The sequence below is a fragment of the Protomyctophum parallelum genome, assembly GCF_964188405.1.
Source record: "Protomyctophum parallelum genome assembly, chromosome: 16".
NCBI lineage: Eukaryota > Metazoa > Chordata > Actinopteri > Myctophiformes > Myctophidae > Protomyctophum > Protomyctophum parallelum.
This window is the reverse complement of record NC_139711.1, coordinates 15,624,710-15,768,888: the sequence shown is the minus strand read 5'-3', so window position 1 is coordinate 15,768,888 and position 144,179 is coordinate 15,624,710. Positions and strand designations below refer to the sequence as shown.

The following is a 144,179-nucleotide window of genomic DNA, read 5'->3' as shown; positions in this document are numbered from 1 at the left end:
CAGCAATAGCGCCAATGCTGGCGAGCTAAGGCGACGTCCATCCTTTCTCCAGAAATGCCAATACTTCAATCGCGATGCGCCGCGAAATCTGAAATGAGCTCCTGAGCATACTCTGAGTATACTCGTCCTGAGCATCAAGCGTATTTATTTGATATAGAACGAGTATACTCGCTTACTATCAGAAGCAAAGCGAAAGCTTGCGAAGCCTCTGCGTGCGTAACGGAAGGGGGCGTTCCGTAGGCAAATCAGAGGCAATTAAATGTACAGTAAACGTTTGTTTTCTCATGCCAATAAAGATAGATACCTTGGATTTAATTGATAAGTCCCGGAAAAGACGTGCTGTGATTGGCCAGTAGTCACTTGAGTGGCAGCGAGAGACATGAGTCGCATGAGTGACATCACTTGGGCAGCGACGCAGCGTGCCTTCGCTTCAATGAAGACACATCGCTCCAATGAACTGCAGCGGCCAACTGCAGCTTTTTGAGGGACGCTCCTATATACAGCTTTTGTCCTCACATGTCTCATATTTGCCATTGACAATGAAGGGAAAATTTGTAGATATTTGTCATATGTAGACGAGCAAATCGGCTAACCAATCACATAAATTCAGTTGTTCATCATGAGATGATGTATGATGATGTATAATGATGAGAGCGCCCCTCACTTTGTGAGTGATTTTCTTTTGTAGCTATCACATGCCCCAGAGCCGAAGGAGGCGTCTCTACCTTTTTATGTCTATATGGTGCAAGGCAAGTGGGGTTACAGCCAGGTGCATGATAGGAAGCACTTTTTTTTTTAGGGGCACTAGCCCCTCCTATGTCCAGCTTTGAGGGTTTTTGAAAACACAAACATTTTAACACAAAACATTGAATGCCATTGACAATGAATAGCCAGCTTCGAGTGTTTGTGTGAACGCAAACATTGTGTAAACACAAACATTGAAGACGAAGGTGAGGACGCAAATTGTGATTGGCCGGAATGAGATGATGTATGATTGCGAACGCAGTGAGCCACTTACTATGACAGCAAGGGCTGAATGTCTGTGTCCCGCTGTTACACCACCCGCCCGCCACCAGAGGGCGCAGCTGTAGCACACACACACACACACAGGGCGCAGCTGTAGCACACACACACACACACACACACACACACACACACACACACACACACACACAACCACACACACACGAGCTGCGTTCGCTTCCCGCGTTTGCGCGTCTTACTTGTGATAAGAACGCCCCTCACTTCACACGGGTGTGATTCTAGTTTAAAAAAACCCACAAGGGGTTCCCGTCCTAAATGGGTTAAGTGTTACAGGTCCATATAGAAGAAATGAGAAATGTCATCAGAGAGGCTAGACTTGCACCACTCACACCATTCAGACGTGAACTAATGCTTCTGCTTGTGTGTGTGTGTGTGTGTGTGTGTGTGTGTGTGTGTGTGTGTGTGTGTGTGTGTGTGTGTGCGTTACCGCGTGTGTGCGTGCGTGCGTCACAGGAGATGACATGGAGCATGACACAGTGCTGCAGCTTCAGGAGGTGATCGAGCAACTGAGAAACGTGTTCCCTTCAGAGCCAGGTAAGCCTCCATGGATCCCTGCAGTGTTTTTTCCAAAGCCTTCTCTATACAAGCCTGCAGGCAGAAGTCTCCAGACGGGTGCTACACCAGAATCTTGCACACAGTACGTACTTAACATCAGCAAGAGTGCACATGTTACCAACATGAATCTGTACGACTCGTACAGACGAGGGGAACAACACCAAGAGTGAGCGAGAAAATAGCAGCCAGGAGAATAGAGCACCGAAGTCCTGATGTAACTCGCTCATCCCTTCGATTCCCCTGGTTCGCAGAAGTAATTTCTCTATGGAGAATAACGAAAATGTATAATTCAGTAGCAGTAACATTAGCGTTTTCTCTCAGTCAGTTGATTCTTCATATCCATATGAGTGAAGCGGCCGGGATGACATGTTTATTTTTCAAACACAGTTCTTATATGAAGCAATCTAAAAATCCTCCTATGGCGATTTCAATGCAACTAAAAAAAGACATGAACCTGGGGACTGACGCCCTCTACTGAAAGTGACGTCAGACTTCGGTGCTCTATGAGACTAGACATCAAGCAAATAGAGCACCGAAGTCTGACGTCAATATCGGGTAGAGCAAATACACGGGTTCATGTACCTTTTATTTGCATTGCAATCCCCATAGGGGGTGTTACATTCCCTTATATGTCTAGGGGTTATTAAAGGATGCAACAATGCTGGCAAGTGAACTGTTGTTTATTCACGGTGCTTCAATAAGGTTCATATACAAGACAGAAGGCATGCAATAAATACAATAGTATAAATATATAATATGGTAATATATATATATATATATATTCTTATCTAGACAACCTGTATGGACTAATAACGATCGTTTCTGGGTTTCCAACCAAATCAAATATAGGGGCTGAGCTCTCTACTCAAGCTACGAGTTACAAGTTTCAAGTTCATTGTTATTTAAATTATATAATAGCAAAAAAACGGCTGTATGGGGCAACCCAGAGAAACAAACAAAAGATGACTTTACCTGATCTAAACACAACAGAACCCTCTACCTAAACCTAGGAAAAAAATAAACTCTCTACTCTAACTTATGCCTAACAAAAGAATGACTGTTACAAAAAGCAAGCTCCCATACTCCTGTACGTTATACCTTACCACTTACCACAATGTAAGCATAATTACTTGTAACATCAAACAGCGAGACAGGCATGACATATCCCAGACACTCAGGGCGCTCCACACCTGTAGTGGCCCTGGTTTATGCTTTTACAAATGTTTAGCTTCACAGCTCCTCTGGACAATGTGTTCTCAGTATGACTGACTGAGTCACAAATCACAATGCCAATGAGCTCACATCACAGCTGCGCTTAAGCCTTAAGCAGTCTTCCACAGGCTGGCTCTCAGGTCGATGATAGGCTCACGGTGACGAGGTGGGCAGGTAGAAGGTGGATGGTTCTCCGCCTCTGAGCACTGCAGCATCAGCCAGACCTGTGACTGAGAACTTCAATCAGCACTCTATACAATGCAACAGCATGTGACTGACAAATAACCGTATTACCATAATCACTGTATACTATATACAATTTACAATTTAGGCATTTAGCAGACGCTCTTAATCCAGAGCGATTTACAATAAGCAAGAACAATAGCATGGGAATACATCACAAAAAAGCATTTATCATAAAACATGCGTAAGCTAAGAAAGTAACAGTGGAATATCTATATTATGAGACTATACATATAAACTATATACTACTATGCTATAATGTACTATGGCGTGCTATGACTATATACAATGCAATTATAGTGCCGTCTACATAACATGCTATAAGTCTGTATCAGATGCTATCTAAGTCTACAGAAATGCTATCTAAGGGGGTAGGGTAAGTGCTATGGGCCATGATGGAGTCTAAATACATATCATATAAATCACTATACAATAACTGATTGTGTAACAGGGGGATTTTAGATCGCCTCATATAAGAACTGTGTTTGAAAAATAAACATGTTTTTGCCTTGACAAAAGCTAGTCTTCCTGGGGTCCGACACAGACAAACATTTAACATAGGCAATACTTACAATTGTTTACAAACACTAACTCAACATAAAACATAGTAAAATAAAATATAAAATAAGAAAAAAAAAAAAAAAAAAAACAAACATAGGAGAAATAAAAAACAAAGAAACATAGCAATAAAAAAAAAAATCAACACATTATACATTTGAATTGTTCTTTTCCCAGGGTTACTGCAGTATGATTTACATAAGGTGTTCTTTTAACTTGATTTTAAAGATGAATTTTGTATTTGTATTGGTTATACACTTTGGTAGTGCATTCCAACCTATTACTGCTCTATAGATAATAGAAGATTTAAGAATATTTGTTCTTGGTTTAGGTGCCACCAAAACACCCGAACTGGCTTGTCTAGTCATATGATTATGTTCGTCTCTTACATGTGCTACCTGTTCAAAGAAATACTGTGGTTTTTTGTCCATTAATACATTTCTGAAAAACGTAAGAATACGTGAATGTAATCTATTCTCAACAGTAAGCCATGATAGATTTCTGTGCATTTCTGCAATGTGTGTCATATGTCATCCCGGCCACTTCACTCATATGGATATGAAGTATCAACGGACTGAGAGAAAACGCTATTGTTACTGCTGCCCTATTAGTTATATTTTCGCTAGAAACAGACTATCATACTGTATATGAGTGACTGACTGTCTCAAACGATACAGTCAATAATGCCACGACAGTTTGTTTATTTTTGGACCATATGCTTATATGAAACGTTATTCTAATCTCCATAGAGAACCAGGGGAATCGAGGGGACGAGCGAGTGACGTCAGGACTTCTGCGCTCTATGGGTGCTGTGGGAACAACACACGGTCCCACATTAAGCCATTTAGACCTGACTCTATTTCACATACACCTCTGTGTCTCATATAGCAACAGCATTTATTTATTTATTTGAATAAGAATTTGAAGGTTTTCAGAATCCCTTGGGTTAGCTTTTAGGAGGGGTTTTTAGTATCAGCCTCCCCATGCAGGAGTGCAAAGCACAAAGATGTATGGAGAACCAGGATGACGGAGCATTGATTGCATACAGCTGGCCTTTTTTTCTCTTTCCTTTATTTACCCAGGGTAGTAGCTGTGCTCATTTTCAGCAACGCCCGGCCTGCACATAGAAACACACAGACAGACACACACACAAAAAAGAAAGGGGCAAGCAGCATATTATCATGGAACTGGGATACACAACACAGTTAGATATTAATAAATATATATATGTGTAGTATACACAACACATGCTCACTATTCTACTGAAAGTTTTGCAACCATGTCTGTGTAATGGAGGAAAAAAAAAATATATATTTTGTATTATTATTAAATGTTTTCTGCTCCCTTTCCTTTTAGGCACCACGTCGCTCATCTAAAACAGGTGTTCCCTGACGAGCAGAGTGATGCCTGCTGGGGGACCTGATGGCAGGGGCTCCGTATGGCTGAGGTCAATGCCACAGCACACCAGGCTCTATAACCACTACAGTAGCTGACTTACCCAGACCCAGCTCTGAACTGGAACTCTGTGCACTAATGGCCTTTTTAATGCAAACAGCTGAAGGATAACACTAACGGCCGTTTGGCTAGGCGGTGCTAGCTATAGCTAACTTGGTTAACCTTATAGCGGCACAGCCTGACAATGTCTTAACCAGCCAAATATGACTAACATTAGCAGCCCGTCAGGGAGAGGCTAAAGTTAAATGACAAATGTAGTGCCCAGCCAAGACACTGTGCTAACCAGCGTCTGTAGTTGTCTCGAGGTGAGAAGCTTTATATCCGTACACAGCACAAAATTGGACCTTCCATGAAAAGGACTTTTAACAATGCAAAACGGAATGAGAAGCATACCCCCTTGTTCTGTCAGAATGCCAGTAACTGGAGTGTGTCTGTGAATTGTTTTAATTTTGAACGTTTTATCATTCTTTCATTCTTGTTTTGTTTTTTACATGAGTAAGAGCAGTGTTCTAGCTGAGCTCACCGGCATTAACTGCATTTACTGTATTCCGCTTGTTGCTTGGGTATGCAGAGCAATGCAGATTGTCAGGGATTCGACGGGACCCACAGCCAAGCTTATTTCCTCTGTGGGACTGACACATCATCAGTTAAAACTGTTATTTATTTAAGACAGCCAAAGTGCCCCGCTAGCACAGCGCCTCCACACACACGCACGCACGCACGCACGCATGCACATCCTCTCTAATCTTTGGAAACTGCCTGTCATTCACCTCATTGTCTCAATTGAGCACGAGCACGCGTAGAAACACACGCATACAGTACAGATTCGGACACACACTCTGTAAGCAGCACCCCCTCACACACACACCACACACACACAGCCTAATACACTATTATGTTCTCTGCACGATCAATACCTCACATAACCCAGTGTACTGCACACAGTGTCAATATGTACTCTCATGCACATCTGTGGAGATGAAGAGAAGCACCAGTGGTGACTTTGCGGCTCCTTGGCTCACAGGCCTCAGAGGCACGGCTCTCAGTGTAGGGCCAATTTGTACTGTAGCTCAGTGGGTTCTCGTATGCCGATAAATGTCAGTGTACAAGACGGCCGGCCACTGCGGGCTCTTAGTGTTCTGTGATGGGGACCCTCTGTGATGGGGACCCTCTGTGATGGGGACGCTGCCCTGGAGCATCCCAGCTATGCCAGGCTGGGACTCTCCGTCTTTCTTTCTCTCTCTCTCCAAATTCCAAGCACTACAGGCAGGGGTACAAATTAACCCATTTTGGGCGGGAACCCCTTTTGGTGTTTTAAACATTATGTTATAATTTAGCTATTGAAAAATCGTAAAAATGTGGCACAAATCTTTGAATATATATTCTTTCAAAGTGAATGTTTTTAACTCGGGTCTAAATGGACTAAAGAGAGGATATATAGCGGCATAGTGTTGGTGTGGTGCTATATATTCATCCTATAATCTCATCCTCCTACATGCCGGGCCTACGTTTAATATGAACGGGAGTTATTTCGCATATTCCGAATAACACACCACTTGAATGCCTCGTCAACAGTTTTTTTTCCCCCTCACTTAATTGCTTTTCACTTTTCGCAAGGAGACCTGTGGTCAAAACAAGCTTCATGCCCGGGTCACATTCTTTATAAAAAAAAAACATTAATCTATTCTTCTATTAAAAGCCAAGGACACTTCAGAATCGCAAATTTGTTGTGGCAGCCAGGATAACGCTGAGCATGTACAAATGGACAAAAATTGACTTGTGTTAAATTAACACTGATTATTATACTGTGAGGTATTGAGTTGTAGATAACTGCTGATGTCAAAGTTTTTTTTTTACGACTGGCGCCGAAGGGCTCAGCTGTCTATAACAGCCTTTGTATGTATTGATGTCCAGTATGGGTGTATACGGGCCGGGGACATACAATGTATGCCCAAATATGGAGCCCCCATGTTTTTACAGATTACTTCTGAAGATGTCAGCCTTTCCTAATATGGCATTCCACACAGCTTCAGATGACAAGAGTTACGCAAACTCCGTTCACTTCATGGGGTCAGTCGAATGGCGGCTCTCCTACATACTTCTATTGAGCATACGGAATGCATTGGAGTCTATGGGCTTGCGCAAGTACATGAACCACGTGACCGGGCTGTTTTCTGCCCCCTCAATATCGCAACTCTTCTATTAGATGTCTCTGCTTCAGATGAGCATCCAAGTACTGACTGCACAGTAGTTTCAAAGCATGCATGTAATTGTGAACACACACTGAAGTGTTTTGTTTTTTTCCCCACTCACTGCAGTCTGAGTCAGAAAGATGACGGGGTGAAAAAACAACCACAGGGTTTTCCAGCTGATGGCCAGACCTCGACACCTGTCGGAAATGGTTAGAAAGGGTCAGGGCAAAGAAGGCTTTGGTGAGTGAAACCACAGTGCTGGAGCTCTTCAGAGGGACTAAAAGATCTGAAAGGCAAGAGAAGAAAAGACTCCATTTACCCCTCCTGGCAGGTCTTTTTTGTATATGAGCAGGGGGGGTCCACGTTGATGTGCTTGCCACAGCAGATTTTCTAAAACAAAAGGTCTCTAAAAAGAACAGTGAGCTAATCCGTGCTTTAATCGTATGGCGTTCATGTCCCACGGATGCACTATGCAGTCATTAACTCTTACACACTTAATTTATATCTACCTTATAATATATGTTGACCGGGGCAGGGTCTATATTGTTCCCCCTCATTTTTTGTCCCTAGACTAAACCTCTTCACCGAAAATAGGCAATCTACAAGCTCACAACGTGCCACATTATTTCTGCCGAATATCAGCTTATGACATGCCCAAAATAGGAATGCTAGAGTTCATGTATAGTTAAGACATGCTAACCTTGCAGCCAGCCTTCATTATTATAATCACCTCAACTCCACTGCACACACTCACACATAGTTGGTATCATCCTCCACACTGCTCACTGACTGTTAGTTGTGATACAGTTGCTAGGGAACCATCCCCAAGGACGTGGCAGCACAGGTTCTTCCAGACGTGAAGGTGGCACTCTGTTCGTAATGGGAATGCTAATAACCATATGGGAAGCAAGAGAGCACAGACACTCCCCAGAGACCCCACTGTCCTTATGCCCACTAACGCCCCCCTGAACCCCCGCACACTGATGCTGCTTACTCTACGCTCTAGCTTGTAGATTGGCTATTTACGGCACACAACCCTCTCGTACGGCTAGGTATAAATAAATATAAGCTTGCAGCTGCATAGCAGACAAACATGGTCATTATCTGCGATTGCGAACATCTGTTGACTGACGCCCACTTGAGATCTCAGAACTTAGAACAAAGAGAAGCAGTTTACAAACAGTTTACAAACAAAGAAGCATGATTTACCCATAGACACGTCTCTTTATTGTCTTTCATACATGCCACACAATTAGTTATCAGCCCCTCCTTGATTGGCACCTGTGGTTCCTCCACACGCTCGTTGCTTTCTCAGTGCGCCGTGGGTGTGCGGCGTGATGCAAGACCGACAGATGGCATGGAAAAGATGAGAAAACGCTCCCTATAGGGTGGTTCGCACGTTGACACTCGTCTTTACTTATTTTTAGGCCATTTTGAGATTGGTCCAGAGGAGAGGCGGATAGGAAGAAATAGCAGAGAGGTGCAGAGAACGTGATCGTACCAGGTGGCCCCTCGAGCGGACATCCAAACCAAAGGTCTTCTCTGTCCACACCTCTCATCACTGCTTATGGGATCATCATAGAGACATCCACATGATGTACTGTACCTACAATTTACAATTTACAATTTAGGCATTTAGCAGACGCTCTTAATCCAGAGCGACTTACATTTAAGCAAGAACAAAAGCATGGGAATACATCACATAAAAGCATTTATCATGAAACATGCGTAAGCTAAGAAAGTAACAGTGGAATATCTATATAATGAAACTATACATATAAACTATACATATTTACTACTATGCTATACATAGTAGTAAATATGTATAGTTTATATGTATAAAGTATAAAGTGTGGGGGTTAGGGTAGGTCGCTATCAGCTCTGTGGCTGGCTCTCTGTATTTCCCACTGCCTCCCAGTTCCCCTCCACCACACACACACACACACACACACACACACACACACACACACACACACAGAGAGAGAGATAAATACACACGTACGCTGCTCTCTGTAGTGTGACTGGAGCTGTGATTGTAGAGAATCTGTCTGGAGAGCCCCAGCAGTCAGTGCAGAGGAAACATCTCTATGGGGGGTCTCTATTTTCTATGCCCCTTGAAACACAGTGTGTGTGTGTGTGTGTGTGTGTGTGTGTGTGTGTGTGTGTGTGTGTGTGTGTGTGTGTGTGTGTGTGTGTGTGTGTGTGTGTGTGTGTGTGTGTGTGTGTGTGTGTGTGTGTGTGTGTGTGTGTGTGTGTGTGTGTGTGTGTGTGTGTGTGTGTGTGTGTGTGTGTGTGTGTGTGTGTGTGTGTGTGTGTGTGTGTGTGTGTGTGTGTCAGTGTCACAGGCCTCTCTGTACTGTATCATGTGCCAGGACACACAAACAAGAACGAGTGCGCTTGTTTGTTGTCATCATGGCAGGGCAATGAGTCACTTACCCTCTGACTTGGTTTAGATGAGTCTGTTCTAACGCTAACCTACATTCACACATGCATGAACACACATGCATTACATTCATAGCACACACGCATGCACGCGCGCGCACACACACACACACACACACACACACACACACACACACACACACACACACACACACACACACACACACACACACATATATGTATACTTCACTGCAGAATGCTCATTTGCTGTGGCAATGAGGTGTCACTTTTTAATCACTATTTAATATACCTCATTAATCAACTATGCGTTTGTTGCTCATCTCTAATGATTTAGTTTTTTGCTACAACATTTTCACACACAGAACACCTTTCTGTCTTTATCTATGGAGTTTTTAATCTGTATGAAAATGATTATTTTCTGATGAAAGGCTTTTTTCCAGAAATAAGTGGGTTACTGGCTGCTTTCTATTCTACTTTGTGTACAGAAATAAAAACTTTGTATTTGGCATATCCAATGTCTGCCTGTGCTTTTTATGTTCCTCCAGAGAGATCCCTCTGTGGATTTATTAATAAAAACATAAAAAAACAAACAAGGTGTCATATTATTTTTTCTTCTTGGATTTACGTTTGGTCTTGCTCGCGGCAGAATCGATATTTCCCGTTGTGAACAGAGGCTTGGCCACCCGGGCTGCGTCTTTATCGCTGCCCTTCACTTCTGCGTCACTACCTCCGTGCACGCCGTGGCCAGGCTCTCCCTGCTCAGTGCTAGGTCTGTCTCCCTGCTTCGCTAATCTCTCTCCATCCTCTGCCTCCCCTGCGGCCTTTGGGTCAGCAGCAAATAATTGCCACCTATTGGCCGATTCTGAACCGGTGCCACCGTTTCCTGACTGACCATCATTGGTGGATTTGTTTCTCCCTGTTCTTTCCTGGCTCTGGCCCTGTGTAGGAGTTGATTGGCATTTGATCTTCTTTGTGCCCTTACAGGACCCTGACCTAGTGTTCTCTGCTTTATCTTTGCCTGCGCTGGCCGGTGCTGGACCGCTATCTTCATCTGGCATGGCCTGCCTGTCCCCCAAGAACACGACACTCTCTACGTTCTGTCCACTCGCTACGTTCTGTCCACTCTCTACTTTCTGTCCACTCTCTACGTTCTGTCCACTCTCTGCTTTCTGTCCACTCTCTGCTTTCTGTCCACTCTCTGCTTTCTGTCCACTCTCTGCTTTCTGTCCACTCTCTGCTTTCTGTCCACTCTCTGCTTTCTGTCCACTCTCTGCTTTCTGTCCACTCTCTGCTTTCTGTCCACTCTCTGCTTTCTGTCCACTCTCTACGTTCTGTCCACTCTCTGCTTTCTGTCCACTCTCTACTTTCTGTCCACTCTCTACGTTCTGTCCACTCTCTACTTTCTGTCCACTCTCTACGTTCTGTCCACTCTCTGCTTTCTGTCCACTCTCTACTTTCTGTCCACTCTCTACTTTCTGTCCACTCTCTACTTTCTGTCCACTCTCTGCTTTCTGTCCACTCTCTGCTTTCTGTCCACTCTCTGCTTTCTGTCCACTCTCTACGTTCTGTCCACTCTCTGCTTTCTGTCCACTCTCTACTTTCTGTCCACTCTCTACTTTCTGTCCACTCTCTACTTTCTGTCCACTCTCTACGTTCTGTCCACTCTCTACGTTCTGTCCACTCTCTACTTTCTCTCCTCTCTCTACCCTACACTCCTCCTCGGTCTTACTCTCCTCCCCTCTGCCTGCATCAAAGGTTCCTTCTCTCTCAGCAGTGGCTGGTAGCTTTGTGGCAGCGTCCCCGGCTCTCTGTGCAAACTGAACAGTTTTCTTTGCCTTTACAGCAGGTGCCTTGGTCTTGAGACCGCCGGGTCCCCACCTCTCCTGGATTACATCAGAGTAAGTCTTCTTCTCTCGGCTGTGCCTGGAGCGGATGTGCTCCCCCAGCTTCTTCAGCTCCTGGCGGCAGACGGCTTTGAACTTGGGGTCCAAATGCTCTGCCTTCAGGAAGTCCCGTCGAGCTTCGTCTTCATTGCACAAGGCTGAATGCGCTCGTGCCCGCTGATACACGGCCTTAAAGTTACCTGTGGAGTTGGAATAGAAGATGCAGATATTAAAGACATGCTGGGGAGCCAAATGAAAATAATCTTTGAAGAGTAAATTAAAGTATTGGTGGGAATGGAAAACAAAAGAGTCTATAAAGGCCACACGAGTGGAGGCTAACTAGTCATCCAACCAGATCAAAGTGGTTTGAAACGATCCATGGCCATCTTCAGAGCCCAGTACTCTCAGTAAGCAAGTGGAAACTTTCGTTTAAGAATGGTGCTACAGGATAGCCGATCCTTAGTACATGCGGTCACCAAAATCAATAAAATTCATCCTGCAATCTGCATATTCGATTCTGTAACCAAAAAACATTGCATGGATACACCTGTTACGTATCCTCCGTGATGTAATCCCACGGTCATCAGGGTTTCGGGTCTGACAACATCATACCCCTCACTCATCATGGGGTCACTCGAATAGTTACTGTAGGGTATATCCTCAGAAGAAATGTGGAGCAGCTTCATTGCAAACTGCCCATTAGATTTTTAGATATCTTACAAATGTTTTGTAATTGTCTAAACGGAATAGATTGAAATAAACCATTCATTCATTCAATATATGCAAGTGGACATTTTGGCCTATGGGTGGATCTAAAGTCTAGAAGAAAGGCCATTCGCTATATTCACACAGATGCCATTTGCTATTAATTAAAGAGGGAGTGCTTCTTCGGTGGGAGTGCGGCTTCCTAGCCAGGCATACCTAGCCAGGCATACTTAATTAACTGGTGGGGGTGCCAACATAAAAACGACATTTTAACAAATACTGTACACTTTTTTGAAAGAAATATTCCTCCTATATAATATAATAATACCTGATGATCATGTTTTAGGGTGGGAAAAAAGTTGCGACACCATCTTTAAAGGGAAACTTTCCTGGGGGTCTTTATGTGTGTAATATGTGGTTTTAGATATTTTTGATTTCAGAAGTGAGCCCAGTGTCTCTGATGTCATGGACACTGGGCTCACTTACTTGTGCCCAAATTTGTGCCCACATTTGTGCATGTACAACTTCCTGGTCTCAACTGCGCATGTTTCTTTCCTTCCATGGAGCACCATGGAGCAACATGGCGTCGCCCGTACGGTCTGAGCGTCTCGTCCTCTTTAGACAGTCCTTGGACTACATGTCTCAGTAAGACAGCCCTCCCCCTATCCACAAGGAGGAGCAGTGCACCAAAGCATTATGGGAATTGTAGTCCAGAAAGGAAGTGAGCCCAGTGTCCATGACATCAGAGACACTGGGCTCACTGCTAAAAATCAAAAATATCTAAAACCACATATTTTACACACAAAGACCCCAGGAAAGTGTTCTAAATCCTACTATAAATGCGCCACGTCTCTGCATGCGTGTGTGCGGTTGTAATGCACGTAACTCGAGAACCGTTTGACCCACCGACTTCACATTCAACACACGTTCCACACCCCCAGAGGGAGTGCAGTGCCAGGTATTGAGTCGGTCGGACCCACGGTTCTCTAGAACCACCACAAAAGGCTCTGGTCAGGCTCTGCCAGTGGGCCTAATGAGGCCAACTCCTTTCACCTGGGCCAGGCTCTGCCAGTGGGCCTAATGAGGCCAACTCCTTTAACATATATCTTTTGACAAAAAGGGTGAAGTGTCCATTTAATGAAATGCCACCCCGGCCCCGTTGAGGTGGCAAACATCCCAACCCGCAAATGTGACGTGAGAGCAAAGTGGCCGCTGTGTGAATATAGTCTATGCTATGGGCTTCACCGTTCAAACTTGGATGAACTGACAGTGTCATCCTTAGTCGCAACGCCGCTAGCAGGTCTAAATAATAGACTAACAAAGTCAACTGGAAACAAATACAAGGCATATGAGCGAGAGGAAAGGTCAATTGGGGGTGAAGGACTGCCAAAGTATGTCCAATTCACTTCCGCCTTGACAATAAATAATTCAGCTGTGAAAATAAAAACACCCAAATAACACGTCCAGGGGCCTATTTCACGAAACTTGGATTAGAGATTAAGCCGGGCTTTAACACATATCCTGGCTTAATATATCCTGGATCAGTGCTTAACCGGTTTCATGAAAGCTGGTTGATCTTGCCAGATTAACTTAACCAGTTAACCTGGATATGTTGAGGCTTGATTCGGTTTCATGAAAGTGATGCTACATAAGTTACCATGGAAACTAATGCTTTGGACTTAGCCTGCTCCGGACCAGGCTAACAGCCAGGTTTAACCTAATCCTGATGTCTTTACTGTTCATTAAGCAGTCAAACTGATCACAAACCAATGATGTTTTCCAGATTTATTCAATTATTATGAGTTTATGTTGCCTTATTTGTATCGGTCTGCATTAAAGGACTAATTTAAGCACTATATAAAATCAAATAACCAAAATATATAGGCTGCACAACATCATGACAGCTTGTGAGCTTGTAGATCAGCTGCTTTGGTGAATGTTCCCCATGAATAGGTTTGCTGTCGTGCAAGTGCATGGTTAAGAAGAATTATATTATTTTTAATTTTTTTTGTAAAAGTGAAAACCACTAAATATTACCATTACTCATTGTTTTACAACATATTACCATTGTAACGTTTCACCCACTACTAGTCCTACATACTTACACCTAGAAACCCCATTCAAACCTATTTAGGTTCATCCTACGGTGGACATGTGTGCCTGAAAAGGAATCTTTGAAATGTTTCATAGTTTTAGAAATATAGTGCTTTCAAATTTGAGACATTTATAGGCAGATAGTGGCACTTCAAAAAATCACTTTCACCTAGAAACTCCATTCACACTTTGTAAAATTCAGCTTACTGTGGAGACACATGCTGGAACTTTTTACTTTGAAATGTTTTGTAGTTTCTGAGTTATTTAACTTAAACGCCCAATGCATTCTCAATGGCAATAGCACAAACTTTGGCATGCTACATGAACCCATGACCCGGCCCTGTCTGGGCAACAACCCCCTTCCCCAAAGGTAGCTCCCTCAGAGGAGGGAGTTATGGCCAAATATCACAATGCGACAATATCATTATGCTTACAATATTAAGAATTCTGTTTTAAGTTAATAGTAGTGGTAAAATGTAAACTATATTTTTGGGGTAGTTAATCATTCAGTCTATCCACTATTGAGAGTATGTTCTCTCTTTAATTACAGCAGCAATATTTATTTTAGAAGCTTAAGTCCTTGTATCAGTAAGTCTTGAATAGATTAGTAAAGATAATGAGATATACAGAAGGGGGCTGTAATGCAACTATTAAGGATGCAAACTGCCTTAATACCCCATGAAGAAGAAGGATCAGTAAATCTGTGATCCACATAAGGGGTCTAGAGACAAAAAGCCAGACTGTCTATTAAGCCAGGCTTGCTGATCCCGGCTTGCCAAATCCACCAATTCTGAGCCTCGCTTGGCTTTAGTGGAACGGAATAAACCAGGCTGTAAAGATCAGGATTTAAAAAGCCTGGCTTTGGCCTAAATCCTGGATTAGTTAATCCAAGTTTCGTGAAACAGGCCCCAGGCAGTCTGACAATGCGGCTGTCAATATTTCTTTGTTGCAGCATGAATTTTTGTGTTGAACAAGTGACAGTATATCAGGCAAAACGCAAAAGAAAACAGTTCACAACGCATACCATTTCCTAGATCAATAACTCCACACAATGGCCGCCATGGATCTATTGATCGCGCATTGCCATGGTTTTCCGCTTGCACCCAAATAGCCGAGCCAAATATCCGTAACCGGGTGTTACGATGACATACGTAATGACGTAATGCTGTGTGTGGTCACTGTGGTGTCTTGACCGGTTGTTGTTCTCTCGCTCTGTGCAGAAAAAACCTGACCGCAGGTAGCCTATCACAGCGCCTGCTGTCGGCCGTTGAAAATCCTTGTTTTCACCAGCAATGACATTCATTGCGCCAATTTGGAGATACAGGCCATTGAAAGCAGCAAGTGGATGCGCTCGCATCTTCAAAATGGCCGGGGCCACTGTCCCACTTACACTTTCATGCTAACGAGCGGCAGCTAACGATTCGATCGGATCAAAACATGGATTAAAGAATATAAATCCTAGAAAACGTAGGCTACGGTTCTGGCGGGCTGCCAGACTAAATTATTTCTATGCTGCCTTACTATGTTTCTGGCGGGCTCCGTGTTAACGTACCTTTATGGGCCTTGAGCAGCTTGTTGTTGAGCTCCACCACTGTCTGGTACTCATGCAGCTCCAACATGCACTGGCTGAGGTTCAGAGTTACGGGAAGACGCACCTTCTCCAGGGACACCCAGTCCTCACCCTGGTGTTCCACCTCCTGAATGCACACACGGCCCGCGAAGGGGATGACCGACGAAAGGGATTGATTGACTGATTGGTTTATTGTAGAATGCAAATGAACTGAGTCTGAGCCTAAAACTGAGTCTGCCACGTGTTTGTGCAGAGAGGGAACAATAAAAAACAATATGAAATTTTTATATATATTAATATTTATATAATATATAATATTTGTACAATTTCCAATGTACAAGACAACTAAAATAGCAAAAACAAAACATGCACTCTAAATGGAATCAGCTACAACTCAACGAATTGATGGTTATAATTAGTTCCAGCTGCTATAGAGCATCGCAGTCACGATCCGTGGCTTACAGATCTTCAAACTTTTTGAAATGTCTATGGGAAAAATGCATGGGGAATTATTTCCTGGGCCTGTCGTCGTCATGAAAGGGTGCGGGACCGCAACACTCTATTCAGCCAGCTCTGTGTATGGATGACTTGGGGAGTCAGATCTTTATGGGGAGTCATGAGCGTGAAAAGTGAGATATTGGAGGAGGGCGGAGCCCATAGAGAGCGTAGAAGGCGACCATGCATTACACAGAAGTTATGATGGACAGAGCCGGGGAGTGAGAATGGGTTTGTGCATGTTAAGTAAAGGTGCGACGCAGCCGAGGGGGGAGGCGAGGAGCGGAGTGTAAAAAGACACAGCTAGAGATAGAGAGAGATGCTTGGGCGAGCACTGTCACAGTGAAATCTCCCAGGGTGGCTTATTTTTAGCTCTCTCTCTCTCTCTCTCCTCACCAGTTTTGACGGCATACCTACAATGCCAAAGCTGCACTCTTCACTTAAAAAAAAATAAAGCAATAATGGGGGATGGATGATTGTAGCTTTCCCATGCAGGGTAAAGCTGCATCATGACGGTTATGTAAGACGATGCTACTATAAATGGGTAATCAATCCATTTATCAATGTGGAATGGATTAATGAACATGCATTTGTTTCTGGATTAGTTTCTGGATCAATCATATCAAGGCCCATATGCCACCAAAAGAGGCAATGGTGGAAAAAGTACTCAATTGTTTTACTTAAGTAAAAGTACCAATACTGCAATTTAGAACTACTTCGTTACAAGTAAAAGTACGGAATTGAAAATGTACTTGAGTAAAAGTACAAAAGTATCGGCATCAAAATGTACTTAAGGTACTAAAAGTAAAAGTATTCATATTGCAGAATGTCCCATTTCCAAAATGTAGTGCAAATCTTAAAATCTTTGCTTCTGAGGGTTTCCGGGAACAATGTATTTTCAGATGGGGCTCGGTAGCCAATTACATATCATTTTTGGGTTCCTTGACATGAAATATTGAGCACCACTGATACAGAACAGAAACACAGGTATTTCAGAAAACTGTCACGATTTAGAAGACTTTTTTTTTTAATTTGGACGTCAGGTCTAAATGGGTTAATGCTGGAACAGAACGATAGTGTAGAGTACAGTAGATGGTGAGTGACACTGACCTTGTACTGAAGGAAGTCCACATACTCCATGGCCTCCTTGAACTTGACGGACGCCTCCTCGTAGCGCTGCTCCTTCATGAGGAACGTGCCCTCGTCCTGCAGGAACATGACCAGCCGTAACATCTGCTGCCAGTCCTTCCCCTCCGTCTCAACCGGAGCGCTCTTCTTCTCCGTCTGCAGCTGGGTGTCGGCGCGGTCGGCCTCCGCCTTGTTAGCCACTGTCTTGCTCGTTTTGACCTCCGCTGCCTCTTCCTGATCATTTCTTCCTTTGTCGGCTGAGAGCTCAGATTCGCCTTCGCCGTTGATGTCGCTTTGCTTCTTCTCTTTGTTCTCGTCTTTCGCCTCCTCCTCCTGCTCAGTCTTTTTTCCTTCCAGTTTGTTCCAGTAGGCTTCTTTCTCCTCCCAGTACTTCTCTTTCATGCGGTCGCTCAGAACCTGGAGCTCCCTGCGGACGAGGCCTGACAGAGTGGCGTCCAGGCTGGCCACCATGTGGAAGTCCCTCCTGGCCTCCCGTTCGCTCCACACCGCTGCGTGGGCCTTTGCCCTCTTGTAGTACGCCTTCACGCAGTCTGAGATGAGAGAGAGATCATTAATGTCTAAGATGGACGCGTTGAATAATGAAGCCCGTTATCTGAACGAGCTTCAGATAACGTCCCTTCTGGCAAATCAATCTAGAATCTAGATGGAAACAGTACATCTAGATTTTAGACGTACCGTCACCCAGAAGGCCATTTGTACACATGCAGTACGTACATCATTCTGGGCCATTGTGTGCACCATACATCACCAATTACTGTGTTTTCTTATCGTCGCAGAACATGTCAGAGAAAACCTCTGAGGGCTTTTGACACTAATATGACATTGTATGTCTGAGAGAGAAAGGGAGCGAGTGAGTGTGAGTGACTTCTCTCACTAAGGCCTCACATGGATATTGTAAACACACGCACACACACACACACACACACACACACACACACACACACACACACTCACTCACACACACACACACACACACACACACACACACACACACACACACACACACACACACACACACACACACACACACACACACACACACACACACACACGTGCACACACAGGTATAATGTAATACCTAAAATCCCAGGGGGAGTGGGCTCAAGTGGGTGGTTAGATTATCTCAATTGATGTATCTCTCTGTTCTCTCTTGCTGTCTCTATCTATCTCCCCCTTTCCGTCTCTCTCTCCCTCTCTATCTCTCTCTCTCTCTCTCTCTCTCTTCCTCTGTTTAATTTCACTACATTCTTAAGTCTTCAGTCTGCCAACGTTCAAAGAGATTTCTTCATAGCCCCTGGTGTCAACGGGGACGATGCAGCAAGACGCCATCAGGCAATTTTCCTAAGGGAAGGATTGGCTCGGAGTCGGAGGGAAGGGTAAAGTAACAGAGTGGCTGATTCATACTGATAAGAGACAAGGAGGTTAGGTCGGGATGACAGCAGCTGCAGGGATGAACAGAACAAAGGGGAGAGGGGAGGGTGGGAGAGGACGGGAGTAAACGAGGAGGAGGACTGAACACAAATTGGGGCCGAGTGGAAGGATAAAGTCTGTACCAGTATATGTAAAGCAGGCGAGTGGAAGGATAAAGTCTGTACAGTATACTGTACGTAAAGCAGGCGCGTAGCGTGGATCAAATGATTGACTGGGCAAATTAGCATCAGCCGATAGGTGTGAACTGTTTTGCCGACATGCTGGGGGACCATTTAAAGCAAAGGCGGACAAAATAGGCTCTTTTGTTTTTCTTGTTTTTTCGCCCCCTCTCTTCGAAGTTAGACTGGGCCAGCTCTAAACTGACCCTACACCGGTGACGTAAAGGATCCCACATGAATAGAGGGAGTGAGATCGAATTGAAGAAGGAAGGGTGGTGGTAATGAGTGATCTGTCAGACAGGAAGTATAATTTCCATAAGCATCATTAAGAGGGCTGGGCGGTATGGCGGGGACCACTGTACACCCTGGACCACTGATGCTTGGAGTGTGCCTCACACAAGCTTACATATATTATTTTCTCACACACAGAAAGACAGAACACCAACCAACCACCCACGCCCACCAGCATGTATAAAACTGGAGAGCAAGATGAATGCACAGAGAATCAAATACAGACAGCCCTCAGTGGAGGGCATAATTCACCGGGCAGGCACTGAGAAAGATATTGTGTCAGTCAGTGTGGGAGGTCTTCTCTAAGGATTAGATACTGTGTCAGTGTGGGAGGTCTTCTCTAAGGATTAGATACTGTGTCAGTGTGGGAGGTCTTCTCTAAGGATTAGATACTGTGTCAGTGTGGGAGGTCTTCTCTAAGGATTAGATACTGTGTCAGTGTGGGAGGTCTTCTCTAAGGATTAGATACTGTGTCAGTGTGGGAGGTCTTCTCTAAGGATTAGATACTGTGTCAGTCAGTGTGGGAGGTCTTCTCTAAGGATTAGATACTGTGCCAGTGTGGGAGGTCTTCTCTAAGGATTAGATACTGTGTCAGTGTGGGAGGTCTTCTCTAAGGATTAGATACTGTGTCAGTGTGGGAGGTCTTCTCTAAGGATTAGATACTGTGCCAGTGTGGGAGGTCTTCTCTAAGGATTAGGGCAACCATACGGACACGGCAGCACAATTCTCAGGCCTGTCCTAGACTAGTCATAAACATCATTGCAATGTGAGCCATATCGTCAGATTCGTCACAAAAGACAAGGCTAGAACATGCAACCTACAAACCTTAACTTAATACCACGTTTGAAATTACTGGGAGCATGTGCGCGCATTGCAAACGTGTGTGTGTGTGTGTGTGTGTGTGTGTGTGTGTGTGTGTGTGTGTGTGTGTGTGTGTGTGTGTGTGTGTGTGTGTGTGTGTGTGTGTGTGTGTGTGTGTGTGTGTGTGTGTGTCAGTGTGTGTGTGCGTGCATGCATGCGTGCGTGCGTGTAAGTGAATGCATGCTAAAAGCCACTTATATACCTTTGTTTTTCTCCAGTAGTTCGGTGGTGTGCTCTATGACGTCGTAATACTCCTCCAGCTCCATCATGCACTGGCAGTAATTTAACTCCAGGGGGACGATCATACGGCCTAAGTTGATGTAGTCTATATCACCTAGCATCTCCTACACATACACGCGCACACACACACACACACACACACAAAGGAGTGATTGAGATCAGAGGCTGCACATCGCTTGGCATCTGCCTCACACAAATGTTTAAAAAGTTTTAATTTGAGTCTCCTCATTACATAAGATTGGAAGGACATGATGACCGAAGCAGCCTGAGGACAGTGAAGGATAGAAAGTAGAGTTGTTCCGATGGCAGTATCGGAAAAGCACCTGCCGATACTGCCTAAAGAATGCTGGTATCAGTATCGGCGACTTAACGATACCACGGAATTTATCACATGATAGCCTATTTCATTTTGTCAGTAATATTTTGAATACTTCAGTTGATGTATTCTCTTAAGGTGGTTGCACAGTTTGCACACTGGCGTTTTTCGGAAAACCGACCGAAAAACGCTGCTAAAAATCAGTGTGCCGGGACCTTTACTGTACTATTTACATTATTATTATTGTACCCACTTAGTTATAATTTCGTAGCTGCACTTTAACAATTATTAATTGACTTTTTATTTATTCCGAGATCAGTGCTTCTCAAACTATTTAATATCAAGCACCACCATAACTCTTGATCCATTTGGTTCCATCTGTACACTCTCAGAGTGACAGACCCGTAACGTAAGGGTCCATTTGGTTCCATCTGTACACTCTCAGAGTGACAGACCCGTAAGGTTCCATTTGGACCCCAGTGTGAGAACCACTATCCTAAACAAATAATAAAAACAATTACACAACTGTTATCAGATTGGTACTCTGTATCGACCGATAAGCAAGTTATGGGTGTCGGAATCGGGAAGGCAAAACTGGCATTGATATTTGGTACTTGGTACGCCTCTATCTGGAAGCCACTAAAAACTACTGTATATTTATGAAGGTTGCCAAATATCCGCACACCTTGCCATCCCCATCCATCCTTGGTGGCTAGCACTCGGTAGCAGAGGAGTTCTTTACTGCTCTCCTTCCTCGCCATGATATAACCATAACATTTATACTACCCTGTGAACAGTACACATAACTGAAATATTTATTGTTTAATTTTGTCCTTGGGGCATGTTTAGCATGTTATCACAATGGTCTTGCACCCTCAGCAGCTGTGTGTGTGTGTGTGTGTGTGTGTGCGTGTGTGCGTGCGTGCGTGCGTGCGTGCGTGCGTGCGTGCGTGCGTGCGTGCGTGCGTGTGTCTTTCCTTGGGCGAAACACCAAGGAAAGAGGTTCCTCCCTTTCCCTTCATCCACCTCTCATGTCGTCATCTACTCACCTTGGACTGAACGGTCTTCAGCAGCAGGACTGCCTCCTTGTACCTGCTGGCAGCCTCTTCAAATTGACCCAGCTTGACCAGAGAGTTGCCCTGCATGTGCAGTTTAGGAACCTCCACAAGCTTCTCGTCCTTTTCCATCATCCACGACTCGCGCTTATAGGACATGGGGTCTCCCACCTGAGAGCAACAGGGGCATGAGTTAGTTGGAGCAAGAATGCGAATCCTAAACTCCACTGACGTAAGGATGGGCTATGGGTCATGAACCATGGGTACAAAGGACTTTGTTATTTCAATTTATGCAACAGAACTAGAGGATTAGAGAAAGCCTTGCTTATAAATGTGTACGTGCTGCTGTTTGCTCGACCCCCTGGCGGGTTACCACCTGCAGTAAATAATAATATGTATCCGTTCAGAATTGAAAGTGCACAGGGTTTTTGTCTGTGATGTTGTTTTCAGTTGCCCTTAGGAAAAGGATTGCCTGGCTTTTCAGTGGATAATTGGTTGTGCGTGCAGACTTTATCTATAGATTTTTGTGTGTGTATCTGTCTCTTTCACTCAGATATGTATTTGCCTTATAAGACCGGATGAGGATCAACATGGGGTGAAATGTTGTCCTTTGTCCTCAAAGCATTCTCCTTGGACTAGTGTGCACTGTGCAAGACATTTCGTCTCTTGCATTGTACATATTTTTGTCCAGCAACTGTCAACTCGAATATGCTGGAAGTGCTTTGCTCCACCTTGGACTTAATTTCCATCCGTCTCTTTCACTTAAGATATGTATTTCCTATTCAGTCATAGAAGACATCCTACTATAAATGCACCACTTCTCCGCGTGCGTGCGTGCGTGCGTGTGTGCGTGTGTGTGTGCGTGTGTGTGTGTGTGTGTGTAATGCACGTAACTCGAGAACCGTTTGCCCCACCGACTTCACATTCGACACATGCGTTCCACACCCCCACAGGGAGTGCAGTGCCTAGTATCGAGTCGGTCGGACCCACGGTTCTCCAGAACCACCACAAAAGGCTCTGGTCAGGCTCTGCCAATGGGCCTAATGAGGCCAACTCCTTTCACCTGGGCCAGGCTCTGCCAGTGGGCCTAATGAGGCCAACTCCTTTCACCTGTGCAATTTCCAGTCTCTGCCTCAGCCAATTGAGGCTCAACCAATCAGGCTCTGCCAGTGGGCACAGGCACATACACACATCTCCATGTGGGACACCGGCTGACAGTTAAAACGGGTGCTATGACAACGTATATCATTAGGTTCCCAAGTTGCATCGTTCCCAAGTAGGCCGGTGGCCGACTGCGACGGGCACGTACAGGTCTAGTAGTGGTTAAAGGTAGGGTAAGTGATATTTTTTGGTTTAAACTAAATGTTGTTTTTTTTGTTGAAAATTTAAAGCTCTATTTTGTGATAGTAATCATTGCTATATACTATAGATCTATAGTGTTTGTTCAGTAACAAAATGAACTACGTGCTCAGTGCTGTCTCCTCTGTTATGCCAGCCAATGGTATTGTATTTATGTTTTAGATGTATTTTGTTTTTGTTTAAAAGGTAGGGAAGTGATATATTTTGGTTAAAACTAAACATATTTCTTTAGGTTAAAGCACCATATTCTGATTCTGATAGTTGCAATAGAGTGTTTGTTCAGCAACAGCAACGGTAAAAATACATTTTCAGGTGGGTTGCCAATTTCTTTGTGTCATCACTTCCAATTTCACTTGTTTATCCTGAATCCCGTGAGAGTTCCCTCTCCTGATTGGATAAAATTAGTCTAAAATTGCATTTGGGGAGATCGACTCCCGTTACTGTACAAACACTACTGTATATGGCAATGATTACTATATTCAACACTATAGCCTATACCTGAATAAATTACTTACACTGCCTTTAAATGAAAAATAACACCCAAGAATAATGGCAGAAGTTGGAGGCCTCTGCTCTCTCACCTTCCTTTAGTAAGCAGCATCTGCTTCAGGGAACTTACCTGCACCAATTCCATGATGAAGATGAGCGGCTGGGGAGTTCTCATGATCTCGTCCAGCTCGGGGTAGCCAGTGGAGTGGTAGTTGAACATGTTGCCCATGCCACACATGTGCCTCTGGCCCTCCAGAGGGTCCTTCCCTTGGGCAATAAGACGCATTCCCTTTGACACGATTGGGTACAACCCGGTGTGCTGGAAAATAAAACACATCTCTTCAGGATAGCCTTTATTCCCAGTTGAGGCCTAATTAGGTTAATTGTCCCCCTAACCCATGTTTAACGTTTTTTAATCTAGCACTTGTTTTTAAAGTTGGTTCCTTCCTTTTCTTGTAGCCATTTTAAAAAGCGCTGTATAAATCTGAGCTATTAATATTATTATTATCATTATTATAACACTGATGACTCATCTATGCACTTAAGCAGCTGGCTTGCTATGGCCAACACCAGCCTACAAACGTTGCTGTGATTTTACTTGCAGATATTAGTCATCTTTTTCCAGAAGGACAAATAACTGCACTTCTTCTCAATAACATTATCCCATTTGTGTTTATTAATAGCTGAAGTGTGGAAGGCCACCAGAGGCTGTTTGATATGTCGTCGCTGTTGGGTGGAAACCTTGTATGTCCAAAACCGTTGCTTTTCAGGAAATGGAAAAAAATTAACCTGTGTTTCAATGTATCCAGTGGTTATTTAGTCATAAGCTTTTGTTAATACTTTTAATTGGTTAAAAATGTATAAAACCCACAAACAGACTTGACCACTTTCCCATAAAAAATAGCAGATCTACAAGCTCACGTGTCGTGATGCAATGTGTTTTTTATGGGCTTACAGATCGACAACTATGACGAACTACAGCATTAATTTATGTAATTAAAACCAGGAAAACATCCACGTCATTTTAGATTTTAGCGTTGGCTATTAAAAAATAGCATATGTACAAGCTTACAGCGTGTCACTTGGTGCCACACTTCAAACTTGTATATCAGATATTTTGGAAATGTCTTTGAAAAATTGGACCTGTCTGAAGTGAGTGTTGCAACAGCGCCCCTGTTGGTACCCTAAACATACATACGGACATACAGACAGACAGACAGACATAGGGAGGGACATAGGTTTGCTATTCCTCCTAGGAGTGGCTGCACCACTCCAAAATCTTGAAAGTGTGAGAACTACTGATTTAAAAGGCATTTGTAGAATCGGTCTCAGGTCTTAATGGTCTTGAAAAACATTCAAGAGTAGAAATATGAAGATACAAGGTTTCTGCTCGACGGCAAAATATGGAGATAGGCCTATAGGCCTATACTAGGTTTCTGCCCGACAGCGACAATATGAAGAGCAACCCCCAGCCTGCCCACCCAAAGCACTCACACTGTCTCACAGGGACTCATTTAAGGCCCCGGAGAGTGTGAATGACAATATAATATCCATATGTATCTGTGTGAACTGCAGCTGAACTCACAATGGCATCACACCAGAATTCCGCTACCTCGTCGACTCTCATGGAGGTGAGCAGGGTCTCCCAGACCTCCATCTTAAACATCTTTCCCATGAAGATCTCAGCCGGCCTCTTGGCCAAACGACTGTCGTCAATTACCGTCCGCTCAAAGTTGTCCAACAGAGTCTGGAAATGGAACACAATCTTGGGATGGAACATGCATGGTAGGGAGGGAAGGAGGAGAGAGAGCAAAGATTAATTAAATGGGGCGAAAACAATCGGTGGTGTAAGATTTCTTACTTAAATACTACTAAATAGATTTTATTGACTGGAAAAAGATTCACAACAACCACTTCATGAATTTTCTAATTATGTAAAATATGTTTCCGATTGAATTGTAAATGGGTCACTTTTCCCGGCAAAATGATGTCATCTGCCCGGGGGCGGGTGAGCTCGCTGCAAGCTCTTAATTGATCCCTTTGAATTTAAAAGGATACTGGGTAGAATCTGCAGATCCCCCCCCCCCCTCCGACAGCTACCACAGTGATTGCTGTCTTAAGCCGGGGCTCCACTGAGTGTGTTGTGTTGCGTTGCGCTTCGTTTTGGACGGCGTCAAAAAATGTACCAGCTGCGAATGTTTGACACCGTCCAGACGCCTTCCAAACGCAACCGTCGGCAGTAGAGCACCCTTCACTGATTATAATAATAATAATACACTTTATTTATATAGCACCTTTCATACATAAATGCAGCTCAAAGTGCTTTACAGCGCAGAAAAAATAACAAAACATAAGTAAAACAAAACAGCATTAAAACAGACATGCAGTTAAAATCACTAAATCAGGCAAAGGCAGTGGTACAAAAATAAGAACAGATATTTTAAAACTCAACTATAAAGGAAACATTCCCTGCACTGACGATGACGCTGACGGACGCCCGGTGGTTGTAATGGAGCCCTCGGGGTAAGATGCACTAACGAGCACAGAATGTGTTTGACAAACCCTTTGAAGTTCAAAGGGATCAAGTGGCTCCTGGGAAGTGTGGAAATTAACCCAGTAAGGCTATATACAAGTAGAGATTCCACAGTGCATTACTGCGTTCAGAATTGTGAACATAACAAAAGTATATAAACAAACTGAAAAGCACCAAAATCGCTCGTTATCCAGACTCATTTCAAAATATATTACTTTATTGCATTATATTCATAAAGACGTGACTCGGCCAGTTGTAGCGCCGGCATGAGGCTGATTTGAACATTTTCAAGTGGCATTTCTTCCTCTGCCTAGTTTTTGCGTGCAAAATGTCACGGAAATTGCATGCTGTGTTCATGATTTGATATTGAGGCATGTTGTTCAAAATGGAGCACTCCTGCAAATCGATTTGGAAGCCAATCAGGGTGGAGTAGGAAAAATATAAACAGGATGGAGTATGAAAGATTTTCCCGTTTCATTTAATGACTATATAGAGATACAGTGTAGGCTACAGATTTGCGTGATGTTTGGACAAAATCTGTAGGTGTACTGTCAAAAAAATTGTTTTCCAAAAATTGGCCTCCTGGTAGTGCTATAACAGGCGCATGTGAAAAATCTGGGGCATAGTTTCGCTGCGATCAAGTCAATGATGCAGGACTCAGGAGATTAGCTGATCACAGATCAGATGAACATGGACAGACGCAGTGCCGAATCAAGCCCTGGCGCTACACCAAATCAAAAGGCTACATGTGATTCGCAGTTTCGCACAATCAAGAATGACACTTTTTGTGAATGAATGCGCATGCATTCAGTGCACCGCCAGCACTATCGCCACTGCTCCCATAGAGCTGACATAGAGGATGACCCAAAACACTAGCTGGGGTTCCTGTGTTGTGTTACATTGAAATCGGTGACCTATGAATACGGTTTTGACGGAAGGAAGCAATACAGCTGTAATTATGTGAAGTACTCTCGCACAGGGCCCTGCAAGATGCGGGCCCTGGAGCTTAAACTCCAGTAAATTCCATTGTTAATCCGGGCCTGGACAGACGAACAGACAGGTAGAAAAACATACTCTCTCCCCATGACTTTGAGACAATTATAAATAAGTAAATCAACTGAAACGGTCTTACCGTCTTACTCATTATTTCCCTGTATTAAAAACATATTCATAATAATTAAATGTTTGCGCCGTCTGTGAAGCCTAATTTATTTAATGAATGCAGCCAGACAATTATTGTTTTCTTATGAAGAAAATAATACATTTTTCTATACCACTTTCAGCAACTTACCACTGTCGTATTTCCATACTTATATCCACACCTGGAAATAACTACACTAAAACCTTTTTCGGACTAATTGGATGTGTACAAGGGTACAAAGTTTCTGCCTACACGTCTACAATCCTGACCAAAAGCAAAAGTCGCTGAGGGACAAGTATGAAGCATTATGACACTTGACCTTATGAGTTGTTAAGAGACTTATGTGTTATGATTTCTTTATGAGTACTTATGATTGCTTATAACTGTAATGATACTGTTTTATAAGCAGATTACATTGCTAGCCTACTTGACCGTATAAGTCATTATAGAGTGCTTTATAATGTGTCATGGTTATTGTTATAGTTTGAGTTCTTATAACTATAATTACACAGCGATATAAGCAAATTATAAAGACATGGGTGTTCGCGAAATTTTAAATACTCAAGTAAGCCTAAGTAGTAAAGTAATTGTAGCCTAGGCTACTTGAGGAAATGTTTATTTTACCACTGAAAACATACAGCCCACACATCTATGCATATGGGCCAATGTTTTCTATTAAATTCAGTTTTATTCAAAGGCACTTTATTGGCATAAGAAAACAAAGCCTATGTATATCTACATTGCCAAAATAAGTGTCAAATAAAGCAAATAAAACTAAGAAATGTACACAGGGTACGTCATTAAGTTGAATAAAGAAATTAGTAAACAGAGCTGTCACATTGCATGATTGCAACTTGGAAAAACTAGCTTACAAATCACACAAATGTTCATTTTGTTAGATATATAGTTGTAACTACGTATATATACATGTAGGCAAGGATAGCTATAAAGCCACCCTTTTCTCTTTAGACAAGCATAATACAAACTACTACACAAATGTTATGTACAATTACATACATAGGCATTGATGTATAAAGTATTTGAGCCATCTGGCAGTATATGAAACCCGAGGAAATGGAAACATGTCACAGGCACGGTTATGCACCACAGATCAGCGCATTAGGAGAAACGCGCACTGCCAAAATGTTGCGGTTTGGTTGATCACATTCTAATTCAGTTTGTTTACCGCTTATAGAGCAATTTTGAGGTGGTAGCATTCTCTCCTCCAGAAATGTAGTTCTCTCATACCTTGGCCCCAGGTGGAAAATGCGGTATTGGCCCCGTGCCTCCAGAAAGAATCTTCTTTTTGACTCCTGGGTAATTGACGAGATAGGTCTCCTCCATTTCTTCCCTGGCGTGGAGGTGGATGAATTCACCTGGATCCTTTGGGGTTACTCTGCAGGCTGGCTCTTGATGTGCACTGCTAGACAATACAGTGTTTTGGATATTTTGTGGTGTGTCTCTGCTTTACTAATTAACCTAGTGTAGTCCTGGCTGGCTGCTCTCTGACAGATGGCAGGATTAGCCAGGGTTTGGAGATGGCCACTTTAATCTGTGGCGCTAATCCCTCGCCTCCCTTTTCGAGATTGAAAGGGCTAATCTCCGCAGAAAGGCTGCAGGATGACCAGTTGCACACTGCAGGATATGAGAAAGGCCCAGATCTCTCCAGAACAAGATGCTTCTGGAAGGAATGAGAGTATAGGCCTAATCTGTTGGCATGACATCCATGACAATATTGTCCTGCTGTGCTGAGGTCCATATGTTAAAGGACCACTTCACCACTTTTCAACCTATCTTCATATAATAGGTCCTCACTAATAATCATGATAAAATGGCACAATTGTTTTCTACTCAGCCTGTGTCTCATAGGAGGGCTGTGGGCAGTTTAGAAACCGTCTTCCAGTGACATCATCATTAGGCAGATTTTCTTTTAAACAAGATTTTTTTGCAATTGTTTTTAGATTTTCATTATCGTGAGAACGATGGCTTCCATCTTCGCATTGCAACTTATCAGAACTAGAAAGCCTGCAGTTTCTATTAGCTTGTAGTGACATCGATGATGTCACTGGAAGATGGTTTCTGAACTGCCCACAGCCCTCCCATGAGACACAGACCGAGTAGAAAGAAATGTGCGCCATTTTTTCATGATTTAATAGTGAGGACCTATTATAGGTTGAAAAGTGGTGAAGTGGTCTGTCACGGGGCAACCCGTGCCCTATAGACACTAGAAGACTCCACAATGTAAAACTGAACATTACAAACACACACTGCACAGCTGCTTCCATTAATTGACTGTCTTCAAGCTCCTTGGAGGTGTGGCTATGTGTAGCATCATATACTACTTATCTGTGTTGCCTAATGCGATCATAATTGTTTTGTGTTTGATGTGATGCCTTGGAAAACATTCAGACTCTATGAAGGAAATGTGTAATTGTATAGTTGGTCTAACTCATGGGTCATGGTTTACTTTGTTTGAGTAGATTGGTCCAATTACTTATCATTGTGGGTGGGGTCTCACCTGGTATATAAGGGAGGCTTGTGGAAATGTTTGGGAGGGAATCCTGAGTGGAAAATGTTCAGTTTTGCTTTAGACTAACAAAGGAGACAACTCCAGGGAGAGCTGCCAGGGCCAGGAAGGCATAGCCTGGTTTCAGTTTCTTAAGTTCTTGGTTTGTTGTTTTTCCTTAGTTGTCACACTTGTCAAGTGTTCATTTCTTACTTTCTGTTATGTGAAAGTGTATTGTTAAGTCTTTATTCTGGAAGTATTATTTTTGCCTGCACAGTTGAATCCGGCATGGGTCGTTCACTCCGTGTTTTGAGGTGGACTGTGGATTCTTGGAGCCTTGGCCGTTCGGGCAACTTTACATGTGGTGGCAGCGGAAAAAGAAGAAAGGACAGTCCAGAATGCCTACAAATTTGTCAAATCGACCAGCAGCAGCAAGAGGAAGAGGGTGCCACAGGGGGAGCTGTCGAGGAAGGTTTCCAGCCCATGGTGGACACAGCCACTTCTCAAGAGGCAAGCAACTTTACATGGTCCTTTAAGTGATTATTATTATCGTACAGTCTAAATAAGCATCAAAAATACACTAGAGTTATACAACCATATAGGCTATATCAGAGCTGTAGTGTAGTAGCACTGCGTCTACACTGTAGGATGCTGTGCCAACAGTGCCAAAGCACTTATCTTTATTAATGGGAAAGCAATCAAAGCATCTACCATTCCATTCACGTGCAGGAGGGCAATACACCAGCCTGATTGACCTACCACTTTCTGTATTGTACTCTAAACAATGAGACACAGTATTCCACACACTTCTAGAATATGCCACGACACACTTCACACTCAAGCTATTCTGGCACAATAATGTTTTTAATTCTGGAGTTATCCATGCCTTTATTCATTTTTCAGATCAGGCAAATTAATACAGGGAGGTAGTATAAGCTCTTGTGACAGGTTTTCCACTAAAGCAAAGTAAGCAAAGCAAAAGAGTCTTAACAGTTTAATCATACAATAATTGACAACCTAAAACCGAACAGAAATATGAACACAAAGCAGCGTGCTACACGCCTGTGGTGTCAGAATGAACAAAAAAAACATTAAAAGGAATGACACAGCATCACAGCATGTAAATGGATGGGGACTCCTGCCTCCGCCTATGTGGAAGTGTTGTCCTTGTGTGGCGCTTCTCAGGGTGGTCATGACATGTGACTGCCCCCTAGTGCTCACTTCTCAATGAGCGAGTCCAGCTGCTCCTGTAGGGAGGCCAGCTGTTGGAGCAGAAGTGAGAACAGGTTTGATTGATGCCAGACAGCCCTGGGGTGTAACTGGAGGCTAAGTAGTAGTACTAGTCGTCTTATCTATACATCTATATCTCCTGTGCGCGCGCACACACACACACACACACACACACACACACACACACACACACGATTTGAGAAACAAGTTTCATCGATGCCATGAGAGAAAACCACTTAGGCGAGGTTAATACCTGGCACTAAAAGAGAGGACATCACATTTTAACAAGGCACAGCCTCACATTCATGCAAAGCACAAAGAGCAGACTTCCATTCAAAATACCTGTTCCATCTCTCGCTCCTCCTGTTGTATAATCTCGTTCAATAAAGCCTGGAAGCGATTCTGCAAAACGGGAATCAAGAGAGGTTTGTTCAGGTCAGCATAAACGACACTCATTAAACCGAGATGGATTTAAATGTGTCCGTCCGTGTTCCAATCTGGCACCTGACAGGAAAGGCCACTTGGAATGCCAGTCAGGGCATGACTGACCTTTCCCCTGGTTTTGTGATAATAATGAGTGGAGATAGGGCTGTGACAGCTCCAAATGACACTGTCAAAAAAGACTGCCGTGTCTGCTTATGTTTCACACGTTGTAAAATATCCCCCCAAAAGAGTACTTGGTAGAATGATGAATTTTCACAAGGTTTTATTTTTTGTTTGTTTCTTCTTTCATTGTGCCAAGGAATCGCTCATAGGGGCTGACAAGTGATGTAATAATTATGGTTTTAAAAGAAAAGGCTAAAGAAAATAACGTCTCCAAAATGCTGACAGTCAAGGTTAACTGGGATTTGTGTATTTATGTAGAATGTTTACAGTTTTATTTATCTGAATGTACAATACTTGCATGGTTGTATTCAAGTGTGTGTGTGTGTGTGTGTGGTTCACCTTCAGGGCTTGGTTCTCTACTTTCATGATGAGTTCCTCCTGCTGTTTCTTGCGAGCGCGCGTTTCTTGGAGCTTAGCCTTGACGTTGTTCATCTGCACCTGATACTCCATCACTGTGGGCCACAGAAGTACAATAGATTCATATATTACAACTTACATACTCAGTGGCATCAGCTGGCACGTCCCGAGTCTCTCTTATTCCAAAAGAAGGAATTAAACTCACTATGAACATGTCCAGGGGACACACTGACTATGGTTTTACCCCAAAACCAACAAACTAGAGAATCACAGGTAGATTTGTCCCCGATTACCACAAAAACTGCTCATGATGGAGCGTTCCATCAAATAAAATCCAACTGTCAACTGCTCCTGGTGGAACGCTCCGTCAAATCAGCTTTATTGTAAAACAGGATCGCTGTATTCTTTTTATTTTTTTTGCTTGGCCTTTCCTTCTTCAGCGATCCTAGATAGGTTTCGCACGTGCGCACTGCCGTTCACTTCTTGTATACAGGCTGACTAAAAAGCTGAATAACGCTCAACAAAATGCACGATGTTCGGAGGTCTTTTCTGATTATGGAGCATTGGCGTTTTCTAGAGTAAGGATGGCCTCATTTTAGCTCGCTAGCATTGACGCTAAATATTTAGCATCTAAAATGGACGCCACAAAACGGACCTAGTACATCCGGGTCGGCAGTCAAGCGTTGACTCTTGCGTCCACAAGTCGTAATTCAGTATGCGTGTACACAACCCACTAACATCCACTTGAAAACAATGGCTCAGTCCTCCACCAACATGCTTTTTTTTTTTAATATATTTTGTCCCACGATTTTGTAACCCATTTTTCACCCCTGTGTCAATCATCCTGTGATGTGATCCTGGGCTCTACACACCCTCCGCCAACCTAGGGAGAGCAACGGACTTAACTCATGCTTCCTTCATGCTTGAGTGTCCAAGTTGCTCCTTTACACCTGACAGGGGGAGTTTCCCTGGTTGGACGTAGCGCGTGGAAGGAACACGTTATTCCAACCAGTTCCTTTCCCCTCCATCAGGCGTCCCGGCTGGCCAGGGGGATGCAGTTTAGAGACCAGGATTACTGCATGTTTTTGTGAGGGTACCTACCCTAGGGGACACGGGGAGAACATGCAAACTCCACACAGAAAGGCCCTTTCGCCAACCCCGCCTTCGGGTATGGGCACTGATGACGCAGAGGAGGAAACACGCCGCCAGCACCCACAGCGCCCCGAGCGGGAATCGAACCCAGGACCTTCTAGCTGTGAGGCGACAGCACTACCAACTGTGCCACCGTGCCCCTACTCCACCAACATGCTAATGTCTGTGTGTGCATGCTGAGCCGAGAGGTTGAATCGAGACAGCCGAGTTGATTTATGCAGTCGTACCACAAGTACAAAGTAACTCATTTAGGCCCGACGTCTAAATAAAAAAAGTCCAGACCTACAAGCTCGTAGCGCGCCACTCGGTAGCAACTTGACATTCTGTGCAATCGATAAGAACTCTAGGAGAAGTGACAGAGAGAGTGTTCTCACTTGTTTTGTTTCACAAAGTAGCAGAGAGAGGGGATGAGGAACACACAGGCAGATAGTAAGGCAAGGCTTAAATTGAGTACTAGGAAAGTCCCTTGCTGAGCCACCAGGAAGCTCCCTCTAACTCCAATTCTACAAACTGTCTGTAATGGCAGGACCAGGCCAATTTGAGGGAGGAAAGTAGATCAGTCTCCGCTGTGGTGTCCATGGGGAGCCACATCCCCACACAACACGCTGTGGTTATTTCAGCAACAACTCTACTCAAAGTCCATGTTATCTGCAGCCTATCTACAAGTCTAATTGGATTCCCCTGAAATAAAGGTTTCAATCAAAGAACGTGGCGTGTTGTGAGCTTGTAGATCAGCTATTTTCGTCAGAGAGATTTGGTGTAGAGGCCTTCAGTAATTACAACTCCTAGCAGATGGAACTCCTACGGCTAATTAGAGGCTGGGAGGGCTGGTAGAAACAGACACACGGTGAGACTCTAGCCCATTAAAGCTGCTTGGGGGGGAGGGGGTATTCAGACAGCCAGCAATGGGTAAAACGCTCCCAAAAAGATGTAGTCTCTGTGACACATCTAGGGGCGGCAATCTGCTTTTAAAGATTTTCTTAGAAGTTGGTCGATTTGCCTGTCTACTTCCTGATTGGTTAGTCATTTCTGCAGGGTTTTTTCCGACCAAGTAGAGTTGCTGCTTCTTCGCCTGGAAAGGAGCCAGCTTAGGTGGATCTGGTTAGGATGCCTCTCGGGCATCTCCCTAGGGAGGTCCTCGAGGCACGTCCCACAGGGAAGAGACCCTGTGGCAGACCAAGGCGCAGTTGGAGGAAACACATCTGTTCTGCCCCATGGCCACCTAGCCCACTAGGGGGACCCTTTACTTGTAACACTTCCTAGGGGGACCCTTTGCTTGTAACACTTCCTTGTTTGTCATTCTGGTTTGAGCTTCAGAGCTAGCAGCAGCAGAAATATTCTCTCCTCACACAGGACCTAGAGAGTCATGAGACTGTAAGTTTCTGTTGTTTAGGTTTCTTAAAATGATTGTACTGTGCAGCAAGATGTATATGTATGACATGTGACAAGAAGCAATGTATGACATAAGTTTGTTTCAAGACATTACAGATTACAATCAAAACATGGGTAACAGTAGGGTTTGTGAAACCGCTTGTGTTTTGTGTTTGTTGATTCTTTCCTAAATGTAACTTGCCTGTTTATTGCCAAGAAAGTACAATTTAAGTTTATGTCAATTGTTTGGCCATGCTGGCTTCAGTGCAATTGTTGTCCAGTGCCACCAGGTGGATACCAGTTTTGGCCCTCGTTGGATTATAAATCAAATAAATTATGTTATTCTATTGTGCATGTAATGTGCATATCATCACCTGAACAACAGATTAGAGGAATTTTAGAAATCTGGATGAAGTAAAAAAAAAAAAAAACGCGCGATGTTCGGAGGTCTTTGCTGATTATCCGGTGATCTAGATGGGAACATTGGCGCTTTCTAGAGCAAGGATGGCTTCATTTTAGCTTACTAGCATTGACGCTACTTACTTAGCATAAGATGGCCGCCCAAACAGGACGTGAATCCAACTAGGCCCATTAAGCAACTAGTCGACTAGTAAATCCACTAGTCGACCTTGTTGGTACTAGTTGTCTAGTTGATAACCGATCGCCTAGCAACCCAGAACTATTCATGCGGTGGTGAAGAGTGCGACCCAACTTAATAAATGTGCATGAATGAACATGGTCTCCCCTCACCTATCTGGTGGTTCCCGTCAGTCTCGTGTTCCGCCGGGTCAGACTCGTCCAGCTTGTCCTGCAGCTGTCTGACCAGGTCGTCCTCCGTGTCCATAATGTTCAGGTCCTCGTCGTCCTGCCGCTCGTCCTCCTCCTCCTCACTGCTGCTACTGATGTCGTTGAAGATCTCCCTCAGCTCGTCGCGTTGGGCTGAAAACCAGACGCAATCATGGATTTAAAAGCTAAATAAAATCTCTACTGTTCTACATACTGCCAACCGGGTGAAGAAATCACAAATTGAGGCTTTAAAACTTTGATTTTATATGAAATATCATTAGACTATTAGGATTTTATGGATGATGCTTCTGAACATATTGCTAGTTTGAACACAATACAATGCTGTAATGTAGATTGGCTATTTTTGCTGTGCATCATGCTTCCATAGAAGACATGCAATCCAAATCAGTCGTGGTGACTGAGAACTTTAATCCATGAGGAATGTTACGTAATTGGGTTACGACAGAGTGAACATCAGACAGTGTGTTTTAAATCTACGTAAAGAGCGTTCACCTGAGGACCCGTGGCCCATCTTGTGCCCCGAGGTGCCCGGTGAGGAGTCCAGGTTGGCTAGAGACCCATGCTGGTCCGCCTCCTTGGACTCATCTTCATTTATCACCTCCCACCCTGAACATCGTCGGGTTAAGGCGTACCAAATCAACAGAAAGAGCCTGGACCTTACCACTAGTCATTAGATTGCTCGACGAAAATAGTTGCTCTACAATACTGCGACCAACTGATGCATGCTAACCCTAACCCAATGTGACAATCAACATATCCAAAAACAACCCACCCGGGTGTGCTCTGATTATGTCAGGCAAGTTTGTATTTTCATCACAGCGCTAATGGGCTCTTTGCCCATTAGCGGGATGTACTGTATCTCTTAACTTAACATAAAAAGCATTAGACAGAGAGAAATCACGTGAGCCTTTTAGAGGAGAGGACGTCCCCTTCTGGGGCTTTCATCATCAACATATTTTCTCTGAGATACATTTGCAGTGTGTGTGTGGGTGAAAGCATATTTAGACCTGCTGCCAGGTAAGACAGAGTTTAGGTGTGTGTGTACTGTAGCTAAAAGGATACGCGTACTGACAGCATCAGCGTCAGTGCTCAGCAGTCTCTTCACCTCTTTTTCCACATCAGGAGACTCAATGTACTGCGAGATAGAGAGAAGGGGTTAGATATGCTGCTATCACACACACACACACACACACACACACACACACACACACACACACACACACACACACACACACACACACACACACACACACACACACACACACACACACACACACACACACACACACACACACACACACACACAAAAATCTGGCTACATGCCAGCCAGCACATTAGCGATTAAAAACAGGGGGGCCAAATCAATATAGCTTCAGCTTGGCTCTGTACCCTCCAGAAGATTTATTCAAAAGACAAAGTAGAAGCCCAGTGTTCACTCACTCACTTTGATCATAGCAGTGGTGAAATTGCTTTTCTTGCATACCTTTGGGGCAAACTAAGATGGAGAGCCTTTATTTATATGTAAATCTTACGTTTTCACTTTGAACGCAGTCCCTGTTTTTTATTAAATGTAAATATGTAGAAAACGGATGGATGATCAGAGGAGATGCTAAAAGAGATGGATCACAAAGGGATGAGGGGCGAAATGAAAATGTCAGAACCTTCTTCTTTGCGGTCTTCCGGAATCTTCTCTTGCGCGTGTTCTTCAAGGGGCAGGTGACTGGAGACAAAAGGAAAATAAGTGCATAAAATGAGACCACTCGAGTGGATACAGCTCCATCAACTGTAGAGGGCAAGCTGAACTTCCTGAATTACTGATGCACAGTACCCGATTCATATTGGGATTCAAGTACCATACTCTGCACATTGCGCGTGTGTCCATCCATGTTTCATCTCTGTGACCCAGACATATTTACATATTTGACAGCTAATACACCAGATGTTGTTGTGGTTGATGAAGAGTCCAGGGAGGTGTCTGTATTAGAGATAGCCTGCACCTTTGACCACAGCCTAGAGGAAGCCTTTATGACCACGGTCATTAAATACCAACCACTCCTAAATACCATCTCAGAGCTGGGCTATAGGTGCAGACTATTTGTGTTTATATTCGGCAGCCTAGGGCATACCCACAGACTGGTTGTTAGAGGGTTCCAACAACTTGGGATGCCCAAAAAGGAGGCAAAAAGGCAGGCAAAGTATAGTGGTGTCTCTGCTATAATTGGCAGCCGCCACATATGGCGGAGACGCTGCTACTTATACCCATAGATATATGCTGAGTGACATGCCTATTGTATCATGAAAACATGCCATGCTTTTGTAAGTGTAACTCTACTGCACCTTTACTATTTGTGTCCTTGTATGCTTCTCCTTTGTGTGGACATAAATAAGTGTGTGTGTGTGTGTGTGTGTGTGTGTGTGTGTGTGTGTGTGTGTGTGTGTGTGTGTGTGTGTGTGTGTGTGTGTGTGTGTGTGTGTGTGACTGTGCACACTTACTGCCGTGATTCCAGACAAACTTCTTGTCCTTGTCTTTGTCCTTCTTTTTGCTCTTGGGGTCTGTGCTTCCAGTAGGCTCCTCTAGAGGTGGGTAAAGGTCTCCATCTAGTGTACACACCAGCATCTAAGCCATAGATTGTACACAAGGATTAAAGCAAAAGAAAACCAAAAGGTAAAAGGCAAAGTCCCAAACTCCCAATTTGTGAGACAGCGTCTCCCAAGCATGTGTGTGTCTGTCTGTCTGTCATGTGAAAACTGCCAGTTTTATTGTAATAATTTTTTGGGGGTGAAAACTGGGGAGAAATATATTAATTTGAATAAATGTGAATAGAATGGGATAGGTTAGGTGTACGCTACTGTATTTTAACTTAAGTCATAATAATGGTGGTACCCGGAGAGCCAAATATTTTCTGAGGTGGTACTTGGTGTAAAAAGGTTGAGAACCACTGCTCTATGGAATTCAAACGACTGAAACCTGTCGCAACTTGATTATGGCGATACTGTCTACCGTTTTGCTAGTTCCTCAACTCTGAGCAAACTTGACCCCCTGTTTCATGCTGCATTGAGGTTCATAAACAATTCCCCCTATAGGACTCATCACTGTACTCTGTACGCCCTAGTGGGTTGGTATTCCTTAACGTCTCACAGGTTGCTACATTGGTATATTCTCATTTATAAAGCCATTCTTGGTAACCTCAAACGTTACATTGGTTCTAAATTTGAACTTGTCCAAAACTCTCTCAACCTCAGATCAAATGCTATGTCGTGCCCCCAACAAAATCTGAGGCTGGAAAAATAAGCATTGCTTATTTCGGACCCTGGTCTTGGAATGACCTACAGTCCAGACTCAAACTGGCTGCTGTGATTCCCCTAGTGAGCTTTAAAAGGATTGCCATGGGCACACTTCCCATACACTGCTGCTGCTTTGACGTATAGCAAATGTCAGCTTGTTTTTTAGTCTACTAGCAATTTCCGTTGCTTAGTTTTTATTTATTAGTCCTTATTGGTCGCGTTCCTGTTCCCCCTTTGAGCTTCTTCGGTAGTGGGTACTGTATTTATGAGCATTTTATGTCTGTCCTGTTTTTTGTTGTGTATTTTTTGTTACTGGCAGAGCTGTGTCACTTATTTTGCCTCTTGTCTTGGCCAGTTCACACTTGTAAAAGAGACTTCAGTCTCAATGTGGTTTTTTACTGGTTAAATAAAGGTTAAATAAAAAATAAACTAGTGCTTCATCATATGGATTAAAAGTTCTCAGTTCCCACCAATTGTTTAGTGATTATTGACCGATTTTCTACATCTTCATCTTTTAGGATTAATTGCACAAAATATTCAAATGATGAAATTATCAGTCTGGATTCCAGACTATCAGTGTCCTGGAGTTGGGGGAAAATAGCATCTCATTACTTGCACCATTTAATAAACTGTCCTATGCATGCATTCCATGAGGTATGATGATTTTATGGATATTATGATTATTGCTGTTATTACCTGACAAACATCAGCAGTCTTATAAAAGGTCTTATCTACTGTTTTCAGTGACTCCAGGATGCAGGGCAGATCTACTAGCTTATTACCTGACAAACATCAGCAGTCTTATAAAAGGTCTTATCTACTGTTTTCAGTGACTCCAGGATGCAGGGCAGATCTACTAGCTTATTACCTGACAAACATCAGCAGTCTTATAAAAGGTCTTCTTATCTACTGTCTTCAGTGACTCCAGGATGCAGGGCAGATCTACTAGCTTATTACCTGACAAACATCAGCAGTCTTATAAAAGGTCTTCTTATCTACTGTCTTCAGTGACTCCAGGATGCAGGGCAGATCTACTAGCTTGCAGGCCAAGGGGACGCGGTCCACTCTCACTATGCCATGACGACCATCCGCTAGAGCACAAACACAGACAGTGTTATGTCAGGATCATCATTATCATCAATTATTTTGAGGTACCGTATAATATGGAACAATAAATACTATGGGCATTTATTTCTGTGTGTGACCCTCCACCAGGCACGTGCAGAGAGTGAACTCCCGAAAACAAACAAATGAGTTCAGGAGACTTCAGGAGAAAAAACAATTCTCCTGAATGCTGCCTTCCGGTATGGCATGGAAAGGAGAGGAGGGCATTTGCATTTCTTTCACCACAGTAAATGCTGCATTTGTGGTCTGGAGAGGGCAGTTGTTTTACAAACGGGTAAAAGGGCAGGGGCTGAAGCCCCCTTTGATATCTATGTGTGCACGTCCCTGCCCTCCATGGTTTGATTTGTTTCAATCTGAAACTGTGTAATAGTGACTGGTAAATTGACTTACGGTGCAACTCAATGGTGAGTCTGTCTTTAATGTTCACACTGCCAGACTGAGCAATCCTTCTTACTGTTGATGCATATTCCTTAAAAACAAATAGAACATGATAGAATTTAAACACCATCCGCGTATTTAATTTAATTTTTAAATAAATTAATATTTACTTCTCTTACCTGGGGCAGCCGGAGGACAAACTGACTCTCCAACTCATAGGGAGCATCGTCCTTGTTCTTTGATCCGACCTTTCCGACTGAAATGAGAACATTTTGAATAAGGAATAAGGATCACTATGGAATACCCATTTAACCCATTTAGACCTGAGGCCGATTCTAAAAACGACTTCTAAATCCTAACTTCGTTTTCTGAAAAACTTCAACAAACTGTTATACTTAAAAACTGCTATATATTGTCTCTGTCGGCCGTGTCGGGTAGAAACCTCATACAGTATGTCCAAATCAGTTACCTTTCAGGATTCTAATTCAAATGTAGCAGTTTGACAAACTCAAATCGCGGGTGGCACTTTTGACGCGTTGGTTTTGTGTGACATTATAGTATGTTCAAGTAGGGCATTTATTTACACACAAAAAAACACAAAAGGTTAAAATATGGAGATAAAATATTTCTGCCCAACAACAGCGATATAGCAACGACTAAAATGACACAGAGGCGTTCCCAGCTTAAAAGGTATAACAACCACAGAGAACGTATCTGTCGTATTTGACCAGTCCAAACCAACAACTCCTTACTACAAAACTATTGCATGTAAATACTAGTGTCAACGGTATAATGGTTGACAAAACTTGACAGTATAATTTATTTAATATTTATACCCAATGGCAGTTGCATTGATGTCGTCTTAATATGATTCTTTTGCAAGAAGTTGCAACTAGTTGCATTGGTGCGGACTGGCTCTTAATCCAGAGCAATTTTTACAGTATGAATAAGAACACAGGCTAGATTTTTATGTCAAGGTCCTTGACATACTTGCGGTATATCAACATTGTATAAGGTATCGAGTATCTACCCTAACCCTAAATGGGGAACATAGAACCTGGGGGATTAGGGATGACCCGGACAAGTGTATCCATGGTCCAGAATATCTCGCTAATGCACAGGGCTACATTTCATTTGTGAAGGAGAATGAAAAGGCAAGTACATACTAGGCAAAGTATTGAAGCAGCCTACATCATCATAACTGGACAGTTGCAATTGCCCGACCAGTTTACGTTTTTTTTTATAGTGCAACTCTGTGCAGTGTGCACACAAATATAACAAAAACATAGCAAGAAAACATATGTAAAATGTACATAGCTGTAAATCATCAATATAACAAGACCACGTACAATGCAATGCAACCACTAAATGTACTAAATGTTATGACCCTATTGTAAACAAGTGTAATGCTTTATGATGGGTCGTCCACAGTTAACAGTTTTTGTATTGAGTTGTGCTTGAAATGTACTGTAATTCTCCAAACTGTTAATAAATACTAGTTCAATCAATGTGACGGGGGGCAAATAATCTAATGGATTTGGGGTTTTTAGTCAAACCAAAATAAACAGTGACAATGACTCATGATTTCAAATAACGAGACCATACAGGACCTCAATGGAAACAACTTAGTCATCGGGAATTTTGGGGGTAATCCTTAGTTTATGCTGTTTGCATATCTGTCAATTAAGTATTCAATCAATCAACAAAGATACTGTAAAAGCTAACATTACAGTGTGGTGCAGCGTTAGCTGAATGTGATCAATGCTATTGCTATAGCAGCAGCTTATTAAACCAACGTGAGTCTTTCTCAAATAATAAATACAGCTATTACAAATGTACTAATACTTTATCTATAGGTATCTATCGTTAGTCGTCTAGTTACGTTTGTTTTCTGCAGTGCATCAGGCTCGGGCTAGCTTAGCTAACGTTAGCTAATCAAGCTAAATGCAAAGCAAAACGTTTACCTTTCAGTTTGGAAGTAATCTTTGTTTTCTTGCCTTCCATGTTACAGCTAACGGCTACACAAATGTGTGTTTACAAAAGTAGAATAATGTGGGTAACAACGTAAACTGTAGACTCTTCTAATGAATTCGTATTCTCCTCATTAAAGGTCTATCTAATTCTAAAGGATGGACCAGAGCTACTATAACTAACTATATCTATCTATCTGCTTTGTTAGTATTCGTGCTGCATTCAGGAGTCAGCACCCACCCTCGGAAAATTGACCTCCATATTCTGACCCTAAATCACGAATCTCTACCGAATCCACGTGGTGTCCCAAAACCTAACCCTGTTTGACTGTGACCTCCCTTCGAGGTCAGAAATGGAATGGAGCTGGCCAAATTATTATTACATCTGTAGAATTAGTAGTTATTTATCTCTTTATACCGTCATCTCACTTCCGGTTCAACATAATGATAAGAAAACAAGGCTTCACAATAAGAGTCAAATGCGATGACGAGTACCATAGCTTTAGCTTACAGTCTATGCTTTAGCTACTACAACGATTTATATATTAAAAAAACAAAACAATACAATTATAATTCGCTCTTCCAAAATCAGCCTCAGCAAAAACATCTCGTGGCATTTCATGGTACAGATCGTCCTGCGGATTCACATTTTACCCAGCAACATTTCGCTAAATACTTTTATATCGAAAGGAGGGAAAAGAAAAACATTGAAGCTTCTGGAAAAAACGAGTTTCACATCCGGGCCAGGATTTATGTTGCTGTCGTCTCACTGCTGCTGCTGCTGCTGCTGCTGCTGTGTTATATCCCAGCCCAGCTCAGCTCAGCTTACATAAAGAACAACACCGCAGGAAAACTTTGATTGATTGTAATATCGACGACAACAACAAAACATCCCTACTTTTTTTTTTTGACAGAATGGGTTTTAGAGTGACTGTGAACACTGCCAGGAGGGCAACGAGGACGCTGTGGCTGCTGATGTTGGTGAGCCTGTCTGTGTGCGTGTGTGTTTGCAGAGCATCGTCTCCAGAGGAGGACAGTGCCATGGAGAACATCGTTACCGAGCAGAAGGCAGAGAAGAGCCACCGGCAGGACAGCGCCGACCTGCTCATCTTCATTATGCTGCTCACCCTCACCATCTTGACCATTTGGCTGTTTAAGCACCGGCGATTCAGGTTTCTGCACGAAACTGGCCTGGCGATGATTTATGGTGAGATCAACCCCCCCCCCCCCTCCACCACCTGACTGACTGTGTGTGATCTCATCTGTGCAATCAATGACTGATCGATTGCCTAATGTTATACTGGTAGATTTGCCTAGAAATATAATATGGTGCCTTGTTGTTACAAATTCTATCTTTAATTAGATTGGTATTTGGTAATGCTTGGATACAAACTGTGCTAAAGGATGAATGGTTCACAGTACACGAGTACTGTGACTTAATAGATAGCTTGCGCATGTTATTTGCCCCTTTCGAAAGCCTGTATACATTTTTAAGTGGTACAACCCGTGCACTTCAAGGATCAGCTATGTATGTAAATGTATGTATGTATGTAGCTACCAACAGGCGCTGTTGCACCACTTACTTCAGGTCTGATTTTTGTATTTGGGATGATATACAAAAATCACACCCATGTGAAGTGAGCAGTGCCCTTTGACGATGATGTCACATGACAGTAACCACAGTAACTGTGGTAGCACAGCTTAAAAAAGGTATAGGGCTTCCAGTAGAATACCAAACAACTCGCCCCTTTACCAACCTGCCCTGCGAAAAGTGTTCATTTAGTTAACATTAATTTAGTATCTCCCTCCCTCTCCCTGCTGAAAACTGAAATGATCTTGTATACACTATAAAGATTTATTTGATTGTATAGTAGTCGATCTCTGTACTCTGTAAAATCAAGAAAGAATAACATGAGACGGTGATTGCTTTCTTTCAGTGCTGTGTAAACAATCCATGTAGCCCATGTTTTGTAATTGCATCATCATGCTATTATTATGTCCATGCCATGGATATACAGAGTGAACAAAACAATTATAAATGAATATGATAATACCTTTTATATAATCACCAACATGAATTATGTTTGTTATTTCAACAATATATCTGATTTCTTAATGTCATGCATACCATGTTGCATGTGGTGGTCTAGCTATTAATCAATACAGCTAGGTAGAGTAGTGGGGTGAGATGGACATGGGGCGACCGTACCTGTTACCTTCCAATATAGGGGATAGCTTGAGCATCAGCCTGTCCCATTTAAAATACTGGCCAGTAAACTATATTGTATCAACTTTATCTTAGAGCCACCTCAGCATTTAGTTAATATGGTTCCAAGGATGCCATAAAAACATGTAATCTTTGTACTCTCTGGTAAGAGAAACATGCATAGAAAATCACAGCTCTTCTTTCTCTCCCATGCCGACATTTTCTCTCTGTCTAGGGGTCCTAGTTGGAGTTGTCCTGCGCTACGGCATCCATGTTCCGCGAGACATCAGCAACGTCACCCTGAGCTGCCCTGTAAACTCCAGCCCTGCCACCCTGCTGGTGAACGTCAGTGGCAAGTACTATGAATACACCCTGAAAGGAGAGATCAATGCCAACGAGGTGGATGAGGTGCAGGACAACGAGATGCTGCGCAAGGTAGAGCCAACGTATAAAGTCTTAACACCAGGATATGATTGGGTGTTGTCATGGCAGAGGATTTTGATTGATTGATTTATTAACAGTTTGCAGAATTACAGTACATTTCAAGTACAACTCAATACAAAAAACTGTTAACTGTGAGTGGACGACGCCATAAAGCATTACACTTGTTATAATAGGGCCCACCATTTTCAATTCATCAAAACATTTAGAGATATACACAACTAGTCAAAACAGGAAATCATCATAGGAGGTAAAAAGGGAAAATAAACATAGGAGCCATTTTCAGAGCCATTTTCTCACATGGAATTCTTAATATTGCTTGATGAAAATTGCCAGTGACTGTCACTGTCCACTGTAATGACATCTGATCTCACATTAGATTCATGTAATAATGACTGCAGCACGGCCACAGTAATGCTTGCATAAGAGGTGTCTACAGCCCACAGGACTGGGCATTTGGGGAAGATAATAATGTGTATTTGGGGCAAACAGCAATCCTCCCTCAACTGAGCTAGATGTCATTGTGTCACTGTCAAATGACAAAGGTGCACGTCTGTGTGTAAAACCAGGGAATATCTACTATTGAAAGTAATAGCATTGTCGTTGATCATCTATGCATCTGTGAATCCCTTAGTTTGCCCCACATTGTTGTTCTTGTGACGTACTTTTGTTCTTATTGACGTTTATAAAGATTTCTGTCTATTTACCCTCTAAATGGACAGTATTTCTTATGAACTTCATTTTGCAGGTATCAAACAAGTAGGTTTGAATTAATAGAAGAAATAGCAAGCTCTCCAAGTACAGTTGAACACCCGATTTTCCTCAACAAGCTTTCTTTTCTTGGACAGCATTTGGAATCACAGCAGCAGTGTCTCTCCTCAGTACTCAGTTTTCAAGTGAATAGTGAAACTTTGGTACCTGAGCCCTGTATTCATGTTATCATTGTGAATGATGATGTAAAATGACTGAGGCCACCCATCTCTCCGCTATGATGATACTAAAGTATGCTAATTCATAGTGTCTGGGCCATGGCCATGATGAATACAGTTTTTTCTTCTGAGAATCGTGTTGGGAGCCACAGGGATGTCAAAAGCGTACATGGTGGTACAAAGTTGGAAGCTTTGAGAACAAGCCAAGGGCACCCACTCGAGATATTGGTGTATGAACTACATTAGATTAGACTTTATTGTCCCGGCCAGAGGAGATTGTGTTCACAGCCCGTTCAACACAGAAACACAGTAGCATAAAAACACAGCAATGTAAAGATACATACATACATAGAATTTCCGTAAATAAATCCATACCACGAGTAGCTTGTTTAATGCTGTAATAGCAGAGTGGACACAACACAAATCTCCTGCAAAATAAATGCAACCTTTTTACATTTTAATAATAATTTTATAACTCTTAACGCTATTGTGATTGCTAGGCATGTGTTGGCTCTGTCATTCATGTCTGACATTTTTGGAAGACGGGCTGAATTATGCTTTGTACCGTCAAATCAAGATTCTGGGGAGCGACAGACAGAGCTCTGAGCTTATGGATAACAACAGTCTTTGCCGGGGTCAAAATGGCTAGAAGTGATGTGTTTATCAAAACAGAGTTTGTCCATACTAAATTGTGACTAGATGCCTAAATAGTTACAAGCTGGTCATTATAATTAGACCTAGTTGATCCAGTGGGGGGAATTCATCTCAGGGACAACTCGACACATAATTTCCCGGTGCTGGGAATCCCCTTTTGCTAAACATTAAACAACCTTTATAAGGTCTGTATAAATGTTCGCCTCTATGAACAAAACTGCTTCGTAAGAACTATGTTGGTGTAACTGAGAGATTTGCTGTATATAGTCTTACGTAAGTTTCACTTGCCTTGTAGAGCCAGTATGTAGTATATTCAGTGCAGTGTATAGTTGGTGAGATAATAGTCATTTCAAATTTGAAGCAGTTTATTGGTGAATTGTGTGAGCAACACAACACAAGTTTACAGGCTTGTCACTAAATTGACATACAGCTTTGTGTTTTGTTAACATGAGTGGCTCTCAAGGCACAGCTTACAGTACTATTGACCCAGTCTACGGATATAACGATCTCACTGCAAAGAGCCTTGATTTGATTATTGGTGAAATTAATTTACGATTAATCGAATATTCGTTTGCAAAATGTGCAGCTTGGGAGTGTGCAGCATGGGAAAAAAAACGTATTAATCAGGGCAGCCCTAGATTTAATTTTGACATTCCAATTTCCACACTGATCATTTGTCTTTTAGTTGTTGGTGATGCGATTCAAAAGTGATTGAATGCGATAAAAAAAAAGGGGTAAATAAGTTGAATAAGTGAAACTGTCCCCATCTTGTGATCAGGAACTATGTTCCCTTGCGCTTGGTTGTAGCAGCTGCCTCATTCTATCCTTGAAGTGTCAGACTTTGATTATGCAAAGATCAAAGCCAAAAATGGAGGGTAGGGGGAGTCTAAATGTTTTGTCTGCTCCAGAATTGGCATTCATTAGCACATTGCCAATGCCTTTTTTTCCTTTTTATTACTATAAATGATTGTAAAATGGAATGATTTTGCATGTTAATGTGCTACTGTTTACCTTCTGTTGTTGTTTGACTCAGGTGACCTTTGACCCCGAAGTATTTTTCAACATCCTCCTTCCCCCTATCATCTTCTATGCTGGCTACAGTCTGAAAAGGGTATGGTATACACTACAGGCACCATATCTACTGCTGCACATAACCATATTAACATTGGGTACAGGCTTTAGTTTAGACCAGAGTAATCTAGTAAGAGAGTAGCGACACTAGCGTTGACTCCCATTGTAACAATGGAATGCGGAAGTGCTCATTCTTTTAAATGATTTTTTTCTTTTTGGCTTTTGCCTTTATTTTATATTTTTTATGGAGGGACAGACAGTAGGCTGATAGGAAATGGGGGGAAGACATGCAGTAAAGGCCGTCGGGATCGGGAGTCGAACCCGCGGCACACTGCCACAGTGGATTACCAGCCAAGGAGCCTGGACCACTGAGCCATGGCCCAGGCCGCAAGTGCTCATTCTATCTCAATGGGATAGTTCCAATGTTTGGAACTATAGCCCATAGGCAACCACTTTGCGGCGAGATCAAAGCGTGTCACCACTGACCACTCTCTTACTATTCCACTCGGGTTTAGACATACTGTTGGTCTGACTGTCATTAGACAACCTACCTCAAACCCTATCCTATCCTAACCCTAACCACAAGCACGGGAGCAGCGCATGCTCGACCGCATGTCCAAACGTTGTTTCCGCATGTCGGTCCGTTGGTGTGTCTAATCTGCGCAATCCCATTAAAGGAGAATTCCTCACTATACCATTTTCTTACCTAAATCTGTTATTTTATCCAAGAATGAGTGGTAGAGCGCATTGCAGCTCTGAGCGTGCACAGAGAGTCTTACGCTAAATTGCATATTGTGATCGCTCGAAACATTTATTCTTTCTGTAGACATCTGTCTTTCATTATGACTAGATACACTCCACAGTGTTTTGTCCCAAATGGGCTGCCATAAAAAGGCGAACTACTGTAAGACCCACCGTGCTCGGTCAGAGCTGTGGTTTGAAACCTTCCAAAAATGTTTAAATACATTTCAACATTTTTCAAAAATAATAGCAAAAATAGCAGATCTACAACCTAACAGTGCATCGCAATGTGACATTTTGGAGCTTGTTGATCGGTTATTTACGCTATTAGTTGTATGACGGCTCAAGGGGGTGCATACTTATTTTAAACTAGTCATTGGTTAGACATAAGGTTGGTGAGGGGTGCGTTAAGACGACCGGATCATCATCGATCATTCATAACCGTCAGTATGATAACAGACAACCTCTATCTTTCTTATTGTCAGCCTAAGTAATTGAAGCATTTCATAAACATACTTAGGTACAGGATGAAGATATGTAATATAGCCGTATTGTGTGATATTGTAGTACAGTATGTACTAGTATGTAATGAATAATATCTTTGAACTATTCTGTCTTTCAGAGACATTTCTTCAGAAACATGGGTTCCATACTTGCTTATGCCTTCCTGGGGACAGTCGTTTCCTGTTTCATTATTGGGTAAGAGTAAGGGTCTTCACAGCCACACAAAAACAGGGCTTCAATCCTCGCATTTAGCCTCTACTGTATATTCTGTGACCGATATGCAAAATCTAGACTTTAGACTGGTTCTGTGCTGGAGTGGATGTATACGCAGTAGATATTTAGTATTTTACTGTATTGCCTGACTTCAGAGGATCATGTGTCATATTATGCTAAGGCAGTGGCTCTCAACTTTTCAGCCTGTGAAATAATCATATTTGAACTGGGGAACCTTCTCCCTGATAATCACTTTGGAATTGTAGGAGTTGAAGCATTAGATTTAGGATTGCCTAGGTTCCAGAGATAAATATTGTGAATAGCAGATTTTCCTCGGGTTGCAAGGTGTTATAACTAAGCTTAATATAGGCCATTTTCAAAATGTTTGCCTCTTTCTTACATTATTTGACAATTTGGCCAATTGGTGACCAGTTTTTATACAGTTTTTTTTTATTTCTTTTGATGCAGCAATTTTTTTTTCTTTAAGTAAGAATAATCATGTGGGGACCCCCCTGGAGGTCTGACAAACAGTTTGAGAACCACTGTGTTAAGGTACCTGCTGTTAAACAGGTTGAGAACCACTGTGTTAAGGTACCTGCTCTTAAACAGGTTGAGAACCACTGTGTTAAGGTACCTGCTGTTAAACAGGTTGAGAACCACTGTATTAAGGTACCTGCTGTTAAACAGGTTGAGAACCACTGTGTTAAGGTACCTGCTGTTAAACAGGTTGAGAACCACTGTGTTAAGGTACCTGCTGTTAAACAGGTTGAGAACCACTGTATTAAGGTACCTGCTGTTAAACAGGTTGAGAACCACTGTATTAAGGTACCTGCTGTTAAACAGGTTGAGAACCACTGTGTTAAGGTACCTGCTGTTAAACAGGTTGAGAACCACTGTGTTAAGGTACCTGCTGTTAAACAGGTTGAGAACCACTGTGTTAAGGTACCTGCTGTTAAACAGGTTGAGAACCACTGTGTTGACTCTGTTGAGGTACCTGCTGTTAAACAGGTTGAGAACCACTGTGTTAAGGTACCTGCTGTTAAACAGGTTGAGAACCACTGTGTTGACTCTGTTGAGGTACCCGCTGTTAAACAGGTTGAGAACCACTGTGTTAAGGTACCTGCTCTTAAACAGGTTGAGAACCACTGTGTTAAGGTACCTGCTCTTAAACAGGTTGAGAACCACTGTGTTAAGGTACCTGCTCTTAAACAGGTTGAGAACCACTGTGTTAAGGTACCTGCTCTTAAACAGGTTGAGAACCACTGTGTTAAGGTACCTGCTCTTAAACAGGTTGAGAACCACTGTGTTAAGGTACCTGCTGTTAAACAGGTTGAGAACCACTGTGTTAAGGTACCTGCTGTTAAACAGGTTGAGAACCACTGTGTTAAGGTACCTGCTGTTAAACAGGTTGAGAACCACTGTGTTAAGGTACCTGCTCTTAAACAGGTTGAGAACCACTGTGTTAAGGTACCTGCTGTTAAACAGGTTGAGAACCACTGTGTTAAGGTACCTGCTGTTAAACAGGTTGAGAACCACTGTATTAAGGTACCTGCTGTTAAACAGGTTGAGAACCACTGTATTAAGGTACCTGCTGTTAAACAGGTTGAGAACCACTGTGTTAAGGTACCTGCTGTTAAACAGGTTGAGAACCACTGTGTTAAGGTACCTGCTGTTAAACAGGTTGAGAACCACTGTGTTAAGGTACCTGCTGTTAAACAGGTTGAGAACCACTGTGTTGACTCTGTTGAGGTACCTGCTGTTAAACAGGTTGAGAACCACTGTGTTAAGGTACCTGCTGTTAAACAGGTTGAGAACCACTGTGTTGACTCTGTTGAGGTACCCGCTGTTAAACAGGTTGAGAACCACTGTGTTAAGGTACCTGCTCTTAAACAGGTTGAGAACCACTGTGTTAAGGTACCTGCTCTTAAACAGGTTGAGAACCACTGTGTTAAGGTACCTGCTCTTAAACAGGTTGAGAACCACTGTGTTAAGGTACCTGCTCTTAAACAGGTTGAGAACCACTGTGTTAAGGTACCTGCTCTTAAACAGGTTGAGAACCACTGTGTTAAGGTACCTGCTGTTAAACAGGTTGAGAACCACTGTGTTAAGGTACCTGCTGTTAAACAGGTTGAGAACCACTGTGTTAAGGTACCTGCTGTTAAACAGGTTGAGAACCACTGTGTTAAGGTACCTGCTCTTAAACAGGTTGAGAACCACTGTGTTAAGGTACCTGCTGTTAAACAGGTTGAGAACCACTGTGTTAAGGTACCTGCTGTTAAACAGGTTGAGAACCACTGTGTTAAGGTACCTGCTGTTAAACAGGTTGAGAACCACTGTGTTGACTCTGTTGAGGTACCTGCTGTTAAACAGGTTGAGAACCACTGTGTTAAGGTACCTGCTGTTAAACAGGTTGAGAACCACTGTGTTGACTCTGTTGAGGTACCCGCTGTTAAACAGGTTGAGAACCACTGTGTTAAGGTACCTGCTCTTAAACAGGTTGAGAACCACTGTGTTAAGGTACCTGCTCTTAAACAGGTTGAGAACCACTGTGTTAAGGTACCTGCTCTTAAACAGGTTGAGAACCACTGTGTTAAGGTACCTGCTCTTAAACAGGTTGAGAACCACTGTGTTAAGGTACCTGCTCTTAAACAGGTTGAGAACCACTGTGTTAAGGTACCTGCTGTTAAACAGGTTGAGAACCACTGTGTTAAGGTACCTGCTGTTAAACAGGTTGAGAACCACTGTGTTAAGGTACCTGCTGTTAAACAGGTTGAGAACCACTGTGTTAAGGTACCTGCTGTTTCTCTATATTTCAGGTTGATGATGTATGGCTGTGTGACGCTAATGAAGAAGGTGGGCCAGCTGCACGGGGACTTCTTCTTCACGGACTGTCTGTTCTTCGGGGCCATTTTGTCTGCCACAGACCCTGGTGTGTATGCTAGGCCTCAGACACTTTACCACATTGACCCTGGCATCCCTTTTGTCCCCATGTTGTTCCAGGCGGAAATTATCTAAAATAGCAATTTTTAATTCTTACTGGCCATATGCCAGTATTGCACAGCAAAAAGATCTCCAACTTCACATGCGTTGTGGACTTAACTTCTGGATTATTTTCATCAGCCTTAAGTGGTTAACAAGGTGGCTTAGTTGAGAGCTACAGGAACATCATGTGTAGGTATTTTTGTGTAGTTACTGTCACACCCGAAATCATCGTGTGTGTGTGTGTGTGTGTGTGTGTGTGTGTGTGTGTGTGTGTGACACTTGGTTGTGAAATCCAACCAAACACTATTTTCGTGCTCGGACAGACCCAGCCAGCCCAGTGACACACAAAGGTCCGTAATTCTTTGTGTGGCTGCACCACTAAAAAAAGAAAATGAATCATTCTCAGAAACCAAAAGATATAAACGAGAACATGTCTGACAAAAAAAATCAGTGAAAGCAAAAACATGGCCTCCTGTCAGCACCACATAACTGACGTCGACATGTATATGGGGAGATTTATACTTACTTGCGCTTGCGTGTTGTGCACAGTTGTCGTTGTTGCATGAAACGAGTATAAATCAGGCATTACAGTTTGGATCCAATCCAATAACAAAGGGAGAATGCAGAACTACCGGTATGTTACAAAGCGTGTTGTTCCCGTTTGTGTTGCAGTGACGGTCCTGGCCATCTTTAATGAACTGCAGGTGGATGTTGACCTGTACGCCTTGCTGTTTGGAGAGAGCGTCCTCAATGACGCTGTGGCCGTAGTGCTGTCCTCGTAAGTCCCCTCTGTGCACCTTGTGTTACGCCACTGATTCTGCTTATCCCACCTCTCGACCCTATGTCAGTATTGGAATCTTAATATCGGTAAACTACGTCATCTGTTGGTTTAGATAAGGTTCTGAGCCGTCACCGTACTGGTTTTGTGAGGGAGATGGTGCGATGTGGTGTGAGTCATGCATTTTGTATCGATTTGACCAGTGACCTTTTTGGTAACGTGATATCAGCTGCTCATTAACGGTGTGGGACGGAGTGTCTTGTCTGCCCTCCAGGCTAACGTTAGCTCATCGCTCTGTCTCCCCCCTCTGTGTGCAACTCTGCTGTTATTTCCCGCAGAATTGTTATTTATTATGGCAGGCACAGCGGGGCGCGACCCGCCCCCGGAGCGATCAGTCACTGGGGAGAGGGTGCGGAGGAGACTCTGACCACGCCCCGGAACGGCTGTACCAAGTAGAGCATGGCAGTGTGTGTCTCTGCAGTGCCTTCAGATAAAACAGAACAAATCTCCAGCTATGTAATCCCAAGGAGAGGACTTTTTTGTTTTAATGCTATATTTCTGCCTCGTAATTAAACTGACTGGTTAAAAGAAACGTAATTTCCAAGAGCACAGACAAAGGACGGGACTGGATAGTGATAAACGTTTGGCGACAGTCCCCTAAAAGCTGTCTGGTGATTTGTTACTGTGTGTGTCTGGGGGGACTGAGACTGCAGAATGTAAATAACTCCTGTATAGAGCAAACCTGATTCAAATATTTTTGCTTTAGTTGACTTAGGAGCCAGATGGATGGGGTTTGTCAAATAGTAAAATGACTTGCAGAATCAGAACGTATTAGTATTTGTCAATTTGGCACGTGTTCACGATGAGTGACAGACAGCCTGAGGTTATAGCCAATATTAACCTTGTCCTCTTGTCCTGATGACAAGAACCGCCTCCATCTGGCTTTAAAACAAAGTTTAATCACATTCACAAATATAGATTTTCCTGATTCAAAGCATGGTGCAGCCCTCTATTCCTAATGCTGCACACCTCTACCTGCTACTCTGTTTACTCCTCCTTTCAGTCCCCAGCCTCCCTGCTCTGAAGCTTGTGCTGAGTTTTCGAGTGATACCCAAGGTCTCCTGAGACTCCCATTGGGAGTCTCCAGAGGCCATAGGTTCTTTTGCTATGTGAATCTCAAGAGAATGTAATAGTTCTACCTAGGGTCATGCTCTCAGGGGTGTATCGGGTGGTGCAGGGGACAAGTTCCAGCCCACCGCCATGGAGACTAGGGTCGCTCCCAATTAACACAATTGGCCGTGTCTGCAGGTGGGAAGCCGGGCAGGGAAGGCGATCTGTGTAGTCCTACAGGTTGGTCAGAGAGCACCTGTTCGGGAGGGGGAAGTTATAGGTAGGATAGCGTGTTCCTCTGCATGCGTTACGCTCCCCCGGTGAACCTCCTCACTGTCCGGTGAAAAGAAGTCACTGGATGACCACCTGTATTGGAGGTGACCCTCCCACTTGACCCAACTGTGTGTGGTTAAAAATTGGGAATTGGCACAACTTCTATATTGAGGGGGGGGGGGCAGAACTGCGTAATTGTTGATGTCTGTGATGGTACTCTCCTTGGGGAACAGAGAGACAGTTTTGAAATTCTGATTATGAGCCCTAAAATGCAAAGAAGCCGACATTGATGAATTATGCAGTCACATGCAAAGTTGTTTACCTAGTAAGGATGCTGCCGGCACACATCATGCAAATACTTAGTTTCTACAGTACATGATGCGGTAATTGCTGACCTCCATTTATATGTTTTACATGCTATCACATGTAAAAATATTGTAGGCGGGCATCTCTACCCCCATTCATCATGTATTATTTGGTTATGCTTCCAAATACTTTGCTTTTGCAAATAGGATGGCTTTTTACCTTAGCTTGTCTGCTGCTAAACTGTTGTTGTGTCCTTCCAGGTCTATAGTGGCATACCAACCAGCGGGGGACAACACTCACACCTTTGAGGTCATGGCTATGCTTAAGTCCATTGCCGTCTTCGTGGGGGTCTTCAGTGGTTCGTTTGCTCTGGGAGTAGCCACCGGGGTCTCTACAGCACTCATATCCTTTTCCTCCACCAGTCACCAGATCTTATTTCCAATTCATGATTATGATAAAAATGTTTTTGACATGATTCATTAGTCATCTATTGCCTTGAAAGTGGTCTTCCTGTGTTAACCCATTCACCCTTTTAGACCTAAATTCGATTACTACAAATGTCTTTTTCTGAAAAACCCATGTTTCTATATCAGTGGTTCTCAAACTATTTCATGTCAAGGACCCCCAGAATTATCTGTATTTAGCCGCCAACCCCCATTTAAAAATATGTTGTTCCAGGGACCCCCCCCCAGAAGCAAAGATTTGAGTTAAAAAGACCGGCAGTCGGTGCCATGCTATGAGCTTGTAGATCTGCTATTTTTCAACAGCTAAAGTAAAACACAATGCTTAAAACACCAAAAGGGGTTCCCGCCAAAAATGGGTTAAGACGTCACCTGAGGCCGATTCTAAATTATGTCTTCTAAATCCTAACCGTTTTCTGAAAAACGTATGTTGCTAAATCAGGGGTGCTCCAAACGATTTCAATTTCATGAAAAATATGGTTAAAGTGTTGTAAAATCTAAAGTGACACAGATGCTTTCCCGGTTTGTTTGTGTGTAATGTTGATGTCCTTGACCAGTGTGTTTACGTGACCAAGTTCACCAAACTGAGGGATTTCCCGCTGTTGGAGACGGCCTTGTTTTTCCTCTTGTCCTGGAGCACATTCCTGCTGGCTGAGGCCTGCGGCTTCACAGGTAACGTATACACATGCACAGACACACGTATGCATGAAAACACATGTACATACAGTATATGCACAAGTATACGTACAAACAACACATGAAGGTTATCTGCGAAGTTCACGTCTATTGTACTGTATTCTGGTGCGGCAGTAAAGAGCCATGGACAGTGAATGACACTAGTTTCAGACTATGACTGAAACTAAAATCTAAATTTGCTTTTAGATTTAGATTTTAGTTTCAGTCATAGTCTCTTGAATAGTTTCCATTTAGTTTGAGTCACATTTTAGTCACCTGGAATGTTTTAGTGTCAGTCTAGTTTTAGTCGACTAAATATCATAGGATTTAGTCGACTAAAATGTATTTTGGCGGGCCTTGATGCCGTCGTAATGACTTTGATTTGATTTGACTTGATTTTACACTTGCTGAAAATAGCCGGTCGAGCTGCGACGCGTTGTGAGCTTGTATTTTCAGCATGCCACCAAGTGTACAATGACTTCTAGTGGATCTCTTGTCCACTAGTCCCTTCCTAACATTTTAGTCTAGTTTTTATTTGTTGACAAAATTGTTAATATATTTAGTCTTAGTCATCATAGCTTAGTTTTCATTTAGTTTCCGTTTAGTTTTTCTTATTAGTCGACGAAATCAACACTGCTAAACGGCCTAGGTTGAATGTTCAAATCCCACGCATTTTTAAAATGTACACATTTGTGATAGATTTTAACTGTGCATCTCTCTGCTCTCCATTTCCGTCTGTGTCTCTTAATCGGTGTGCTTTTAGGCGTGGTGGCAGTTCTGTTCTGTGGTATCACCCAGGCCCACTACACCTTCAACAACCTGTCACCAGAGTCCCAGGACCGAACCAAGCAGGTCTGGGCCTGTCACAATTATTACATAATCGCAATTATTTGAGATAATCACAATAATTTTGTCGTAATCGTCATAATTGTTCGAAAATGTTCCCTTTTTTGTATAAAACTAGTAACTTTATTAGTCAATGCTTTGTATATTATTTTGACACATCTTCGTAATCGTGACAGTCCTATCAATAGCTGCCAAATCACCAATGATACAGTTTTCGTGTTTTGTGTTGGGGTTATCGTCAATCAATGGAAATGTCTTGACTCTTTTTGTGTGTATTGTGTTGCAGTTGTTTGAACTCCTGAACTTCTTGGCTGAGAACTTTATCTTCTCCTACATGGGCCTGGCCCTGTTCACCTTCCAGAACCATATCTTCAATCCCATGTTCATCATTGGGGCCTTTGTATCCTAAACTGAATACGTAAATATATGCGAATCCTACAATAACCACATTCTCAAAACACTTAACAACACTCCTTTGAAACAGGTTGATGACTACAAGTATTTGGGTTCATATATATCTTCTTCCCAAAAGGAATTTCAAACTAGGAAGGATATGGCCTGCAATGACATGCATAGGATCTGGTCATCCCAGTTTAGTGAGAGGTTCAAAGTAGGGTTGTCCCGATCGGATCGAGTGATCAGAAATTGGGGCAGATCACATTGTTTTCAAATGATCGGAATCTGATCGGGAGCCAAAAAAAATCAATATTATATCCATATCATGATATTAACCTGGAAATTGTCTGTGATTTGGGATATTGTACTATTGTGATATGGCATAAACGTTTCGTATAAATTAGAAATATCGGATCGGGAAAGTCTGTATCAGCAGATGCTCAGAATCAAATGATCGGAATCAGATCGGCAGCAAAAAAATACATGATCGGGACATCCCTAGTTCAAAGTAAAACTATTTAGGACGACCATCGAGCCGATTCTACTCTATGGCTCCGAAACATGGACACCCACTTTCTAATGAGAGCACAAAATCTCTCTTGGAAGAGTCACCCATCGACTTCTCTAATATACGGCAACCTTCCTCGTGTTTCTTCTCTTCCGATCTAGAAGAACACAGTATGCCGGCCACTGCTACAGAGCTGATCATAAGGTTATATCTTCCCTTCTCTGAAATCCTGCCTCAAAGCAGACCAGAGGTAGAAAACTGTCGTTCCCTGATGTCATCACTAGGGACACATGCATCAGTAAGCAGGAACTGGGGATGGCAATGGGAAGGATTGTGAAATCCATGATCCTTAAATAAAAGACTACGCAGCCAGCTTGTAAGCGGTGCACTCACTGGTCTGCAAAAAGTATGGCTTTGTTTCATGTAATGGGTGGTCAATTAAACAGATTTTATGATACTGATTTCAAGCTACAATCCAGGATCTACTGGTTGGCACTTGGGTGGAGTAAGAGTAAAGTAGTTGTAGTCTAGAGTCTGTTTATTTCCTCCATTTCCTTAAAAAAAAGTAACATTTTTAGACATTGATGGTTTTCTCCTGACAGTAACGATATGTCAAAGGCTATGCTCCATTTCTGTTTTGTTTTTGAAAAAGTGCTCCTTAACCACACCCCCTCCTCAGCTGTCTGTATTTGTGGGTAGAGCAGCCAACATCTACCCCCTCTCCTTCCTTCTCAACCTGGGACGACGCAACAAGATCAAATCCAACTTTCAGCACATGATGATGTTTGCTGGTTAGTAATACTATAATTTTGCGGCCGCTCATCCCAGAGTTACGTTGCCGCGCACTATGGGAAGAAGGAAATTGCGGGAGTTGACTCCACATGTAGTAACGGTCCCGGATGGGTTATTAGTTATTATTATGTGTCCTTATTAGTGTAGTGTATAGTCAACACGTTATGGCTCATACACACTGCCCGGTATTTGCTCCGATTATGCTGTCGGGGAGCATTTTTGGCGCTGGCCGACAAAACCCCTGATCTGACGTTAAGCGGTGCCCAAAAGTTATAGATCACAAAGGCTTTGCAGGTAGAGCACATGACATGGCCCTAAAAATATATATAATTTTAATATAAAAAACTATTTTTGCATCTGCCGCTTGAGATGACCTGAGATGACTTGATTGATTGACATAAAAAAGGGCCTGTCAGCTCAAACACACAATGCAATATATTTTAAATACAGAGATTTAGAAAGAATAAGCAAAATCGTGAGGCTACAATTCCTCTCCCTTTCCTTGTTTCTCTTCTCCTGCGGGAGATCAGAATGAGATTCTGAGAGCTAGTGTGGGCCTATTAGAAGACAGGGCAGTGTTGCCAGGTTTGTGAATTGTAAGCGAGTCGTAGTGTGTTGAATGGTATTTGTGGGCTTGTGAATGAATTTTCTCACATGTAATTTGTGCTCACTTGCATAGACCTGGCGAATTTAGCGTGGTGAAAGGGCAACAGTGTGCTTCGGGCGATAATGTTTGTAGTAAACAAATGCATTGCCGCCGTGAGTGTGGACGGGAGGCATCTTTGGTGGCACTGCAATGATCATTTTTTGGCGGGTGGTGTCGAGTGTTGGCGTTGGGCGCGATAGGAGGAGATAGGTCCCGAACACTGCGAAGGTAAGTGTGTGACGTCACTGCCGTGTGAGTGTGTGTGGGTGTAGTGTGTAAGATGGTGTTGTGGGTGTTGCAATAGCGACGTAGCTGTTGTGGCTTTGGGTTTCTTGCCATGTGTTGGGTACAAGTTCTCTAATATATAATAGATGAGGATGATTTACCATGTGGTGAAAATAAGTTGGGGACAATTTTGGTTTATAAATGTATTTATTTTTCTTTCTTCCGGGATGATTTTTGGCCATATTTTCAAACCAATCGTGTATTCAAATGTACTAAAAAAAAAACAAAGGTGTTCAAACTGTTCATTGGATGCAATTCTAGATATATTTACAGATATATTGCCAGAGTATGACACTCACTGAGGGAGTGCGTTGTTTGATAAGCTAGTAGGTAGGGGATAAGATGACCTAAGTCAGTGGTTCCCAAACTTTTTCATGTCAAGGACCCCCAAATTGACACTAATTGGCCCGCGGACCCCCATTTGAAACGATATTTGAAGAGAAGATTTGTACGCCTCTCTAGCAGTGATTCTCAGCCCGTTTAATTTCAAGGACCCCCAGTTTGACATGCATTAGTATACGGACCCCCATTTAATGGCATTTCTATCACTGGGACCACCAATTTATATTGTAAAATCAATGTTAATTTAACTCTGAGACAAATGGAACCTAATGTGTCCATTTGGTTCCATTTTTACACTCAGAGTTACAGACCCATAAGGATCCATTTGGTTCCAGACTTCCAGTTGGTATCATTTAGCTGGGGACCCCATGGTACTCCTTCAAGGACCCCTGGGGGTCCCCGGACCCCACTTTGGGAACCACTGGCCTAAGTAAGTCCAATTATAATTTGATGACGGCCATGTTTTTAGGTCCATTTTAAAATGGACGTGTAATCAAGACATTTAATGGCTGTTGGAAGTGCATTCCACATTTTGGTGGCAGAGTGGTGCATATTTCCCCATGTTTCAGCCAAGAGTAGGGGGGAACTAGGTCAGAGGAGCTTCCTCTAGTGTTGTGCTGTGAATATCCACATGAATCATAGACAGTGTTCCTATTCCGGGCTCAACATTAATAGGCAAACATATATTCTGTAAAAAGGAGTAGATCAATTATAAAGCCCTGGGGAACAACCACCAATGGAGTTCTTAAAGTACAAGATTATTATCAAGAAAATGAAACTGAAATTAAATTATTTCACACAAACTTTCTATACTGACTTGAATGTGAATGCCATGTATAATGCACAATAGGCACAATGTTATCTAATGGAAAAACAACAGACACACGTATACACAAAACACACACACACACACACTGACGCCACAACCTCACTGTTTTTTTATTTTTTATTCAGGACTGCGTGGGGCAATGACCTTTGCCCTGTCCATAAGAGACACTGCTACCTATGCCCGCCAGATGATGTTCACCACCACCTTGCTGGTGGTCTTCTTCACTGTGTGGGTTTGTGGAGGAGGCACCACCCAGATGCTGTCCTGCCAACACATACGGTATGACCATGTGTCCTTCAGCCGGGGTCAAAGCACAGGCCATATTTGAACTAATTGCTGAGATCCTAGATCCTAGTTTGTCAATCATAGAAAAGTAATTATTTGCAAATTACCATATGACCCCAATGTGATCGCTGACGGCCTTGTTGTGTGATAGAGTGATGTGTAAGATTATTTGTTTCTACTAGAATATCATTGAGCATATCTGGCCTTAATGTTTAAAATTTGAGACTGGAAAACAAAAGTCCCCTATAATCCATTTTCCATGTTTTTTTTACAGAGTGGGAGTAGATACAGACCTAGATAACCCTGTGAGTAAAGCACTTACAAAATATTTAGTTCACTCGTATATTAACCACTGTCGGTACAAAAGCCCATTCAAACTACAACTGTGTTTTTGTATTTTGTTAAAGGTGAGCATCACCGAGGGTTCAGAGAGACGGAGCACCAAACAGGAGAGTGCTTGGCTGTTCAGGATCTGGTACACCTTTGACCACAAGTATCCTTTGGTGTATACTCTACAGCCTGGTTTATAAGTTTGTATAAAATGCTATCTAAGTCTACATGAAGTGCTTTTATCTAAGGGGCTAGGGCAAGTACTTACATTTTTATTGACATTTTCACCAAAGGACAATTACACGATAAGCACATACACAGAAAACAAAAAAGTTAAAATAAATACAAATAAATGTAAAGACAAACAAAGAACAACAAAAACAAACTAAGACAAAAAAAGGAACATTTGTGTTGAGTAGGCCGTTGTATCACCTGGATACTACTGAATTACCAGTAAAAATTTTACATCATTCATGCTAAGGGCTGCAAATCCCAAACATTGCTCTATCCTATATTGAGGCTTAGTATTTTGAGTCTAATATATTTATCTGTTCTATTTTACCATCTGTGAGTTAATTAGAATTGATAACATTGTGACTGAAGGCAATTAAAGGACTCTCTGCTGATGTAGTTCTCCGTTGCAGACAACAGAGGGCACAAACTACAACCCCGAAAATCCACAGATCGCTTTATGGGCCATTCAGTTAACTTTTTTATGGATTTGATCTGGAAACTATAAGAATCACAAGAGATAAGAATATTGATGAGACATTTCTACTACCAGTTTAGTCACTTTTTTAATGCACGTTTCTGATCCAGTGTCCACTCCCTCACAAAGCTCTTGTCACTGTAGACATTCCTTGACTCTAGCCCCCTCTCCAGTTACCTGAAGCCCATCCTGACTCACAGTGGCCCCCCTCTCACGGCCCACATGCCCTCCTGCTGTGGACCCCTAGCCCGCTGCCTCACCAGCCCGCAGGCCTACGAGGTTAGACACTGAATCAAAACCACCACAGTTAATCAAACTGATCTTTGTAATTGATTATAAGCGATTGACCATCCAGTCCCGGCAGGGTCATATATACCAAAGAGTCAGGAAAATGGGACCCGGTGCCTCCCTGCTTCGCACTCGTCAAGGGTCGGATTGGGGGTAAGTCCCTGCAACATGCTAGCGTCATGTCCAGGGGGTGTACTTGTACATCAAGCTGCCTCACGCTACAGACACAGGAGATAGGCTCCTGCCCTATGGGCCACATGGCTCGGCAAGGCTCACTAAACGATAATTAATTTGAATAAAATAGCGGATCCACACTCTCACAACGTGGCATGACGTGTTGCAGGCTTGTAGGTCGATGAGCGATGTTTTTGCACAATACAGTTGTATAACAAAGTGTAAAACTGCTGAAGTGTTGAATCAAACTATGTAGTTCATCTATTAGCATTTTCCACGTCGATTTGTATGTAAGAAAGAAACAAATGATCAAGAAATTATGATATTTGTCAGGTGAAAGAAGCGCTGTCTCCATTGTGTTCTCCTACCCCCCCCCCCCCCCTCCCATATTAGTATGATTATTATCTTAATAATGTCTATGTTTGTGTATCACAACCTCGGGCCTCACGGCCGTTGTTTGCGTGTGTTCTCCCCGCTGCGCTGTGTGCTTTGCCCTTCCCTAGAGTTATAGAATGAATGTACAATTAGAGTAGATAAACCTACTTGCCGTCACTTGCCGGCTGGGAAGATTTTGTTTGTGGGCTTTGTTTTTAGTGTTGAAAATATTGTTAAGCTAGTGTTATATGCAGACATTATTTATGTCCAAATATGAGGTCTGTACAATGGACAGACAAGACACACTAAGACCAACACACGCACATTTACAGGCCACACCAGCAGCACAAAAGAACAGCAGAACATACACATAAGACAGTTTCTCTCCTCTCCATTTCCAACCCTGTCTGCCCGCCCGCCAGAATGAATGCCAGCTGAAAGATGACGACTCGGACCTCATCCTGTCGGAAGGCGACATGAACCTGACCTACGGTGACATCACGGTCAGCACGGACGCCACGGGCGCCCACACCACCGCCAACGCCGCTGGCGGTAGGCTAGCGAACTCCACCACAGCGGAGGACCTGGACCGGGAGCTGACGTATGGTGACAGCGAGCTGGTGATGCGAGGCACACGCCTGGTGCTGCCCATGGACGACTCTGAGCCACCCTTCGCAGACCCCCACCACCGCTTGCGGAAGTAGAGGGAGAATTTAAAGGCTACGTCCTTGGTGGCCCAGACCAGCTCCTCCTCCCTCCAACAGGACCACTTGCCCAGCCAGCACGCGGAGAAGAAAACTGATCTAAAAGACTAGTCTGACACTCTGTTTCTCTTTGACTTGCCTCATCCCTACTTCTGTTTGTTGGTACCTTGCATCATCCCTACTTTCTTTCCATTTCTGTCTTCATTTTCTCAGTTTTCATTCCCTCTAGTGGATAATAATCATTGCTCTCTACCTCATACGTTTCTAGTACATACACTTTGCCATATGGCATCACTGTAATGCAGTCTATTGTTAGGTTGGGTTTTTTTCATAAGTTTTAACACCGGACAGTGTGGTCACTTTAACAGTAGCATTGCATAAAAGTTTAGAAGCATGCATTATTAGTCTATATAAATGCTGTCAAAGTACCTGCTGCCAAACTCTAGTTAAATTAGTCTTTATTAGTGTTTATTATCACATGAGTACTATACTTTGATGTGCATGCAAAAGGACACTTCCGTTATTTTGTATGCGTGGGAGGTCGAGGGGTTTTCGGGACCGGGTCTGACCCTGAATGTGGCTGCCTATATGTCTGTCAGACAGCGTGACCAGAGTCTTGCAGACCCGGTGGCTGAGCATAACTGTACATTAGGTTACAATCAAGTGCCTGCCGGCTTTAGTTTTTAAGCCTGGCAACTCATCCTGGACCAGCTCTGTTGAGCAGAGGTGCAGAGTTCAGGATGGGTCGTCATGCGGTGGTAGATTCTCTCCTCAAACAGACTCCTCCGTCCATATAGGTAGCATCCTACTCCTTCAGCATAGGGCCAGTGCTGTTCGTCTGTAGATAGCTTGTGACCCCGGCAGTGTGAGCTTTGGATCTCCTCCCAATGACCTTTGACTGTGACCTAGAGAGGGAATTTACACCTTATTTTAGAACCTGATGTCGCTCACAGCAGAATGAAGGGCTGTCATTTTTGATTACGAGATCCAGTCTGTTAACGATGAAAACTGGTGCCACTTTTGTCCTACATTTGACATTTTGTGAAGAAGAAAAAAAGAAAATGCAGATAATTACACATTTTCTATACTTTTTTGCAACATTTGCTTTAGTACAATAGGCTCAATCCCCATTATCACAGACATTTAGCATTGTGTGTACATTTTGATACATGTTATTATAGCACTATATTTGTGAATGTCCAGAGATGCGATATCAGATGTTTCTCATGAATTGATATCTGAAAGTCACATTTTGGATATATGGGTTTGATATTGCTGAATACTGTACTTGCAGTAGTACCATGTTTGCAGACAGTTTATTTGTGAGTATGATTTCAAAAAGTTTGAACAATGTCCATCTACGTATTTGATTGATACACATTGTTAGGAAACGTTAAACGTAACGGAAACTGTTAGGTTTTTTTGTTTGTTTTTTGGCTAATGGCTTTGAATTTACGTGCAATTTACCTTTAGTGCAACTACTGCCACAGGTACTATAGGGTACATAAGCATCTGTGGTTGCCATATTAGCCCTCCATGCACAGCCAAGGCCTGCTTTTGATTCCTACGAGGTTCAGATGGTCAATAACTAGACAGTAGGTCAACACGATTTGGTCTAAGAACAGGGTCCTAATTTAAATGCGAGCAGAGATAAATTGTTGCACACCATGTGCTCGCGGATATATTATGCTATATTGATGTTACATTTATAGAGATATTAGTCTTTCCTCCGCCATCTTTGACACTCCATGGCCATGGGGCCACTACGTGGTGGTCGGCGGGGTCCCAAGGAGAACAGAAGGTTGGGTGTTTCTCCGCCTGCGTAAGGGTGCAGAAGCAAGAGTCAGCTGTTAATGTAGCTTAACAGGAAGCGCTGACAGGTCTGTCACCCCAGCAACGCAGTGTTGATGCAGACGGATGCAGAGAGATTGCCATTATACAACAGCAGCACATGATAAGGAAGTATAATGGTGTTGAATTATAGCATATGGAGGGGAAGTAAACAAGCTTCCTTGAATGTGGATAGTGTTGATGGGGGGGGGGGGGTTGGGTGGGTGGCTTTTTTACGGAAGAGTGAATGAAATTAGGAAATGTTGGGGAGGAAGAGATGGTTTAGAAAGCTTTTGTGTACGGGGTGGGGGTGGAAGGAGGAGTGGAATAGTTCATAGCTTTGCCTTCCACAGTGACATCTTCTGCTGTGCAGGAACTTCTTATAGAGTACTCACTATTTGTTTTGTTTCTCATGAGGCATGCCTCTTGACATCACCTTGTACGGGAATATTTTTTCCCTTTTATACTTTTTTTGCTTTGTTACATTTTATTATGTAGAAAAGGGAACTGATGAAGAAGCATTTGCACTTGTCTTTTGACAATTGATTGGATTATTTTATGTTTGATTGTATCATGATAATTTAACAGCTGCTTTGGGATTTTCCCTTTGTGTTGGAAGGTGGGAGGACGTTTTTAACAGTTGATCAATTATTGTTCTCTTATACTTTATCTGCAAACGAGTGTTTCCATTTCGCAATGGAAGTTGGGATAATAGAAAAAATCCCCCGTCTTATCACTGTCATTCAGGTCATCGCTGTGTATGTTAACAACAGACTACTTAGAATGCTATCGCCGTGACCTACAGTATACAGAGCATGAACCAGTCTACATTCATCTTCATTGGTCTTGGGGAGATAAAAAAAGAAAGAGAACCTCAAACCAGAATTGTGTGCCGCTATTCCTTGACCGACACATTAACCAATGTGAACTCTGCAAAAGGCCCATATAGGTCTACGTATTTTGCCTGTACTGCTCTGCCAGTATGTGTTCTTTCTCTGTACGTTGAATGGTACCTTGTGACTGGCTTTTGATCATTGGATATCCTGTCTGAATTAGCTGACCAAAGGGGCTTGCTGTGCTCTGTGTTTCAAGACAGTCCACTGTCTTTATACTGCAAATTATGTGCGTCTGCGTTTGTGCACGAATGTGCGGGTGTACGTTTCCGTATGTGTACCCATGGGTCTGTGCCCATGCAGGTGTGTGTGTGTGTGTGTGTTTCAGAGAGGGGAGATGCAGTATTGTCTCTTATCCCCAGTGTTGCCGGTACTGACTGTTTACATCTGTGTAAATATACCTTTACCTGTTCATGTCCGTGCAACAGTCAATAAACGAAAGCCTGTGCTTTTGATTAAAATTCCTTCCTGTAATGCCTTCATTTACCTCTGCAGGCAGCAGACCTACCATTTGAACCAGGAGTAGTGACGATTGAGCCATCAAATGTGCGTCACATAAGTTGTCAATTGCAAATGAATATAAAGATCACTTTCAAAATACGTCCTGGTGAATGTCCTATTTGATTCTCATTGCATTGCCCCAAGTAATAAACCCCAACAATCTGGTGCTTCACAAAAGGTTTAAATATTCCCTTTACTACTTCCAGGTCTGTTTTTGTAGCATCAGGTCATCTGATGCTACAAAAACGGCACACCCAGACTGATTCAGATGTCTGATGTCTGGGTGTGATGTGAGAAAGTAACTTGCTGTACTCTACATAGTTACAATTGCACTATAATAGCTCCTAGGGGTAAATTAACGACTTGTTGCTGTAGAAGAAGCCAACAAAAAAAGTTGAAAAAACAAATCCCATTTGAATACCATTCATATGACATGATAAATTGTCACATCTCTCCAGGGAATGGAAATGGAGGCAGCTCTATCCACAATGTTTTTTTCTTTTAGATATCAGGTAACATTATTCCTAATATGGGCACAACTCTCTCCACTCTGCTCGACAAACGCCTGTTTGCTGGAGTTACAGTCCAGGAAGGAAATATTAGCTTTAGACTGCGTAACTTGGCACTGTTCTGTTCTCTTTCTTCCTCTCTGATTCTGTCTATCTGCTTGTTTTCTCTCTCCTTTTCCCTCTCTCTCTTCGTCGTCCTCCCTTCTCTGATTTAGCTGAGGCCCTCATCCAGTCGACCCTGTGTGTGTGTGTGTGTGTGTGTGTGTGTGTGTGTGTGTGTGTGTACTGTGTATGCATTCAGACCCTCATAAAAGAAGATTTGTCTTCAAAAATGCAATGGCACAATATTTTCAAATGGAGGTTCTTGACTTTAGAATGTTTGGGCGTGGTTTTCTGCACCCACTGAATAATTGGCCATTAATCTTTCCCATAGAGATTTACAGAAATAATTACATCAATTATTTAGAATCAAGCCATCCTGGTGAGTCATGACCATATTTCCTTTGATTCTGTGAAAAAATTAAAATGAAAAACGCTAAACAAAGGGTATTAAATGTAGTAGCCTATATCATATAATTTAATATTCAATTATTATTCTTCTCAGGGAAAAATGAGCGCCCACTGCTATGCTCTATACAGCAGTGGTCAGGGGTGGACTGGCCACAGGACGTACCAGGCATATGCCCGGTGGGCCGACCCTCTGGTGGGCCGTTCTGGGCCAAATGTTAAATGAGTTGTCTGTTGGTTGTGCATCATTTATGTTGTACTGTAAATGTGGTGTGTTAAGGGCTTGTATTTCAAGTATTTGTATCGACCTCGATCCGAAAAGTCAATAGAGTATCTGCGCGCTGGTTGTGGTGGGCCAGTCTGGGCCAAATTCTGGGAAAATGTCCGGGCCGAATTTTTGTCTCAGTCCAGCCCTGGCCCGGGCCACTGCTATGCTCTATAGTCTATAATATATATGGTGGTGTCTGTTTTGTGTTGTCACAGAGTACTTTGAATAAGCTTTTTTTTTCCTGTGATTTTGAAACATACAAACTACCTACAACCTTGAATTAGGCCAACCACAACGTTGTAAAGTAAACTATCATTGCTTCAAGTGTGTACCATGATAAAACATAGTGCAGTAAGGCCCTGACCAGAAGCTAAACACGTCATGTCTGTCTGTCTGTCTGTCTAAAAAATTACTAACTAAAAAGGAAAAAAAAGTACGTAATTTGTTGTTATTGCAATTTACGAGCTGCGTTCGCTTCCCGCGTTTGCGCGTCTTACTTGTCAATATCTTGTTATGTAATGCAAGGCTCCTTGCCGTTCGTAAATGATACCACTAGAGCGGTATGTGATTACATTAATGTAATGGCTTACTAAGTGCTTGTTTATCAGAAGTGATATGTTTAATTGCTGCGTCCTATAGTAGATGACCACCGGGGCATTCCCATTGAGATATACAACACGTTTTTGTTCCCTGCTCTGTCTCTCTCTTTCTGTATTTGTGTGTGACGGACAGTATGCCTGTGTCTCCATTGCTTTGTCATTCTGTGCATTACAGTGTGTCAGTATGTTTGTAACTGATAAGCATCAGCAGATCGGTCACGCTCATCTGACTGCAGTAAAACAAAATATATTGAGCTACTGTTCAGCTTGAGCCCATATGGCCTGATGTTATTGTTTGGGTAACCCAGACACTCGAATTACTCTTAGTGCCATGACCTAATGCCCACACACCCTGTGTGTGTGTTTGTGTGTGTGTGTGTGTGTGTGTGTGTGTGTGTGTGTGTGTGTGTGTGTGTGCGTGCGTGTGCCGCGTGCAAGGGCTACATATGCTTTATCTTTTTTTTAAGTAAAGTTTGTCTTCTAACATCATTCCTTAACTGATTCCTGTAGTTTAATGGACTGGAACCGCTTGCCCTGTTTAAATGAAGATGTAAAAAGCTTGCCCTGTTTAAATGAAGATGTAAAAAGCTTGCCCTGTTTAAATGAAGATGTAAAATCAAACTAGGGATATATCTACAGTGGTGGAAGAAGTACTCCAGTGTCTACTTAAGTCATTTATCAATACCACAGTGTAGAAAAAAAAACCCTAATACAAGTCCTGCATTCAAAATGTTACTTGAGTAAAAGTACAAAAGTTTTTAGTCCAATCTGTATGGTAGAATATCATATTACATAACTTAACCTTTATTTTGTCTCCCTGTTCTTCTATTGAGACATTTAGATCGTGTCATAGGTCATGTCTCATCTAGACAAAGGATGAGTCTGACACTAATTTTGACCTGAAGATCAAGATTCAATTTATTCCCTGAAAATGTCAGCACTGTCAGTAGCTGATCCTATAATAATAGCTTACATAATGATTTCTCAGTTAATGTATATGTTTTGTAGTTAATCAAAATCTGCAAAATACTGAAAATGTCTGAAATTGTAGAGTAGCCTACAATATTTAGCTCTGAGATGTAGTGGAGTAGAAGTATAGCCTAAAAGTATCAAAATAGAAATAGCCTAACTCAAGTAAAGTCAAATTTGGGCCCTGAGGCATAGACTATACCTATTGAGACAGGCAACAAACTCATGGCTGGACCTTTCTACCTACCTCCAGGGGTAGCCATGGGTTTTTTGGGGCCCAATGACAGCGCCACAACAGGCCATTATATGAACTTTCAGGAAATCCCGATTTCCTTGTGGCTTCACAAAATATCTGTCTGACTGCCCCCCTGACCTCTACTAGCAACCGTAGTGGAGACCTTTTCATGATTGGCTGCCTCTACGCTGCCTCTAAGCCAATGGGAGACGTACTCATAAAACCCATAGTCTGAACGGCATAAAACCCCAACCTTGCATCACTAGACTAGACTTTCCACCTCGGAGGAAAGCCTGGTCTGTGTTCCTATTATCGCCTGTGTCATCCAGTCTAGGCGTGGTTTAGACCGGATGATAAAAACTCAAAAAGAAAATATTAATAATAATAATAATCGCTATTTAGTTATGGTCGCCCTGTTTGTTTTTAGTCTCGCCAGTCAGTCACTACGAGTTGTAATAAAATATATACCAAACAAACTATTCCAAGAAGTACTTCAAGACCCTTGTCGGATTCGTACACCACATCAAGGCTTTTATTGGGTAAGCCCTAAAATAATGCAGGGAATTATTTCTGTTTCCTGATCCTGTTTGGGGGTTCCGGCCTGATGAGTATACAAACAGACTAATATGACGTAAGTAATCATTCGCCCGACCAGATCATGAAGCCGAAATGTTATATGCTTCGCCCAGGCTCTATCCTCTGAACACCGCAAGGTGAAGTTGTGAGCTGAGGCAGAGGCTGCAGCACACAAACTGATTAGGCTAGTTGTTCATATAAACGAGAGCTTGCTGCAGCTCGCAATTATGACTGAGTCATTCTTGTTTTTGTACTGTTGCTTAACTTCTTTTGTTGCTATAACAAAATGGATCATCATGGATCATGATTGTGTAATTGAATGAACTGCACTGTAGTGGTTAAATTGATGTATGGTGAGTTTGCAGGCTATGCAATGTATACTCTGGGTTTTAGAGTGAGTCATCTTGATGTAATTTTTCTATGTTGACTATTCATTACCAAAGAAGGAGGCAAGTGAGCGCAAAATACGCAACACTTGGATGAGATAGGTGTTTAAATGCGTTGGTCCATCTTTTGTAAAAAGCATGATGTTGAAACTGTGCCAGCTGATAATTGAAATAGCATAGCCTACGAAGTGGTGAGTGGCACTCATATTGATTTACCTTTAAATGCCTATCAGAGGCTTATGTTAAAAGTTGGCCCTAGACAGACTACACTACAATATTGACTTAATACTTTTACAAGCCCCAGTCTAAGACGAATGAGAACGGCTTTGTATAAGAGCGTGTAAATTCCTGGCTGAGGTCATTGTTTAGGCGAGCGTACAGAGGTTTGGATCATATCCTGCTGAGTTTTCTCTCTCCCCTCCCTCTGTCTTTTAAGGGACGTTAACGACACAGCTACAGGAGTAGAGAAATCCATCGGAGGCGCAGCTGGTGTAGAGAGGCGCACATCTTTACGCACAGAGGTAAGACAACAAGGGTCTTTCTTGTGCTACTATTTAACTGGCATGTTGTTTGACTTAACATATTTCTACACTAATTTGAATTCTGTCAAATTATCGACGTTATTTATGATTAAGTGCGAGCACGGCCCACGGGTGTGTTTAATTAATGTCTAGTATCAATTAGCGTTAATTGGTGTGGAAGGGTGCCTCAGCTCAAAGTAACCAACTCCAACGCCTACAGACAGCACTGTGCGCAGGATGTGTAGGGGCCTACAGGTTTGAGTGACGCACCTTTGAGTCGCACTTAAACTTATTATATAATTATAAAATATAAGAATAATATGTGGCTACTTTATTGGTTTCATCAATTATGTATTTACTTGTGACAAGTGGTTGACTTTCACTCTGTGTATATATTTAAATTGTACTATTACTAGGCCTACTGGGTCAATGCTTCTCTGAGTCTGCATGCTTACTATAGTGCCTGATAATATTATATAATCAATGGGTTATATAAACAATGTCTTACCCAATCAGATCCTTTTAAAATAAACTTACTTAGCTGTATAACAGTGTGCCTCCTTCCTCTATGTTTTGGTTCAGCACCTGAATAATTTTTATAGATGTGCGTGCTTCCCTCTGGACTCTATTACCCAATCATTTTCTCAGGTTAAAGTGGTAGGCTAATAATACAATATTGTGCAGCTGGCAAGCCCGAATGCATGATGTCAATAAAGAGACCTGGATGAAGTCCTTTATTCTTCTGGCACGTGGTTCAAGTCTGACATCACTTCTGGGCTGAACAAAAAGCCATTAAAACTGCTCAATAAGCTTCAATTATGTCATGTTTGTTTCTTTATTGCTGCTTCTATTTATAGTATACACATTTATGACACTACTTAAGATAATCAGTTCCATGTGAAACATCTTCATATGACAATATATTGCCATGTCATGTATTAAAATGAACAGTAGCCTATAGTCGTCTGGGCCTGTGTACACAACGTATAACATTCGCTCCATACATAATGCACTTACATTACTGTGGTGTATTATTCCTATAGCTCCAAATTAATATGGGAATAATTTACAGTTCTCGTCAAGCAAGCTGCTAAATCACATGGCCTGTAAGTGTAAGTTGTACTTGTAACACCCGGGATTCGAACTCCGGTCTCCCACGTGAAAGTCCAACATCTTAACCACTAGACCAAAGGGATATCCCTATGGACTTTTGAGGCAGGCAGAGGTTCTGAGCCACTCTGCTACATACGTACTCTCCATCACAAGTCCTGAGATATTTAAGGAACCTTTTGTCCCAGCGGTTTATTCTACTGCAGTAAAGTGTGCCGTAAAGATTGATAGAGAGTGCGCAATAGAGAGAGAGAGAGATGGATGAAGAGAGAGAGCAACGATGGAGCAGATTGATAGGTGTGTGTGTGTGTGTGTGTGTGTGTGTGTGTGTGTGTGTGTGTGTGTGTGTGTGTGTGTGTGTGTGTGTGTGTGTGTGTGTGTGCGTGCGTATGTTGAGTGAAAAGTGAAATGCATGAAAACGGCAAGCTCAATCAATGTCCTCTTGCGATTCCTAATTAGGCAATCCTGGCTGGCTGAAGCAGCATTCTCCCCTGTGGAGGGAGAACTTTACATCCTCACCTCCAACCTCTTAGCCGGAGAAATTGGAACAACCTTTAGCCGGAGAAATTGGAACATAACCACTTGAGAGTCTGAGACGGCAAAGAGGAAAATATAGAAATATAGAAAGAATGAAAGGGAGAGGGAAAGAGCAGCGGAGCGGACTGTCTGCTGGAGAATGCGTGCGTGCATGCATGTGTGTGTATCTGCATGTCAGTGTCTTATCTAAGCTGTGTCTCTTGTTTAGCAGTGTCAGTGACAGATATGTGCCCTTGTGGCCTTTCGACCAGCCAGCAGTCACACAATTTTGACCTCTGTCTGCGTCTAGTGACCGCAGCCTGACTTCTAGGTAGCTGTTTAGAAACAAGCTGTTATAGTGTTGTGCGTCTGCTTTGTGTGTGATGGATGGTGTGTGTTGGTGTGCCTGTGTGCAGGGTTTGTTCTGTTTGTATGCCTTTATGAGTCACGGCCACTTTCCATTCCCCTGACAGAGATTAGGTTGTTCTATTTATCACCGGATTGACAGTCGGTCTGCTAACCAGGAATGGCGGATGACTGAGTCAGATTGCTTTTTAGCCTGTGACCCAAAACAGAAATTAGATATTCGCCCGGGACCAAACCTTGTGAAAATAGCCACTCTACAAGCTCACAACGCGGCGCGAAGCTGCATCTTAAATATTTGTTCAAATTTATGGAATTTATTAGATTTTCTTTTATTTCTTCATGAAATTACTGTGAAAGAAAAGTTTAGCTTTTTGGGGAATATTTTTAAATAATAATCACTAAAAACCAAATGTAGGAAACCAAAAATAAGCGGAAAAATAACAATGTGTCCACGACCCACTGTTTGGGATACAGTGATGTAGAGAAATCGGGCCTTGCATACATAAACTGGTCTTTTGTGTCACGTCTATTCGTCTACAACCAATTTCCATGTGTAACGAGAGAGAGAGAGAGAGAGAGAGGGAGAGGGGGGAGTGGGAATTGGGAGGCATACTTTGGTTCGACATATCATTGGTTCGAAGGAGCATTGGTCCGAGGTGCGTTAAGGGTCGGGAGAGGGTTAGGTTTATGTGTGCTGCCCCGTGGGAGGTTAGGGTGAGGGTTTGAGGTAGGTTGTCGTTCGGACCACCGGTATGTCGGACCAAACGCATGCACCCGTGGGAATTACGTACAGTACTTGTTCCAGGGATGGAACAAGAGACCTCTTGCTAGTTCCGCAGCTTCAAGTCCAGACTTCCTGTGAGCCTGGTTCCCAACCTGCTACTTTAGAGGTAAACATTCAATAGGAAATACCTCACAGAAGCTCCATGTTCCAGACCTGATAAGGTTACATGCTGCATGGGAACATGAACACGTGTACGTTTGATCATTAGCTAAGACCTCCAACATGAAGACCTTTTATATAAGCAATTCAATTGTTCTTTTGCCCGAAACACATTGTACATCATCCTTGCTCCGCTAGAACAGTTCTCTAAGTGGTGTCCCAGGACGAGATGAAGGGTTCCTTGAGGGGGTTCCAAATGTACTCTTGTGGGCCTGTAACTCTGAGAGTGTACAAATGGAACCAAATGGACCTGTATGGGTCTATTTGGTTCTGCAACACACTTGCACAACTTGCACAAACACATATTCAAGCACACTGCCACACACACATACGCTCACCCATAAACATGTACACATGCATGCACATACACACACACACACACACACACACACACACACACATCCTTGTACTTAATATATTTATGTAGACTTTCGGTTGATTTCCATTTACTACCGTCTTGGTGGTAGTGGAATAATTCACTTGTGGGAGCTTGATCCAGCGTGCAGACTTCATTTTTCTTCATGAAGAGTGTGCTTAATGTCCACCATCTGGCATTTGATTGCTTGGATGTGCCTGCTTACTTTTTGCTTTACATGTATAGCATCCTAAGCATAAAACAGGCTCATCTTAAGAATACTGGATTTCCCTACTCCCCGGTGCTTGCCCGTTTTTCCTCCTGGAATTTTCCCCAGTGAGGGGGATAACTTTGTAATATGCTATTGGCTGTTTGTATTCTTTTTGGAAAAATATAAAAAGATACTCCTGTGGAAAGGCTATATTATTTGACTTATATTGAACCTATAAACAATTTAGTATTATTTAGTATATGTAAGGTTTTGCCCCCTCAAATGGTACCTCGTCAGATAATCCCCACATATCCTACAACAACTTCTGTGAACAGACTTCACTGTAGTAGCTTTTCATAAATTATATTTGTACTTAGGCTGTTCTGCTGTCATGAAAGTTTATAGTTAGAGAAATTCAAAGTCTAGCCGTCTGCTGTCCAGTCTCTCCCACCCCTCACTGGGGAAAATTCTGGGAGGAAAACAGAAACGGGGCGAGTAGTCTTGTTACCTCTTGTATTTGGTCCTCACAAGCATAGCAGCAGCCAAGTACACACACACGCACGCACGCACATCATCATTCACATAATCATTCTTTCAGAGAGATGCAGACTGAGGCAAACAAATACCGTGGAAAGAATGTTCTCTTGCCGCCAGGCCCTCCACTCTTCCACCATAGCGCCGGGCTGCTCGTTAATTAGCCTTTGTGGGTTTAGTTTAATTGGGTGACAGATTATAAATGTGGACAGTTATTGAAAAGACAAATAATGTTCCTACAGTAATGGACCAAATCAAATCTGCAATTATGTCATGCAGGAGCCCTTAAGGAATAAAGCACCGCCCCCACACACGCACGCACACACACACACACACACACACACACACACACACACACTTTTGTGTTTGCTCAGGCTCATGGCCTAGCGATCCCCTCTGCTTGCTTGCTCTCAATATGAGAGTTTAAAGGACAATTTTGTTTTGTTCTACTGGACTGCAAATCACAGGCTTAAAGTTAGCAGTGTAATAGATAGATGGATGGGTGGATGGATGGATGCATGGATTAAAGTTCTCAGTCACCATGACTGATTTCAGTCATTTGGAAGCCAGCATGTCTTCAGCATGTTGCGCAGCAGAAGTAGTATCTACAAGCTCGCAGGAGCACTGAGAGCTTGTAGTTCAGCTATTTTTGGTTATTATTTTAATATAGAGCATTGGAAATAGTCAAACTATCAATATGTGCAAAAGCATCTTCTATAAAATCCTAATGGTCTGGTTGGCAGTATGTAGATCAATGGGATCAATAATACTAAAACATCAAAGTGCTCTTTTTGCACTGTTTCCCAAATCCCACATTACGACACCATTTTTCAGTTGTGAGATTTTATTTTAGCTTTAACCCGTTGCAGAACATTTTTACAGTGTGATATTGAGATTTCCTTTTTTGCGTATGAAATCCCTGTTTTCTTGTCCGTCTGCCCTCTGAATGAGGAATGTATGGACATGGTCCAATCTTCTTAAAGGAAATATTCTCCCTTGGAATCTAACCTCAAAGGCCGCATTTTCTATGTTGCCATTTCACGTGCAGGGTTAAAAAAAATCACCTTATGTAATATAAAGGCTGACATATGCACACACACACACACACACGCACGCACGCATACACTGCCATGAGGATTCGGGAAGTACGTTGTATTCCTCCTCAACTCACTCAATAAACCAGTCCCAGCAAGCCAAATGACAATGATAACGTTATGATGAATGATGACGTCTTCCAGTGACTCCGATGACGTTCAGGACTAGGCCAGATCACAGCCCATATGGGGATGATCTTTACGTCATTTCCAGGACGTCTTCACCAGTTTAAATAATATAGCTTATTCTTGGCCAGATCTGACTAGTTACGATATGACTTAAGTTGATCTGGCCTCGATCAGACTCTCTCTGATTCATCCAGGGACATCCGTCTTAGTGGGTAAAATTGATGTTGGTTGCAATCAGGTGATATTCTGGGCCTGATGTGACTAGTCTTGGTTTGATTTGATCTGGCCCCAATCGAGACGTCACTAATTCGTCCAGGTCCTGACCGTGCTTGCTGGGCGTGGTTCTCAAACTTTTTTGTCTCAAATAACTTTCACCCAAGGCACCCCTTACTATAGAACCCTACATTTATGTCATCTTACAATACGTATATATGTAATTTTTCCCCCCTAAGATACAGTAGGTGAAAAACCTGAGAGAATAGTAGTTTCCATTACGACAGATTGAAAATAACTTACTTGCACTAACCACTTAACCACTTGAACACCAGCATCCCCGGCTATTCTGGAGGGAGTTCAGGGAACATTCACCAAAAGTCGCAGATAAAGCGGTATGATGTTGTAGCGTGTCTATTTTGGTGAGGTGTGGTGGTCCGTCTTACTAAGTCTAGAGGGGTTTAAGTGGTGAAACCGAAGTGATATTGATCATTTCCAAATAATATCAAAGTATTCTGAGGCACCCCTGGACTTTTGTAACAGTTCCCTGCACTTTGAGAAACCCTGCAATAAATGACAAATGACAGTGAGTCATCCATTAGACTTATGAATGATGTGATCCAACATGTCCTTCCCAACATGACCCCAACAGCATTTGGTGATGATGGGGGGCTGTGGGAGTATCTATTATCCCTGGAGGTTCTCATTCAAAACCTTTGGACCATTCTCTTTTTTACCTCCTGATGTCACACCAGTGGAATCCACTGATGCATTCCCTAAAAAGGAGTGGAGGAGTGAAGGTTGTATTGGCCCTGGGCCCTGGGGGTGTGTTTGGGTGTTAGGGCGTGGGTATATACAGCCCCATACCGTGCCTTAATGAGGTGCAGGGCCATTTAACCCTGTACGGATGCTACTCTCTTCTCCTCCATTGCTGCTTTTGTTTCCCCAACTTCTTTTTCTCTCCTCGCTGCAATACAGGAAGTAAACATGACGTTCCGGCACTCAGGTAAAGAGACAATAATGCTGGTGTCAGTGGTGATCCAGAGATGCTCGTAAAATTGTTAGATATTTGAAGTTATATGACCCTGTGCCAAAGCAGAGATCTATGTGCTGATGGCTATATGGTACTTTTTTCCTCAGCCTCACACGTTATTTTATAACACAATTTTAGGTGGACAATTTTGAATTTGAAAATTTCCCAGTTATCTCCTAAACTTGAAGGTTAATCCTTCAATGTTCATGAGAGTACCTCGAGATCCACGTTCCTTAGTTTTCTTTGGACCTAGGAAAGATCTTTTAAAGGTTTTATGACATTCATTTTCATTTATTTTTCTTTTCCTTTTTTCTTTTAGGTTTTATGACCTCAATTACACCCAAAAAACCTGAACTTTGAACATTCAGTGGATTTTATGTGGTCTGAAGTTTTCTTTGGGGTTTGGAAGCCTTTTGAGCTACAATGAAAACAGGCAACACAGTGAAAACAGTGACATCTGCTGGCAAATCCCATTGACATATATGGGATTTGCAGGATCTTACATCACAATCTGCCGGCAAATCAGAGCACCTGTTTGAGCCAGAAACCCCCAGATCACAGAAAATCTACTGAATGTTAAAAGTTCATGTTTTTTGGGTGCAATTGAGATTAGAAAACCTAAAAAAAATAAGAACAATTCCAAAACCTTTTTTTTAATGTCACAATCCCTTTAATGCATTTGAATGCCATTTCAGTTATCTTACCACAAAACTATTTTTTTACCACACTAGCATCCCTATTCTGGGCATTTCATAATAGGTTTCAATTCAGCTAGATTAGCAACTATAGCTTGTAGATCTCAAAATGGAGGGTGGAAGTTGAATCATCCAATTTCCTCCTTCCTTTTGTAACTCTGTGCTGTTTTAAATGAGGACTCAGCCCCAGTGTGTGTTCAATGAAAGAAAGAAAAGGAAACTAATACAAAAAGGCACTTAATGAAAGATTCTGCAGCAACCTTGAATTTTATCTTAATTCTATCAACATTCTTTGGATTTATCGTTTATGTTGTAATTGCATGTTGTATACATTCAATGTAATGTACAGTGTAATCCTGAAACAAAACAAAGGGAGATTCTCAACAGGACAGCAAGTAGTTCTAATATATTTTACATGCTGCATTGCCCACAGACTGCTTTGATATCATTCACGAGATTACATTTACTAGATGCTGTTTAGACTGATATATGTTGGCTGCGTCATGCTTGTCTTTGATCTACTCTACACCATGCCCTGTCCCATCGCATTGATCTACTCTACACCATGCCCTGTCCCATCGCATTGATCTACTCTACACCTAGCCTGAGCTAACGTGTTAGGTTTCTGGTCTAGAGGGGCGGGTCGCGGCTCAGATTTGCGCACGCCCTGATTGGATCTCATCGATCTGTCCGTCACCCCCGGCCCCTCCTCTCCCCCCTAGTGCAGCGCTACGTCACATCATTTGGAGCGACCCACCCGGAAGGGTTGACTCCCACTTTTAGACCAGAGCGGCCAATGCGTTCCTCCAGGCTTTCAATTTTTGCACCAACAAAAATGAAAGCCTGGTACCGAGGCTACTCTACACCATGCCCTGTCCCATCGCATTGATCTACTCTACACCATGCCCTGTCCCATCGCATTGATCTACTCTACACCATGCCCTGTCCCATCGCATTGATCTACTCTACACCATGCCCTGTCCCATCGCATTGATCTACTCTACACCATGCCCTGTCCCATCGCATTGATCTACTCTACACCATGCCCTGTCCCATCGCATTGATCTACTCTACACCATGCCCTGTCCCATCGCATTGCCACTCTGACTGAAAGTGGTCCCATACTGACCTTTGGATGCTAAATTTCTCCCCTCCCCACAGGGACTATGTGTGTACCCAAACCTCAGCCTGAGTGATGTGATGGTGCATACCATGGCTGTTTTTGAGGTGGCAGCTGTCCAACTGTTTGTAGGAAGGATTAGAGCGAAAGTACTGGGCAATCATATATGGCACGCTTTATTAACCAAAGTGCACAATGGAATGGATGAGTCCCAGCAGTCGCCCCTCTGCGTTTGACAAAAGGTCTTCTCTGGAAGGTCAATGCACTTGAAATAAGCAATCCATATTTAGAATTGATCTGGCTAACTGCACTAATGTTACACCACTGCCATGTGTGATTGGATAAGATAAGGGGTGTTCATCAGGGCTCAATGCCCTGCCCAATCTTTATCCCTATGGCACAGCTGCAGACAGGCCTCAGCGGTCATCCTTCCACAGAGCCCTTCAGACTCATCTCTCGCACATGGCTGTTTACTCCATCCCACTCAAATAGCTTCGAACTTAGCTAAGAAATATTTGCTGTGTTCCTATGGCAACAAGAGCAAAGTGGCATTCCATTGTAATAAACTGGATTAAGATGCCAAGAGTCAAGACCTGATGACGATGTCACCAACGTTCTGTAAGGAAGTGGTTCTCAAACATTTTCATGTCGACCCCCCCCCCCAAATCAATATTTATTGGCAACGTACTCCCTCTCATCTCATCTGACAATATATTGTGCCAGAGTTCCCCATACAAGATTTGTTTTGTTTACAAGAAGTGTTTCAAATACTGTATATTCAAATGTTCCAATTTTAAATCGCAGATCTACAGATACAATGACACATTGTGAGCTTGTAGATTGGCGCTACAGGTTAGTTTTAACCTGCCACGGGTTAATTAGTTGTAACCTGCCACGCATGTCAGGACCACGGGTTAGTTGTAACCGGCAGCGCATGTCGGGTGTGACAGTGTTGTCGAACTAATGCCTGTCGGACTGTTAGTATGTGTAACAAACGTATGCACCCCGTCCTAACCCTAACCACACGCCAAGCCACGTTGACAGACTAATGCGCCGTCGGCAGGGGTGTGTGACACCACATCTGTGACATGTTCGCCCACCGAATTTGGCATTTTATTTAGTTTTTTTGTTCTATTTTAGCCTATTCCCGACCAAACTTCCCAGGTAGGCATGCTTTGGCTAGCCAAAAATGGCACAGTTGCCGTTCAATCAGTCTGAAATGGGCCAATAGGCTTTCATATAGGGGAAACTATATGAGTTATTGCTGAAAATAACAAAAAACAAGAAATTATTACATAGTAATAATGTCAGGTGAAACAGGCGCTGTGTTTTCCCCCCATATTATTATTATTATTATTTTAGTCATGTGTATGTTTCTCTGTCACAACCTCGTGGCCGTTGCGGTGCAGGCGGCGTTGGCAGAGTTCCACACGCTGTCTCCGTTGCCCCCCTTTTTGTCTTTGTTTTCCCCCCATATTATTATTATGATTTTAGTAACGTATATGTTTGTGTCACAACCTCACGGCTGTTGTTTGTGTTTGTGTCCGACGTTCTGTGCGTGGTTCAATGACTGTTTTGTTGTGGCTTTCCTGCTGTCCATCATGCAGTTAGCTCATAACATTAGCAGCTGTTGTCGCTTGGAGCTGCGGTCGTACAGTGCGGTGCGGAAATCAGATCTTCCATGGTGCGTGTGTCACAGCTATGGAGGCAGGCAATCATACTATGCGATTGGCTGGCGGCTAGTATGGGGTCAGACCATAGAATAATAAAAGGATAGAGACCACGCTATTAATGGTGGAAGTTGCTCAGTGGCGTGTTGAAGCACCCGGAAGAACCCTCTACTTCCGCATTTGCCAACCAAATGCGGAAGTGCAACCGAGCGCTCAATGTTAAAGCCCAGCTGCACGGGGTTTCCTCGTCATGTCTGCCTGCAGTTTACGCTCCAACCACTAGGGCGTAGTGCTTCAACGCTGGAGAGCCTCACGCCAGGGCTCCACTGGGCGCGTCTGCGTCGCGTCTGCGTCGCGTCTCCGTCAGCGTCGGGAATGTTCCCTTTTAATCAATGGAGGGTGGCTCCACTGCCCGCGTTGCGTCGCGTCTCCGTCACCATAAAATTTAACCAGTTCGTTTTTTGACGCACGCACGCGTGACGCACGCGTGACGCACGCGTGACGCAACGCGCCCAAACGCGCCCAGTGGAGCCCTGGCGTCACTGGGGGCTTGGGTCAGACTCCCGGTTTAGGTGGCGTTTCAGGGTATGGGATCAGACTCCCATTGGCTTAGGTAGCATGATGATGATGATGGGCAACCAATCACGAGGAGGTCGCTACTATGATGACTAGGTCGTCTACATTTCATGAGCTTTCATTAGTCAGATTTCACCTGACAAAAAACAGTCGGGTGGTCAAAAGTGGGGGGGATGAAATCACCTATCTGTGAGAGTGACGTACTCACAGTGAACGGTGGTGACGCTACGCGCCTGGCCGTCGGAATTATGAGCGGATTCCGTTTCTATTCTGGGCATATCATAATACGTGAACATTCAGCAAAACTATCCAATCTTAACGAGTGGACAACGCTTTGCTATGACGCAACAAATTGAAAGCTTGTAGATTGCCAGAGGGGGAAAAAGGTGGGTAACCACGTGTAGACCCCTGGGGGACCCCAGTCAATGAAGTATATAGAGCTAATGTGGTTAAGATGTGTACGACACAAAACCCAACCCCACGTGACACACAGTCTGTACAGGAAGATGACTTTTCCCTGTTTACCACTGTCCCAGCTGTTGGTGGCACTGCAGGAATGTTGTTGATGTGTGTACATACTAGGACCACAATGGAAACAAGTCCCCAGGACTTTTTTATGCCATCCTTTTAGCCTTAATGTCATAAACTCATAATGTACCACTTGCTGTTTCCATTTCTGGATGGGACAAATATAAGCAACTAGCAGTAGGCCTACTCCTTGATGCTGTTTAGTCTATTGGCATATACAATTCACTGACCGCACAGAGAGAGAGAGAGAGAGAGAGAGAGAGAGAGAGAGAGAGAGAGAGAGAGACAGAGAGAGAGAGAGAGGTTAGATAGAGGGGGTGAGCTAGTGTTTCTAATTATACAGAGATGGGAAAAGTACTCACATTCTGTACTTAAGTAGAAGTACAGTTACTTGTGTAAAACAATGACTTTGGTCAAAGTAAAAGTACTCATTCAAATAATTACTGAAGTTAAAGTACAAAAGTACTTGACCGGATGTTTCTATACAAAGCAACTGTAACCTCACCTCAAGTTTTGAAGGCTATTCAATTTAAAAGATGCAGAGGCTGACATCATGTCACTTACATTATGCTTTGATTGGCTACTTCAACTTCAAAGAACTTTATTTTTCCTTTCGGAAACTTATTTTGTGCAGTGGTAAAGACAACAAGAAATCACAGTACACACATACACAGTTACTATATAAAAGGATCATAAAAACGACTTACAGTACAGTACACTACAGGTGTGTAACAGAGTTTTTAATCAGACTAGTGTGTAAACATTATATTTCACATAATCCACACACAATGTTACACATTAATTAGCTAGATTACAATTTGTGCATTCTGTGCAGGGTACTTGTGATTTCTTAATAATTCATCATCAGTTTATTGGGATTTATTAGGATATTGTATACTTGCACAAAAATGTCCACTTCAGAGTTCAGACAAATCCTTCATAAGGTGGCTCAGCTGACCTGTTGAGGCAGCAAATCAAATCAAAATAGGAAAAAGATTATAGGGCTACATGTTACACTTGGGACACTGTCTGTCTGCATGGGTGGCTAACTGGCCATTGGGACAGACAGTTGATGAAGCATTGTCATTGAACTTTTCAGTCCAAGTGGTAACGTTTAACATACATTTATGATTTATTCATTGTGTGTTTCTTTCTGCAGCGCGATGCCTGTATAGCGCAATAAACAGTCTGTCCTTCCCCTCCCAACATTTTACACTGGCTATTATTAACAGGAAGTAGGTGTAATTTAACAGCGACACCTTAACAGCGCGTTGCGGGTGTAGTGTTTGTGGGGTGGGGGGGAAGAGAGAGAGAGAGAGAAACCCCGACAGAAGAACCCCGTAATCGCGAATCGTTGTCAATCGATTAAACTAAAGTAACTAGCCGGCGAGATTTTTTCGTAAATGTAAGAAGTAGAAAGTACAGATACTTGTGTTCAAATGTAACAGGTAAAAGTAAAAATAGTAAAGTAAAAATAAATACTCAGTAAAGTACAGATACTTGAAAGTACAGTAACGAAGTACTTGTACTTCGTTACTTCTTACATAAAATCAACTTTCCAGTCAGATCCTGGTAAAGCATCCAACCCGCCCCCCCCTGTAGAGCCGAGGCCAAAACGACCAGACAGGCATCCACAAAACACATTCCACACACTTCGCTCAGCTGTTTGGTATGCTGCTGCTGTGTGGAGCCTGCCAGCCTGTGTCTTGCTGTGTCTGATTACATGGAAAACATTGGGCAGCAATGCACTGTAAAATACACGCTGGCATTTATAAACGCTTAATGTTGTTGTTTGGCATTTTTATGTTGTATTTCTGATTACGGTAAGTGTGAGACCTGGGCATTGTTCTGTCAAATCCTTTAGAGCAGTGGTTCCCAAACGTTTCAGGTCAAGACTCAAAAGACAGATTAGACGTTTGCCTGGGACCCAAACTAGTGAGAATGTATATTTTTGTATATATTTTTTTATGTAGGAAAATAAACTGGGATTAATGGGTGACTCATAAAAATTGGTCTGTGACCCACAAATGGGTCCCGACCATAGACTGTAAAAAATATGGACAAAGCGTTCGCCGGGTCTAACATGAACGTAAAATGAAGCCTGTAATAATATGGTAATTCCTGATGTAAGTCGCCATCTTTCTAGATCCGTTTGGTACCAGCTGGCCATTGGCTGGCTCCGTTTTGGACCAGCTGGCCATTGGCTGCCCAGACAACGAGGCGGGACTTCCCCCCTTCTTCTCCGTTGGTTTTTATTTTGACTCGAGTGGGAGGGGAATCCCGATCATAGACTGTAACGGTAGCCACGCCCCTCAGAACATACGCAATGTTTTTTTTTCTTTATGGTCATTTTTTTAATTAATGAGACCATAATTTTCCAAAAAGAATATTATGACATTAGAAATGAGACTTTAAACTAGTGACTGGAAGAAGAAAGTATTCATGACCATGTTTATTAAGGTAATACAGTCTAGGTGAAGTTGGGCCAAAATACATGGGCCTCTATGGAGCTATGGGGCTTTTTGGGTCCAGTCCAGTGCCACAACACTGAACTACCGATTTCAAATGAGGCTTCACGAAATATCTGGCTGACTGCCCCCCTGGTCCCGACCCACTGTTTGAGAACCAGTGCTGTTGGTGTAGAGCACATAAGCCTACCCAATTGGGCTAAGGGACTGGGGTTTGAATCTGCCCCTCTTGACTGTCACTATTGAATACAAACAGTATGGTGCAGTAGTCTATGATCTTCCAAGGCAACATTGCCCCCATGTGGCATCTAATATGCAACATTCAACTCAACTAGTGAATCGCCTACAGTAAAAGAAAAAACTACAGTATATAAAGATTATTGGGTTTCCTGATTTCAGGGTCAACACAACATTTGAACTATGGTGCGACAGCTAGTTGAAACTGCAGAGAAACCCTGTGTCCTAGCTGTGCCTCTGTCATTAAAAGAGGATTCCTCCTGTGTTTACAGGTAGTCCCAGGAGTTATCTCAGCTCCACCATGACCGAGCGCTTCGACTGCTACTACTGCCGCGACAAGCTGCAAGGGAAGAAGTACGTCAAGAAGGATGACAAGCACGTGTGCACCAAATGCTTTGATAAGCTCTGCGCCAACACCTGCGCTGACTGCCGCCGCCCCATCGGCGCTGATGCCAAGGTGAACACATGGCATGCAGTGTTGTTTTTGGCAGCAAATTTCTATTTTAGTTTTAGTCATAGTCTCTTGAATAGTTTTCATTTAGTTTTAGTCACATTTTAGTCACCTGGAATGTTTTACTGTCAGTCTAGTTTTAGTCGACTAAACATACGATTTTAGTCGACTAAATCTACGGTTGATTTAGTCGACTAAAATGTATTTTGGCGGGCCTTCGTAATGCCGTCGTAATGACTGATTTTACACTTGCTGAAAATAGCCGATCTACAAGCTCACAACCTATCGCGCTGAGACGCGTGGGAAGGGAAGGGGAGGGGAGGGAGTAATTAAACCAGAGTAGAAGAGATAAGCCCAACACACACCGGCTCCGTGCGACGCGACGCGGCGCGACGCGTTGCCGCGCGGCGACGCGTGGAAAATAGAACTGGTTCTATCGGCGCGTCAGGCGAGGCGCCAGCGCGCGTCGGACGCCGACGGTGTGCGATAGGTTCATTGAAAATAACGGAGGACTGTTTTGACGCGCGGCGGTCGCAGACGGTGTGTGATGGGCTATACACTGATACCTAGAGTCCTAGACAGTGACTTTGTGAAAGAGTGATAGATTTCACAACTCTTCTCTTATATATTCAAATTAACTCAGCTGAAGCCAGGCGGCTGTTATTCTCCGACAAAGGCCTCTGCCACATAGCAGCTCTTCTTCCATTAATGGCCTCCGCCTCCAAAATAGAAACTCATCACCACTCAGTCACACATAGTTACCTGTGAGAGATTGGTTGCTTACATTACACTTAACACTTTATATTATGTAATTTATCCTGTCCAGCTCTGTATACAGTATACACTGAGTGGCTTCACGGCTTGACACATCCCAAATCACTTTGCTACCTACCAGATGTTCAGTGTTCTGGCCCAATGCCTCAGTCCAAATGACGAGTAAACAACCTCCATTTGAACGGGGCATATACTCCAAATCTACAATAAGGCGAGGACAGGCGTCCACCTGTCCAAATCCATTTCTGCCTGGCCAAAATCCATACAATGAGAAAAAAGAGAGGACACAAACAAGACCTGAGAACTATTGGACAGCTTATTGGCCGTTGCAGTAGAGCGCGACCCTCAATCACCCATTGGAATGTAAATGCATGCCTTTCAACCTTTGTATCCTACTCGTCTGGCAGGTATATATCTTTAGTGCTACGATTGTGCGTGGGGGGACGACAATTAACCAGGGGGGCAGTCAGCCAGATATTTCGTGAAGCCTCATTTGAAATCGGTAGTTCATATAATGGCCTGTTGTGGCGCTGGACTGGACCCAAAAAGCCCCATAGCTCCATAGAGGCCCATGTATTTTGGCCCAACTTCACCTAGACGGTATTACCTTAATAAACATGGTCATGAATACTTTCTTCTTCCAGTCACTAGTTTAAAGTCTCATTTCTAATGTCATAATATTCTTTTTGGAAAATTATGGTCCCATTAATTAAAATAATGACCATAAAGTCGCGTATGTTCTGAGGGGCGTGGCTACCGTTACCGTCTATGATCGGGATTCCCCTCCCACTCAAGAGTCTTCTCCTCCCACTCGAGTCAAAATAAAAACCAACGGAGAAGAAGGGGGGAAGTCCCGCCTCGTTGTCTGGGCAGCCAATGGCCAGCTGGACCCAAACGGAGCCAGCCAATGGCCAGCTGGTCCAAAACGGATCTAGAAAGATGGCGATTTACAGTGCATTAGAATGCAAGGGATTTCAGGCTTCATTTTACGTTCATGTTAGACCCGGGGAACGCTTTGTCCATATTTTTTACAGTCTATGCAATTAACACATCTTTCCTGCCCAAAATGTAATTCCTGTAAACGCCACTGATATACTCTATGACGGCTTTGAGGGGTCACGTCTTCTCACCCTTTGCCACATCTCTGTGTCCAGGAACTGAATCATAAGAACCGCTACTGGCACGAGGACTGTTTCAAATGTGTCAAGTGCTACAAGGCGCTGGCCAATGAGCCATTCAGCGCCCGTGATGATGGCAAGATCATGTGTGGAAAGTGTGGCTCCCGCGAGGACGGGAACAGGTGCCAGGGCTGCTACAAGGTGGTGCTGCCAGGTGGGCTTGCTTTTTCTCTGCAATAAATTATGTAGTCATCTTCCTCAGTTTATTTGGTATTTGTCCAATACCCCCATTTATTCTCAGCCTAGCTATAGCAGTTCGAGTACATTTGATCCAGGACACAGCTGTGCATTGCAGACAGCTTTTATTTGTATTTGTCTTTCAGGATCCAAGAATGTGGAGTACAAGAGCAAGATCTGGCACGAGGAGTGCTTCACCTGCTTTGAATGCAAGGAGCCCATCCGTACACAGAGTTTCCTCACCAAGGGTGATGACATATACTGTGCCCCGTGCCATGACAAGAAGTTTGCTAAGAAGTGCTTCCATTGCAAGCAGGTAGAACTAGAAACTATGATAATGACCATGACCACTTTACCCTACTGTACTTAACTGAGTGCCCCAAGGGCCTATACTTGACCCACTCCTCTTTTAACTAAATATCTTGAATGATCTGCTGAACATGAATCTGTCCCCTCCATATTGGTAATTTCATGCTTAAACCAACTTTGACCTAACAGAAAAGAGATGGTCTGATTTATAATGGACAGACAAGTGTTACTGTATATGCTTCTGATTGAGTTGGTTGTGTTCATCTGGCCTTCCTAACTAAGCCCATCACCTCTGGAGGGATCAGCTACCAGGACCAGCCCTGGCATTCAGACTGCTTCGTCTGCCGTACCTGCAAGAAATCCCTGGCCGGAGCGCGCTTCACCTCCCATGAGGACAGCGTGTACTGTGTGGACTGCTACAAGACCGACGTGGCCAAGAAGTGCCACGGCTGCAAGAACCCTATCACGGGTACTATTCCTATTCCCTTGGAATTTACAAACCACTAAAAATCACAGCCCACTCAAGCATTAGAATGTCCTTCTAAGTGTGAGGAGCTGGGATATTTCCCTTACTTTTAAAATATATTTTTTATGTTTATTTTATTTGAAAGTGAAATATCCCTTTTATCAAATAAAATATAAATCAAATGCCTCAATAAAACAACTGTCAGATCAAACTAATAATATGAAACTATGGGAGAAACTAAAGTTATTAGGACATTAGTTACAAAAATTAAGTATTAGTTAAAAAAATTAAGTATTACATTCTCAGTTGTGTCTTCAATGCCAGTGTGGCTCAAGTGATAAGTCTATAAACCCAAGGTTTAGGGTTCACATTTCCTAAAGAACATTTTTTACTCTCCAACTATATTAAAAAATATGGTATTACATAAGTATGAGGAAAAAGACAGACAACCCGCAGCACTCCAAATTAGAAGAGTATTCTTATAGGTGCAAGGCTCAATGATGCAAAATGGAAACAAGGAACAAGCTTCCTTTGTGATATTTGATATTTGTGAAATTGATATTTGAGTTAAGTGAAATCACTGATCAATATGATCAACCAGAACTCTTTCTACGCTGTTCTCACTTTGGAACGTTACATTAAAACAATTATGGTTATACAGTTTTCAAACACATAAAAAAATAAAAAATAACCAAATAACCAATGGCCCAAGAATATGAATGCTGGGGTTCAAATGGTTTTGACCAAAACCAACATTTTAGAAGTGGGGGAGCGCTGTTGCCCTGCACGCTCCACTCCACTACACCCCTGGACACCGTTGTACAGCAAAGTATTAAAATAAATCTATTTGCATCTCTTTTTTGTCAATTTGTATTTTTTTAAGCCCTACTCCAAAATGACAGATATTCTCTCCTGTGTGTTCTGATGCAGGGTTTGGCCATGGTACCAATGTGGTCAACTACGAGGGCTACGCCTGGCATGAATACTGCTTCAACTGCAAGAAGTGCTCCCTCTCCCTGGCCAACAAGCGCTTTGTCATCAACGGAGAGCATATCTACTGCCCTGACTGTGCCAAGAAGGTGTGAGGATAATCATTTAAAGGACAACTTTAGTTTTTTTCAACCAAGGTTCATGTTTTAGGTTATTATTAGAGAAACTAAATGTTAACTAGTGTTAATTTTCTTTCATTTGCTGCTTTCTTTAGTTTTAGGGATTTTAGCTCTTTTTGACAGGGGGGCGGGGGCATTCAAGCATGGGGCTAAATATGTATTTCTTTTTACCAAATTTGATGGTGATTTATTTATTTATTATTTACTATAGTCCTAATAAACCACAGGAAATTACATCTGGCCACAGAAGATCACATGATCTACTGAATGTGAAGGTATAGCCTACTGGGGGAAGGCTTACTGTGTGTATAGGCTCAATATGTCAGTTTGTCACATTCAATAGATCCTGTGATCTTTTGTGGCCAGATGTAATTTCTTGGGGTTTATTAGGACTATAGTAAATAATAAAAAAATTAATCGCCATAATATTTTGTAAAAAAATACATATACATGCTCGAATGCCCCCGCCCCCCTGTCAAAAACTGCTAAAATCCCCAAAACGAAAGAAAGCAGCAAATGACAGAAAATTAACACTCACCTTTTAGTTTCTTAAATAACAACCTAAAACATGAACCTTGGTTGAAAAAAACTAAAGTTGTCCTTTAAGCGGTCAAAGCAATTACAATTTGGTTGTTTCTTTGGACAATGCCACATTGATTATATACCTGGCAATGTGTTACTACTTTTCATTGGTTGGAATGCATTTTCTTAAGGCTAATTATTCAGAAAACCAGACCTTTAACCTATTTGGTTGTTTTCTTTTTAATTGTAGTTACTTATAGCGAAAACTGAAATTATGCTTTCAACAAAGTATGTACTAAGCTCAACAAATAAGTAACGTGTAACAATATGACACTGCAGTCTGTTTCAGTGCCATGGTTGCATACAAACATAACATTATATACCAATGGGTTTTATTTTGTGGATTTGTGATTATGTAATATTAATCAATTCTAATCCAGAATGTTGTGCTGCCTTTTAAGGCAAAGCCCTTTTCAGTGACATACTGGAATTGTTCGAGGAGAATACTGTGCTTTTTACATGCTTACTGTCGCTCATGCATACATGTTTTTGGTGAATATGTAAATTATGCTAGTCCTATTTCTGAAAATATTGGATACTGGGTGTGAGCAATTAACACAAAATAAACGGCTTTATCACTTAAAATTGTTCCTGCAATATAAACTAATATTACTCAAGCCTTTACTAATTTTACCCAATGCTTTTTGGAGTGAACCGAGAGTCTGGAACTTGAACATAAAATAAATTAAAGGAAATCATCATCTGAGTTGTTCGTAGTCCTTTTAAGTGCTCATATCAAAGATGGCGAAAGAGTGAAAGTCTACACTGAGCTCTTGGTAAACTGAATGTGGTTTAAGAGCTCCTGGGAAGTGGAGGAATGATCTACAACTAGTGACCAGCAGGAAAATTACCCAGTAAGGCTTTAATTTGTAAATATTGCACTGTGGTGCTGCTCCTTACTAAGTAATATATCTCTGCTGTCGGGAGGAAACCTCTTATTTTTAAAACAAAGCAATACAGCCTCATCAAAGTTGGTGTTGTAACGTATATTCAATTACTCAAGTCAATTACTTCCATGAGCGGGAGAGGTGGTGGAGTCAGTTGCTTTAGCAGACATTTTGAGGGTCCAGTGGAGTTAAGAGGTTTTATCCAAAGCACCTTTTACTAGTTTCCATTGGTTCAATATCTTCAAAACAACACACGGACGTAAAGGGTGTTCAATAGCACTGATTTATGCCAAAACAAATAAATCAAAAACCTCAAAAATGGAGTTATGAGGTTTCCTCCCCACAGCAACAATTATGAAACTAAAAGGTACCGGTAATCAATTACTGTAGCATTCACATTATCCATTTAATTGAAATATTTTCAGAATAACTCTAACTTAGCCATTTAGTTTCTGGTAATTATCCATGTACTTACTACATAATAAGTTACCATCTAATATCGTAGGTACTGGATTATCACTATCCATCTCTTATGGATTCCGGCATGTCTTACTTTCCTAGTAATGTAAATAACTGGTGATTATTAGGGGCTTCTTTTTGAGGACCCAGACAGGTCGATTTTGAAGGTGCAGTTTACCAGGTCGTGATACATAAATTGGCCTCGCTCTGCGCACATTCGTATTATGAAAGGCATATCGGCCCGTGTTGAACGCACTCGGCCCGTGTTGAACGCACACACATTTGGCATACCGCGTCCCTGAATATTTTAGCATTGTGGGAGTGTCCATATGTTAATTATTCTCGCTTTGCGCAATTTGCTATTAAGCCCCTTGACCTAAAGACACTCAGCGCATAACGATTAGACGTGGGTCTGACCACCTCATAAACGCAAAAAGCACTGTTTGATTTGACACTTGAGCGGCTCTGGAAGGCTGGTAGAGTGTTGCCATGTCTGTTTATTATAAGCGGCTTATTTTTCTGTAAAGTTGCTTTGTGTGGTTGCTTTTCTTGTTTCTAAAGTGGTTATTTGGGCTTTTCTCCTAATGTTGTTTAAACCAGTGATCGTCACACAGCACATTCCCATGTCAAGGATCCCCAGATGAATGCATTTGCCCAACTAAGGACAGCTAATCCAAAAATTAAATAAAAAGATTACTTTTGAAAATAGCAGATCTATACCAGCTCACAATGCATCACATTCATTCATTAAAACTATGAACTCTGACTGCAGGGGGATATATAATGATCATTATAACAATGTGCAAGAACATATTTAAAAAGAAGGAAGAACTTTATATTTGTGGACAATCAAAATATGTTTTTTTATTTTAATGTGGTGTCATTCAAATTAATCTGGATATGGCAGACTCACTATTTAGAAAATAAAAACATGGCACTTCATTTAAAATAGGTTACAGACCCCTGTTATATGCGCTTATTTTTATAGACCTATTTACTTGTTTCTATGAGACATGGCGGTTTTGCGTCTTTTAAAAAAAAATGTTGAGATTAGAAACGGCCATAATTCTTTCATTTCTCAACCTTAAAAATAAATAAAAACATCTCCATAATCCGTGGGAAATGTGCTTTCATATGCTGTATCACACCCGATTCAAGTCTTCTTCAATAAAATGCTACGAGCGAACTCAGCGAAGACCATACCATCGGGGCCACAGCATTACGCAGCACGCATTCAACTCATTCCTTCGTCGTGACTTGAATGAAATAAAATATAATAAACGTTATTTTACTGGTGTTTTTCAATAGAAACAAATAAAGAGCGTGTGTAGGCTAGTGTGTGCAAGTGCAATGCAGTGCATATACATGCATGCACTAGGCTATATTTCTTCCGTGTCGGGATGGTGATTGAGCTCTTCAAGTTCACAGCCCGTTTGGTCTTTCATAAAAAAACGTTGATATTAGCCTATAAACACTCATGGTTCTCTCATTTCTCAACCGTTTTATTAAATGTAAAAATCTCCATATTCCTTATGAATCTTGCTTTCATTCGCTGTATGGTACATGGTTCTATCGTTATCGAATTAATTAATTACGCATGGATTGGCAATTTGCCAATATGCTGCTATATCTACTCGCAATTCCATTCCGATCTGAAAGGTGGGTCTGTTCTTTTGAGGCATAAAGGTGACAGCATGCAGTGCAATAGGAATAATTAACCCAAATGTGACAAAGGCATGTCATGTCTTCTATGGTGCCAGCCTGAAGAAATGTCATACCACGACCCCCAAAGTGCGCATTCCGTATGTGACATCAGCTGACTGGTAAAGAGAATAGTACGGACATGTTGATTGGGTACGTCTCAAACACGCCTTAAACACACCCATGACTAATTCAAGGCCGTTTTGCGAACTCCGCGGGGTGTCAAAAGCGCTTCTTAACATGCCCAAAATTGCAATATGACATACTACACGCCCCCAGATCATAATACTGTAATTAGATTAGTAATATAGAAGTAAGTAACATAGAAGTCCTAAATCGACCCCAGAATGTCCTATCCGATTAGTTAAAGGTGTTTTGAATTAAGGATGCCGATGGACAATGTCCATCCTCAATTCAAAACATTTCCATTGGATATTTGGACATTGAGATGTTTGTAGATCTCTACTACCACTTGGTGGTCACACAGTACAGTGCCACAGTGCTGTCTTGAGGCAAGGCCCTTTACTAGTTCAGCTGGACAGAGTACCACAGACGAAAAACTGTCTACGTCCAAATTTCAGACTGACCCCTCCACGAAAAGGCCTCGTTGTCCTGACCCCTTATCTATCATTTATACATTATGGATAAATAGTGTGGACTAGACTGTTTTTCGTCTGTGGCATTTAACCCCCTTATAATATCACGTTTCGAGCCCCTGTGTGATGTTTTTTGCCAGCAACTGACTGGAGTCTTATTTTGGTAAAGGTACACATGCACAGTTACACACACACACACACACACACACACACACACACACACACACACACACACACACACACACACACACACACACACACACACCTCAAACACACGTCTCTTTGTGAAAAGGGTTTCACAAGGGATTCATTCATACATTTTAATAACTTAACTTAAAAAAATCGCCAACACAGGAGGGTTCCCCAGGGATGGAATGTGAGAAGGTCGGGTGTGACGCGGGGTGTCCTGGTTGGGAGCAAGTGTAGGCCTTGTGTTGTTGGCCGATGGTGTTGGCGGGGAACCTCTCCTGCGTCACAGGGGAGGAACGTCAGCTGGTGGAGGACAAGGGGGTTTCCCGTGGATGTTTCCCACTGGATGGGAGGAGCCTGCAGAGGCAGGCAAACCATTCTGCCAGAGGTAGTCAATAGCTATAGTCCTCATTCTGTGTACAAGATATACAACAGGCTTACATTCTCAATGCATTGTATGGATACTATGAAACTCAGCAGGTAAGGTAAGAACACAGGAGCCTGACTGAACTGCATTTTGTTTTTAATTTATTGTACTTAACTTTAATTCTAGATGCTAGAAATAAGGAATAGTTCATCACTTTTGTACATGATCACATATTTGGCTCATGCAGGCTGAGGTTTCTTTGGTCTGGGTAACAATATCTGTCCAGTGATTTATTCAAATTGCTTTCCCATAATGCAGGACCATGGACAGTTTTTCTGTGGAGATTTGTCTCCACGTTGTGTTGCTCATGGTAGGTGTCCACTATCACCCTGGGTTTGAGATGTCTTTACCTCACATAACACCAGTTTGCCTGACTGTCCTGACACCCTGTGCATCAGTGTTTACATGAGTGTATGTCTGCACTTCTGCAGGCTTGGTGTGCGCTGGCAATGTCTGAACCCGGCTGTGATCAAACAGAGTTCTTACACACCAATGACACCTGTGTGGAGTGTCCTGTATGCGGGCCAGGAGAACAGCTGTCTCAGGTAACTAACACATGACACATAGCTATTGTCATCAGTGCAGTATTAGATTAATTACTTGCATAATAGTTTTTGTCCATGTCACCGTTTGATGCTTATGCGCCGTGCCAGCGTATGACGTAATGACTACTCGTGCTTGATATGGCAGTGGTGTCAGATTACATACAGATACATGTATACATACATTTATCTCTTTCTTTTTCTGTCCATCAATCTGTGTGTCTCCCTCCATGGCCATGGCTGTCCATTATTCTCCCTGTCCTAGGACTGTGGTTTCGGGGATGGTGGAGAAGGGCTGTGCATTGCATGTCCTGAGGGACAGTTCAGTCCGGAGACTGGTCTGGATCCTTGCTGGCGCTGTACCCGGTGCAGACTACTGAACCGCCAGCAGAGAGCAGCATGCTCAGCCGTTAGCAATGCCCTGTGTGGACCCTGCCTCTCAGGGTGAGCAGGGGGCCAGTGGGACACACACAATGCCAATAATTGATCGGAGTACATTCTGTGTTTACATGCAAGCATATATGCATACATGCCATATGTGAACTCATATGTCTCTGAATTTATTTTCCTGCAGGTATTATGAGCTCAGGAGCATGACAGGAGAGGTGGAGCTGGCTTGCGTGCCTTGCCACCACAGCATGGCCACAGTTCGAAAAGAGTGTTTGTCTTTAAAGATTCAAGCTTCTAAAACTGGTGAGAATCCCAAGATCAAACCAAAGCCTGCTGCAGAACCACAATACATTGTTATATACTCTGTAAGTAAGGGTTTTTATTGATTGAGAATGTGTCCAATAATTTCAAATGTATTTGTGTTCTCTCCCAGAGATTGCAGTCACCATGTCCAGGAGAGATATGAAACACCTTACAGAGGAGAGTGAGTAAGCACAAAGATTTTCAAAGTTAACATGTTTGTACCCTGTGTACCTTTTGTGCACAGTGGTATTCAAGTTTTTATTTGTTTGTGTTTGATCAAGGGACAAAGAAGATTTCTGTTTCAATGGTTCTCGTTGGATCTGCCACAGCATGCTCCACCTTCCTCCTAATTCTGTTGCTCTGGGCTTTCCTACTCGCCTTTGAGAAATTCAGTAAGTTCAATTTTGAACTATTCTCGCTCCCTAAAGTTGTTTGTGTCTCTCAAGTTAAAGTAAATATATTTGATAGATTTTTTTGAATACTTGACGATTTTTTTTATGTACAGGCAGTGCACGGTTAAGAACACGTTAAATGGAAGACAAAAAGCCAAAGGCTTTGTTTCCATTGTGGTCCAACTTTAACCACTTGAACCATAGAATCCCTATTTTGGGCTGAACATTTGGTGAACATTTTTGCATGACCACAACGCATCGCAGCGCAATGCGTTGTGAACTTGTAGATCGGCTATTTTCTGCAAAGACATTTGGTGTAGAGGGAAAAGGGACGGGGGTCTGGTATAGGCCCCTCTGGGACTCTGGGCAACCATAGGGTTTAATTAAGTGGTTTTAACTGTGCATTCAGAACAGGTGCCTGAGTACTGGCGTGAACCTGAAGGGCTGTTCTCCAGGGCAGAGCCAGACTGTCTGCAGCACTCAACCCTCCACAGTCACTCTGAGACAGCAGTGAAATGGCCTCAGGCCCCTTCACTAACGTTCACTCCAGCTGAAGATCCCCCCAGGTGCCTTGAAAGGTAGTGCCTTGTGGAACAGCTCAGCATACATATTTTACCATATCATCTTCATACCACACACATGACAATGTAATACTATATTATACCTCTCTACCCAGAGGCCTGAGTTCATTCAGCCACGAGAATGAGGTACAGCCTGCCTCTATTGTCATCAACTTCACCACCAACATCAAGCCCCCTGGTCAGAATGCTGAGGACAGTCTCAGGGAAGGACGAGAAGGAAGCCCCTACTCTATGGGGGAGGTACTTCTTCCAGTCATATTCATCATAAGAATAGACATAATGTGACAAAGCATTAATGTTGACAGTTCAACTTCAAACATGTATCTCGTAGAGTGGTACAATATTGTACCATATTGTATCAGGGTAGCCTACAGAATGTAAGTAGAATAACTTGGTTTTCCTTCCTAACTGGTTTTCTTTCCAATGTCAACAATCAGATGGAACAAAAACTACTCAAAATATGGGAGGTGGCTCAAGGTATGTTTTTTCTTCAAGACATAGTGGAAGTTAACCAATTATGCCCTATGACGTATGACGGTGTCACGCCAATCTACAAGCTCACAGCTCTTCACATCGTGACGGGTTGTGAGCTTGTAGATCTTATATTTAAATGCACCACGTCTCTGTCTGTCTGTCTGTACTGTGTTTAGTTTATTTGCACATAAAATTCAAAACATGATAAGAAGTTTATTTTCCCTGCATGGTGTTGTCTTGTGTCTGTTGGTTCTTGTGTTTTTTGAGAAAAAATAATTGAACACAAATTCCTATGTGTGTATACACAAATAAAGGTATCTGAATCTGAATCTGAAGAATACATTTAAGTAGAAAAGAAAATATATTTTTAAATCAAATCATGATGTGCCGGAAAGGCCAAAAAACCCAGAAGGGCTTGTCGAGTGTACGGCTGTAATCCACGTAACTCAAGAACCGTTCGCCCCACCGACCTTAAATTTGACACATGCGTTCCACACCCCCATAGGGAGTGCAGTGCCTGGTGTCGAGTCAGTCGGACCCACGGTTGTACAGAACCGCCACATGGTCCATATATGGAGCTGGCCTGTTCTGACATCACATCACTCCATATTTGGGCACTGCATTTCCGGTTGTCCAGAACCAGCACAAAAGCTTAATTTGGCATGCCTGACAAAGAACTCCATATGGGCATAAAAGGGACACATACATAATAACTGGGTCGAGTACACGTGTTCACACCACCACAATGATGCTCGACCTCGCCCTTTATTAGCCAATTGTTCACACCTGTGAACGGGCACTGTTCCAGTTCTTTAAAAGACAATACTAATTTTGCCTACAGTACTGTCTGACATTCCCAAAATAGGGATGCAGGTTCTTGACACATGTACTGTATGCAGTTTATATACACAACGTACTGTCTATTATACTGTCTTGGCAAATACACAAGTGATAACTTATCCACCTGACTCTTCTATTTTGTCTTGTGGACCCCAGGTCAAGGAATCGATATGTTGGACTATGACACCGTCCAGGATCTGTCTTTACTGCTTGGCTCCACCAGCACGCTGAGGAGACTGGGACGTTCCATGGGCGTCTCTCCCCAGGTCCTTGTTCATCTCCACGGTTTCCAGGACCTCTTCCAGTATCTGCGGACCTCCACTTATATGCTTCTGCCCCAACTGGCCCAAGCTGCTGCGCTGTTGCCCAGCCCTGAAGCCGTTGCGAGGATACATCAAGCTGTGGTTAACAAGTGAAATGTTGGAACACCACTGGGATGTGTTGCCGTGACTTGAACCATAGCCTCTGTGGTCGGCTTTTGGATGATGCCACTGACTCTGACTGTACATTATGGGTAGCCGGATTGCCCACTTCATCTAATACTTATTTTTATACAGAAGATAATGCTACCGAAATGAACTGATTTAATAGGCTATGTTGGAACAAATGAACACACAATATCTTTAACTTCAACCTCATGTCTTTAGGCTATAGTTTGTTAATGTTTACTTGTAAATACTGAGCATTTTGTCTACTCATTTTTCAACTGCAAAATTGTTAAAAGCACAATTGTATTTAGAATAATGGAAATGTCAGATAATGAAACATTGACCTATTGTGTGTACAGTATCTTCACATACACCAAGCCTGCCATTATGTGTAATGTGAGTGTTAAATAACATACTGCTTTGTATTATTCAGAGCAGTGCAACTGTACCCTACGTGTGGTGTTTCTTCCTGTTTACCATGTAAAATAGATGAGAGTCCCTCTGGCTAAGGCATGTGAGAGAGGCTCATACAGAGGATGTAGTGTTCACGGAAAGAAAGAGAACACACAGACAGAGCCCTGGGAAAGTATGTTGTTTCCTTTTTGGAAGGTGTTCACCGACTAATTCAGTTTTTCTATCGTTCCTCTGACACTTCAAGCAACTTAAATAAGGTGAGCTCTCTAATTCTTTCCTTTGAGTTTCCTCCACAGTGAGTCAGACCACACTGCATTGAGATAGATAGATTATGCAACAGGAAGGTAGAGGAATCGACCCCCTTAGGTCTACAAATACTGTTCATATCACTGAATGTTGCTGTTATGTTGTTCATATCACTGAAACAGAAGGTTGCAGTTATAGCCTATGTTATTCTGCACCTTTCTGTGGAAATGTTCTGAATCAATGTATTATCGAATGGGAAATTACTTTGATGTGGTTTCTGCTCAGATAAGCAGTTTGTATCATTTCAATTTAACTGAAAAGATCATGTGTTCTTTGGTGTGTTTTACTATTCTTTGTAGTTGTATGAAATTAATATAGCCTATTATTTATTTATGACTAATAGGCACTAGGGGAGGGTGCACTTGTACGAAGCTTATGTGGACGGTAGGTGTCACTATTGGCTCACGTTCCCGTGTATCGGGGTACATTTGCTTTAGATCTCATGGCCCGGGAGGACGGATGTGTCATAAAGACAAGTAATCGTAGATATAATTATAGTTGAATTAAACGTGTTATAACTTATAACCCCACCTGGAACTTCATCAGTTTCGAGGGTCAAGCCTTTTATTTGAGATTTAAATTATTTGAGGGCGTAGGTAGGCCAAGGGCCAAATGATAGCAGGCTGCGCAGGCAGCAGGGCAATGCAATAAATACAATAAAACAATGATTTGGAAAATAATGAATTGATGATTTTATTTTTAATAGCATGTTGTGAATGAATGAATGGAGAGGTTTGTTTATTTCACAAAATGAGCCAAAAAGAAGTCTTGACCTCATTGATCCCTTCAAAGATTAAAACGGTGTCACGTCACAGAGTAATGTAACGCTATCGACTGTCAGCCGGTTGTCTGACAACCATGTAGCCAATCACAGGACATCCACCCATATGCGCTATGGGATGTTATGGATCCCACCGTAGTTCTCGGAAAGCCCTGGCCCGCTGTGATTGGCCAGTAGTCGCTGTGATTGACAGTTCTTGTTTTTCCAACTATGCCTAAACCTAACCCTAAACCTAACCCCAGTAAAACTATATCTAAAGTCTAAACCTAACCTTAACCCTAACCTCAGTCAAAACTATGCTTGCCCGGGAGCCAATCAGACACATGTTAATAGGCGGGTCTAACCCAGAGCCATAGAGTAAGACAAACTCCGTTCACTTCATGGGGCCAGTCCAATGGCGGCTCTCCTACATAGACTTCTATTGAGAATGGGGACAACAAATAGGGACAAGTCCTGGACCGGAAGTAGGCAGAAACGCATTGGACTCAGGCAACATAAATCCCTTCATTTTAGATTGTTTTGTAGTAAAACATAAACATAAACATTAAAGAGACTTTAGTTGTCACTGTGCAATACTTTAAAACAGTTGTCATGTTGCACACGTGCCTAAAGTAGCTCTTATTTGCGCCGCCCTGAGCGCCCTCGTTGAAAGCAATGTATTTCCAACTCCAGCCTGTCCCCCTTTCAGGCTGCATGAACTCGGTTTCTGCCCCCTCAATATCGTAACTCTTCTGGTCTAACCTAGAACGTCGGTGGGATTCATAATCGCGCCGTCGTTCTACCCGGCGAGCCAAGTGTTGCGCGCCTCTGCTTTAGGGGAAAAAAGAAAAAAAAATAGAGAACGCAAACTTCACAGAAATGGCGGAGGGTTCATCGTCTCTCAAAGGCTTACGAGCCCAAATGGGTAAGAGATTCACTTATTTGTGCAACCGTTGTCACCCAGCAACGGAGTCCAAACTACTTTGACATTTTGTGCAGCCGGGAAATAGACGCCGGTACCGCTTTATTTGAAGGAGTTCGAACGGGTTAGCTTCCGTGGCTAGCTGAGCTGGCCGGTGTTCCCCGGCCGGTTATCTGCTGACAACAATGGACAGAGAGAGGGTGGAAGTCCTCGTTCTATCTAGTTAGTAACGTCAACGTAACAGTCATACAGCTACAGATAACATTCATGCTAGTGGTCAGTCATCTAAAAAAAGTAACAGTACTCAATCTATTATTATAAGACTATGTTACATTGTATCATTCTTAACAGTCTAGTTCACGTTAACCATAGTACACACTACACATTTGACCAATTCACCCTGCTGCCTTTTAACGTAGACGCACGTCGACTCGGTTCATTGTTTTTCCGTTTTGGCTGGTTAACTTTAATCTGTTCAAATCATTGCCTATGCCTATAACTAACTACACAGGGCCAACGTTTCGTGTGGTGTCCCAAGACAATCGTTTCGTTTGACATACCATCAGACATTAGTCTGGCGCCAGAGTCTAATTAAGCTACAGTTATTATATGCAACAACATTTTAAGTTGGAACCAGATAAGATGGAAGTATTGCTTATAGTAGAATATGCGTGTCTTGTTTTTGAGGATACTGTTGGTCTGTGTTGGATAGGGATTGATTAGCATATCTGACAAAATGCTCGAAGTTAAACTGCATCTTCTCCACAAATAGTTGATGGCAAGAGTACGTTCTGCAGTCGTCATCTGTGTACAGACTACTAGAATAGCAGCTAGTCCGATTAATTATTTAACTATAGATCTACTATGTCATAGTATTCTACTCAAGGCTCTCTTCTAGCTCGTCTTCTTGCTATTCCCAATCCCATAGTCATTAACCCACAACAATGAAACATATTTGTTGACATATGGCATATCCCAGTCCCATCCAGACAGGGCAGCTAGCCATAGCCATATAACAATGTCTGACCTGATTTTTAGATAAAGCTGCACTATGCAGGTCCAGACAGTGAAAGATATGATTTAAGCTGCAAGACTTGTCTTGGATGCAATGTTAAGAGTTGTTTACTGCCCACCTGGTCGGAGACTATCGTATAGTACCTTTCACAATGATGTTATCAGAAAATAAAGCTTTTTGTTGTGTGTTTTTGTAAGTGGCATTGTTGTTGCTTAGCATAATTTCTCTGAAAGCTTCTCATCTATTCCTCAACCATGGCCTCTTCCTTAGTGGAAGCCAATGGCACAGATGTTTACTGTGTGTCTCAGAGAATATCAGAATGCCCAGTTTGTTTTGACTCAAGCTGCAGTTTAGGGACAGGGTGAATATTTGTTAATGTTTTTGTGTGCAAGGGAGGCTTCTTGTATATTCTGGGTGTAATGGTTTTTTGTTCTTGGTTAAAACTGGGCCATAAAGTAAAAGTAGGCCTATTCTTCATCCTGTTTCCCCCTACTACTTTCCCATTCACTATTTGACTCGGGAAACAGCATTCCACCCACTATTCGTGGCTTTGTGAAAATATCCAGCCAGTTTAAAAGAAGCAATGTGAATGGTTGTGAATGTGATCCTGGCTTCCTGTGTAGTTATCGAGGAGTGGGTGGTATTGGCTTTGAACAGTTCAACTCCAAACCACTCAATCTCTCAGCCTGCAGAGTGCAGACAGACCGAAAGGAATAATAGAATAATGCCTCATTATGCCTGGAATCTAACCTAGTCCAACTTTAAACAGTTCCTATGCATGGTCATCTCCACAAAAATGCGAGCGAAGAGTAAATGCACCCTGTTATTATGAAGGGAGATCATCAGACGCCTGGGAGTCACAACTGCAAGGCTAGCCCCCGTTCCTGGCTCAGCCTCCACTGCTGCAGAATCGAAAGCATGACAAATATTTCTGAGCTGGTCGGAGTTAACCAAAGGAGGAAACGGACCAGCCTCGATTTCTTGGTATAGTCTCTCGACTCGTGCAGGACTGAGATGCCCCACCCACCCACCCCTGCTTTCATTTAACCCTGAACTTAACCTTGCTTACTGAGGTGAGCGGCACGTTGCCATAGTTTTCGCTGCCCCCCCCCCCTCCCGCAAGACACACACGCACGTCGTGTGCTGTCCAAAGTGTGCATTCATGCAAACAATGATGATTTATTTTAAATACTGAATCTATTTGTTTTTTGTGTGGATTGAATTGCAAGTCAGTTCACCCCAGAAGCAATATAATGTACTGCATTGAACCCATTTGTATTTTTTAGATTAAAACAAGGAAAGCTGTGTCATTTTTGCGTTGGCTATTCAAAAATAGCAGATATAAGTACAAAGCGCATCACTTCATGCTGTGCTGCAAGCTTGTACATCTGCAATTTTTGTATGAGAACTACTGATCTTAATGGGTAATATACTACCATATCCTTCTGATATGTGTTCCACTTCCCCCCCCATGCTCCAACCATGGGCTCCAATGACACCTGGTTGAGGACCGTACTGACTGAGTCCCACTCAGACAATTCCTGTGGGAGTAACTTTAGGGATGGGGACATGTCTGTCATTATCTGCAGCTAGTTCCGGAAATAGCCCAGGCTTACCTTTGCGCGAACCTGTCCGAAGTAATCCCATGGAAGATTTGCTGTGTGCGCAAGTATCAGTGCAATTGATTCTTCAGCAGTGTGTGTTGTAGAGAGTGAGACCCTGTCTACTTGAGGCCTGCCGTCTTTGTCATGCTTCCAGGCACAGATTGCTGCAGCTGGTCTCCCAGACAGGAGGAGGGGGCAACAGTCTACCACTGACAAACCGAACTGACTCGTCTACTATATTCTCCACACTGTCCATGCCTACAGATTCTCGCTGATGTGGGGTAGGCTACCTGACCGAGCTCCCAACTATGAGTAGGGAACGATGACTGAATGTAGACCCAATATGTAAAACTATCTAGCTTCATACCCGTCTTGCCTCAGAGATGCATGACAGTGGTGTCTTGTCTTGTGTATATGAGGCGGTTTGTGTGTAACTTAATTTTAAATTGCTAAAGCCTAACAAGCATATTTCTTTGCCTATTTCACATTTATGCTTGACTGCTGCTGCTGTTCTCTGAACATGAAGAAATGAACAGCTCATCACTGGTGGTCACGTTAGTTTTCTTTTTTGTAGACCTGTTGTGTGAGCTAATACTGGCTAGCCTGTTTCCTGTCCAGCCTCTAAAGTGGGGTCATCAGGACCCCCTGGTGCGACTGCCTCCATAGTAACTAAACAGCCTGGAGGGTGGAGTCCTGTTTATAAATCGATGTACATGGAAAAACAACAGGCATGTGTGTTTCTAAGCTTTTCTCCCATTTGATGCCATTTTATATACTAATGAAAGCTTGATTATGCTGATGACAAATCAATGGACAGTGATGTAAATAGGTTTTCAATGTAATGAGTCCCGGGATGCAGGGATGGTCATTTTGATGAATCCCAGGGACATTTTATGAGTCCCACTTCAACGACGTTAGGAGTCATATTTTACCATTTTTATAAATTGCAGCATTTAACTCCCATTCCATTTTATATGGTTATAATGTGGTTATATTCATGTAGAAAACGGAAGAAGAAATTATTATTATAACTAAAGCTAGCAAAATAGAATTGAAAACAGTACAGTAGTGCATCCCGTAGATGCAGAGGTCGTCGTTTTATTGCGTCCCTTAACTATAAACTGCGTTTTGGGATGCAGAATGCACCCTATTTTAATCTCTGAATGGACAGGTTGTTTTGATCCTTATTTCCAACATTGGTCTAAAATCACAGACTTATAACCTTCCAGTCTGTTTCTTTGGCCAGTATTGAAAAAAATCTGTGTTTAACTATCAATGCATGTCTCCATAGCGATGGGAGATTGTTAAGAGAGCCAGGCGTTCAGTCCCCTGAATCAGCTTCCACGAGGACACCTGGCCCTCAAGAGGAAAACAAATCACTCCCTGTTGCTTGTAAAGGGACAAAATCAACACATGAATTGTGTATGATAATGTCAGAGAGTGGAGAGTACTCATTATATAATTTATTATATTATTCACAATTACACATTTAGTCTTTTCGACAGGACAGTCTGAATTCCAGGCTTGTTATACTGGCCTTTGTAATTACTGGAGATGACTAGGTGAGCGTGTTTTAAAGGAGAATTCCATGCTAGAAGGCTTTCTTACCTTTATTTGTAGTTGTTACGTCCCCACCAAAGAGGTCCAGGTGTTCTTTTGTGCAAAAGTGCATTATTGGCTATTTCCCCTAATTTAAGCCCTCAATGGTGGTTGGGTTTTTGTGCTAATTCGCTTATTTCCATCTAAATAAGTAGTAAAGTGTGCCGCTTGGGATACTATTTACATTATGAAGAGGATATATACAAAAAAATATGATTTTTGAGCAACGGAAATAAGCAAATTAGCACAACACCCAGATGCCCAATTAAATTCATTGAGGGCTTATGGTAGGGGAAATAGCCAATAATGCGCTTTGCACAAAATAACACCTGGACCTCTTTGATGGGGACGTAACAACTACAAATAAAGGTAAGAAAGCCTTCTAGCATGGAATTCTCCTTTAAGTCACACTTACCTGTCATTCATGCAGGTGGCTCATAAAGCTTGTGAATAGTTTTTGGGTGAAAGACACCGGCACACTAAACTAAGCTGAGACGCTGCAGGCCAGCAGACGTGCTTTTTTTCCCTTTTTCTTTCTTGCAGTGTACTGCTTTTACCTACTCTGCACTTTACTCACCAATTTCCTTTCCTGTGTAGTGGGCGTGTCTCAGTTCCTTTTCGTCCCCAAGATTATTCACTTGTCCAATACAACTCCAGTTCATTAGTTTAGTATACTACGGTATTTGTTTGCAAGTGTTGCATTTGCATTGGAAAAGCCTTTATCTTTCCACAGACTTAATTTTAGAATAAAATCAAAATACCCCAAAAACTCACTGCCAAGAGAATGTATTGGCTGATAGTAATAAATATTACTCTATATACGGTAGGTGTATATAGTTAAAATGCAAAGATGCATAATTAATTCTTGTTACTCTTACAAATCCATCTCCCTTACCCTGCATGCATGCTGCTGAGTTGCTCTTGATTGATAAACCCTTATCATCAGCTAATCTTTGTGTCGCTTAGTAACTGTTGCGATGTGACAGAGAGATTGGCGTCTCTTTATTATGGTATGGGTTATGGTTATGGGTTTGTTTAAACATGTTTATGATCCATTATATCAGTTCAGTACTGACCCCAATAAAACACTGATCTCCCTACCAGACCTATACAGATAAGTGACAGTCACCATATATTCAATTGTCTCTTTTCCCTCGAGGAAGCATGGTTTTCCATTTTCCTATAGACAGGTTTGGCACAATTTGTATTACATCACCATTACATCACCAAATCAACATGAGTTAGGCTTTAATATAGCGCCCCTTACTTCACAAGGGTTTGATTTAAAAACATATATAATGCTCAACACTAATCTAATGATACCAAGGAGCAATCATCAGCAGTTTTGATCAGTGACGACGTCTAGTAGTGAGTTGTTAAGAGGGCATTTGGGCTTGGGGTTCACATCACCCAAAACAAAAGTCATCCTCTCTGCTGTGTTATCAAACCGCCAGCTGACCCAGTAAGTACTGCTCTTCCTATCAGTGGGGTTGGAATGGATTCAACTGAGTGGAGCGTGAGAGCAAAAGTAAAGTGACCTACTACTACACTTCCTCTGGGGGATTAGCTACAGATTTTGACCCACTGTAATCCTCTCTGACCGATGAGCACTCTCATGTCTCTCTGCAGAATACATAGATAATAGTCTTGTTTTTGTTTTGTTTTTTGAGGGGTGGTGTGGGCTGGGGGCCTGGGGAGGGGGACTTGTCAGCTCAGCTCCATCCCATCATTTTACTATCCTGTGCTGAGAAGACTGTCCCTGCTCTGTTAAATAATACGATATTTAACATTTAACCATGGAGCTTTGATCACCTCCACACCAGTTCTCGTTTCTTATATTTGTTTCTTCTGCGCTGAAGAGCCAGCGTGGTTGTTCTTAACACGCAGCCTGCCAGAACCGTAGAAAACTGTGTTAAATTAATCGTCTAGCCTGCCAGACACTTAGCTACGTTATCCAGGGGTTTATATTTTTAATCCATGTTTTGATCCGATCGTATTGTTAGCCACCGTTTGTTAGCACAACAGTCCAAGTGGGACAGTGGCCATTTGGAAGATGCGCGCGCATTCACTTGCATTCAATGGTCCTCGTTCAAATGCCTGTATCTCCAAATCGGCGCAATGAATGTCGTTTTCTGGTGAAAACAAGGTTTTTCAACGGCCGACAGCAGGCGCTGTAATCGCGGTCGGGTTTTTTCTGCACCGTGCGAGAGAACAACAACCGGTCAAGACACAACACAGCATTTTGTCATTGTAACATGCGGTTAAAGGATATTTGGCTCTTCAAAATAAGTGTTCTGCACGATAAAACCTTGGCAATGCGCGATTTAATGCTGGTGGCAAGACACTGAGCATATCCTCTCTTGTGTTCTCCCACTCTACACACAGTGTTGTCCTCCACTCGCACTGCAGAGTCTCAGAGCAAAGTATAGTTTGACAGCCTGAACAAAGTCAGGGTCACCTCATGTAATCGAGAGCCCATTGTCAGTTTGCCACCACTGTTCCCCAGATGATAGTGGAGTACAGTGTGGGTCACATCTTCTAATATTATGTCGTCTCCCCATCTGCAATCATCAAGGCTTTGTAAAACCTTTCCAAGAAGGAAAGGACGTCACTTTCTTGGTCTGGCAAAGTGGTAATTCCTGCTGTCGTATTTGTTGTACTAGGAGGCAAACTAATGCTGAACGTTCAATGGAATGCATTGACGGACAAGTGTACTGTATGAATAATTGTAAATTATTCGCCACACAGTCAATAAGTGACAACCCGTCCCCAATTCTCGTGATGACGTACCATACTTCACAGTCAGAAACTTACTCTGTGCATTTTAGAACCGATTATATGACAAAGGTTGGCGTTTGTTGTTCATAGCATACGATTGTCCATGCGGCTTTCATTCACTGCAATGCATTCCATCAAACTAACGGCTCCAGTGTGCTTCCCAAGTGCGTCAGTTGCGCATGCCACGGCATAGAATATGCCACTTCCTTCTTGACATAGCCCTGTCTGCAATGAGGAAGGAAGAAGTGGCATTGTGACATTCTCTTTACAGGCTGTCAAAATGGGATGGATCTATGTGTGACAGTGCTTTTTTCAGTGATTAGGTAATTGGGTAATTCTTCTGGCTAAGAGGTTCTAGTTTTCCTACAGTTAGGAAACACTCCGTGATTATAGAGGACCTCAGACTACTGACCCGCAGATCAAGTGTCATCAATAGCGGTACATATCGCATGACCACCAATGATGCCTCTGTCAGCATTATCTCAAGGGCAAACACATACACTTTTCAGTGAGAAGAGAAGTATTAAGGCTGTAAGTAGATCCTGATCACGTCTTCTCCAATTTCCTTCCTTCCTTCCTTCCTTTCCTTCCTTCCTTCCTTCCTTCCATGCAAATATTTATTTCTTTGGACGAGTCTGATTTTTGTGAACTGTTTGCCATGATGCCATCATTAGCATATGGCCGTTTCAAAGCAATAGATTTTGATCTATTATCAGTTTGTTATTAACTATCATTTTGGTTACATTAAAGTGACGTTGTCGTGTCACTCTAATGGTGTATGCAGTGACTGCCTTCAGTGGGGCTTTCTGCGTAGTGCAGACTGCAAGACAGGTGCATAACTTGGAAGTGTAATCACTAGTCAGACAGACGATTATGTGATGTCACAAGGCTAGTTGCTGTACAAGGTTACAGGGGCCCAAGGCCAATGCAAGAACTATTTCGGTAGGCAGATTATTATTATTATAGTCGTTATATATTTTTAAATTCAAACCCTTTATTCTCAATATTTGATGGAATATAAAATGAATTGACACTGCAGTAGTCTACTGCTGCTATCTCCCAAGCGGAAAGAAACGGGCTTGTGTAGGCCTGTCAGTTATTACATGATCGCCAGCCTAATAGCTAATATTTGAGACTAGTCCTTACACGTTATAATATATATAAATATATGAACACCAAATGTGGGTAATGCCATTAAATAGATAATGGATCATATTAATTGATGTATTTTGAGGTGTAATCAGTCTGGTTTCAGAGGCATGTTGGTTAGATAATTGACAATATTACCTATACAGTCATTAATCCGACAACACCGTTGATCCCGCCATGTGCTGCAGGTTAAAACTAACCCGTGGCAGGTTAAATATCACCCGTGGCACCCGACATGTGCTGCAGGTTTAAACTAACCCGTGGCAGGTTAAATATCACCCGTGGCTCCCGACATGTGCTTGTGGGTTTAAACTAACCCGTGGCAGGTTAAATATCACCCGTGGTGTCCGTGTGCGGTTAGGGTTATGGCTTTGTGTAGGGTCACGTGTCGGACTCATGACTGTAGGACTGTTGGTGTTGGTATGTCTAACCAAACAAATCGTAGTACAGGAAAGGTGCAATTCTGGGGAAATTGCAAAGTGTGGTTGGCTCGCCTTGAGAAATATATGGGCCCCTTCCACTGATTTTAGCTATAGCCAATTGCACTGTCAAGTCACCCCTGTGATCATGTGTAAGTAATGGGATGGTCAATATCTGTGCAAATTCAGGTCAACTGGACGAGCCAGTGAGGAGCAGGGGCCTAGGACATAGCCATTCACTTAATTATATGTTAGATAATCACAATTATCTTTGCATAATTGTCAGTCGTTTCCATGTTGAAAAATGTCCATAGTGTACATTCCAAAAGAAACCCAAAAAAAAACTAAGAAAGAGAGGTTATTTTTGGAAAGAAAAAAGTATAAAAAAAGTGTAAAATGTGTCTGTGATTTCTTTGCATATTTAGTTATTTGTCATAACTGCCCTGTGCAATTTGTGATCCCGAAGTCCAGTATCAGTACGCCAGCAGCAGTACATAACCATACTTCCATGGGCGGTCAAAGTTGAACGAAAGTTGCTCTATATGGAAGAAATAGGTCAACACTAAAATAAACACTAGTATTGTGGATTCATTGAGTGGCCAGGTGGTCCGTACGCTTTTCCGACCCGCCAATAGTCCGACATGCGGAAAAAGGCCGGATTAAGGTTGGCGAACATGCGTTAAAGTTGGTGAACATGCGTTAAGTTTGGCGACTGGATTATGGTTGGCGAACATGTGTTAAGGTTGGCGACTGGATTATGGTTGGTGAACTTGCGTTAAGGTTGGCAACTGGATTAAGGTTGGCGAACATGCGTTAAGTTTGGCGAACATGCGTTAAGGTTGGCGAACATGCGTTAAGGTTGGCGTACATGCGCTGCTCCGTGCTTATGGTTAGGGTAGGGTTTGAGGTAGGTTATCGTGGTCGGACCAATTACTTGTCGGAACTTAGTACTGCACCCGCCGACTGGGCCCCCCACCAAATGACTGGAACTACTTAATTAATATTCACCAAAAACCAGACCAGAACTCCCACCATGGGACTCAGGCAATACATTTATACCTTTGCAACCACTATATTAATGGCAAGTATTTCCAGCTTTAATTAAAAAAATCTGAACTGGCCCAGGCGGTGGCGTAACCGTCTGGGCACCCGACTGGTAATCCAGTCGCAGTGTGCCGCGGGTTCGACTCCCGTGCCCGACACGGCCTTTACTGCATGTCATCCCCCCATCTCTCTCCCGTTTCCTGTCAGCCTACTGTCTGTCCCTTCAAAAAACCAATAAAAGGCGTAAGCCGCAAAAAAAATATCTTAAAAAAAAAAAAAAAAATCTGAACTAACCCTTTACAACTAATGTTCATAGGCTGTGGGCAGTCACTTTCAGTTCCAACAACAACAAAAGGTGTGTTTGTGTGTGTGTGTGTGTGTGTGTGTGTGTGTGTGTACAGCACGCATAGCCTGCGTTGTGCCACTGCCTTGTGCATACCAGTTGGATACGAGGAAGCTAACTTAACAAGTGTGTGTTTGTCGTCTTGCATCTCCTCTCCTTCTACGTTCAGTGCGTTGTGCCATGGTTTGGGCCACACATCTCCCCCAGCATGTCACACAGAGCAGTACATGGCTAGCCACAGACAGGGCCAGGCCTGGGTGGGGAGGGGAGGGGTGGGGTGGGGTGATGTGTGTGGGGGGGGGGAGCGGGTTAATGCTGGTTTGCTGGCTGAATAGCTAGATTGTTCTGTAGCCTCAAATGCGCTGGAACTCTCCAAAACTCGCATTCCTATGTTTGACAAAACAAATCGTTTTTCAAACTGTATTGAGCTTCTCGGTTCCAAAAGCATCTCTGTATCATTGATAACTGACATTCACATTGTTGACAACATTGTTAGGCACGATGCAATGGGACTAAGTATGTATTGTGTGCACCCTACTCTACAGCTGCAGCTGCGCAGGCGCAAGCAGAGGAGCGTCGCAGCCTTTTGGGGAACAGTCCAGGACCTACAACAGCAGCAGCAGCAGCAGCAAACACAACCACTAAACCTCAAGGGCCGCGGCCAGGTAACATATACATTCACATTCACAGTCGCATCCCATAGGCCGCCTCCTCCACCACTCTATTGTCCTCATGTACCTCCACTTTTTTTCCCTTTTCCCTTTTTTTATTTTTTTTTAATGTTTTTTGTGGCTTTCGCCTTTATTTTATATATATCTTTTATCGAGGGATAGACAGTAGGCTGACAGGAAATGGGGGGGGGGGGGGGTGACATGCAGTAAAGGATTGGGAGTCGAACCTGCGGCACACTTCCAGACTGGATTACCAGCCAAGGTACCAAGGACCGCTGAGCCACGGCCCAGGCCCATGTACCTCCACTTAAAACTCTTTCCATGCCGTGCATACGCACAACATAGTTGCGTTCTGTGTCCAGAACCCTCTGCGCTCGAAACACCATGGAAACGCAAGCACTCGCACAGAATCCCGATCCGCTATATTTTAGCTAGTCTGACTCTGGAGCTCCTTACGGTGCTGCTAGAAGCGGTGATATGCATAGAAGATTTTGTATTGAGGTCAAAATATCGCCTAATTGCCAATCCAGGCGCGGATGGAGAAAAGATTCAGAGAAAAACGCAGCTAAAGATCGTGGTTTATAACGGGAGTGAATGGAGGGGGAATGTTTGGATCGCCCCCCCTTTGCGGAATGAACTCATCTCCTACGGAAACAACACCTGCCTACGGTTGGTATAATTGAGGGTCGTCTGTGCACAAAAAATGACAAAGTCGTCAACGGTACAGATTAAAAAAAAGGTTGTCAAAGGCGACATGGAAATTGTTGGTCTGTTGTTGTTCTCCACAGTCTGGCATATTTGTCGGTCCCAGCGCCTTGTCGAAATGCGTCACTGTACTCTACACACATTCATCTTCTCATTGCTGTAACAGCCCCGCAAATCCCATTAATATCTTTGTCACGCATATGCCCAATGTGCCTATCAAATGTCTTCTGCAGGTCTGCATGACACAGCACAGTATTATAATCCACGCAATCCATGACAACACGTGTGTGTGTGTGTGTGTGTGTGTGTGTGTGTGTGTGTGTGTGTGTGTGTGTGCGCGCGCGTTTGCAGTCATCGACGGTGCCACACTTAGGATAGACGACCGTCTCCGAGTGGCTAAGGAAAGACGTGAAGAGGCAGACAAACATCAAGGTGAGAGAATAATTTCAGTAGCTCAGATATACTTAAAAGACTCTTGACGAAATTCAAATGCACGTCATAGTACATATGTATAGCATAGTAGTATATATGTATAGTTTATATGTATAGTTTCATTATATAGATATTCCACTGTTACTTTCTTAGCTTACGCATGTTTCATGATAAATGTTTTTATGTGATGTATTCCCATGCTTTTTTGTTCTTGCTTAATGTAAGTCGCTCTGGATTAAGAGCGTCTGCTAAATGCCTAAATTTTAAATATTGACCAAAAATAAATATAAAAATAAAAGAAGATATTTGGGAGCTGGAGAGGGGGCTGCGGCTGGGGGGGTCTAACGCTAGAACTCCTATTCAATTCATCAATTGTTTTTTCTTTTTTGTTCACATCTGTTCTAGATGATGTGACAGCAACACTCCATGCATTGTTGACACTGCACTCTTCCTGGTCTACGTGAGCTGACGTTAGACCCCCCCAGCCCCCTCTCCAGCCCCAGCTCCCCTATATCTTTATAAAAAAAAAAAAAAGGATCAATATACTGTACATAATTATCAACTTACTTTTGTAAAAAAAAAGGTTTAGGGAGAAACCCCCCCTTTTTTTTTTTTTTTTTTAAGATATTCTTTTGCGGCTTACGCCTTTTTATTGATTTTTTAAGGGATAGACAGTAGGCTGACAGGAAACGGGAGAGAGATGGGGGGATGACATGCGGTAAAGGCCGTGTCGGGTCCGGGAGTCGAACCCGCGGCACACCGCGACTGGATTACCAGTCCGGTGCCCAGACCGTTACGCTACGGCCTGGGCCTGAAACCCCCCTTTAAAGGAATTCTTTACCTCCATAACTTTTCTATCAATCACCCCATGATGCCTTGAATTCATGGAGATTTTCTTTTTTCACATGAAGAATACAAAAACTGAGAAAATACAGAAAAACAGGAAATCTAGTCGTTTTCTCATTTTACGAAACTGTAACTTTACAGTCTCGCATACGAACATGGAGTGCGCCTGGGCAAGTGCGTCAGTACTTCTGAAACACATGCATTTGTACAAAGTATTCCTTTAAAGTTTCATAACGGTATGACAGAATTCTATTCTAGAACATGTACTGTAGGTACTACAGACAAGAATGACTTGCTGATTTAGTGTTATTATAAGTGGCTCTATTCTTCCTCTGATTTCCCAGTGAGAAAATGAACACATTTAAGGAAACAAAGATGATGTGGCTTCTAATCTTCCTCATTTAAGCTAACATCCTCAGGGAAATGCCCCCATTAAAGCCCCCCGTTGTTTGGGTTTAAGCCAAGAGTAGGTTTTTATGGGTCCTATTTTTCCCAGAGACTCATCCCATCAATTATAGTGCAATGACTGAGAATGCCACTTGCCACAAAGCAGTTACATAGCTTGAGGGCTAATGCTTTGGGGCTCGTTGGTTGGTTGGTCATTGGTCCGACATGCGGAAAACGACCGGATTAAGGTTAGCGAACATGCGTTAAGGTTGGCGACCGGATTAAGGTTGGCGAACATGCGTTAAAGGGACATTTCACCCTTTTTGCAAAAATATATATGTTTATGACGTTTAGAAGATTTAGAACACTTTCCTGGGGGTCTTTGTGTGTGTAATATGTGGTTTTAGATATTTTAGATTGTAGCAGTGAGCCCAGTGTCTCTGATGTCATGGACACTGGGCTCACTTACTTCCTGGACTACATGTTGTCTCAGTAAAACAGCCCTCCCCCTATCCACAAGGAGGAGCAGTGCCCCAAAGCATTATGGGAATTGTAGTCCAGGAAGTAAGTGAGCCCAGTGTGCATGACATCAGACACTGGGCTCACTGCTAAAATCTAAAATATCTAAAACCACATATTACACAAATAAAGACCCCCAGGAAAGTGTTCTAAATCTTCTAAATGTCATTAACATATATTTTTATGCAAAAAGGGTGAAATGTCCCTTTAAGTTTGGCGAACATGCGCTGCTCCGTGCTTGCGTTTACGGTTAGGTTAGGATTTGAGGTAGGTTGTCGTTGTCGGACCAATGAGTTGACTGCACAAGACAATACAGTACAACATGAGTCTAATAAGTGTCCCGGTGATCTGTTTTTTTTTGTGTTCATGCACACACAATGTGACCATATGTGCACGTGCGCATGGTCAGCATTGCGAGAGTCTCAGATCCTGGAACGGGAGCGCAAGGCCAAGCTGCTAGTAGAGCGACAGATGGAGGAGCGACAGAGGAAGGTGGAGGAGCAGCGCAAGAAGGAGGAGCAGAGACGTTCTGCCGTGGAGGAGAAGAGGAAACAGAAACAGGAAGAGGAGAAGGTTCGTCTGGCACACAAGGAACTGCAAGGCCAAGCTATAAGTGGCCTGGGCTGGGCTGGGCTGGGCTCTAGAGCAGTGGTTCTCAAACTTTTCAGGCCGTGGCCCCACAAAATGATCATATTTGAACTTGGCATCTCCCACCCTGACAAGCACTTGGAATGTAGGAGTTGAGGCATTACATTTTGTTTGACTCGGTTCCACAGATTTTTATTGTGGAAATTGCTGATCTACATGCACAAAGTGCCTTGCCTCAGTGTTGTAAGCTTGTAGATCTGCTATTTTCACAATGTTAGCCTCTTTCTTGTTATGTATTATTTGACAATTTGCCCCAATGTTTGCCCACTTCCTGGTTGGTTAGTCATTTGCTGTCGGGAAATTTTTGACCAATGACAAAGCTTTTAGGAAAGCTTTGAATGCAGACAGCCCCTAAATGTGTTACAGAGACAAAACATTTTTTTGGAGTAATTTAAAATGTAATTTATTATTACGTATAGCTATTTTAACCACTGTCAAGTCTATTCAACCTATTTTATGCAAGCTCACAACGCATCACATCATGATGCGTTAGATCGTTTAGTTTTGCCAATTTGGTTTATTATATTTCTTTAACTTAAAACTCAAAAATAGAGTTTGAACTAAGAATTATCAAAACTTTGGGAAAGTGTTGCCTATTAATGACATTAAACAAGGGAATGTCAGGGTTAATGTATAGCAAAGTCACATGATTGTCACTGATTCACAGTTGAATTTTGTTCAATTTAGTTCCTTTTCAGACAGGTTCAGCTATACAACTTGCATAGGATGACTTGCGTTTCTCTCTCTCTCTCGGCTCTGTACTGTGCTGTGCTGTGCTGTGCTGCAGGAGCACTATGAGGCAGTGATGCGGCGCACGTTGGAGCGCAGCCAGCGGGTGGAGCAGAGACAGAAGCGGTGGTCCTGGGGAGGACTGCCCGGAGACTCGGATGGACGGACAGGTAAAAGAGGGTCTCATTCGTTGCAATTTATAGAACAACTACGGGACGTTGCAGTGCTTCGAGTTGGAACTGAGGGCAATACACCTCCCAGATCTGTAAGAAACTGCCAATAAAATGTACTGGCTCACAGCCATTTAGACAAACAGGATGTTCACTATGACCAAAAGTCATTTGACACCCTTTATAATTCCTATTCTAATTAGTGCCCTTTGTTCCAGTGAATTGTCCAACATGTAGTGTCATTAATGTGCATGATTTGCTTCCATTCTGTCATAAAGGAGTATAAGTGAAGTTAGACACTAATGTTGAGGGCGATTAAGCCTAGTTTGCATTTGGCGTGCCAATTAATTCCAAAGGTGTTTAATAAGGTTTAGGTCAGTCCAGTGTTTCCTCATTCATCTCAGAAAACTGCAAGAGGGGCATTATGAAACGGGGAAACTGCCTTCTGTTATCTGTTCCCACAAAATTAGAAGCACACAATTGCCCAGAATGTTATTGTAACGGTTCTATATACTTGAACAAAGGTCATTAATTAGAATCACTAATTATAAATGGTATTACAGTATATTGTAAAAGTTTTATAGTCAAAAGAAAACTGGTTGTACTTTGAACATTGCTTTTAATAGCTTGTCATTTTCAAATTCACCACTGTTTTTAAATTGGATTGCCCCGCGGCCTGGAGGTGTCGACCAGATGAAACCTAACCATGGACAGGTTGTGGTCTCTTTGTTGTGCTCTACTGCTCATCACCTGAGAGCTCTTTTTCCTCCCCCCCCACCCTACAGGAGACTCTGACGCCTCGTCACCAGTAGCTATAGTAATCTCCCCTGCTTCGCCAGAAAAGCCCCCAAGGAAAGAGCAAGGTTGTGGTTGTTGATAAATTAGCCATCAAGGTTTGCAGCACAACGCAGCATGTAGCGGCACACCGTTGTCTTCCACGGATGCTCGCTTGCATTCTAACCGGCAGTCATCATGCTAACAAGCACGCTTAACCACTTAAGCCCTATTTTACAACTCGCCATAGGAAAGAAAAAAATATATATAAGGTTTTGCCTGTAACAACATGCCCAAAATAGGGATGTCGAGGTTGAAAGTGGTTAAGTCTGATGCCTGCATTTTCTTCGTCTGTTTGGGGCTTTAGGCTCCCAGGTTTCTCTCTCACTAATTTCCAAGCACTTCCAGGTGACAGGTGCCGGGTCACGGGAATGCACTACACACAACTCAGGATGACTATGCGTGTCACGGAATTGCCTTGTCTCACATGGTGCTATTTTTTGTTGTCAAGGCTCTGTGCTTGTGGGGAGTGAATCTGTGGAATGGAAGGACTGTTTCAGTTGAGTTTTTATTGTACAGGATTTTACAGCTGTTCTTACTAACCTCTCTGTGTGCCTGCCTATGGCGCTGGAATGGCTTTGGTTTGGTACCCGGATGTACCGTTTTATCATATGGATGTCGCAGAATGTCAGGTTGATCTCAAGCCTGTCACATCTAGCCTTTTTGTGTACCATCATGTGCCTCATCATGCTAGATTGTTTTAGCTAGCTTTAGCTTTTCTGTTTACTTGTTCACTATTGCACAGTAGAATCCTCAGTGGTAATGTAACTCTTAGAGAAGGGGAGCTAAACTGACGGCACATGAGCCAAAGGTGTCCAGTCCAGCCCGTGAGATGATTTGAGGAAGAATAATATTATGCCTCCTGGACACGTCTCTGAGAAGACCATGGACCAGATGGATTTTTTTAATGCGAGTTATCGCATAGACTGACACGAGGGAAGTCTATAAAAAAGAACGAATGTGTGTGTGTGTGTGTGTGTGTGTGTGTGACTGTGCGCGTGCACAGCCCGCATGAAGTAGAATTTTGCCCTATCAGGCATGTGACCCAAAATGAACCAGTGTAGCAATGTTTACACTCAGTTAAATTGAATACTGAGGATTCTACTGTGGAGGGTGTTAGGACCTTGTGAAAATCCCTCCCACAGTCTGCCCAACTAAATTCCCTCCTCCATTGGGCGAGCTCTCTAGTAAACCCCTCCTTTCCCCTGTCGGTCTGTCCGTCCGTCCCTCCTCCTCCTCTCCCCTCCCTCCCCAGTGGACAAACGCTCCACATCTACCATGAACCTGAAGCAGGCGGCTGAGGCAGGCATCAACAAGCGCCTCTCCTCATCCTCCGCAGCTCTCGTCAAATCTCCCGACAAAAGTAAGTCTCCTCCCTCCCTCCCTCCCCTCCGCCTCATCCGTCCTCCGTACCGTCTCCTCCTAACCCACTGACTGTGTTTCTTCCAGACTGTACTGTACGCTGCAGTGAAAGTAAAGCACCCCTAGAGTTGGCCTGATGTCACCTGAAAGCACTAGCAAATGTTTACAGCCCCAACCATCGATATTTGTGTCCATAGCACAGTTCAACAATGTGTGCCAGTGGGGTTTAAAAAAAATGCTGGAATCAGATTTGTGAATAAGGGGGAGCAGTAGAGCTAGAGAGAGGAGTTTGTCGACTGTACTTTTCTAACACAATTTAAAATAATGTTTCCAAACTGTACATCGCTAACACAATTTAAAATAATCTTTACAATAATCTGTAGATTTGCCCTTTTCCATATCACTCTTTATGACAGATATACTGTAGTGTCTGTCATCTTGGATAACCTGGCACCCTTATGTGATGGCATGATTTGTCTTGCCAGATGGCAGGTAAACGCATCCACTGTTGGGTTTTGTGATGAGATCTGGTGCACCAGCCCACATGTCTGTCCCCTCCTGTCCTCCCAGCTAATGATTAATCAGCATGATCTCCTCCTGATTCCTCTGCATCCACTGCACGTGCAAACATGCACAAGCACGCATATCAAAACTATTTTAGCTGTGAAGAACTGATGTTTTAATAATGTTTACTCATGTTCATTCTGTTTCCCTTTTTCAGTCTAAATCGTGTCCGATTTTATTCACAAGAACAAGCGGTATTCATGTTTTGTTTTTTTTGCGGTAGCAATAATCATCAGAAACATAACTCTTTTCCTTTCTGAAGGCCTAGAGGTCGGCCAGTGCTGGTTCTTATCTGACATGCAGTTTTTCTCCCTACATCTCAACCTGTCAGTGTATAGTACTCCACTACCAGTTTCCTCTTGCAGGGTTCTGAAAACAGACACACAGATTCACACGATCGCACACTAGGTGGGGATAAGGGATTGTAATAACAAAATATTTGGATCATGGTCTGTGTGTATGTGTGTGCATCAGTAAAAGCGTCGGGTCTGTGTCATTGAGTACTAAGAAAAAACAACATTGTCACTTCAATGCGTCATCATCTCATCGTCATCTCTCAGGTATTAAGAGGAGGAGTGCGTCTTGTAACCGGTTGCCTAGCAACAGAGATGGCTCTCAGCCCAATAAGGAGGACGGCAAAAAGGTGGAACAGACAGGTGCAGAAGACCCACTCTATATTATCATTACACAGAGATATTAATCTGTACATGTCGGGAATATCTGTTACCTCAGTGGTGTACAGTAGGGAAGAGTGCATGCCAGAGAGACGGTAAACTTTAAAAAGGTTGTTTTTTTTCCTTCTCCAAAATAATGTCCAGTGGAAGCTTTTTTAACATTTTGTTGAGTCAGCTTGCAAGTGTCTGTTTTTGTTAGATGCTCTGGGGCTAGCTGTACCAATTTTGTTTGCAATAGCATTGCCACTAAATGCTGACAAGCTTCCAGTCGACATTCCTCAATAACAGTAGCCTCTATTTAGTGGTGTAATCGTGTTTGGAGGAGTGGGTATGCTCTAATTTTGCCCCAATTTGTCAAGGTTACCTGTGTCGTAATGAAGTAGCACCCTGGCCTGTGCTAAGAATTTCTCAAACGTACTCTGAATGCTGCCAAAGATTATATTGGCAGGCCAACTTACAGTTATAGTTTACTCAAAAATGCCAATTGGTGTCTTTTAAATACTGTTTGAGCAAGTACTGTTTGCAGTGGTCACTTGCACTGCCTTCGCAGCTAATATTTGCTTCATAAATCCCACACGGTCATTCTGAATGTCCACCCAAGCAGTGAGAGTTCAACCACTGCTCACGTAAACGTCATTACATTATTGGCTGTTTTTATTGGAACATTTGCATTTATTCACATGCGACACAAATGTCATGTGCTCTCAATCTACAGTACCAAAAAAGTCAATATTCAAAACCAGGGGAAAACCCAACACAGTTGAGGTCATAAAATATTTGAAATAAATATAATAAATAATAAATATTTGACAAAAACTATAGGCATGCCGGATATATGTTGTGACTGAAAACAATATTGAATTTGTCCAAACTAGAGTTATGAAATTCACATCACCACTGCAGAAACATCAAATTGTATGTATGCAACACAAAAATAACTGATTGATTGAATACTTTATTAGACAGAAATGTAAACGGCACAAGGTACAGTCATTAGGTAAAAAGATAAAACAAACTCCTGTTGACTTGTTTACATTGTGGTTCTATGTATGGTATACGACTTATACCATCATATACCCTCCACCACCCTGTTGCAACTATTTCACCAGAACTGTCCTGTTAAGGACAAACTGTGGTTAAACTAGCTTTAGTGAGCGCTATGACAAAGATACAGGAAGATTGATGTGGTAGATGCTTTGATACAGCTCCAAATTGGTTTTAGGTAGGAGCTTCATGACTCCAACATACACATTTAGGCACAATCTATTTCTAGTTGGACATGAGCTGCTCTTAGCCACAGCCTGTTGATTGGTAATAACATAATGAAATGAAGCCAAATAAAATACACAAGGTTTGTATGGTTACTCATGAGAGGCTGTGCAGTTGCCCTCGCTGTACCTGATTGGCCATAACTCAACTCTCCTGTCCGTAGGCCCCTCCCTGAAGAAGAGAAGCTCCTCCCTCACGCGAATAGGTGGGGGCAGGGCGCAGACCCCCGGCAAACCTGATAAGGGGACGACGGATGATCCAGGTGGCTAGCATGAACCGTTCAGGATAACTTTATTTGCTCAATGCGCTCCCTGTCTGCCTCGCTCGGGTCTTACTCTTTGTAAATAACAAGCATGCAACTCTTCTGATGAGATTCGCTCACTTGCCCTACATTCAGAATGTGCTCTCTTTAATGTGCTTGGTTTAAGACGTCGCAGGATCATTCTCGTGTTTCGGTGTGGCTGAGGGCCTTTGGTGCTACTGGGTTTAACGGTCCAAACATCTTTCTCTTTCTCTCTCTTTACATGTGCATAGACCTGTTGTTCACTGGCCTCCAAAACGCCTTTTCTAACCAGCTCCTAAGCTTTTTAAAATGTTTCCGTCCTGTCTGTACAGAATTAGGAATGCTGTACTAATTCCATCCGTGGCACAACTTCTTTGGTCTTTTTCTGCCATCTGATTTAATCCAGAATTCTGTGTTCACTGTTTTGGTTTTTTCACTTGCATCTACGTTTTAACATAATGGTTGGTCTTCCAAGCCTCACTCCAGAATTGGGTCCTTTGTGTGCAGTTTACCCGCACTAACACAATGTTTTGTTTATTTGTTCACAATGTGTTTGTTGTTTCCTCCCTGCCAGATGACGGTAGAGCTGGATGCGAGTCGCTGGTCTCGTGTCCCAGCACGGCGTTTGTCAGTGCCATGCTGCTGAAACCGTTAATGCTATTAACCAGTGCTTTTGTTTGTCCCATTGATCATATTCACACGGTGACCATTTTACTCTTACATCACACCACCCCTCGGGTATGCCGTAAGAGCAAAATAGCCGCTGTGTGACTATGGTCAATAGTTGAGTCAATCCTGTATGATCCTGTATGAACGATATGTGGTAACATTGTTCCTGTCCTGTTCCTAACATTTGGTATTTTGTAAGTAGTCCTGTTTATGTTTAGGATTGCTATGTAACCATGCGAGGCAACTGTCTTCACTTATACAACAAACGGAGCTAGAACTTTGACACTGATGACCCTTTCTACAAAGCCCCAATCTCTCTCATCACAGCTACATATGACTTTAGCTTCAACTAAGGAGCCATGATTCTCAAAGTCCTGGCCAAAAGCAGTGTGTTGTGCTGCACCGCAGGCTAGGACTCAAGCTAACCGCTAATAAAGAAATCTGTCTGCAACAGAAGTCCTCTCTGCCAGGGCCCAAGAGGAGCGGAAGCTAGCTACATAAGCCCAATAACACTTTATTTTTTACTCTTTATTTTTATTTTGTTTTTGTATTGAGTGGGGGTACAGTCAAAAACTGGATCCCAAAGGGGGAAGGTGTTATTTCTTTCATCTCATGGAACCAAGTGCTCTTTGTTTCTGCTGGTGTCAAATTCATTCAGTTTACACTGGCTTTATATTATGCCGTCTACTGTAGTATATTGCATGTAGTCAAAGCCACAGCCAGTGCTCCTCATTTTAACCCGGCCAATCAGATTAGTCTATTAAATCTTAAGGATTTGCCCAGTGGAAGATAAAAGCACTTGCTCAGGTCATGAACACCTGCCCATTTTAATTTGACGTCCTTGCTATGTTTCTTTCCTCATCTGCTCCAGAGCATTCTTCTCCTGTCTTTGGAGCTCACTAATTGATTGTTTTAGCCCAGTCAGCACGCTCCTCCCCCTTCTGCATCAAGGAACCACCGATTTTCACTCCATTTTCCCTCCACTTTGATCACTCCTCAGTTACTGGACAATCGAAAGTCTTTTGGTCTGCGTCTCAATATTCTTTCATGCCTTCCTTTCCTTGCCGAGTCTCTTATTCTCATCCGTTTCCTTGGGTGATAATGACATGTGAAAAGACGTGGGCAAACATTGAAAAGGAAGGAATCCATGTGAGACTATTAAGACACAACCTCTGGTTCTTTTATGTTGATTCCCCTGCTGGTTTAAATCACATGGTGAACCTTTCACACTCCACTCACTCCCCCAAAACCCCCTTCTTTGTGTTATTCCCCCCCCCCCCCATCTCCCCGCATCTCTTGCCTCCTCTTTCTTCTTGGACTTTTTTTTGTTTTTCTTCTGCGGGGTGGTCTCCGGTCGTGTAGCTCGCAGGCCGCTGTCCAGCCACGTGGACGGAGGGGTCATTAGTCGCCTGCTCACCCCCACCCAGGCCTCACTAGCTAGGAGCAAGAGCGCCGCCGCCCTGTCAGCGGAAGGAGCCGACGGCCCAGGTAACCTCCACAGAGAAGACCCCCACCCCCCTCCTCCATCCTCGCAGAGAGGACAGAGCCCCCCCACCCAACCCAACATCACTCCATCGCTAGAAAGATTCAAAGCTCAATCTGTCGGTATTCACTCTCACTAGTCGCTAGCTCAGAACTCTCCCCGCCCTCAATCATTGCAGCTGGCTTCTGCACCAATCGCTGTGAAGCTAACTGTGGCCTCGGTGTCGACACTTTTGGTGGTGGTTGAAATGCACGACCGGTGGTTGTAGTATTCTAGTGCTGTTGCACTGATTGGAAGCTGTTTGCGTATAGGCTGTTGATATTTTGAATGCTAATAATTCCTTTTTTAAATACATTCACGTGAGCGAGTTGCAAAGTCACACACACACACACTGTCAGCTTGAGCCCACATACACTTCTGGTCTGAGACTGTTATGCTGGGCAGAGAGGGACTTGGCTGGTAGCAGTATGTTGGCGTAGCCTCAGGGTCCACGCTGAGATTTTCTGTAAGCTGCTTACCTGTAACCTCGGTCATGTGACGTGTGTTACATGCATTGTGGGAACAAGACCAGGCAGGGAGCCAGTGTTCTCCTGGACACTGCCACAGATGGAGAATATCAGACCTGTCACCTGACTGGGACCCATGCTAATCAAAACACAGGATATACCAATATCCCCAAACTAGGGCTTTGGGTCAGTTTGATATGCTCTGAAGCCATTTATGCTGCCTCGGCTAGCATACAGGCCTCAGTTTGTGCTGAAGCGTGCGGTTTCTTTCCTGCCTAATGCTGGGGTGGAAATGATCTGCAGTACGGGGACAGCTGCTGCTGTTAAGCAAACATTGATAGGCCTAGCATTCACATCCGATGACCCAAGGTGATCAGTCTTGTTTTCTGAGTGTATGGCTCGATTCACATTCACAATGGCCTGGTAGAATCGTAAATAAAACAACATCCATTCACATGGAAGCTGTTTTTATTGACCAGCCATTATAAACCCATTAGGCGCAATAGATTGGCCACTAAATATAGGCCAGTAGAAACATGACACATCTGCATTAGGAGACTGTGGTATTGTGTTTCACAGCCCTCATCGCTGCCAATTGTACGGTCAGGACTATGGGCCACATTTTGCAATGTGGCTCTTGTAGGGAGAAATCTCTGGGCTTTAGGATTATCTTTGCTAATCCTCCAATCTGACACAGCAAAACTGTTGGACCAACAGTGCTTCTTCAACTAGCCAACTACAGACTTCCCTTAAAAGAAGTTCTGGTTTTCAGTCATTTGACAAGAACTGTCGTTCACATTATGGGTTAGTAGCATTACGTTAGACACCAGAAATCGGTTAGCCAATACTTGGATTCAATCATTTTCTTTTCTTACAAGAGCATTGCCTTGCAACGATATCGGTTGAACCATATCAGTTGTCTTATTTACAGTTGGATTTTGCACAATTTATCCATAAAATACAGCAAAAACTAACTATCAACATTCAGCATGCTTTCAGTGTTGCTAGTGGAACAGTTGTGTTGTGGATATTGTGGTATTTTTTGCATGTCTGTGTGTGTGTGTGTGTGTGTGTGTGTGTGTGTGCGGTGTGCGCAACATGTTTGTGTCCTGCTGAAGCTTGGTGGGTCTTTTGTGTGATGCGTGTCCCCTATTGCTATGGTGGTGGTACATGTCCCCTATTGCTATGGTGGTGGTACATGTCCCCTATTGCTATGGTGGTGGTACATGTCCCCTATTGCTATGGTGGTGGTACATGTCCCCTATTGCTATGGTGGTGGTACATGTCCCCTATTGCTATGGTGGTGGTACATGTCCCCTATTGCTATGGTGGTGGTACATGTCCCCTATTGCTATGGTGGTGGTACATGTCCCCTATTGCTATGGTGGTGGTACATGTCCCCTATTGCTATGGTGGTGGTACATGTCCCCTATTGCTATGGTGGTGGTACATGTCCCCTATTGCTATGGTGGTGGTACATGTCCCCTATTGCTATGGTGGTGGTACATGTCCCCTATTGCTATGGTGGTGGTACATGTCCCCTATTGCTATGGTGGTGGTACATGTCCCCTATTGCTATGGTGGTGGTACATGTCCCCTATTGCTATGGTGGTGGTACATGTCCCCTATTGCTATGGTGGTGGTACATGTCCCCTATTGCTATGGTGGTGTTACGTGCCCAGTTTTGTCTGTTGGTTATCTGTTAAATGTTGATGAATGTTCAGTGTTGTCCAGAGACTTTGGCCATAGAGTTGTCAGGCTATTATTTCGTGAATGAGTCTCTCCATATCTATTCTCATCCCTGCAGCCCCAACCCATGAGCTTCACAAACCAAGCAGTGTGCCACTAAAAGGGTCATACCTAACATGTAGCTTTGTTTTTCTTGTGCTCTTATTCCCTTACAAAAACATCCATCCTCTTGCTATCTTTTCTACCATTGTCTTTCTGTCTGCCATTTTCTCTTGCTCCTCTCTCTCTGTCTCTCTCTCTCGCTCTCTCTCTCTCCTTACATTCTGCCCTCCCTTTCTTGTCGCTTCGCCCACACAATGTTGGCTGCTTCTCCCACTTCCGCTGGTTGTGCTCCCCATGGCCCCTGCGATGACTTGTGTCCTTGACCAGAGTGTCACCTGTGTCCTCGCTCAGCCGCTGCCAGCCCGCTGCACCTGCCACGCGGACCACTGCGTAGCCGCAGCATCGACCGGCAGAAAAGCCAGAGTGGCATGACCACGTCCGTCTCTGCCGACGGAGCCCTGGACCCCTCGATGGTAAGACCACCACCTCGTGCACCGCCACAGCACGGCAGAACAATGTTCATTCAGTGTCTGAATAGCTGCGGCTCATTGTCCACTACACAAGTCGCTTTGTGCAAAGAGGCCATCGCTGATGGCGGTATAAAGACCGCCTGGTGCTGGTCCATTCATACCACACATGCAATGCTGTTATTATTATGCAGATATGTTATGCTTTTGTAGGTAAAACTTGAGTGTTTTGGTACTATAAAGGTTGGAAGACTGCCTGTTATTATTTTGAAGATTTGTTTGAATCTGTCATGCTTTGTGGGTAATATTTGTAAGGTTGGAAGAGTGCCCAGAAAAGTTTAAAGTAAATTATTTTGATGACGAAGACATGTCAGATGGATGCTTTCTGATTTAAAAACGAATCATTTGTGCTTACTTGATGTGTTTGAAATCACGTTGTCTGGTATTTCACAGCCTGAAATCACCTTGTCAGGTATTTCAGTCTGAATCTCTTTTTACCTCTTGGAGACAGAGATTATGGTTTTGCTCTTGGCAGAGATATGCGCTCTATGGAGAGCCCCTTTCTACTTCTGTAATATTTATGGCATGATGTCACCATAAACCACTGTTAGTTCTGTGTCTTATATTTAATAGTTATGGGTGTTAAAATATATTATTATCATTAGAAACTCTACTCTAAAGTATACTATGGATGTAGGCTTGCTGTAGCTATGAGCTTGTCCCAGAGTAAAAGTAATGGGCTTCATTCACTAAGCTTGGGTCTGCACAGAATTTGTACGTATGTGCATACATAACTTCCCACGTTGAGTCGGATTCAATTGTATTTAGTCCATGGATTTTTACGTTTTCTCAGGAGCAAACTTATATGGGGCCAAACCTAAAGACCAATGTCATTAGTATTCTATTCTATTCTATTCTATTAATGCAAAATCTATTTCAATAGTTCCAAACCTCAAATATATATTCTTTCTTTTTTTGTGCCCAACATTTGTCATCACAAAGATGTCAAACAATATATTGCTTGGAAGTATGTAATAGACATGATTCAAATGCAACTGATTTGTATTTGATTTGAAATCAAATACTCAAACCCTCAGCGTGTTTGCCGTTTCTGCAAGTGTGGCTACAGTTTTGTGTATTGGACTTTCATGCCAACGTCACACTATTCATTTGATATTGACCACATCACATAAACGTAGTCTTACCCAGTAATCAATATACTCGGATAAAAGATTATTGGATATCGGTGGATTCTAGCATCTACGTTTTAAGGTGAGCGAGTCCTTAGTTTGGTTTTTGTAAACTTGTTATTCTCGTTACACATGAGTACGGAGTAGGCTATTACTTTATTAACATTCAGCGGTTCCATTACATGAGGGACTCTCTTGCCAGAATACACTGAAGAAGGGGCGTGGAACAATGCAAATGATCTCCACGGGAGCGCACTTCTGATTAGATACACCTGTGATCCACACAAATCAAGGCTCTGCAGCACTCCCTTTCATGAATTGCACGTCAGAATTGGCTTATGCGATATACACAAAATGTACGACTAGGTTATACACAAAATGTACGACCAGGTTATACACAAAATGTATGACCAGGGTAGTGAATGAGACCGTAGCCTTTAAGGCTGTATCCGACTGCAGATGCCTCTTTTTTTTTTTTTTATAAGAGAATCACTTTTTTTTAATGGTCCAGCTGACAGTTTTATTGAGACAAATGGGAGTCAAGAAAAATGTCAACCAGTTGGAATACAGATGATTTAATAAGACGGAGGCTGTAAATCAGTGTGATGTTTAAAAATGGTATGTTTATTCCTCTTTATCGCCAGCATAAATTAAATGGCCATAACGCAGTTCAACAGAAATGTTTTGAGAGGTGCTGAAAATTCCCTGTCAATTCTCAGTCTATAGTGACTGGAAAGTGCTTGGATTTGACCCCTTCACAGCTTGTACCAATTTTGAACTAATAACACGTGTCACATTTTAGCTTAGACTGAGTCTTAGAACTTTTCTAGAAGTCCTCTGGGAAGTGGGAACCCGGACAAAATGAAAAACGCATCAATGATAACCAAATCCCTTGGCCTTTGCTATTTAGATGGAACAAGCATGACAAGGATTGTCCTGCTTAAGGAAAGTGAATCCAAGGCACCAATGCCAGATTTATATGCAAATGTCCTCGTACATTTGCCTGTCAAAAGAGCCCCGTCAGATGGTGGTCATAGGGAAAACCAGTTTTTCTGCTGCACTTTCATGGAGGTCAAAATGTTTATTGCGACTTCAGGTCGCACTTACTATGCAATTGTGCAGTAAGGCTAACGCTCAAGCCTCTCACAGGCTCCTGTCACATCACGCTCTTCATGTAATGCTGCGCACACACAACACACGACACGTGTTTTGCCACTACGCACGCACAAGCATGCACGCACGCACGGCGGCAGAAGCCTGTAAAGCCACCACCCACTCCAGAAAGTGTGAGCTACTCAGCTCTGGACTTTAAACCAGGAAATGTCGCATCACGATTTTTCTTATTCCTTCTAAATCTCGGTATAGAAAATGTAGCTAACTCGTCGAATCTCTTTAGTTATATCAATATTGTTCTTATAAAATAGTTTGTTTGTGCCTTTTTTTGGTCAGCGCACACAAAAGTCAAGGCACTGAAGGCAAATGGCGATGTAGTTGAAGCACAACGACAAAAAAACTGAAGCGCAACACGAGGATAAAGAGAACATTCAATGTCCAGTTTGCTAATTCACAACCGCTACTACTACTTTGGTGTTGTTGAAACTTGGAATTTCTCTATTATAAGCTTCCCCGACAGCCTACGTACAAATATAATTCATGAAAAGGCTACTACAGTGAATTTGGTTCAAGGAAGTTGTTGTAGGCTATGCAGGGATCATCTGACGCGATCGGACACATGTCTCTTGCCCTGACCCCCATCACTGTGGAAAATTCCGGGAGGAAAAACGGGCAAGCACGCTGGGTCTTGTGGGGATTCTTTCTTTTTCAGTCAGTAGGCACATGGTGCCTGGCTCTTTATGCCTAACTGTTCCCCTGTGTGTCATGAAAGACTGCTTTGTCCCACCCAGAGACAATGGGATCCACTGGTGACTGCTGTAGGAACAGGTCAGGCCATGCAAAGTAGAACCACACCCTGACCCTCAGGCCTTGTGTTGTTGGCCTGTGGCTATGGGGTTGTTCACGTACTGTCTCGACTTCTGTCCTCCACAGAAACAGAAGGTATTGCATGCTTGCTTGGCCCAGTGGTTTGAAGTGACATTACTGCTGACCCTTTCCCCAAAGTATACTTTTTAGTGTTTTGAGGTGAGGAAATGAATGGGCTATGGAGTCCTCTAAAGTGATGTGGCTCTGTCTGTGTTGGGGGCACATCTGATGTGTGAGGGTCACCTAGACTTCCGCATTGCCAATGCCATTTTTGACTATAAATCAAATATATGATGCAGATGTGTCTATTCTCTACATTCAAATTGTCCCAATTGCCAGTCAAATGGATGCAATTGAAATGACATTTTAGGAATTTAGAAAATTCTTATCCAGAGTCACTTAAAACGTGTGAGAAGCAGAGCTCATTTGGCAATTATACATTGTCTGTGATTTCAAGATGATGCCAATGACTGGTGCAAGGTTTGCCAGTCATTGTCAGTTTAACCCATTCTGACCTGAGATCAGATTCATACGAGGTTTCCGCTGGACACACACTGGTCTGATTAACCCATTCTGACCTGAGATCAGATTCAAAAAAAATTCAGTCGTTCTTCGATTTTTCAAAAATAGCAGACCTACAAGCTCGTATCGCGCCACTCGGTGGCGCGATATGAGCTTGTAGATCTGCTATTTTTCAATAGATAAAGCATAACATGATGCCGACACCAAAATGGGTGCCCGGTCAGAATGGGTTAAACTCCAACATGTTGTTATAATTTGGTCAAAGTTAGACAATGAAGTCCAGGTCAACATTTTAGCCGCTGCCACTGCTAAACGGTATTAACTCATTCCCAGAATTGTCCCAATGTTAAAGAGGTAAATGGTACAATTATATTGGGCTTTCTCCCAAAGCACATTAGACTGTGCATTACATTCACATACAGATTCACACACCAGGAAACCATTCAAGGCACAACCAATGTGCCAACCAAGACACTGAACCCCAAATTGCCCCCGATGTGCTGGTTGGTACATTGCATGGCTTCTGCTGCAATCGGTGTATGAATGTGTGTGTGAATGGTTGAATGTAATGCACAACCTATGTAAAGCGCCTTGGATAAAGGCGCTATATAAATGCACCATTTACCATTTAACCAACCTGCTCATCAGGACCATTAAGGAGTTAAGTTGAGTATCTTGATCAAGGACACTTGACTAAGCAAGGAGAAGCCTGCAGGGATTGATGAACCCGGGAACCTTCTACCTCCTAAGCCACTATCATTCTTTAAAGCCGGATCTCTACCGACCCGACTCGGGCTTGTCGTGTTTCAGGGCTGACTACTGGTGCAGAAGCAGGCCTAAATAAGCCAGAGACATTTGCCCGTTGCACATTTCAACTAGATACCATATTCTAAATCTCAACTCAATTCCTATACCAATCGATCCAAAGCAAAGCTAGGCAAAAATGGTATGCTGGATACTGTGAATGAAACGAGCGACCAGGTCTCTGAAAACAAGCCCAAAAGAAGCGACCAGTTTCACCACTTGAGCCCTATTACACCAGCTATTTTCAGACTGGGAATGAGGAGAGACGGGGGGGGTGACATACAGCAAAGTTCGCCCAGTCTAATCTGAATGCAACACACCTAAATGTTACCTAAAACGTATATATTTGACCAGTGTGTATCTCACATCTTCTGGAGGGTCATCATGCTGTAGGATACTATAATACTGTACATATGTCTCCCTGTGTCTGTGGCTGACCTTGTCGTGCCCCGGCTGAGTGCTTGGCACATGAGCATTAAAAATAGATGAATTAGAAGCCTGACAACATGGCCACCTAATGTCCACCACGCCTTAGCAGGGTTATTTGAAACCATCAGATCTGCACTGCTGTAGAGAGGCCAGGGAAGACGGACTGAGTCACCGAGTCTCGTGAATCAAATGATACGGTCACTTTTCCGTGTTGGCATTCTAGAAGTTCCAGACAGTTGTGTTCCTTGTCACGAGTGAGGACGTGATCTCTCCCTTGCTCCCATCACCTCCAGGATTTGGTGCCATTTATTAGTTTCCATTTTAATGCTGCTAGTTTCTACTTTTCTACATCCAAGATTATTTATACATCCGAGGGAATTTCTTGACTTGGTGTTGTTCACACGTGTTCCGTTTCTGGGAAGCATTTATTGACGGCCTACACAACCTACTGAGGACCTAAAGGAAAAAATCGCATCACATGTTCAAAAAGAAATGCTTCATTATACAAAAATGTCCCCTTTTCGCAATCTTTGTGGCAGAGCAGACCTCTCATTATGTGGACCTTAATAACAAAATTAATAGAAAAAAATAATGGCATGACATCACAGGTCCTCTCACATTTTGGGTGACCGGGTTTCTGACTATGAGGCGATTTCACTGCAGTGAGTGAGCTGTGGCTGGTAGTCGGTACCTGTGATTATGGCCGTGTGTGTAGACTTGATCCCTCTCCAATGTCGCTAACAATTTACTTACATAACGTATAAATGTTTGTTTATGAAAGTGCCTGTTGACATGGCTCTAATCCCTGGAGGTATTTGGGGGATTAGCCATGTGAGTTCTCAACGTATTAAGACTGATCCCGGCTAAGACTGAAAGTGAAAGTATTATGTATTCTCACTCCTCTGCTTTTCCTCCTCCCCTGTCTCTGCGGAAATACAGAAGGACAAACGGTTTACATCGCCTGTGGCCAAGCGTCCGGCCTCTCCCTCCAATTCCCTGGGACGCAACCGCTCACCCTCGCCAGCCCCCAACCCCAGCCCAAAGAGGACGCCCTCCCCAGCAGCAGCCAAGTAAGACACCCCCCCCCCCACAAACCCTCCTTGTAATGCAACAGCCTGGAGGATTTCTTGAGTTTTGTGGCTGCGTACCATGTGTCCATCCTGACGAACATAACGTGTAAATCTCCTCTCCCACAGGCAAAGTCCCCGCAATCGCCCCCCTTCACCCGTTGGGAAACAGCGGCCCCCATCCCAGGCCACGTCGGCTAAACCGCCACCCATCCAGAAACCATCTCTGACCCCTACAGGACCCCCCACACTGCGCAAGAGGGACTCCAAGCCGAGGGACCTGTGCCCTGTCCAGGCGGTGGCCCCTCAGTCTGCTGAGAACAGTCCCAGTCCCTCTGCCTCCCCCTCGGCCACTGCCAGCAAGACCAAAGACAAAGACGGTGAGGAAAGACAGGTTGTGGTTTAACCACTTTCAACCTGATTAGCACATGCATTCCATAGGGCTGGAACCACACATATGACAAATTACATCAACTTGTGACAGGCATGTTAATACATAGGCAAAACAAATACAATTTAAACAGAGGTGTGAGAAAAGGTGGAAATAGCATATCTAAAAGGTCCACAGGTCGCGATGCGCCTCCTTGTGAGCTGGTAGATCGGCTATTTTCACCATTCGTCATGCAGCTAAATATGTTCGGTTTAAGTGGTTAATTAATACCGACCGTTTTCTCAGTACAAACAGCATCTCTCATTACTACCATAATGTGTTGCCAATGACAGAAGACACGTAGGCAGCATTCTTTTAATATTAAACAGTATTTTGTCTCAAGTCTGTGGCTTCCGTCGGCTTCGTTTGTTCATATCAACTTCCTTCCATTGTATTTGTGGCTTATTGGGCCAAGCCCAATGCATGGTCTGCTGACATATAGGTTCTGCATGCCACTACGAATCCCTCTGTCACGAGGGATTATTATGGCGCTGACCAGGATGTTTGCGCTTGTTAGGCATGTTGACAGAAAGGTGTGTGAGCTTTCTGTCTGGGCTGCCTACAAGGAATAGGGTCAGTTTTGTATGGCTACAAGCGCTGCATTATCCCAGAGTCCGTTTTGATGTCCAGGCCCCTTTCAGTCATGTGTTGGTGTTTTCGTGTTTGTTGTGAAGTGGTTGGTTTGTGTTTGAGACTGACGTGGCAACAGGTCAGTTGGCAGTAAAGTCTCAGGGGAGCCATTAATTCCCAGCTGGAGACACATCCTGTCACAGGAATGAATGCAGCTGTAACCACTGCCACCTCCTGGACAGAAGCATGCTCTGCACACACAACTATTACCTATTATTGGCATGACATTGTTGAACACTATAGACCTTTGCAGAGAGTTTCCGGAAGTAAAAATCCGATCCCTTTCCTCCATAGAGGATTCTATTATCAGCGATAATGTCGTAACAATCCAATGTAGCAGTGTTGTTTTTGGCAGAAAATTTAGATTTTAGTTTTAGTCATAGTCTCTTGAATAGTTTTCATTTAGTTTAGTCACATTTTAGTCACCTGGAATGTTTTAGTGTTAATCTAGTTTTAGTCGACTAAATATCATAGGATTTTAGTCGACTAAATCTACAGTTGTTTTAGTCGACTAAAATGTATTGATGCCATCGTAATGACTGTTTTTACACTGGCTGACAATAACAGAATTTCTTCCATTGAAGAAAAGAAAGCACGTATGGACAAATTACATCAACTTGTGACGGGCATTGTCCCCATGAGTAAAAGATGACCTATTTCTAAAATATGAACTCAACTTAGAAATTGGTACAGAGCGTTGCTTCAACTAATTCATCTCTTTCTCTGTTTTTTTCAGACTCCAAGGCCGCGATGGGCCCCAACACGGCCGCTGGGGCTGCCAAGGCCCTGGCAGAGAACCGCCGACTTATGCGAGAGCAGAAGGAGAGAGAGGAGCAACTCAGAATACAGAAGGAGGAGGAGGAGAGGTGGGAGATGCACTTTTACCCATGGAAACTGTGTGTGTGTGTGTGTGTGTGTGTGTGTGTGTGTGTGTGTGTGTGTCGCATGATTAAAAACAAAATTGCAGATATACGAGCTCATAGAGCGTCACTTCTTGCTTTGTGGAAAGTGCCCTTAATATTAGGTTTTAACTGGAAATGGGAAAACGTACTGTATTTCGATAAGAGAAACCAAATTGTTTCTCAGTTTAGAGATGACGTTCGCTCGATTAATTCCCCCCCGGTCGTAACCTCGAGCTCTTCTTCTTGACACCGTCCTTTAGGCTGAGACAGGAGGAGGAGAAACGCCTGGCGGAGGAGGCTCGCCTCAAGCGCCTGGAGGAGGAGGCGCGTGAGGCCGAGGAGAGGAGGATTCGGGAGGAGGAGGACGCGGTGCTGGCCGAGGAGCAGAGGGCCCTGGAGGCCGTGGAGGAGGCCCAGAGGCAGGAGGAGCTCCAGAAGGAGCGCGAGGAGGCAGAGGCCAAGGCCCTGGAGGAGGCGGAGCAGGTTCGCCTGGAGCGGGAGCGCGTCCAGCAGCAGAACCAGCAGGAACGCATGGAGAGGAAAAAGGCGAGGAAATGGATGGATGGAAGCAGTGTTGTTTTCGTCGACTAAGACGAAAAATGTTTGTCGACCACCTTTTTGTCACTGACTAAAACAAAAATGAAAACGAATCTATGATGACTAAAACTAAGACTATATATTGACATTTTCGTCAACAAATAAAAACTAGACTAAAATGTTAGGGAGGGACTAGTGGACAAGAGATCCAGTTTTATGCTAGGTTGCATGCTGAAAATAGCAGAACTGCGACGCGTTGTGGGCTTGTAGAGCTGCTATTTTCAGCATGCAAACAAAGTGTAAAATCTGCCATTACAACGACATCAAGGCCTGTCAAAACACATTGACGACTAAATCAACTGTAGATTTAGTCGACTAAAATCGTATGACATTAAAGTCGACTAAAACTGGACTAACATTAAAACATTCCAGGTGACTAAAACTAAATTAAAATTATTCAAAAGACTGAATAAAACTAAAATCAAAATTTACTGACAAAAACAACACTGGATGGAAGGAGAGAATCTCAATCCTTCAACGGTGTGTCCTCAGAAATACTGCAGGAGGGGCAGGCACATTTTTGTGTTATTGGGAGGGTGTTTATTTTTGTATTTTTACCACTTGCACCCTCTATTCTGGGGGGGACATCAGCCGAAAATAGATCTACAAGCTTGTAGGTCGACTATTTTCGGGCCAAGAGGTTTGGTGCACGAGAAAAAAGAGCAGACCAAGTACTGAGCCAAAGGTCAAGTTTACAAATTATTTAGGTTAACTTAAATGTCTGAAAACACACACTAATCCAATGTGTAGTGGGAGGAAGCTAAGGTGTCCTTGGCCTGAAAACATTGGCCCTGACTTCCATCTATACCAACCGTATTTGGAACACTTTTTACGTGCTTAATGTAGAGTGTCAAACCACAAAAAAAGCACATGGCTGTGTTACTCTACGATAGTGAGGACTGATTCAAATAAGAAATAGTGATTTGTAATTTGGTTTTACCCACTAGATGGTGGAACATTAAATCACAAAGTATTATTAACGGTTTAAAGTTTTCATCGTCATCTTTATAGCATTGTGTTGCACCAAGTGAAGTGAATAATTTATATTCCGATCACAACCTTTTTCAGAGAATAGAGGAGATAATGAAGAGAACAAGAAGAGGGGACCAAAACGACTTGAAGGTGAGGTCGCCATAGCAGCAGAGTATCTCTTGATATAATGAGCTCGTGGTGGTGCTCGTGCAGTTTGTTGATGCATCGTCTGTCTCCCCTTGCAGAGAGACGACGATAAGGATGCTCAAGAGGACCTTGACGAGGACGACGACGACGACGGAGAGGACGACGGAGAGGACCAGATGAACTATGACGACAACAGGGGTATGTGTCCGTGTGCTTCAGCCCACGCTGGCACTGATGCATGGTTGCAATGCAGGTTTATGCGATTCTGCTACATCTGAACCCTAGTTGCTTGCATATATTTAAACTAAAGTATGTGTGTATTTGCATACACTTTGTATGAATGGCTCGTCTGTTTGCATCGGCAGAAATCTCTGCGTGACTCGTGATGACTCATCTTCCCCTCTTTTGTCTTTTCAGAGATCGACACGGAGCAGATGGGCGACGTCGCCATGGACACAGAGGTGGCCGGAGATGAGCGCGGCCTGTCGTCCGGCGAGCCAATGGGAGAACGAGAGGAGCCCCTGGGTAGTGTGAATGGAACGCCAGAGGCCAATGACCAAGAGAATAATAACGGCATTCGTGCGGATGATACTCAGGCAGTGAGGTATGACTGAAGCTCCAACACTTTCACATGCACCCTGGCAGAATGGTAGAGCAGTGTTCAATTATTATTATTTTATAATGGGGGGCGGGCATACAGCAAATGGTCTGGCCAGTCGGGGACCAAACTGGAGACTCCCTGGTCGGCGCATTTTGTGTCTTAAACACGATAAACTGTCCTGGTTTAAGGCAATCGCAACAGCAAAAGATTACGTTTTCCCTGTTACCCCTGACTTTCCCAATGAAGGAAATGTGAAATGAGATCTTGATAATGTGCTTGTATCCAGTGTTTACAGATGTGTCCAGAGATTGCATTTCTAACATACTTATTGGATAATTCAATATAATTACATATAATTATAACACAGAAGGTAAACTGTTGACTTTAATTTCTGCTAAAACAGTTACGTTGCACACTCTCTACCTCCATCTCTCACTCCGTATTAGTGATGCGTGGGTTCGCCTTCAGGTCGGGTGGTTCAGGGTACAAAAACGTGTGGTCTGCTTAGAAATTAGTATAATAAATGAGTACAAATTTCTGTATAACAAATATCTGGCCAGCTGGCACATTAAAAAGGACAGAAACATCACCCATGCTGCCCTATGCTTAGACACACCATTTAACATACATTTGCATTAAATTTGTGGAAATAAACATTACATTTACTCACTGGTGTCTGCAGCTGGCATCTATATACTGAAGTGAGGTGATGCAAATGCTAAGTATTTTTCAAAAGCCAAGCATCTGCTATAGTTTTAGAATTCTGCATCAATTAGATGGGCAGTTTCATTGTTGATCACTTCCACATATTTTAGTTTGTCCATGGGCTCCATGATGTCATGGACACTGGGTTCACTTCCTTCCTGGACTACAATCGACATAATGCTTTGGTCCACTGCTCCTCCTTGTAGATAGGGGGAGGGCTGTCTTACTGAGACAACATGTAGTCTAGGAAATAAGTGAGCCCAGTGTCCATGACATCATGGTGCCCATGGACACTCTGAAATACTGAAATATCTAATAACACATATTACCCACATAAAAAAACCCCAGGAAAGTGTTTCTTGTCTCCCAAACTAAATCATTAAAATAAGATCTGTTTTCAAAAGGGGTGAAGTGGCCCTTTAATCTCCTCCTTTTTATCCCTCGACACCAAATATATTTTCCGATCACAATGTATCACATATACTCACATTACAATGCATTGTGAGCAATCTTTGCTGATAGGTTTGCAGAACCTATTATGACATGCCCAGAATAGGGACACTAGGGTTCAAGTGGTTACGGCATGCATTTATCCATCCATACATACAGTATATCGCCAAAAAAACATCACACTCGTGTGACGTGAGGGGGCGCTCTTATCATCATACATCACATTCCGTGCTCAGCCAATCAAATCATCACAAATGTGGTACACACAAAGCTGGGCATAGGAGGGGATGGTGCCCCTCAAAAATAGCAAAATTATCAGATCGACGAGCTCAAAGCGCATCACATCGCACTGCGTTTCGAGCTTGTAGATCTGCTACGTAGTATGATGAAGTAGGGCATTAACCCATTCAGGACGGGAACCCCTTTTGGTGTTTTAAGCATTATGTCATACTTTAGCTGTTGAAAAATAGCTGATCTACAAGCTCATAGTGCACCGGGTGCCACACTATGAACTTGTAGATCTGCTAAATTTGGCACAAATCTTTGAATATATATTCTTTCAGAGCGAACAGTTTTAGCTCAAATCTTTGCTTCTGGGGGGTACTACATATTTTCAGATGGGGGTCTGCAGCCAAATACAGATAATTCTGGGGGTCCTTGGCATGAAAAAGGTTGAGCTCCACTGAAAACTGTTTTAAAGCCATTTAAAAAAAATCTGCCTCAGGTCATAGGTTAAAGGTTAAATAACATAAAATTCTACTTTTTCAATTTCTTTTGTGTTTTTGGGGCTCCCATATGTGTTTTCTATCCCCACAAATAACCAATTTTGAACAATCAGGCTTTCATATCATATGGGTGTTTTAATGGAAATTGCTCTCAGGAAGAGCTCAACTGATTTTGGCCTCATCGTGATGTCATCAATGTCACCCTACTTATATAATTCCTCACTTTTTCAGTCTTCAGTTCCAAATTTGCATGTCCACCCACAGCCTGGGTTTATCTAGCATCAGTATTATAATGTCTCAAATATTAAATAATCTGCATATCAGCACCCCACCACCTCAGGACATTGTGGTACTGCAGCTAAAACTGCTTTCAAAGTCCAGAAAGAAATGACAAGGCCTGGTTATATCAGAGTGGTGATTGAGGCTCAAACCATTAGAAATAAGTTTGAGGGACATGGACAATATGATATTAAATATTAAAATGCATGTTATTTGCGCTTTAAGTTCAGCAGGAAAAGAAAGTCTGACACCATCATCCTCATCGTCCTCCATGAGACATGAATTGTGTTAATTTTTATGAAACTATAAAGTTTCTATAAAGTTCTATGAAATATATGGAACAAAATTGCTTACGAGTTGTATTTATATCGACCCTAGGCCGTCTTCACGTCGTCATTTGGTGATGATAGGTTTCTGTCCTCCCTCTCTCCAGTCCAGTGCCTCAGAGTCGCCTGGTGGAAGGCTCTGAGTTCCTTAACGAGGTGGACTCCAACAAGGTGGTCCCTGGTCTGAACGGTAAACCGTGGAGCTTCGAAGAGCTCATCGACCTCAACGTCCATGGCAAGGGTCGACCCCTCATCGAGGCCGGAGACGTGGACTGTGACACGGGTCCCGACGGGCCCAGGGTAGCCTTTGAGGACAAGGGCTCTGCCGTCGGCAACCTCCACTCTAGTCAACCCATTGAAGCCCTGTCCGGTAAGTTCATTTTGACAGATTTTAGTTTTAGTCATATTTTAGTCATCTGAAAAGTTTTTGTCTAGTTGTAGTTGACTAAATATCCTAAGATGTTAGTCGACTAAATCTACAGTTGATTTTGTTGTTACAAATGTTTTGGCAGGCCTGGATGGCGTTGTAATCACTGATTTTACACTTGCATGCTGACAATAGCCGATATACAAGCTCACTACGTGTCGCGCTGTGAACTTGTAGATCTGCTATTTTCAGAGCACAACCAAGCATAAAATGACTTGTCTTTTAGTTCTACTGGATCTCTTCTCCACTAGTCCCTAGCTAGTTTGTTGACAGAATTGTTCATATATATATCATCTTAGTTTAAGTCATCATAGCTTAGTTTTTATTTAGTTTAAGTTACTTGAAGAACATTTTTCATCATAGTTTTAGTCGACAAACTGAACTCACTCGGCGCCGATATCGCCTTTTGACGCCTTCTGGTCCATACACCCTCCTCGCCGAGATCACCTTTTTTAATATAAATTGATTACGGTTCACAACTGTGTTCTCTACTCGCTCATAACACTCCGGTTCAGGTGCAATGAAGGGGGAAAAACAAAACAATGTGAATATTTCGCTGGCTTATATATACTGTCTATGGGAACGCAGTTTTTAGAAAATCGTAATATCTCGGATTCTTCTTTGTGGATCTTGCTTGATTTGCGCTTCATTTCTCTAAACGATTTGATCCCGGCTACAAAATGTATGTTTTGGGTGAATTAATTAATTAGTGGAACCGTTGCATAGCGATTATTCACTTCCTGACTCGGTTTCCGAGTGAAGCGGCTTTCAAAATAAATGTATTCCCAATAGAAAAATCAATGTGTGGCGGCCCTGGAGTACTCAATTCAGACACCAGATGGGGGTGTTGGCGGTAAATGAGTGAACACTGCAGTGGATTAAATTTTCGTTTTAGGTTAGGTTAAGAGCTGCGCATCGAAACTACTACTAAACATGCATGTATTGTTTTCTGACATGCATGTTGCCCGCACCAACCCCAAGACTTTCTCTCTCTCTCCCTCTCTCTGTTAGAAATGTGATGCTGCTGCCCACTGGGGGGGGGGGGGGGTGCGCCTTCCTGTTGCACTCCCAAAAATTCTGTCCGGCCGAGATCCTCAAAAGACTCCTCCACACCGCTCCAATCGGCTCCTCCCCTGCCCAGACGAGGACCACCAGATGGAGAGACTCCTCCACACCGCTCCAATCGGCTCCTCCCCTGCCCAGACGAGGACCACCAGATGGAGAGGAGGGTCCACCCACCCAGTGCTACGTTTGCACCCAGTGTGATGAGGACAAAAAAAAGTATGCTTCAGGGAAATCTCAGAATATTCCTTAATGTCCTTGCTTCAATTTCTTCTCTCTCTCTCCTCTACTTAGTTACTCTTTTATAATTTGTTTTGTTCATACTTTGTTCTATTTTTTATTTTTGTTTGTAATGGTGCATTGTTGTAATTTATTAATTTTGGCTTATGTGTTACTGTAAATTCTGTTCCCACATGTGTAGTACTTTTTGTTTTTATTTTTTGGGGTCTCGTCTCAGAATATTCCAGAATGCATGCACACACATGGCTTTGTGAATAGTGTAAGGTATCGTGAGGAATTGGAAGGATCATTAAGACATTCTGCGGTGGGGAGGCTGCTTGAGGTATGTGGAGCGTTTTGCACTGTCCCAGGTTCAGGATTTAATTATGACTCCAACAGGGGAATGTGATTTAAAGATTTAATCAAGTCTTGGATTTTATCCAGTGGCTGTTTTTTTTTTTCTTCCCCCTGCAGCATCTGACAACATGGCCTTACTGTTTTGTCCCCAACACCCCCAGGCTGCTTGTGGTGATGTTGATCTGTGTTTGTCTGCGTGCTGTTTTTCGGCGCTTCCAGGTTCTATATGTGGGCCTGGAGTGCAGTGTCACATGGTGCCCTCTCGTCATACATGCCCACACATCCATCGCTCTTCCCAAAGAGCCCTCCAGACTCTCCACTTCCTTAATCCATGTCTTTCCTTTCTTGACCAGTAGAGGGCTTAAGGAGCACAACTCCCAACTGTAAAGTCAGATTTATACTTTGTCATCAGTTGAAAATATGTTTTATTTCATTTTGTGAAGTATAAATGAGCCTCTTACTTTATCTTTGGAACTAACGGATGTGGGTATTCGAGAGAACGCTGTAATGAATACATGTGTTCAGTGAAGTTTCACCTGTTGGCTGTTTAAGGTTGCATTCATGTGTTTTTTTCTTTTTTGGTTTTGGGGGGTGTCACTGTCTGAGGTGTTGACAGCTTTTACATGTGTGTATATAGACTCCCATGTTGGCTACTAGCGTCAGAATCTAATTTAATTGCACCTGATGAAAGTTGGCGGTGCCTGTAGTCTATGACTGTATGTATCTGTTCCACTCAACTAGCCTACATGATGGACCATAACTTGTAATGCCAGTTATTTCTATACAAACAAGGCCTGTGTCTATTATTCATGGTCACTAAAGAGTTTTATGTGTGCACATATGAATATGTACATTGACTAGTCCATGAACTGAATCTGAAAGGTCTGCGGTTCTCTGTCACAATGCCTGAAGTTCCTCAGTGCTGTGGCTAAAAATGTTCATTCAGGTTTTTTTCTGCGTAAAGCCTGATTTATACATTGTTCGTTGGTGTATAAATTAAGCGTTACACTTTATGGTCACTTTCTTTCACCCTTCCATCTGTGTGGTTTCTTCTCCCTTTAAACAGTTCCAGTGCTTTCCTACTATGGCCTAAGATTCTTTAGAGAACACTAGCTGCTGCTTTTTATACTTTCCATGGCTAAATCATTTCAATTTTCTTTTTGTAATATATAATTTGGCTGTCTGTTTAGACAGTATATGTATATATATATATATATATATATATATATATATATTTCTACATATTTAAATGTTATTGCATTGTGTATATAATCAGTATTAGGCCCGCAAAGCCGTGTTTTCGGTAGAGCGGCGGTGTTGTCAGGGTGTTCGGTGTCTGTTACTGTACTAATAGTTGTGTTGGACTCCTGCCCTCTGCAGGGCAGTCAGTGCTGTTACCATAGTTCAGGCCCAGCCGGGTCAGCCTCAAAGCCCGAGCTTTACAGAAATCCCTCTTTAGAACTCTGCAAAACCAGGGTGGGGAGAGTGGATCCACTTATCGTGTGTGTGTGTGTGTGTGTGTGTGTGTGTGTGTGTGCGTGCGTGCGTGCGTGCGCCCGCGTGCGTGCGTGTGTGTGTGTGTGTGTGTGTGTGTGTGTGTGTGTGTGTGTGTAACTGCATGTTTAAAACCCCTGAGCCTTGACTATTGCCTTGATTCCATTGTAAGTGGAGAAGTAGGGGGAGAGTGGAGCAGTTTTCAGTGCTTTGAATTTCTACAAAATGTCGGTCATGTTATGTGACGTGTTGTCAGCTTGTAGCTTGCTTGACATTGTGGCGCAGGAGTGTGAATCCACCCAAAACATAGGAACAAAGTGATATTTGGCCAGTTTTGTCCTGCATGATCATTGTTTTGTCTTCTGGTATATGTATACAAAATAATAACCTAACATTTGAACTCTGGAATTTCCCTATGCTTGAATAGTTAGAACTAGTGGTTTGCGGACCTTGTTTTTCCTATTCCTCTGACTTTCAGATTGTCTCATTGAGTAAAACAGCTTTGTACACCCAGCTTCTGTCTACTCTACACTCTGTGTAGCGCTTAGTTTTGATTAATCAGCATAACGAATGTAACATTCAATGAGCCCCCCCTCCCGTCTTCCACAGCAGCCCAAATTCAGTTTTCTTTTATTAATCTTAACTCACCACCACACACAATGCTTTGCACTGACCCACCTGTGTTGGATATAGGGCTTTGGGAATTTATGAAGGTTACTGAGGAGTAGCTTTACTGTACCAACTCCTCAGAGTTTTGAAGGAAATGAAAGTTGTCTACTTCACTTACCTAGACTTTGTGTTTGTGACTCATAGTCATAACCCAGAAGCATGCTTAACACCCCAAACTCTCAAAAACTCTTAGCCACTCCATAAACCCTTGCAGTGAAACCTATGGTTGTCACTTGGTTAACAGGCTTTCGTTGGATTTGAGGTACATCCTAAATAAAAAGACCTACTAGAGGACCATTCCAGTTGCTGCTTGAACAGATGCATATATATATATATACTCCAGGACCTACTCTTGTTAAATCCTTATACATTTCTGCAACATGGAGGTCTTGAGTAGCTAGCCCAAGTGTTCTTAATCCTCAAGACGGTCATCATGGTAGAATAGAATGGTGCCTTAGATTGAGATTTAGTTTTTTTTCTTTTTTGGTCATAACTATTAAAAAGATAACTAATGAGTCACGTCCTTACCTCGGCCATGACAATCAGTCTACCCGACCAGGGCGACCGTGAATTAACTTCTCTCTGGAGGCTTTTGAAACATAACTAAGACCTGTCCACAAATTATATTTGTAAATATATCTAAAGTGTACCAAGATGTTGAACTGTTAAAAAAAATAAAGTTTTGCAAAAGTTTTGTCATCTGTTTTTGTATGATTATAAGCTGGTTATTTTAGAAAATAACCATGAAAGTTACTGTGGAAATGAACATGTACTCATGTAGCCTATTATCTATTCTAGCAAGTGGAGAATTACCAGAAACTAAATGGCTACGTGAATTATTCTGAAAATATCCAAATAAATGGCTAATGTGAATGCTACAGTAATTGATTACCCATTTGTTTCATATATTTTTCCACAGCATTAGCAGCACCACAGTGCAATATTTTACAAATTAAAGCCTTACTGGGTAATTTCCCTGCTGGTCACTACCATCATTGTAGGTCTTTAGTTCATTCCTCCACTCCCAGGAGTTCAGTTAATAGCTCAGTGTGTTGGAATAAGAAAGAAGAGCATTATCACTTGTCTGATGACAAACGACGACACGGACACACTACATAAAATAGGAAAATATACAGAATGTGAATGATATACAAACAGTGGAACATACCGTACAGTGCTTTTCCATAATTTGTAGGAAGTACAATTCTAGTGAGCGGAATCATTTGTATTGTATTCGTTAGAAAAGGTAAAACATAATTAACACTGTCAGGTCTTTTAGGAAAAGGCCTCTAATCTCCACCCTCGACTGTGTTTTTTTTTTCATGATGTCTAAGTAAGATGACACAGGACCACAATAGAAATCAACCCTTGTGGCGTTTGATGAGATGATGAGATATACTTTATTGTTTGTAGGCCTAGTAGTTGTAAACTGTTTAGAAAGTATTCAATCAATCAATCAATCAAAAAGGTAAAATATATCCTGATAAATTAATAAAAGAAACCCACTTAACGGAATGTGGGATTATTGTATTTTATAAATGATCTGTAATGTAATGTAATGCATGTCAACCAAAGAACAAAATTCCTTAACAGGATCTCCTCACTGGTCAACAAAAACACCTTGAAGACCTAACAGGAGCCCTCGTACAAGGTTTCTTCGACTATGCATGCACCTCTTGGTACCACAGCACCTCAAAGGCTCTTACAACAAGGTTCCAGACTTCCCAAAACAAACTGGTCAGGCTCCTACTTGGCCTCACCCCCGAACCCACCTCAACCCTGCCCACTTTGCCAGGCTGGAATGGCTTAGGGTCGACGACAGAGTACAGCATCTTGCAATGGGTCTGGTCACTCTGGTGACTGGTCCTCCACAAGATTCGATACACCACCAAGATACCCATGGCATGTACCTGT

General features: G+C 42.9%; 6 protein-coding genes across 15 annotated transcripts in view; 5 read left to right on the top strand and 1 right to left on the bottom strand.

The window, feature by feature from the left end:
* Positions 1-8,423, top strand: part of drp2 (dystrophin related protein 2) — a 200,136-nt gene extending 191,713 nt beyond the window's left edge. For all 4 annotated transcript variants that reach the window (XM_083785282.1, XM_083785283.1, XM_083785280.1 and 1 more), the window contains 2 exons: positions 1,498-1,578; positions 4,969-8,423. In XM_083785282.1, the coding sequence (XP_083641408.1) occupies positions 1,498-1,578; positions 4,969-4,988 (101 nt within the window). In that variant the 3' untranslated portion in view covers positions 4,989-8,423. The remainder of the gene's footprint in view (positions 1-1,497; positions 1,579-4,968) is intronic.
* Positions 8,424-30,799: 22,376 nt separating this feature from the next.
* taf7 (TAF7 RNA polymerase II, TATA box binding protein (TBP)-associated factor) lies at positions 30,800-42,564 on the bottom strand. The gene is made up of 12 exons (XM_083786563.1): positions 42,214-42,564; positions 40,429-40,505; positions 40,262-40,340; positions 39,704-39,837; positions 37,955-38,078; positions 37,123-37,181; positions 36,524-36,596; positions 35,954-36,067; positions 35,405-35,593; positions 32,114-32,226; positions 31,511-31,570; positions 30,800-31,200 (listed from the first exon to the last, which is right to left on the bottom strand). The coding sequence occupies exons 1-12, from the start codon at positions 42,251-42,253 to the stop codon at positions 31,156-31,158; spliced, it is 1,107 nt and encodes a 368-aa protein (XP_083642689.1). The 5' UTR covers positions 42,254-42,564; the 3' UTR covers positions 30,800-31,155.
* A 409-nt stretch (positions 42,565-42,973) lies between these two features.
* Positions 42,974-65,097, top strand: slc9a6a (solute carrier family 9 member A6a). Its single transcript, XM_083786526.1, has 16 exons — positions 42,974-43,426; positions 44,661-44,860; positions 47,483-47,560; positions 48,884-48,960; positions 51,795-51,907; positions 52,633-52,738; positions 54,688-54,829; positions 55,455-55,560; positions 56,327-56,415; positions 56,696-56,809; positions 57,993-58,104; positions 60,333-60,486; positions 60,767-60,797; positions 60,900-60,985; positions 61,705-61,810; positions 62,791-65,097. Exons 1-16 carry the CDS (start codon positions 43,135-43,137, stop codon positions 63,070-63,072), a joined length of 2,088 nt encoding a protein of 695 aa, XP_083642652.1. The 5' UTR covers positions 42,974-43,134; the 3' UTR covers positions 63,073-65,097.
* Positions 65,098-70,657: 5,560 nt separating this feature from the next.
* Positions 70,658-90,411, top strand: fhl1a (four and a half LIM domains 1a). Of its 2 annotated transcripts, none has more exons than XM_083785374.1 (6): positions 70,658-70,866; positions 84,937-85,121; positions 87,044-87,221; positions 87,391-87,560; positions 87,836-88,022; positions 88,950-90,411. In XM_083785374.1, exons 2-6 carry the CDS (start codon positions 84,966-84,968, stop codon positions 89,102-89,104), a joined length of 846 nt encoding a protein of 281 aa, XP_083641500.1. In that variant the 5' UTR covers positions 70,658-70,866; positions 84,937-84,965; the 3' UTR covers positions 89,105-90,411. The 2 variants fall into 2 exon arrangements, with proteins under 2 accessions (XP_083641500.1, XP_083641499.1); XM_083785373.1 differs by lacking the exon at positions 70,658-70,866 and adding an exon at positions 77,222-77,343.
* A 3,386-nt stretch (positions 90,412-93,797) lies between these two features.
* On the top strand, positions 93,798-98,361 carry LOC310873661 (tumor necrosis factor receptor superfamily member EDAR-like; the record flags this gene model as incomplete). Its single annotated transcript, XM_083786210.1, has 10 exons — positions 93,798-93,863; positions 94,401-94,514; positions 94,777-94,955; positions 95,086-95,204; positions 95,335-95,385; positions 95,486-95,596; positions 96,006-96,174; positions 96,273-96,417; positions 96,615-96,654; positions 97,648-98,361. 10 exons carry the CDS (start codon positions 93,798-93,800, stop codon positions 97,905-97,907), a joined length of 1,254 nt encoding a protein of 417 aa, XP_083642336.1. The 3' UTR covers positions 97,908-98,361.
* Positions 98,362-100,191: 1,830 nt separating this feature from the next.
* map7d3 (MAP7 domain containing 3) lies at positions 100,192-142,958 on the top strand. 6 transcript variants are annotated; one of them, XM_083786501.1, is made up of 20 exons: positions 100,192-100,324; positions 110,818-110,937; positions 112,000-112,080; positions 114,242-114,405; positions 115,268-115,379; positions 116,165-116,242; positions 117,469-117,576; positions 118,700-118,795; positions 120,246-120,344; positions 122,397-122,522; positions 125,166-125,287; positions 131,146-131,276; positions 131,403-131,653; positions 133,070-133,199; positions 133,496-133,781; positions 134,901-134,954; positions 135,050-135,149; positions 135,369-135,555; positions 138,145-138,407; positions 139,476-142,958. In XM_083786501.1, the coding sequence occupies exons 1-20, from the start codon at positions 100,279-100,281 to the stop codon at positions 139,481-139,483; spliced, it is 2,562 nt and encodes an 853-aa protein (XP_083642627.1). In that variant the 5' UTR covers positions 100,192-100,278; the 3' UTR covers positions 139,484-142,958. The 6 variants fall into 6 exon arrangements, with proteins under 6 accessions (XP_083642627.1, XP_083642626.1, XP_083642628.1 ...); XM_083786500.1 differs by having other exon boundaries at positions 125,142-125,287; XM_083786502.1 differs by lacking the exon at positions 116,165-116,242 and having other exon boundaries at positions 125,142-125,287.
* Positions 142,959-144,179: the final 1,221 nt, after the last annotated feature.

Excerpts from the sequence above, each read along its gene's own strand:
- map7d3 (XM_083786500.1), top strand. The coding sequence starts at position 100,279 with ATGGCGGAGGGTTCATCGTCTCTCAAAGGCTTACGAGCCCAAATGG. Across the intron at positions 114,406-115,267 it reads AGAAACAGGAAGAGGAGAAG|GAGCACTATGAGGCAGTGAT; the intron begins GTTCGTCTGGCA and ends GCTGTGCTGCAG. Across the intron at positions 118,796-120,245 it reads CAAAAAGGTGGAACAGACAG|GCCCCTCCCTGAAGAAGAGA; the intron begins GTGCAGAAGACC and ends TCCTGTCCGTAG.
- slc9a6a (XM_083786526.1), top strand. The coding sequence starts at position 43,135 with ATGGGTTTTAGAGTGACTGTGAACACTGCCAGGAGGGCAACGAGGACG. Across the intron at positions 56,810-57,992 it reads TGTTCATCATTGGGGCCTTT|CTGTCTGTATTTGTGGGTAG; the intron begins GTATCCTAAACT and ends CCCCCTCCTCAG. Across the intron at positions 60,487-60,766 it reads CTGTCCTGCCAACACATACG|AGTGGGAGTAGATACAGACC; the intron begins GTATGACCATGT and ends TTTTTTTTACAG.
- taf7 (XM_083786563.1), bottom strand. The coding sequence starts at position 42,253 with ATGGAAGGCAAGAAAACAAAGATTACTTCCAAACTGAAAG. Across the intron at positions 39,838-40,261 it reads ACTCACCATTGAGTTGCACC|CGGATGGTCGTCATGGCATA; the intron begins GTAAGTCAATTT and ends TTTGTGCTCTAG. Across the intron at positions 36,597-37,122 it reads GGAAGACCGCAAAGAAGAAG|TACATTGAGTCTCCTGATGT; the intron begins GTTCTGACATTT and ends TCTATCTCGCAG.
- fhl1a (XM_083785373.1), top strand. Across the intron at positions 87,222-87,390 it reads CTACAAGGTGGTGCTGCCAG|GATCCAAGAATGTGGAGTAC; the intron begins GTGGGCTTGCTT and ends TTTGTCTTTCAG. Across the intron at positions 88,023-88,949 it reads CTGCAAGAACCCTATCACGG|GGTTTGGCCATGGTACCAAT; the intron begins GTACTATTCCTA and ends GTTCTGATGCAG.